Raw genomic sequence first — 128,718 nt, 5'->3', positions numbered from 1 at the left:
AAGCTTACAGAAAATGGGTATAAAGTTGGTGAAAATCAATGTTATTCTTGTGACTTCTACTTTGTGTACTAAGAGTTTATTTATCGTTCTTAAACTTGTTATTTTGTTATATTTTGAAGTGATAATAAAGTCAGTATTGCAGGTATAACTGTTTAAAAATATTTTTATAAAATACTAAAAAGAGAGTTGAATATCAAACAGTTAAATATCAATAAAACTGCGTAGATAGTTAAAAAACCAAACGGAAATATTTTGAATAGTTGTCCGGGTCCCGTTATTCTGCCACGACTCACGACCATCGCGTTACGCCAAAGCGGAGCTTTTAGAATTTATTTTGTGAAATGTTTGTCGTACATTTTCTGCATATTTGCGGCTTTATTACCGAAAACACGTTCCGAACTTTTAATACCTTCAACTTTAAAACGATATAAATTCACAGGTTTTGTGTACTCGTCCTTACGACCAGTAAACATTGTTACCAACTTTCTTGTTTATGGAGAGGCGAAAATAATAAAAGTTTTAACATATGATCTCTTTTAGAGTTTTCCCATGGGAATTTAGAGATAATAAAACCGGCCAAGTGCGAGTCGGGCTCGCGCACAAAGGGTTCCGTAGCAGCAAATCAAAATTACAGTTAAATCAACCTATCTCAAAAACTATAAGAGATACTTTGATGAAACCAAAAATCGTTGAAAGAGTTAATTAGCATGCATCACCTCTATTTTTTTTAGAATTTTATACCCCGTAGTTATAAAAATAGAGGGGGGGGGACATACTTTTTACGACTTTGAGAGCTGATATCTCAAAAACCGTTCACTTTAAGAAAAATGTTTTTTAGAAAACTTTATATCATTTTAAAAGACCTTTCCATTGATACCCCACACGGGTATGTACATCGAAAAAAAATATTTCATCCCTCAGTTACATGTATGGGGGGCCCCACCCCCAATTCTTTTTTTTACTATTTAGTGTCATATTTTTGTAGCGGTTCATACAACACATATTTCCATCAAATTTCATCACTGTAGTACTTATAGTTTCCGAGTAAATCGGCTGTGACAGACGGACAGACGGACAGACGGACAGACGGACATGACGAAACTATAAGGGTTCCGTTTTTGCCATTTTGGCTACGGAACCCTAAAAAGGATCCTAGGTATAATGCCAGAGCTTCCTAAATACCAAGTTTCATCAAAATTACTAAGAATAAATATCGCGGGCTTCATGGCAAAGGGGCGTAAGCGCAAAAAATCGATTTTGCGTTTTTCATGCCAATCGATTCCTATACTAGTAATACACGTTCTGTATTTTTTTTGAAATTTTCAGTAAACTAGATTTTGAGATATTCATAAATAACATAAAGGCGTATACGATGTATCAATAATTTTGTGTCGTGTCAAAAAGGCGTATAGACGGCGTATAAACATCAGTAGGACGCATTTCAATAATTTCGCCATGTCAGAGAGGCTTATAGACGGCGTATAAGAATCAGTGGGGCGCATTTAAATAATTATCGCCATGTCATATAGACGTATGTGCATTTTTTTAACAAAATAAAATGACAATATGCTTTCACTGTTGATATTGATGCCTAGTCCTTTCCAGTCCAGAGTTTTAATACATCTTCCAATGCATCACGGAACAGTATCGGAGAAATTACGTCCTCTTCCCTCACGCCCCTTTGCCTATGGATAGATCTTGTGGCTGGTTCTATACTTGGACAGTAATCGTTTCAGTGTCATTAGGCACTTCAGCGCCTCGATGTATCGTCAATCTATTGGACATATCTGCAAGGATGCCAGAACAGCCCAGATCTCGACAGAGTAAAAATTTTCGTAGTCTACGAAAGCTAGGCACAGAGGCCGATTATATTCTTCCTTTTTCTGTATAATATGCCGAACTGTGTGTATGTGGTCTACGGTGCTATAACACCCACGAAATTCGGCATGCTCCAGCGGCTAAAATTCATCAAATCAAGTCTCGTGATGACTGTTATAAATGTATCTATAACATCTTAAATGTATATATAACATCTTATTCACGTGGTCAAGAGTGTGATCAGTCTATAGGTTTTTAAGAGCAAATTTGTCTCCTTTCTTGAAAAACAATAGACCTACACATCTGGGGTTCTGGCTGTTGCGCATGTGAAGCGTACAATCGTGCATTCCGGCTCAGATTCGACGATTCTGCTATGGCTGGTTGTCAATTTTTTCGTTAGGGTCCCTTCAAGTCGCCTGGCAAAGACATTCGATCCCCGGTTTTGTTTAATAGCTTCTTCAATCCGGAGTGTGTTAAACCACTGGAGGTCACGATGAAAATAGCCTTGCGTATCATTTTGTTGAGAGCCTCTAGTTCTGACGGAATGGTCCAGCACATGCCGTTTGGTCTCCGTAAGTCCAAGAGTCCCCCCTGAAAGCTTAGACTTCCTTCCCGTGTGTTACATTGCACAGAACCTAGTGCCATCTTTGCAGTGGTCTGGCGCAGAGTTGGTCAGAGGGTGGACTTCATCAGTCGCCGTTCTTCAAGCTTTAGGTCGATATTCAGAGTTCCTCTGAGTATACGGCGATTAAACCGACCTGAGATATCTGAATATGTGCCTCTTAATCAGTCATGATGATGAAATCGATTTCATTTTTCGTGACAGAGTCCGACTTGCACCAGGTCCACCTTCTTTGGGGCTTCTTTTTGAAGAAAGAGTTCATCAAGGAAAGCCCCTGCATTCTGCGAAGTTCCAGCCTCAGCCCTCTGTCATTTCTTTAAGGAGTTTTTTGAGTTTATGTTCACTTAATTAAGAGTAAATTTTGTTTTAACAGTAATTCTTGTTTTATTTTTTACTCTTATTGTTTCTAATAAATTATTCTGTGTTTTTTACAGCTTTACTATGTATTAAATAGTTACTTAAATAGATTGTTATTTTTTTATAGGCGTATCATCTCTCTTAAATTGAGAACATCCGTTTAATTACGCCATGGCAAAGGGGCGTATGAAATTCGAAAAAAATAGAAGCAGTTACATTTTTGGTTATATTTTGCTATCAGTATATTAAATGATTTAAGTGTAAAACAAATAAAATATATATAATATAATTGGATAACAAATAAAAAAGTTTGTTTATACGCCCATTATTCCTATACATAATATGATAAAAAAAGGATAGCAATACAATAATTTCCGTCAAGGCAGATAGACGTATACGCCATAAAGTGTACTTAAAGCATAGATATTATAAAAATTTAGTTTTAATTAAACCAAAAAATAATTAACTAAGGTATATGCAAAATTATAGCAAGCTAGATTACTTATTTAAAAAGTTATGATGTTTTTTTGCTCTCCTGAAAAGTAGGGTCGATGCGCATACGCCCCTTTGCCATGAAGCCCGCGATATGTATACAACCATATTTATTCTAATGTTGGATGTTTGTACGTAAATAACAAAATAAACAACGTTTGCTTTAAATTTAAAGCTTTTTGGCATAATTATGTGATTTAATAACTATGTATGTACTCAAATCAAAGAATTATGATACGTACCAACATAATGAAATAATACGACCGAAGATACCCAGCAGTATAATATGCTGAGTACACTCTTAGGCCCAGTTTTTTGATCCGTGGTAATCTTTAACCATTAGTCAAGTCACGTGTCAAGCATGACATCTGCATACGAATTTCGTTGGTTTTTAACTAATGGTAGGCATTTTTGACCAATGGTTGAGTTAACTAGGGATCAAAAAACTGGCCCTTAGTATTTTTTCAATCAACAAACGTAGTACTGTCAATCAAGTCATTGTTCAAACAAAATCAGTATTCGTTTGATACTGCCAAAGTCAGGTGCGTAGCCGTATGTACACGACGCAAATATAAAAAGAAAAACATTTGCGCTTTTTAGTAGCCCAGTCTGTATAGGAAAAAAGTTAGCATCCCAATATAGAGGGGTGCAAAAGCATACTAAGTATACAAGTAAAACAGAATAACTTTTCGCAACACGTGAGAAACTAATTCTTTTATTTGTTCACAAAAGCCACGTGACTGACGTTACCATCAAAGTATGTATGAAGCAACAAAAATATATATTTTTGCGTAAATTTTCCACGGTTTCTTTCCACTACCCTATTCTAACTTAAGAATCAAGATATTGTCATTTAAACTCTACCAGAAAAAAAAACTATTTGATATTTTCTATGCAGCCACAAATTACTCGATCGGGGTTGTTTTTATTGCAAAATTCCAGCCACCGGCAGATATTGCAGTTTTGTTAACGATAATGTTCAAACTTGGAACGTTTTTCAGTGAACTTCACCCGCCGCCCGCAAGTTACTGGTTTTAATTAGTTCCAGAGTTTCTGCAGTTTGCCGAGTTACAAACTATTATTAATTGACAACCTGCAGTGAGGAATGGGAGCGTCCTACATACACACACTCACACACACCTTGAGAGCTGCTGTAAATTATCGAGCTTCACTGTACTCTGGCCCCTCTTGGCCGATTTTAGCTTATGGCTGCTACGCTGACGTGCAAGAAGGAACTTTAACTAAGATCGAGCTTAAATCTATTGTTGCCTTGCCTTAACAGTATACGGGCCGAAAGTGACAGGCACAGATTAAGGTCGACTTAGTTTAAATCCTTCGTGCAACTCGGCATAAGCCACATTGAGGTCAGGGTTACGGTAAGACGAAATTTGCGTCGATCTGTTAATGGTTAAACTAGTAGGCTAATCAAATACCTGGCATCAATTACATACTGATGCATGTCATGAGTAGGTACTTTACATACATGGGAGTGTGTGATTCAATTAGTGTTTGACTCAGAAGAGGCCTTTTAGACGGCATACCTGCAGGGATCGACGAAATTTCATGTATGTACAATCTAGGCGTGGTAGGCCGTTTTGCATCAATTAGCTTTTAATAAGTCTAAGTACAAGCTTTTATTAATTTATTATTACATATTATTTTATTTTGTTTTATTTTATTTTATTTGGTCTTTAGTCTTTTTTATTAGAGAAGCTTTCTTTATATTTATCTTTGTTTAAAGGCTAGTAATCGGAAGACATGAGCTTGCAGTACAAGACGTATCGCAATATCATTACTATGGTTGCCTGTAAGAAATCGCTCTTAGCGATAAGGCCGCCCGTTTTTTATACTATTATTTTTGCATTAAAGTCACATTTAAAGTCTGATGTTACTGTTAAGTACATCAAATAAGTAAAACATAGGCAATTCTTATAAATAATTAACACTAAACTAGAAAGAAAATGCTGGCCAGATCGCCGCCGCTGTCGGGTACCCAACTCGCTCGCAAGTTTCATATTTCATCTTATTTATATGGAAATAGATATTTGGGCATTGACTCTTAGGCCCGGGTCTCCTATTTACGCCGCAGGTCGCGACCAGCGTCACGCCGTAGGCCGCGTCACGATGCTCACTATAGAAATGTACTGATGCGGTCTCCCTCACACGCCGACGTTGGCGCGTAGACGTAGTGAGCATCGTGACGCAGCCTACGGCGGCGGCGTGACGCTGGACGCGACCTACGGCGCGTAATAGGAGACACGGGCCTTAGTGACTTTCGCCGACACGCCGAAGTAGCCGCCACATATACATGGTGTTGCAAAAGTCATAAAGTAAGCTGAAATGAGGTGACACCATCACCATTGACGACCGAATGGCGTAGTGGTTAGTGACCTGACTACTGAGCCGATGGTCCCGGGTTCGATTCCCGGCTGGGGCAGATATTTGTTTAAAGACAGATATTTGTACTCGGGTCTTGGGTGTTGATATTTATATTTAGTATCTATCTATCTATGTATTTGTGTAGATATATCAGCTGTCCGACACCCATAACACAGGTTCTGCCTAGCTTGGGGTCGGATGGCCGTGTGTGAGATGTCCCCACATATTATTTTATCTGACGACTTTTGAAAATTTCCCTTCGGTTCACTATACCACTTTTACAAACACCCTTGTAGCAACTTGTGAAACTGTTGAGTCCTTTCGTAAACGACGAAAAATACTACAGTTGATCCGAGTAAATGGGAGTGATAATAAATGAGGCTGATCTCGTTCCGGCAAGTAAGATTTATTGCGGCTCCCCATAATTGGACCAGTATTTTATGGCACACGTAATGCTTCAAAATAAACAAGTGATTGTGTTTTTTTCTTTTTCCTCCTGTGTTATTTACTTTAGTTATAATCATTAAGATGATAAGATACAAAAACTATGTACAATTCTAAGTTACCTACATTATTATTGCTTATTTATTTCTTTGATAAGTCTCACTTATACCTATACTTATTTAACTATTACAATGATATCGATCCTGAAGGCAGAAATTATAAATTTAGCGATGTCAAAACCTTAATTTCTTTGTTTAAAATTCGACTCTATGATTGTTACCGTAAATGTCATTTTATGCTAGCAATTTTTTTAGTTTGACAGCGTTAAAATTAGAATTTCTGCCTTCAGAATCAACATCAATGTATCAAGAACGAAAGAGACTGGCCCCCCCAACACAGGGTATCCTAGTGGGGGAGCTAGGGATCTTAGTTTTAATAACTTGTACTTTTTGAATCTAATAAAGAAATTTATTATTATTATTATTATATTATTATTTTGTGTGTATCCTGTGTGCGGTAGGCTGGGGTCCAGTCATGGTCTTCGGAAGGTGAAAGTTACTCAAAGAGTAGTTCCATAATCTGTCTGTCGTAACCATAGAACAATGAATGGTTATAGCATAAGCTCCAATTTCTCCATAGTCGGTTCGGTCGTAACCAGGGAAAGGTGGATCAATTTATACGTCATCTCCATATTAAATTATTGACAGATGTGTCAAAAGTCAAGCAATAATCACTGGTTATGCTCTAACCCACTGTGGTGAAATTGGCACGTAGTATCGCAAAAATCATTCCCTTTTGAATCACCCTATAGACTCCTAAGGTTGCCTAATTCAAGAAACAATTATTTAGCTAGTTCATTTGTCGGCGACAGGATTTGTCTGCAATTTTGTCTGCACCTCATAATTTATCATATTGATAACTTAATATAAGAGGGTAAATTTTACTAAGTCTTTCCGTCACAATGAAACTTGCGGGTAAATGGTAAAAATAAAACACAGGGTTTAATGCCATACAGAAAATTCTTTATTGATTAATAATATTTAGTATTAAACATCGACATTCTATGAAGATCAATTCGGAAAGTTAATTGGCTGTTTGTGATTACTTGTAATAAGTAATAACTGCTATTTGGATGGAAACCACGTGTCACCTTAAAACACATTTAAATATGATTACAGATTTCATTTAAGTACCCTATAAAGTTTAAATACGTTTCGACATAGACAATCAATGTTTTACGCACAGAAGTTATTATATCTATAACACATATTTCATTAAGTTAAACATAGGTATATAATAATTATAATTACTAGCTAGAACATTTTGTCACTGGGATGTTTATAACCCAGACTTATATCTAACAGAGACGCGCACGCACATGGAGTGGGTGCTTCGAAGGGATGTCATACTCATGTATAACATTGAAAATATATTATATATTCTGGTTACAGACTAAAAACTTAGTTATACGCTAGTTTCAATATAGGTTCAAAAATCGTTCAGTCGTAATTTATAAGAAATACTTAGTATTCTTTCATAATATATCGTTTAAAAATATTGTTAAATATAAATTTTCACAGCGCAATGTTAAGTAAGAGGCTGGTTTCACGGAGTGACCCTCTTGCCGCCAGTTTCTGCAATGTCTCACATATTTAACCATACATTACGTTGTAGTTTATAGCTACAGATTATCCATTCAGACAACAAATGTTTAGAATTGTAGAAGTACCTAATTTGAAGAAAAATGTAAGTAAGTTCTTTATTAACATATAATTACAATGTTCTATATTAATATAGAACAACTTAAATTTAAAAGATGCAATAGGCACAGTTATCCTAAAAATCAAAGCTACTGGCGCGCTGTATTATTGAAAGTAAATAATGATTGAACAATAAGGTCACGTTTAAATTCCCGGTTCCAGAAACTGTCGGCAAGGCGGAGATACAAAGAGACAATAAATTATGTAATTATCCAGAATATTGGGAGTATTCATACTGAAATTATAATAGTCGGTCTCCATACTAAGGGTCCAAACAATATATTACACACAACGTAAGTATTAATTTTAAAAAGACGAACTTATAATAGCACGAAATGTTGATCACATTATTTTAAAGATTCCTTAATTTACTTATAATTGAAATTAATTTTAAAGATTTTTTTATGTTTAATATTCTTGGTTGTTCCCCCATTAATCTTATAAACATGGTTCCTCGTCTAAAATATAGTATAGTACCAATAAACGTGGAATATACCTAGTTTGAATAGCTTTTCGAGCCTGTCAGGTGTTATGTATGGGTCTTGAGCTTCTGCTCCACTACGATAATGTGTAAATGCTGAATGGAGGCCAAACACAACCAGCTATTCCACGCTTATCTTAGTTTGTTTCTACCAGGGTTACTACTTCGACGAATACCGTTTTTAACCATGTATCATGTGCCCAGTGTAACGTGGCCAAAATTGAGTTTATTGAGGTAACGACTAAGAATATGGGAGAAGGAACTTATATACTAAATATAATCAATAATCTAATTATAATTATGTAAACATATAATATACATACATAAAGTACACTAACTTATGATTTAACCATTGTAGAAATATGAAGAAGAACCATAAGATTACATAAATAAATAAAATCCAAAGTTTAACCATTTCAGAAAATAAAGCTGTAATTTTATGTTCCTATAAAAATAATGATAGTGTCGATCATTGTCTGAACACCCTGTTTCATGGAAAAAATATCCCTACTTTATGGTTCCTAGTCTTTAGAGTAAAATAATCATACAAATTATCAAACTGATTGAAAAAAATCGCCCAGCTAACACTCTTCCTCACACATTATCAAACATTTTAAAATTTCATTTAGCTACCTAGTTCACATTCTTTACAAGGTTAACGTCAAAAGACCTCACCCACTACAATTATTCGCGCAGCGTAAGATTTAGCGTAACATTCCTAAGTAAAACATGAATAATTAAAATAAAAAATAAAAAAAAACAATTAACAGTTTAAAATAACCCAATACTTTAAAACAATTGGTAGTTCAACAAAAAATATAGCTAAAAGTAATGTACCATAATATCTTCAATATAAAAGTTATGAAAAAAATAACATAGGAATCGTTTCAGTGACACGGAAAGTCAATCTCAGTGATTGAAAATAAAAATATGAAATGTTAAAATAATGTTGCCGAGCGATAGCATGTTCGGAGCAGCTGAACCAGGGTTCTGGTCCTCATCTGGAGCAGCCACCGCGACCGTCAAATAATGTGTGCCAACGATACGTTATAAGTAGGGCTGTAACTAAGTTTTACATCATTGTTAGTGATTAATTTTGTACAAAGACAGAATTTTGTAGCAGTTTCAAGTTAAAAATTTACGTAACAGCTAAGAAGTAAATTAGATTTTCTTCAAAATAGCCATTACCAAGGGTGAAGTAAAGGTAAAAAAATACATGACATTAGTAAGCACGTTTATGAAAAAGGCAAAAGTTTAACGGTTCGCATTTTAAAATACAGAACAAACCCAATCCGTTACTTATCAAATACCTTTTATACTACAGAGATTTTCCAAGCGAACCTTATCTCTATCGTAAAGCATTAGAGCTGGTGTTGGCATGAATGATGTTGTAAAGCTGGAGTAGCCGCTACTGGGCCCGAGAAACAGTTTTTAACAGTTTCCGACATTCTAATTTCAAACTTGTCAGCGTCCCGACTCCTGTGATTGGATGCTCACTTTTGCATTTCTTAACTAAAATAATACATTTTCTGTTACTGAATATTTTATCTTTTGTTTGAATCAGTTATCCTTTCAAAAGATGTACTTGAAAGTATAGTTCCGATTCTATCTCATTTCATTTCAGCTTCGTTCTGTCTCTGCGAAGTTTCTGATGGAAAACTCAATCAACTGAAATGGAAAATGTCAGCGGCACAGCTTAGTTGGTTATTAGCTCGAAGCGACTGCTCGGCATTCTAGTTACAAAGCAAAGGTACAACATAAAAACTCAAATAAAAAATATACCTACATAAAAAAGAATAATAAGTAAATAAAAAAATAAAATATAATAATAAAAAAAACTGTGGTATAGATAGACATACATAATACATACGAGTATAAAAGTGTGTGTTACTTTCTGTGACATACATTTAGTGATCGCAGTTTAGGACATCAAGACATGAATCTGACTGAACGTGGAAAATCGTAAGAGTTGGATAGTGAACTTTACATGCAATATAATACGACATCAATTACTGTAACACTAGTACGGGTTTGCTCATAACTATCTAACCTACAACTTGTGGGTCGCACCTGCAACTTCGACTGAACAACTCAACTTGTGCGGTCAGCGAAGCCAACGTGGCCTCCGTAGCTTTATTACTATTTTAATAACTTATTTTACAAACCGTCCTGACTTTTTTTTCTATATTATTAGGAGAACATCTTAATGAAATTGAACATACTTTTATTCTAATTGCTTGTTCTGTTGAAGTTGTAATGCAACCAAATTAAAATGAAAACGTCTTGCGAAAGACCCTACGTCTAAAGTTATGAGCAATTAATTTACGCTATTGAATATTAAAATTAACACGTGTACAATTTAAAGCTGGAAACACTTTAGTTCACTATCGTAATTAAATAACCCATTCCATTTATCCTGCCGTGCTCGGTGATGTGAACCAAACCAGAGTCGTTCCTTTAAACATGTTTCAAACTTTAAACAACAAAATATAAAACCTTGAAGGATTCGTTGTGTAACCCTCATTTATTTACAAATTACTTTTTTGGAAGAACTGCTGATATTTGTTGCCATATAAGTTCACAGAAACCTGCAACTTATCTAATTAACACATATAACGCGATTACATGTTTTTGAGAATATAATAAAAGTGCCACTCGTCTTGCCTTACTATAAATATACCACAGAAGGGGCCGGCGCGGCGAGCTAGCCTCGGCGCGCGGCGACGCAACACATACATACAAGTAACGTTACTAACTACCCCCACCCACCATCACCACAGTCAGCGCCTAAAAATTTACACATTATAAGTAAATTAGAAACTACTGTCCGTATTGATGGACACAAATACACAAAATGTTAAAATTTCAATAATAAACTTTGCTCTACTGACGCATGAATTTGCGTGCAAAATATAAGTAGCGCCGCCAGATGGGTCAGGGGGTGGGGTGGTACACATACAGGGTGTTTATTCCATGCTGAGGTCGAAGGCGTTGCTGGTGCAGTTGCCGTTGTCGGCGGGCGAGTCCGGGTGCTCCTCGGGCTCCACGCCGTTGGTCCTCATCTCGTCGCGGACCTGCCGGGGAAAGGGCTCCGTTATACAGGCTGTGTCAAAACCCACGAGTGACGAGATGTATGTTCTTTAAAGGGACCATAGGCAAAATAATATTTTTTATTTGCAGACAAACGTATAGAGTCTAGAAATCTTTTTTTCGTTCGTTAGGTATTTTTGCTAGTTTTGAATGTAGGTACCTATAGACAACATTTTATAATTTAAAATTTACAGTACTGTCTATCTGCACTATATTTTAAAATATTACCTACCGAAATTACAAGTAAATGGTTTAAGTTGCAAAGTTTCAGTTACATAACACCAACAAGGCATACATTTCAGACTGGAGGTTAAACGCAGCTCACAGCGATCAGATAGCGGGAAGGCAACGCCAAATGAGGCCGGGACATTATGCTTTACTGTGTGGCTAATGTGCCATTGTCGCTGGCATGTGGCCAGTGATAGTCTAACATAGAGCTGTGTAGAGGATCCACACCGACGTTGATATAGCCAACACAGACTTATCTATTAGATAAAGCTGGTGATGGCCTACCACACACATAGGTCACTAGAGTTTCTAGTTTCTGATCTTCTTCTTATCGTGTCGGCGACAAACACTAAAGCTGAACTAGGATTTGTCACCGTACTAAATAAACCCAGTAAATGGACCCAAATAACAAATAAAAAAAGCTTTATCGTAATAACTAGGTATAGTCTCATAATTATGCACTGTATTCATCGTAATAGTTTCACTTTCAACCATTCACAAGTAATCGCTCATTTCCATCACAGTCGGGGGTTTATAACTTCAGTTTATTTTATAAAAAGCCCTTATTTTATTAAAAGAAACCTTTTGAGTGTAACATTCTCCATCTGCTTCGTTCCAGTACTGACCCTAATATCTGCCTCATAAAGTTGCTTTTTATTTGACATCTACGGGTTTGCCCCTGCTAGATGATGCTATCGATGTATGTATAAAATGCACTGAGCAAAATGTAAGAATGGAAATAAGAGACTTTGAACATATTCGATTTGTATTGCACAGTTGATATATTTCAAAGCGAACTCGACTCAATACTTCAAAGGAGGCAGTATTGGACGGGAAAGTATGTGTAACAATGGATTGAATGTTCAAATCGACCTCAGGATTCACTTTGATCTCTGCACGCATAAAGAGACCATTGAGTATCTGATACAGTAACAATATTTTAACTTTAAAAATTAATTTTAAGTTACGTGTACGTAACCTTTAAGGAACTTAATAACATTATTATACATAAGAACATAATTATGTCACTATAATGGATAACTAACCAAAAGTACTCGATAAACGCTAGTCCAGCGTATGCTTCCTACCGACACGATAAGAAGAATAACCGAAGCGTATGCCAGTTTGTCACACGCCTAGAAAGTATCTCAGTCAGTCAATATTATACACTCACGAGCAATGGTTTTCATTGCACTTGCACTGGTCCACTCACAAAAATTTCGACACTAGAATGACCTCTTTTTTTTCTTTGAATTTCCTCAAAATATTTACGTTTTCAATTGGTCATATTCTGATGCACTGTTAATTAATTGTACTTCAATATTGCAGACGGCATCGATAACCTCGTCTTTTCCGTATAGGAGTAATTAGTGGTACTATAGTAATTGGGCCTTCTCCATAGCTCGTGAGTGTAAGTTTAATAGACTGAGATACTTTCTTGGCGTTTGACAAACTTCTGGCATACGATTCGGTTGTTCTTCTTAGGCCCTGTCCACACCGCGAATATTTCGCGGCGATTTTGTAACTCATTGAATATCATAGAAGTATCCGCACTTGCAGAAATGAAATTCACGCGAGTATTTTTCCGCAAGTGCGGATTTGTCTCAGCCGGGATCTGCATAGAAGTGACAAAAATCGCGCGAAATTTTATTCGCGGTGTCAAATGGCGAACTTCAAGCGCGGAATACAATTCGCGCGAATTAATTTCGCGCGGCGAAATATTCGCTGTGCGGAAAAGGCCTTATGGTTTCGGTACTCAACACGCTGGCCTAGCGTTTGTCGCGCCGAGTGTGACGTTACCTTCTCGACGGCCTTCATGACGCGCAGCATGTTGAGGCCGGCCAGGTTCTTGAGCTCCAGCACGGTCCACTGGCCGCTGCGCAGGAGCTCGGCGAACAGCTCCGGGTACTTGGACACGTCCTCCAGCCCGCGCGGCACCCTGGGGGTAAAGGCACCGGGTCAAGGATAGTGTAAAGGCTTTGCCAAATGGGACGCGTTACGAGCGCTCATTTGACGCCGCGCTATGACGCTGATGTGTAGTACTACTATGGTGAAAAACCGTCAAACAGAGCGCAAACGCTAGCAGTACGCATCGTGTAGTAACGCGTCTTGTTCGACAAAGCCTTAAGACTGTGTGTTATGCTAGCGATGGAAACAATGCATTGTTTGTGCCTAGTTTTTCTGTATTACTACATAAAACTTTAAACATTGTTTAACAAGTGTTTAAGTCAGATTTATCGGGCGTTTGGCAGTGCCAAACATGTGTGTTAAACAAAATCTAAGTTATTGTGATGGCACATTATTTGTAACTGATCAACCCTTACCACCTACATGTTACTTGCAATACCTAAATACATTTGAATTATTTTTTTTAAATGCATTGCTCTATTGGTCCTTACAATGACCCAACTCACTCTGTCAATAACCTAAAGTTACGAGAGACATACTAAGACATACTCAGTACTTGTTTGTTAAGAGAAATAACTACTCTTTCATCATCGCTGGGGTTGACTATAATCATCTGCACGAGAAATAATAATTGGCACAACTAATTAAACACTGTGCTTTGCTCTACTGCGTCCTGTCTTTATTTATCAACAAGGAAATCAATATTTATTAGCCGGGAAGGACCGGGTTCTCAGTAAGCCACAACGTAAGTATGACATAATAAAGTTATGATCATGTGAAATTGCTGACTTTGTAAAATAATATAACAAACAAATTAATTTTAATTGGATGTTCCATCCGGTGCTCGCTGCACAGAGGTGCGATTACAGGATTCGATGCTATTTTCGAATCTACACGAAGGGTCACTTTTACCAAACGCTAAACGTATTTAAATCAAATTTTAAATACATTTTGTACTAACTGATAGACGTATGACAGGCTACTAAATACGTTTAGCGTTTGGTGAAATTCCACCTTACATATGGAAAAAGCAAATGTAACTTTTGGAACAAACTTTGCCTTACATTTTGACAGTGACAGTTGACGATACGCAACGTAAACGGAGGTTACAAATCCTCTGCTCGCGGCTCTGAGTTGCGAGCATAAGTTTCGATCCTCCGTTAACGTTGCGTATCGTCAACTGTCACTGTCAAAATGTAAGGCAAAGTTAGTTCCAAAAGTGACATTTGTTTTTGCCATATGTTAGGTGGAATTTCACCAAACGCTAAACGTATTTAGTAGCCTGTCATACGTCTGTCAGTTAGTACAACATTTATTTAAAAGTTGATTTAAATTCGTTTAGCGTTTGGTAAAAGTGACCCTTCGTGTAGATTCGAAAATAGTATCGAATCCGGTGCTCGCTACACTGGTCACAGTAGTGATACAGACCTGTTGACGCCGTCGTAGTCGCCCCCGATGCCGATGTAGTCGGCGCCGATGATGCGCTTCAGGTAGTGGAAGTGCTCTGCGGACAACACACGTTGTCAACAATGCGCTGGTAGTCACAACAACCAGTGGTTTATGACCACTTGTGGTATATAAACAAGCTTAATTAAAAATACACCCAAAAGGAGATCATCTCGAAATTTTATATGTATGTATACGATTAATAAAAACATTTGACTTTGACTTTTGAGGTCTAATCGTCAAAAGTGGGAGCCGAAGGACCTTCTGAATTTCTAGATAATGGATACCTGTGGGGTAATCGACACGCTGTCATTGTCTGTAACAACTTGCGGATTCAATCACGCACGCGGGACTGCACGCCATTATCCCGCGTCCCGCGTGCATATTCCACGCGTTACAATGAAATGAAAAAAACACTTCAGCTTGTCACGCGTGCGGTGCGCGTGCGTGACTAGATCCGCACGCTATTAAACAGACCATTAGACGGTGATCCGATGACAGCATATCTTTTATCCCACAGGTAGCCATAAATTTTGAAACAGGGCCTTATTATATCGAAACTAAGTAATTGTTTCTCAGATAACACCAACCCGTTATGAACATCACCTTAAAGTACGAATTCAACTGAAAGTTGGGTAATAAAATATTTATAGCGCAAATATAAAAGATAAAACTCACGAACAAAACCGGCAAGATACAGTGAAGTTTGACAAAGTACGGCACCATTACAAGTTGAACATCGCGCTTGAGGAACCCTAAAACTTTGATCTTAACTTTAGGGTCCAGAACTTAGTAAAACTACAGATTTACTCACAAGTAACGTGATTTTATCCATTTAATTTTTATAACTTTTTATAGTTTACAATGTAATATACCTAAATCTTTAGACTTTTATAATTTTTCCTAATGCTATACGTACCTATTTAAAATTGTATTTTAATATTTAAAAAAATAACTGACATACAAAAAACGTACTTTTTATTCAATTTTATATCTTATAATAAAAATATAAAAAGCCTTTTTAATTGAAAGATCGGTAATCTGTCGGATGTAAACACGCAATAAATGCCTGTTTCACGGTGCGTTTAAAGATTTAAGTGGTAAAATTATCTCCAAATTGATTAAAAGCAGTCGCAAAGGATTTCATTAAAATATAACTCGAAACAGTCGAAACAACCATGTCGAATTCAGCGCGCGTGCCCTTTTAATGTGAATGAAGTTTGATCTCTCATCAAGAATAAATCCAATAAAAATACCGTTAAAAGCTTATCGGTTAATTTTTTATCGATCACTGAAAAAGGGGGATTTTAAACATTTGATGTGGATAATTGGGTAAGTACCTATATATTATTATGTACAGTTTGCTGTACAAATGGGACACTTAAAAACATTTTCTTGAGCATTCGTAATTTGCGTCATAAATAGTCGTGGGGTTATTTTAAAGCAACATTAGCAACACAAAGACTCAATTTGTTCTTATCTTGAAATTATATTCTGTAGCATGTTGTTTATTGAGATTGTATAAGTAATAGTAATTTTAGATGTGTTTTTAGATATTATATCTAAAAAGTCCTTGATTATACCCACATTACCCACACAAAACAGGACAGAAAATACGGGGATGGGTATCGGTCTATGATTTCTCAAGCAACAAGGCAACAAAGATAATCTATGTACATGTAAAATTTACATCAGTAAGTACCTACCTAATTAAATAATTTGTATGGCAGCGATATGATTTATGATTTATACCTACTATTGTTACAGGATTAACTGTCATGGTCAGAATGAATATTACCTAGCTATTATGCTACTCTACTCAATTAAGGGGATTAATGATTTCATGGAATGATTCAATTACTTAATTCAATTAATTAAAACAATAGGCCAGTTACGTCGGCCATCAACATCAACTCGAAATGTACAGTGTTATAATTCTGGTTTCATAACAATAGAACGTTGTTTATTACAGGGCTTTCAAATTGTGATTTAAAATTGTTGTTGGTATTTTTGAAGAAAAAATACGACTTTTTTTTACACATATAGATGAGAGGTTTTGACAAATAGAAGACCTAAAAAATATTTGATTTTAATACGCACTAGATGGAGTGTCAACACCCCACTTCCACCACTATGCTCTTATTTTGAGTTAATTCGGTTAGACGATTTGTGTCTTTATTCATTAAAATAATGGTTTTCATTTAGCCAAACTTAAAACAGTTTGACACTTAACAAAATGCAGTCAGGTCTTTGCTTTGTGTTTGTGTGTGACAGTCCATCTGGTTCGTATATTGTTGATCTAAGACTCACCGGCCACGTCGGAGATGGTGGCGTTGGGCGCGCACTTCACGAAGTCCGGGAAAAAGTTCACCATGATGATGCCGCTGTTCTGCTTCTGTACACACCAATAATCACAATCATTAGTACATCGCTAAAGAAAGAAAGTCGTGGCTCCGCAATATAAGAGAATGGACGGGAGTGGCCAGCGTAGAACAGCTGATGCGCTTGGCGAAGAATAGAGAGACGTATGCAGAGCTGACTGCCAACCTCCAGTAGTGGAAAGGCACAAGAAGAAAAAGAAGTACATCTGGAAAAGAGTGCGGAATGTTGGTCATTGCAGTAGAGTTGGTATAGTGTTCGCACGATCACGACACGCAGACTGCGAAAGAGAACTTATGCATTTTTTTGGATCTCACAGTAGTTATTTATGTAGAATCTGCTGGTTTAGAATTAAGTAGGCTTTAAAGTCACCTTAATAACTGTGTGTGTAAATCAATAAATCGTATGTAAGGAACTAAAGGTCAGTCATGCTGTGGACGGTCGCTCAGATAACTTGGGTTGACTCTTTTTACCGGTTCTCAGATTGCAAGTCACTATGAGAGGGGTAAGGTTTCTTTACCCCAGACTGTACAATAGAATATGATATAACTTCATCGCCTATATTGTGTATACAATACTTTCAGCACTGAAGTGCATATGACGTCCTCTAAGTGCATGTTGTATTGTTCTAGTTTCCAACACAAAGAGTGCAGATTCTGGCGCAGGTATGAATAAATCACATATCCCCTAGCGAGCGGCAGCCTTCCATATGTGATATATTTATTTATTTATTCAAACAGAAACCGGCGGGTTATACTTACCTATTCCTCACTCGTGTGTAAGTTGTAGGTAGAAGATGACACATAGTAAACTATTCTATTCTATTCTCTGTGGGGGTGTCAGTACACCTGCACCTGGCTCTCTCGAATGGAACCTTTGTGCATATCCCCAAGGTCTAAACTGCCTTCCTAAGCTTGGACCATTTCCCATCACGCTGGTCCACTGCGTCACGCTGGTCTACTAGATGTGCAAAATCTAGATATGCCGGTTTCCTCACTATGTTTTTCCTTCACCGTAGTGTAGAGTCACCCTAGAGTATAGTAAACTATATTTGCCATGAATTTCAACGGAATTTATTAATCGTAAACTTTCAAATCCGCGTAGCAATAGCGGGCGCAGGAGCAGAATCCAGTCTTACACCTACCCGAAACCTGCTTAAGTATACAACATATAACAACAAAAAAACATCTTACCAGAGCCAGAATGATATCATCAGGCACATTCCGCTTGTGAGCGCACAGCGAGTAGACCGAGGAGTGGGAGAACACGACGGGAGCCTTCGAGACGCGGATGGCGGCGCGCGAGGTGTTGTCCGACACGTGCGACAGGTCCACGATCATGCCCAGCCGGTTCATCTCGCGGACCACTTTCTGTTGACGGATGGACGGGTTAGCTCTGCGGTGGAGGCAGGTGGAATCGCCAGCGGGGTGGTGTGTGTGTCTCGAGGAAACTGGCTAGTGCCACAGATAGGAAGAAGTTAGAGAGATACGAAATGCCGTCTTTACGCAGCTTTCTACTTTATTTTATGCTGTAACTGCCTGTGGTTTTGAAGTTACGAATAGAGGCATCGTACGCATGCATGCGGTGCCGTATCCGACATGGATGCGTGATGCGTGGTCATAAGTGGTAGTCAGTCTTATCTAACAATAGCATCAATTAAGTTAACGTTACTAGGTAATTATTGCAGATTTGGTAATAGGTGGTTAATAGGTGGTAGTACTTGCATGGGTTCGTGTTACCGGATGGGAAAGATGAATGGAGCAGTCAGGCTACTAATATTCTACCATAATTAACCATTATTATAGAATGGAATTATGTCAGTTTTGAATTTTGTTTATAAAGTCTGAAAGTTCATACATGGCCGAATGAGTTATCTCTATGTATGAGCTTTCTAGATCTTTTTCATGCTGATAAAATGATGTGCATTTGCATAACTCATTCGCACCTGCAATAAGCTAATTGGGACGAAGCGAAGTGGGACGCCCGCCAGCACCCAGCTTTTTAATTAATTAAGTCACACAACCTAACATGGTAAAGCTGAAGATTTTGAAATATTTCCGTGTTGAACAAGGGTGAGATCCATTTTTAGTGTTCCGTGCTAAGATAGGTTAAACCGGACCCTCTTAGGATTGCTTTGTCCGTCTGTCTGTCTGTCCGTTTATCAAGGGAATTAGTCCTTTGAAACTGTGGTGCAAAATATGAATATGTGGTAAAAAGGATAGAGAGATTATGCCCCAAAAAACCTGAAATTCTAATTTAGGGTTATACAAATTGTATCAACTAAAACTCACCTCTCCAAATTCACTGAGTCCGTTAACCCCTGGCGCTTCGTTGGACGAGTCAGCCCTACGGAGCAGACAAACAAGTAAATGCAAAAACAGGAACAAAAAAGTGAAATAAAACATACAAAATGACAAACACAAAGGGATCTTCTTCCTTCGCTTCGGCTTTTAGGTTGCATTGAGTAGTTACTTCGCTGCAGTGCAGGCGCGAGCGGCGGCGCATCGGCCGGCTTCAGTGCCCCACGGCTCATCTCACGTCTACATACAAGTGAGCTGTGGCGCACTGAAAGATACCTTTTCAGAGTTTTATAATGGTAATTTTCAATTGATATTGATATAGCAAACTACATAATGGCCACGGAACTTTCACTGCTCGCGAGTATAGTAGGTACCTAAGTGCCTTATAAAATCAAGGTGTATTTAGCTCAGTTTAACCTGAATCTACACTTGAATGGTAGCAAGCAAGTAGAATTGATCTGTTCCATCTGAGCAGCACAACGGGAACAAATGAACAAAAGAGCTGGGAACAAACAGCCGGCGCCGGCGTGTAGACTCGTGGGTAATTGTTGATTTTACGTGCAACTCCGCGAGTCATGGAGGTCTCGACTGTCTCGAGCCACTCGGCTCGGAGGCGCGGCGAGCGACACGCAAAGGGTTAAGCAGGCGCGCTCTGGTGTTACGAATAGCATATTACCTATACATATTATTATAAATCTGCTAAGTAAATGTATCTTGTCTAATGTGTCGCCTCGTAGCTCCGATTACTAAATAGCTTCGAGTATAGGTACCTATATACTGTTTTTGAAAGGATTTTTAAGTGAGACCCAGTTTAGCTTTACTTTCTGTTATTGGGTGATGTCACAGTCACCTTGTTGTTCCGCCTGGAGTAGTATATATCTAGTAAAAATATTTAAAAAAACATCAGGACTTGGTTTTTCTTCAATTTTCGTGTAATCCCGTAACAATCGGTAACCCGGAGAAGGGTCGCAGTGCCGACGCACGCACGAGTGAGTTTGTACCAAGAGGTTACTCCAACATTACTAAAAATTTACGAAAGAGAGCTGCCATGCAACCGGTACGTTTAATACAACGAGGTAGAGTCGTGCTAACCGCGGCAGCAATCCGAAACCAAATTTTGCGCATGTTAGTGGGACCCCGAGGAATCTCAGGTTTGCTGTTCCTTGGAGTTATACCCGCTTTTTGCGCTGAGTGCCCGTTCCGAGTCAACTGACATTTTAAACCTTCGTTTGTGTCACGATCACATCACATCATTCACGTTAAATATCAAATGGCTTTATAGCGCTATTCTGTTTAACTTTCAGTGTAATCGGCTCATGAATGCGTTCAACGATAAATCTGTTTGAAAAATAAATGAAATTTTATTTCCGAAAAGACCAATAATATTGGCGTTCTATAAAAAGGGGTGGTAAAGTTTTTCAACTTAACTGATATGGTATTTCAGGTAAATTTTAACTTGTCTCGCTTAAAATTCGGTTAGCTGATTGTACTGGTGCTACCACCTTATTGAAGTACAATATTAAATTTAAACTAGTTGTAGTGAAATTCCGTTCCGACTCTAACTGGTTTTACATCATATTGAACTAATTGAAATTAATATATATATGGTACTAAAAGGATATAATAATAATAATGCTACTAGTTCAGTTCTAATGTCAATATATATTCTGAGCTTTCATTCATATTTAACTCAGACCAAAAATAACGATAGCAAAAATCATTGGCAAAAAGCATTGCATTAAAGAGATTGCTAGTAACTTAGTAGATTCGTTTTTTATTTAATTTGTTTCCTGTAAAGAGCGAGCAGCCGGCGCTGATTGGGGAATCCCGCAAACGCAAGCAGTAACAGAAAAGTTTCTATTAATTGGTGCTTTCATGGCCGGCCAATTGATATTGGAGGGAAGCCACTGTTCGAAACTTAATAAAACACCAGCCAATGGAAGCTATGCAAACGTAAAAGACCAATTTCATTTATTATTTCCTTTTCAGAGTAGCAATTTGCTTTAGTTATTCCGCTCTCTATAAACAAAATATTTTTTACAAAAAAACAGTTAACTGGATAAAATGATATTGGTCGGCCGCAGAACTAGTCGAAAAAAATTCAATATTTATTTTCGTAATTCTAGCTCGTACAAATTTTCTGTTTGTCGAATTGGAGTTTATAAATGCGGGGATTCAAGAGCGCGTGCGGGTGACGGGTCGGATTACTTGAATTCAATTCAGCGAACAGCACACTCGTACCTCAAAGCTTCGACTCAGTGACAGAACAATTGGATCGCAAATACCCCTCCGTTTATGCCTGGTTAAGATGTCGATTTCTGGAAGGCACAATATGATAGTATTTGCGTATGATGTTACAGATATAAGGTGCTTTGTGGAATTGATAGCTTCGATTGAGCCTTTGAGAGTCACAACTGTATCGCTCTCTTGTATCTCTATACCCCTCCCCTCTCTCCCATCACATTCATTATGTATACCTTAAACGGTTATGTAAACCGTGTAAGCTATTGAGCTATTAATAATTTAACACGTTCCTCGTAATAGTTATCCTTGTAATATAACAATAATGTAATATAATAATTTACATTTGCTTATTGCGATAGAGTGACAGTAAAAGTAAATATATAGGTTCTGCTGAACACCTACATAAAATAAAACATAAAGGTAGTAATAGTTACACTAGGTACCTGTATTATGAATTTCAATTTAAAAATAAGCCTTAAAGCCACGATACCTATCAACATTAGCAAACAGTAATTTTCCGTGTCATAAACGTGGTGAATGGCCATGATACATCGCCCACAGTGGGCCGGACGCCGCAGGCAAAAAGTGGCATATTTTTTTCGCTTCTCATCCTGTATTGCGGCATTCTGCATTTCCCTTTCCGGTCGCTGCGTCGCTGAGTGGTGGCTTTTTAAGGGTCGCCCGCCGACTGGGGCCGTTTCATTCCGTAGTTACTAAAACTTACAGCCAACATCGGAACTCGCTAAAGTTATTATGCAATATCATGGAGCATACATAAATTGCTGGTAAAATGATGTGGGTATACTGGGTATACAGTCGACGGTGACGGTCGCAGACTCTCGGTTGCCACATGATACGACATACGGCGCAGCGTCGGGCGGTAGACCGCGTCCCCCACATAGAGTTCTATGAGTTACAACAACACAGGCATCATCGCGCCGCCACCGTCACGTCCCGCCGTCTGTTCCCAGACCTCAAACGCGTAACACTAAGCCATCGCAAAACTCGGCATTATCCTAAGCAACCCTACGCATAGCCTCTTAAAGCCCACAGGCGTCATCCATAGCATATTAACTGCGAGTTTTGAACAAAACTTAACCTAAATCACATCTAGTTCGCGAACTATGGAGTGCGCTAGGGGACGTAGTGTGAGTGTGTAGTTCTTACCAGGGCGTGTTGCATGTGTGCGTGAGCGTCATGTAGCGCACGCCGAGCTGGTAGTAGGCGCGCAGGATGGCCAGCGAGTTGCCGATGGAGTGGCCGCCCTCGATCCCGATGAGCGACGCGATCTTGCGCGGCCGCGCGCTGTGCGCCTCCAGGATGTCTGCGGACAACCGCCGAGGTTATTATGATGTCCTGGTACAGAGAAGGAAGGTGCAGAGAAACCTGACCCCCCTCAGAAACATTGTTACTATAAGAGGGGGGTCAGGTTTATCTTCACCTGACCGTACCTAGATTATAACAGAAAACATTTTATTTTGATAATAACATTTTATTCTTAACATGTCAGAATATTAACAGGAAAAGCTTTTAGGCTGAAGGGAAAACGACCAATATCATTACAGGAACATACAAGTCGGGCCTTAATTGGACATAAAATATCAGTATATTAGTAAAGACACCTAACATACAATACATACCTCCCTGTACATAAGTAACTGTTGTCCGTTTTCCACTTTAATAATTAACTCACCCTGGTATTAAACAACGTCTGTTAATTCATTTTAAGTAAAATAAAACACGTATCTATATATGAGTCTATCTGGACGTAAACTGGTGGAACAATTAGATCCCGCGCTCGGGTAAACATCGAAACATCGGCACAAACTAACGCTGAGCGAAAAGTGCTCTAAATGCACCTAGTTTCAAACTTGCTGGTTTTGTTCTGGAGGTTTACTCTAACTTTACAAAAACGGGAGATTTTGATATAGAGCCGTGGGTAGCGCGTAGTAGGGTTCCGAAACTATGTTTTTCCGAAGCTAGAGTCCGGCCGGATCGGATTGCATGTAGGGAAGTACGTAAACTCCGGTCGAACGTAATTCCGAGTCCTCTTTTTCTCCTGTCTCGATCGCGCCGGCGGCCGCGCCGAAATGTAGAGGAAGTTTACTGCAGGGGCGGACTCATGTGGCGGGGAACTATCGTCAATAGAGAGACGGCTACGAAAGTTTGTGGCTGGCGGGTTACTTTAATGTTACTTAATGCCTATTAATTTATAGGGTACTACAATATAGATACAAGCCTTATTAATAAGTTACTTTGAAACTATGTACTATAAATAGACTGTTTAATGGCTGAGCACATTGGTGTAAAAATATGGATAAACATTCGGTAATCTACTAGCTAGAGTGTGAACATGATTTTATCAATGAAAGCCTGGGTCTCCTATTTACGCCGCAGGTCGCGTCCAGCGTCACGCCGTAGGCCGCGTCACGATGCTCACTATAGAAATGTACTGATGCGGTCTCCCTCACACGCCGACGTTGGCGCGTAGACGTAGTGAGAATCGTGACGCGGCCTACGGCGTGACGCTGGACGCGACCTACAGCGCGTAATAGGAGACCCGGGCCGAAGTGACTATAGTGGCGTTCAGAAAGACACTACTTTGGTGCTTTGATGATTTTCTGTAAACGAGAAAATAGAATAATACGAAAGAATTTAAATTACTTTTATCACTAATTACCTACTCTTATTTCTCTTGCGACGATATTTTTTATATAACCTTGACCTAGTTCACAGCCTGGCTGTTAAATTTCAAGTTTTTGAGCTGTGTAAAAAAGTTTGCGTAGCAGACATAACTATTCATGAATTCATGGTCACCACAAAGAGTATTATGTAAATTAATGAGAGCGCGGTGATGTTATACGAATAATTCATTTGGTGGATTTTACTTGTTGTAGAAAGATTCATGAATTTAACAAAAGTTGAATGGTGAGTGATTCGTCAATCTATTGACACATCATTATAATTTACGAAGCTACATGTTTTGTTGATGAACTAGAAATTTATACAGATATGAAACTATGTATCACTTGAAATGGTTGTCCGTAAATAACGTCGGTTATCTATGAAAGTCGTATATAGATTTTAAAGGATTCCCAATGCAGAGTCGGCCACGCCACTCCACATATATTCCCGACCGACTCCACTGCGGTATGTCCGCACACATGGAGTGGTGTCTGTACGGCGGTCCATCTGTTTGTCGGAATGCAGCGGGACAATCACGACATTTACGACGAGGTCTGGAGTGCACCGACTGTCGAGCAGAGCATATGGCGGCGTGCGGGTGACGCGCCCGCGTGCGGTCGCTGGGAACACAGCTCGTGGGGTGACCACGCTGACCCCAATCATTTGCATTTCATTGTAAAGACACATTTTTAGTAGATGTTGCTTTCGATTGTTATCATTGTCATTAACCTTTTATTTTAAAGCAAATCTTTTAAATCGTGTTTAATAGTTAGCTGTCTATACGCTAAGAAGAAATATTCTAATTTACCTATTTTGTAACTTCATAAATGTGGATGGCTGACAGCTGTACAGTGTTTTTGTTTATTTTTATTGCCTATTTCCTGTATTCGAACTGCTGAATACTCCAATTTACCCTATTACTTTGAAGGTACCTACTTTCCATTTTATTTTGTAGATATGTATATGCAAACGATATTTGATTAGGTACCTATACACACAGTGGCATAAGTGGCTATTATTCCAACCTCCTCATTACAGTGTAATAACAAGCCGCGTGTATCTTCCATAGAACAACGACCCATGATAATAATTATGTAATGTATGTATGTAGGTATAATATATATAGCATATACTGTATGTATGTAGCTATATATAGACATATATCAGACCCCCCTTAGATAGGAAATTAAGCCAGACTAAGCAGGATAAGTTTTTATTAGATAGATAATAAAGAAGGCTAGTTGACTGATCTTGGTATATGCACCAGGCACTAGGGGCCCTTGGAGTTTTACTCCATTTGTCTTCATTCACATAAAAAGTTACATTTATTATATCACACCTCAAGCACCCATAGAAAAACCTTAGAAAAACGCGGACTCGAGCCAAATGTGACTTTGGAACGTAGGTACTGCTAAACGTGAATGTCAAACATTTTGAAATGGTTTATGACCTCTATATGTAAGAGACAAGTAAAAATAAGACCTCATTGTATGATATTTATGAAGATAACTGTTGTATAGCAGCTAATTCATAAGTTACAAAGGCGGAGAATAAATCTTATTTACAAAGCCTCAACCGAGAATTGTAAATAGAGGCTTCGTAATTGTATTTGTTATATCGTCTGACTTCTCCATTAGACTACATTGAAGGATCAAAGTGCTGGCTCATGTTTATAGCAACGTCATCATATTATTTAAAGAATAATTTTCAAAGAATTAGAGTTTTATTTTAATATACTTGCAAAATTAGCTTCAAAGCTAATTATGAAATATGTGTGGTAGTTTCGACGTAGGTAATATTTTGAAAATGTAAATCCACTACTGTAACTTTGGATCAACACATAATATGTACTTAAGTCATCTCTAATGTTGTTCTTCCGGTACCCTACTGAAGAGCTCTTTAAAAACTGTCAGGTGCTCACTGTTCGACAATTATTCATTAAACAAATAATTATGAATAAACACAAAACATCAACGTTCGATGGGGAATCTTATTTAAGTCAACGCCGTAAAGATAAAATTTTCCCTACCATCTCTTGTAATACCGAGTTCGCCTATAGATTCCCTTTCTACCTTGATAGCGTATTGTACAATAGAATTAGCAAATTCATTGAAATTTACCCATTAAGTCTACAAGAATGCAAGATCAAATTAACAAGATGGCTCCAAACGTTGAATTATAATAAGACTGAGGAATTACTCTTAATAGTCAAGTAAACTAAAATTATATTCAGCTCACACTACACATTCACTACACTCACACACACACACACTCACTATACTCAACAATTACACTTCACACTTTAGGTACACTTCACAATTCTTACACAACTGATCAATTTGGAATAATTAATTTTATGATATACATGTGTTAGTTATTGCATGAATATATAATAATTTTTTTTTAACTATTACTATAAATTTTAATCTGTATAAATTCATTTTTATATTGTAGATTTTAAATATTTTAATTAATTAATTTGAATATACTGTATTTTCATAATTATGCAAAAGGTACAGAAACACGACTCGAGATAACAATTTTTACAAGTTTGTCTGGTGGCGTTGATGCCTATATTACAGGCTTTGCCTAGTTTAGGTATCAAACGAATTTCTTTTATTAATTTATAACTGCTGATTGTAAACTACCTATAAGAATTTGATGTAATAAGATTTTAGTGAAATAAAAAAAAAAAAAAATAATAAAAAAAAAAAAATGTTTATATAATAATGTACATAATTATAAGCGTATTTATAATCGTACAATATTCTAGGGAAGAGCATCTACTCATCCTAAGCTACAGGTTTTCCACCTATTTAGGTAGTAGAGACTTGACCATTGTTCTACTACATATATAATATATATGTATAACAAGTTTGTAAGAATTTTTTGGTATAAAGATTATGATTATGATTATGATTATGATCTCTAGAAAATAAGTACATAACTATAGAATTTGGCACTGTAAATTAACATTTAGTTTTTCGTATTCATAATATAGGTACGAGTAGTATGAGAATGGAACTGCATAATATGCAAAACGTAGTTCCATTGACCATTTTGTAAAGTTCAAGTCGATTGATCACCAAAACGTTTCAGCAAATCGAATCCGAGGCGATTCTGTGCGGAATCGAGTCAGCGGGGCGATTCGGAGAACTCATTGCTGTTGCTCCTGAAAATTATATTTAAACCTTTCGGCAAGACGTGGGGTGTTAGGATTCGTTCGTGATTGTGTGTTAGTATGATTATGACCAACAACTTTGAAAAGCTTCGGAAACGACGAATGGTTGGTTTTTATACGGTGTTTGTTTGAGACATGATAACATTGTTTTATTCATATCGAATTGAAGTTTTTAAAGCATTTTATTTCATGAAAATAAAATAAATTACTATGGAAAAAGTATTCATTTACACCAGAGTATCAACATGGTGAATTTACATGGAAATAGTATCAGAGTTTACACTAGATACGAGTACCTACAACCTACAACCCGTATAACAATAGATTTTCATAGCAAAATAAACCGGACGGAAGGCCGGACAAAATGTCGATCGGAACTGTGGTCCGGCCGTGTCATACAGGGTGTTTGCTAAACGCTCGCCCGCCAGTTCATCTCCGCTTGTCGCATCGCGAGTAATCGGTTTTGAACTCGCTCCGTCGAAGCGCGCGACGTTTAAACTACGCTTCACACTTTTTGCACTCTTGACGCTGCGATTGCTGTTCAGGAATCCATGGAGTATCGTAAAACGTATCGGATTATAATTCAGATAATATACATCTTTACATATATATCTACTTACCTACCTATTACATATTAATATAATAATTATGAAAGAAAGAAAATACATATATTTCGGTCACACACAGAAACAACACAAAATAAGTTTAAAACAAATAATCAACCGTTTTTAACGAAGCTTTCGTTTATTTAATTTATTTTATAGCTTCATAATAACAGGTAAAACATAATAGGTGTTCATTTCTAAGTAAATATTTTCTTTAACAAACTATCTTGTGACTAACTTTTAAGAATATGATAGCAACATGCTATGCGTTATTTAATTACTTAAATCATAAATTAATACATAATCGTTTAACTTATTATTAAGTATACAGGATGTCCCAAAAGTCAACGTCATCCCTTAAAGGGCTGATAGGTCAGCTCATGAGAGGCCAGAATATCACAATATGACCTTAGTAAAAACTCGATAATTTTCGAGATATTGACACTTTTATAAATTTGCTGAAAATCGACACCTTGGATCAGCTTTTTGCGTGCCGCCGGTACAAAAATCCATATTGTTAGAATTTGTTTGATGTTGCATCACCCTGTATAGCCATGCTATAGATCGCAGTCAAAAAAAATATCGAGTAATGCTGTATGTTAAAAAAAAACACGGTTTTCAAAGTCATAAAAGGTAATCGTATTTTCTTATAAACAACTTTGACTCTACATACTGTAAAAAAAATATACCACGCAAACCTGGCACCTTATTTGAAAAGATTGCTCATTTAATGCAGTTTTCAAAATGGTATGAAACGTTGCTATTGTTTAAATTAACAAAAAAGTTATTGCTCTTTTAGTACAAAATAACCTCGATGTAAAATTGTTTGAAGGAAATTTATCTGACTGAATTTATTAAGGGTAAGTCATGTTGGAATGAGTAAAAGTAAAATAGGTGGTGGGGTCAGCCGTGGCAACATAGATGACGTAAAATTTGCTAAGAAAAAACTTACCAAACTCTTATAAAACATATTTTGCGTTTTTTACACCTTATTTAAAAAAAACAAACATTTATTGACTTTTATTTTTATTTTTCAAAATTATAACATTACATTATTATATAAATACATAATCAGCAAAAAATAATACTCATCAATGGTCATAATTATAATTTTGAGAGTTTGGTTTTGTTTAACAATAACTTTAAAATAAATAACAAGTAATTAGAGGTAATATTAATGACAAACTGATCTGTCCCTTTTTTGGATACTGTGGGTGTACAATGTACATGTGTAAGCGTTTTACTTGTACAATATCATACATTAGCACTACTCAGGAATGTACGTTACCATGCGCTACATTTATGGGGAATGTGGAGTTGCTATATAGTCCACTTTTTTCGAGAAAGATACTCAAAATGCATTTTTTTTACTAACTGTGACAACGTTGTCTCTTTTCCTACTCCCGGCCACACCACCTATTTTACTTTTACTCATTCCAACATGACTTACCCTTAATAAATTCAGTCAGATAAATTTCCTTCAAACAATTTTACATCGAGGTTATTTTGTACTAAAAGAGCAATAACTTTTTTGTTAATTTAAACAATAGCAACGTTTCATACCATTTTGAAAACTGCATTAAATGAGCAATCTTTTCAAATAAGGTGCCAGGTTTGCGTGGTATATTTTTTTTACAGTATGTAGAGTCAAAGTTGTTTATAAGAAAATACGATTACCTTTTATGACTTTGAAAACCGTGTTTTTTTTTAACATACAGCATTACTCGATATTTTTTTTGACTGCGATCTATAGCATGGCTATACAGGGTGATGCAACACCAAACAAATTCTAACAATATGGATTTTTGTACCGGCGGCACGCAAAAAGCTGATCCAAGGTGTCGATTTTCAGCAAATTTATAAAAGTGTCAATATCTCGAAAATTATCGAGTTTTTACTAAGGTCATATTGTGATATTCTGGCCTCTTATGAGCTGACCTATCAGCCCTTTAAGGGATGACGTTGACTTTTGGGACACCCTGTATATGTATTAGTTATGCACACAATAAATGTTTGATTTTAGTATAATTATCTATGTATGGATCTTTGTTTGAACCGTAATAAACCATTAAAAAATAATGATGTATATTAATAATTAAAGTCAGAAATTAGAGGACACGTATTGTCAACAATAGTTAGGAAATACGACATTGTGGCAAACAATGCGACCCGGAATGTACCCAAAATAGAAAATAATTGGCACCGTTTTCCGAATCCCAGGCCAAATATTGGAGGTACTACGAATAGGAAAAAGTGTGCAAAGGAGAAAATAATTATAAATCAATATCTCTGGACGAAAACACATTACCGGGGTGCGATCGGGGGCATTTTTTCACTCATTTTGGGGCGCGGCGGATTGAAACATAGGTATACTGTAGGTATCCGTTATGTCATTATGTCTAATTAGGACACTGTAAATACCTACTTATATAATTATAGCCACTGTAGTTGAGCGGCTTAGCTTAAAAACTGTGCGATTGGTGATAAAAGCACAATTTTTTACCATGATTTGAGGACACTACTGAGATCATTCTAAAATGTGAATGGATGGATAGGATCAGTGTAACCTACGAATGATTAAATATTTAATTCATGCTTTCATGATCAAGCGTACGCTTAGGTATCTCTACTACTGTTTAGTACTACTGTTTAGTATATACTACTAAGTCTATGGTTCTTTCACACTTTTTGAACTTCTTTGGATTTATTCTTTTTGTACCGTTTACAACATTATTTCCCCATTTTTTCGCAATGTTTCATTTTACTTCTTCAAGTAAAAGAAACTTGCATAATTTAGAGTATTACAGTAGGACCTTGCAGTTCAATTTCCTCTGTTAAGCCCTTGATATTACGGTCGGCTATCTCGGTCGGGCAATTGTAGGAGTTCGCCCTTAAAAGCGGGTTTTTTTATCGGTGTAATTAACCGCGGTTGGCTTATTGGGCTAAAATTATGATTAATTTCAGTTTGAAAGCGCCTTAGTATTATTTGTGTCAGCGTGCGTTGTCGATAGTTTTATGAACTTACAATTGGAGCTTTTTTTTCAAAATAGACATAAATATTTTAAAAATAAAATAATAAAATGTCAGTAAACACATACAATTGCATTGCAGTTAGCGAGATACAGAGATCTAAATTTTATAAGTATTTTAAAAAAATTATAAAGTCTTGCTTAATGGCTGCTTTTAAACCATAGAATAACAAGTAGTACTCTTTATTCTATGGTATAAACCCATCTGACCCAATTTCGTGAGGAATTGGTTGAAAACTTCGAAAAATCCGCCAATAGCGCACAGAACAGCCTAACTGCATTGCGCGAATACTTCCCAAATACAAAATACTCAGCCGATTACATTGCTGAATCTGAAAAACGCCTCAGGTCAAACATTGCTGAATGCAATATTCGCTTCACGCTTTTGTGTCCGTATCACGGTAGGATATAGGTACTTTTACCGATAACAAATTACCTACTACCTACCGTGTACAGTGAGTTTCATTAGTAGCTATTCACTTTTGCACCTTGTCCAACTCACAAATCGCTTAATCATTCATTCAAATATAGATTTTTTTACAAGATACTAAAGTGTACCTATAGTTAATAATGAAGCAGATTGTACTCGTACCTAGTTTACAGCAACAAATGGAGCAACATCTGGTATAGAGCGGTGAAGCACAAGTATTTTTTAAACTACCTATGTAGGTACTTATAGAAAATAAAAGTGGCCCGACTAAATCTAAGATTTGCAGCAAACGGTACCTCAATAGTAGATCTGATTACTGACTGCCCCGAGTAAATTAGGACACTACTTTACGTGGTTATTGGCCAAGTATGAATAACAATGTTTTTGCGGAATCGAGCAAGAACGCAGTTAATCCCCACGGGGTTCCTAAAGCGCGGGCCGCGGCCATGTTTCTCCGCAAAATGTACATGAATAGTTATAGGATGCTATGGATAAAATCTACATGATGTAAAATAAAACATATCGCCGGAAATTTAATTATTTTATTATTTATTTTTTAATCGATCTCCTATGCAAAATTGTTGTAAGTGTCTTTGAACACCCTGTAAAACCCAGCACCTCGTGAGCCGATTGATTTTATTTCACCGAAGCTCGCCGTTAACGACGTTGATAAAATGGAAGAAACTGCTGCTAGCATTAAGTTCGCCTTTGTGCAATTTACTTTGTGCAATAAATAATTTAATAATAATAATAATAAAAGTTACTATTTCGCAATTCGCTATAAACACGGTGATGTACTGGTGGAACTTGCATTAAAATATTATAATATATTAAGTCTCCAAAGATGCCAAACTGATAGTATAGTTACGATTATTTATCTATTTGAACCAGTTAGCTCAGCTCAGGCATCGAAATACAAAACACTAAACTTATAAGTGCCCCGCAAACTGACAACAATCGGAGCTCCTGCATTAACCGTTAACGAGTGTTTTTGTTCATCCGAGACTCGCAGTTAATCGGAACCGCCACGGGGTTACTCCACCTTGTGAACAGTTAATACCACTTTATGTCATTGTTTTAAAATACCGATTACATGACAGCAGTGAAGCGAGCACCGGATTCAAAAATATTTTCGAATCTACACGAAGGGTCACTTTTACCAAACGCTAAACGTATTTAAATCAAATTTTAAATTCATTTTGTACTAACTGACAGACGTATGACAGGCTACTAAATACGTTTAGCGTTTGGTGAAGTTCCACCTTACATATGGGAAAAACAAATGTCACTTTTGGAACTAACTTTGCCTTATATTTTGACAGTGACAGTTGACGATACGCAACGTAAACGGAGGTTTCGAATCCTGTGCTCGCGCCTCAGCTCTCATTGGTTCGTTGTTGTGAATCTAGAGTACGCCGCCTGGGCCGTGGCTGTAAATATCGGTTCTTGTTGCCTCGCGTTTTGTTCTTATCGCCGACCAAAACAGATGTTATGAGTTTCCTATGTGCATGTGTTGGAAATCATCAATCATGTCTCAGCGCCTATTCTTTTATGCCACCGTTTTTCAGTTCACAAGGAAAATTAATAAGGAACCTAAACTACCAATGTGCTATCTAACTACCTAACGACATTAAAAACCGCCGATATTCAACATTAAAAGTTGCATAACTTTTGAACGGCTACGGTGATTTCGATAAAATATGGCAAAGAACACTCGGAGTAACATTACCTATGTAAAAAAAAGATCTAGACGAATTGAAAACCTCCTCCTTTTTTGAAATCGTTTAAAAAATACAAAACAAAATCGGTTCAGCCGTTTGACGTTTGACCACATTCACGTGCACAGACACACTTACATTAAACTTAAAACACCTTTTTCCTCAAGTGTTAAAAATAAATCTAGTTATGAAAGTTTTGATCAGCTCTAGAAGGTACTCACCATTGACATTGGTGGCCAGTTTGAGGTGATGCGGGTACTTCTCGACCATGCGCTGGATGACGTCGATCTGCTCCAGGGTCAGCTGGACGGCGTCCTTGTTCTGAGCTCCGCACGGCACGAACGCAGACCAGAACTGAAACAAATGTTATAATAAATAAATAAATATGTGGGGACATATCACACACGGCCATCCGACCCCAAGCTAGGCAGAACCTGTGTTATGGATGTCGGACAGCTGATATATCTACATAAATACATAGATAGATACATATGAAATATAAATATCAACACCCAAGACCCGAGTACAAATATCTGTCTTTAAACAAATATCTGGCCCAGCCGGGAATCGAACCCGGGATCTACGGCATAGCAGTCAGGGTCACTAACCACTACACCACTCGGCCGTCAAATGTGGATTAGCTTAGTCAAAGGGTAAGACTAGGGATCTAGGGATGGATGGAATGTGAAGTCGAGGCATAGGGAGACAAACAACGAGCGTCTATTATAGTGACCATAAAGTCTCAATTTCCCCGATTATCAATTATTGTAGATCGCGATCTTTTTATGCATCACTTTATTGTAGATTGATAGATTACCTAACCAATGCTTGACATTATTTATATCGTAGGCGATCTCTACAAGGGACATAACATATTTGTTGCCTAGTAGGTACTCGGCTTAAATGGGCTTTCAGGTGTTCTAGATATCAACAAAGAAAAATAAAACAAAGAGCCAATATAAACTCAAAGCCACAAACACTTTAATCAAAGGTAAAAGCAGAGCAAGACGCGTACTATAATTTTTTTAATTAAAGTCAGTACAGCCAGCAAAGACAAAACTTGGACAAACGACGGCCGGATCTGAGAGCGCAGTTTATTAATGAAGTTGTTTAGCGCCGAGATCAACACAGTTTGCACGCGGCTGCTGACGCTACTGCAAAATGGCTTCACCAGATTTAAAAGTAGGTACTTAATAATAATAATAAATTATTATTATAATTCAATTCATTTTTTAAGACCTTCAGTGCTAAGTTCACTTAAGTATCCTAAGTAACCATTAGATGAAACCAAAAAGAACACTGGATTATGGAAGGAAAGTATATTTTTGCAGCGTAGGATTAGCTCTGACATCGACAGAGCGAGTTTTTAGAATCTAAACTAAGCTACTTAGAGAGCTGCGGGTTTTTTGTGCTTATTATGAAGCATTTTTTGCATCATATAAAATAAGTTAATGGCTGTGTTTCAGACTTAAGGGAGAGGTAGCAACTGTGAGATAAAATATTAATTTTGTTTTAACTTTTATCCGGTTCCGGAGAATCCCGACTTTGTGCAACAGTCATCTAAAACTTCAGAAGTAGGTACGTATTTATAGGTAATGCTGGTAATTTCATAATTAATAATGTGAGAACATTGTGCCGAGTACACGGAAATTTTAACATCAATATTTGTGTCGACTCGTGTTTTTAAACAGAATATCATAATGAGACATGAATAATATTAATAAATTTAATTTCCGTACAAATAATTGGTGATTTAAAACCTTTTTGCTAAGTGCAATGGAGTGTTGTTCACTCATGTGAGCATGTTAACATCATGTGTCTGAAATTTTCACGCTTCTAGAACTCTGAAAACACATTCACGGGAGAAAATTCTCCTGTTTAAATGACGAACAGTCAGCACGGATCAGCTTTATGACTGTTTAAAATCTATTAATTATTTATCAATAACTTTACTAATGCTTTGTAGAATGGTGGTTGACTCATTATCTTGACAATCAACAAAATACCTAATACACTCACGGGCAATGAATAGTTCCGTTCACAAAATGCCGACACCAAACGACCGCAATTTTTTAAAACATTTAATTTGAAATTTGATAAAATTATTACCGTTTTTAGTTGGTAATATCCTGATGCTCTGTTAAATGTACTTCAATGTTGCAGAAGTCATCATTAAGCTAGCTTTTTCCGTTTAGGAGTAATTTGGTGCTTTTCGCAGTGGAACCTTTTCATTGCTCGTGAGTATAGTAAAATTATAGGTTGAAGAAATATCTTTAGCTCTATTCTACATGCTAGATGCTTCTCCATCCGAGTTTTTATGTCTTTATCAAGAGACAAAAAAGCTTTTATGGAGATTAAAAATTATGTTAAATACTACCACATTGACATATATTTCTTTTGAAATCATTGACCTACCACAAAAACTAAAGTCTAATCTTTTGTCTCAGATACTAAATTGACAAGTGAAAACTTCACTTGTCAATTTAGATGCGAGGTAAAAGAATAGACTTTAGACAAAGATTTAACATCAAACAGATGACCAGCGCTCGGCTGCCACTGCATTGAAATATATCGTGTTATACATCGGGTTAAACTTATTTGCAGTAAGTATTTTGTACCGTAAATAGGAGTATGTTAAAAGGATTACATTCTTAGGCACCCGGACGAATTGCCCCTCATAATTTAAGTAACAACTGAAGTATGCCAAAATATTAAACAAAGAAAATATGTGTTCCGTATGAATTTTATTTTAATGAGTGGAATGTGTGCCGGTCTTGTCTCCGGCTGCATTTAATTATTTAATTATGATCTCGTCGCGTCGCCGCCGCGCGTCACGTTAATAATATGAGAGCACTGGAGGGTTACTCTACATATTCTGACAAAAAAATTACTAACGAGAGCTGTCGTGCAAACGGCACGTTTAATACAAAGAGATTGGGTCGTGGTTCGCGCAGCAGCGCTCCAAAACTTACTAAATTTTTCGTCACATAGAGTGAGCCCCCGAGCTTGGAACAGAATAGAGTACGACACTCATGAATAGAGACTACTTCTAAACCAGCGGGGGAAGAAATGGTTGATATACCTACGTTTAGGAATATGATTCAAAACTATACTCAACTCCTCGTATTTGCAGACTGGCATTTCTGGCTTCAGTATTCGTGATGCCTCCTCTTAAGTAATCTTTGGTCGCGTGAAGCCGCCAGCTCGAGGGGTCACTCCGAACAAACAAGAATTGTCATGCAATCGGCACGCTTAATACAATGAAATAGTGTCAAAAGCGCTGCACACATCTCGATAAACAAAACTGCAGCGCTAGGCTCTGCCTCGTTGTATTAAGCGTTAAGCGCACTGACTGCGTGAGAATTCTCGTTCATTCGTTCGTGGATTTAGAGAGTGGCCCCCAGAACATCGAACATTATTACCGGCGCTATTAGTTTTCCCTCCATTGTTGAACACATTGTGCGGCGGCTTCCTCATGGACTCGCCGTGAAAAGACATCGGTTCTTACAATACAGCTGAATAAAACTTTATTGCAGCGTGCTCTAGATAAAATACACGGATATTTTTACAGAAAAAATAAATAATAAATAAATTATTATTATTCCTTAAGAAAATCTATGACTACGAGTATTTACTCTGAGGAGGCAACTTATAGTAGTCCACTTCTAGACAACGTCTTTGCAAGACACGCTATTAGGTATAGTGAATGCGATCATTCTTGGCATCTTGTCTGTTCACCGCCCGGTCTCTAGATGGAGGTCGTCCATGTATTATGTGCTCTCACTCATGTATGTCAGTCAAAATAATTGCTTCTACTAGACTAATTACTTACCTACAAATTTTATAAAATACTCGAGGTGGAACGCTGTTGCTAATTGCTCGAAAGTATAATTATTTAGTACTGCCGTAGGTACTCAGAGACATTCGTTAAACTTAATGATTACTCAAAAATATTAAATAACGTCTATATATCAATACTTCAACATCTTTTAGTACGTCAGGTCTCTCATATTATTTGTGAAATATTCAATATATGAGTGGAAATTGCCGCCAGGTTTGATTATCCAGCCGACAAATTGCCGCGCGACAGAAATGAAAAGTGAGAGAAAAACGAGTAGATTGAAGCGGGCGCGGCGGCGTGTGCGGCCACCCTTACGTCATGTCGCGATCGTGTGCGGCCACCCTTACACCATGCCGCGATCGGCTGCATCCCCACTGGAGAATCTCTTTTATACAGGGTTGGCAAAAGTGGTATAGTCAGCCGAAAAGTAGATGACTCAGGGGGTCATTATGTACAACTCTTGTTGTATGACTTTTGGAAATTAATGAAAAAAAAAATACGAAGTACCTACCCATAGTTAAATATAAATATATTTTTGTTGTGGATTTCCGAAAGACATAGCCTAAAAATCATCTGTTTTTGGCTAACTGTATACGCTTTTTTCCCATACTCTACAGGTATCACAAGGGATATTGTGATATTTTAATGAAAGGCTAAAAAGTGTCTGTACTCGTATATTCTATCCCAGGGAAGTCGCGGATAAAAAGCACTTCGCCCGCGCCACCGCGTCCATTATCCACATACGCAAAAAACTCACACCGTCCCTCCGTAAAAGATACGTGTAACGCAATTACCTATCTCTATCACACTTTATATTATAAATAAAGGCGAGAGTTTGTGACACTGTAATATTGGTTGCTCTTTTATGCAAAAACTACTGAACGGATTTGTGTAGATTAAACTTTGCAGTGATAGTGCTTAACCTCAGAATAAAACTCAGGGATTTTTGACCTGGAATGCTGACGGTAAAACTTTAAAGACGAAGTGGAGGTAGGTATCGATACATAAAAATAAATCGTGGTCACAGATATTACTAAGAAACAAACTGCCTCCCTAAGCTTCGACCACCACGCTGGTAAACTGCGGGTTAGTGGGATTACACATATAGATGATAATAAATGAACTAACTCATTTGCACGATAGGTACATAAAGTCTGATTTGGACCCGCACATCTATCGAAAGACATGGACGGGACGCTTCCCCGACTGAGTTACCATCGCTCTAATAAGTTAGTAATGGGTTAGTAATATATTTTATTTTTATACGAGATCGTTTTAATAACCGTTTTAATGTTCACTTGAAGCGAATATAATTCTAATGAAAAGCCGCACTTGCGCGGACAATCCAAACTGTTCTCGAAAGTAAATATTTTACGACTCCCACCGCTTTTTGAGTTGCCCGCATAGATAGCATCTACTTTAGCGGTGCAGTCGGCAAGCGGACTCCGACTGATTAAATCCTCAATCTCCTTGGTATGAAGAGGTACTTAATATTCCAGCTCGGTTCTCCGTTTATTACCTTCTAGTTTGCGACCGAGGGAGCACGCTGGTCGGACTGCACTGTGCATTGGACATTGATGCTTGGTTAGAGCGGAGGTATTGTGTTCCGAGGGCCCGGTGCGGTTGTTGCACTGCCCGGGAAGTGTAAACTAAAGGGGAATTTGTGTTTCGCGGCGCAGCTACTGCTCCAATGGTGACCAAAAGCACCACTAGGCCCTCTGATCACTAATTATATTCGGGTTATATTATTTCTTACTAATAAATGGTATCTGCTGGATATCGAATGCTTTCAGTATATTGCAATTTTCGTAATTCTCATTTTCTGTAGTGACTGCCTGTTAGATTGCAATGGGTTCCATTGCATTTCGCCTTAACTTATATATTTACCAACTTACGTATAAGTCAAATAAAAAAGTATCCTATCCCAGTGAAAATAAGTTTTATCTTAAAAGTCACCAGATATTTAAGAAGAAGAATATTTATTCGATTCGTATACGTACAAGCTCGACATTCAAATAACTTGCATACACTTCGTATTTATTATAAAATCGTAAGCCCTAAGGGGGACATATATTTATTTTGCTTTCTGAACATTTAGCTTTCCTTGTCACACACACACACACACACACACACATACTCTCGTAATATGCTGGAGCTCGTCGGCACGATCCATTAGCGACCCAATTGTTACCCGCCAAAAAGGGCAAGCGCGCAATTGACTGACAATTCCACATTTATATCTGAGCGACCGTTGAAATGTTAAATTACTTTATATTTTTACAACATATTGAAGTATGTATGGACAAATTCTGTGTTAAAGTGTGTGTGCATTTATTGTCCTATTTTTATTTAAAATCTTAGAATGGGTCTAAAACAAGCGGTTTTTTTTATTTTATTAAACAGCACCTTCCTTACGCTTTCAGAGTTTGTCATACAAAGAAAGTTCATATTTCAGTTCCACGGCTGTACACGAAGGTAATCTGACTGACTAATAGAGTATAAATAGTTTTTTAACAGATAGTACTTAACTAATGTGCCTAAATAGTATGAAAATATCTACCACTCATGCTAGATACGGTTATTGAAACACGCAGCACGTAGAATAAACTATGAACATCACATTAAAGTCTAGTTTCGGCCAAACTCCCGTGGTACAGCAAAGCCTGTCGAGGCCGATATATTGTCATTAAATCTAATCCCTTTGCTGCACAGATGGCTCTTCGGCTGGCGGTTGGTAATCTGTTTCGTTTGATGATCGGTAATTCTGCTGTGGGCGGCCATATCGGTTTCATCTATCAGCGAGATTCGTCAAAGAGCTTCAAGCTCTCGGCGGCCGGCTCGTCCACCATTTTGAATAATCTAAACGTGACATCCGCAGAAGCCTATTGGACGTTATATGGAAAGATGATAGATCGGTGAAGAGTATGCCTACCTGAATAAATCATAAACGTAAAATAGTAGTATTATAAAACGCAGTCTAAAGATTGTCATTGAGAAAGATTGTATAACTAACACTCATAATAGATTAGAGTTCAGACTGTTTTTTATGATGGAGTAATAACGTGCCTCAAGAAAGTGGAACGGTGGTTAAAATGGTTTGTTTGCGTATTACACTCATAAAGAAAGACTGAAAGTTCACAGTTTTATATTGATCTGCGAGAAGGTGTGTTTGGTGGAAGGACACAAGAAACACCGTTTTTCCATAATGTTTCGTAGATATTATTTTGAATGGTATTTAACTTTCATGTTTCTTGTAAGTTACTGGAAGTTTATTGTACTTTAAGTTTAAGTTTATTGTAAGTTTGAATGGAATTTAACTTTTATATTTATTGTTAGTAATACTTAAAAAACCGTATGTCCTTCGTTCAGAAATTTATGACCGTTTATATTACGTGGTATTTTATTAGGTACATATAATAAAAGAGTCACCAACATCCAAAAAATAGTTTAAGTTTAAATAGTTGCACCGAAATTATAATCCTTTTGCTCTGTCTTCGTTGGCTTTCTCTTTACTGAAATACTGAAATACTCATTTATTCATAAATCAATAATTTATAAGTCAAAGGAAAAATATATGGTACTTATATGAGTACGTATTACAAAAAATGTCACAGTAAAAAAAGCATCATTCACATTATATTTCAATGTCAAATTAATAAATTCATACTATCAATGTCAAATAAATTAAATTAATACAGTATTATTGATAGATGTCAAGTTAATTACAATTAATACAATTTATCGCCATAATAATAATAAATATAATAAATCAATATAGGTACAATATTTGTACGAAAATATATCAAATCAAGGAATGGCTTTCACAGTCTGAAAGTATTCGTTAGTTGTATAGCATGCCATACCAACCAGTAGCTTTTTTAACTTAGAAATGAATATGGACTCACTAGGCACACTTTTTATTTCGTCAGGGAAAGAGTTGTACACCTTGGGAACAAGAGTAAGGAGACACTTTCACGCTTGTTTGCAAATATTAAGTATTTTTAGTTAAGCTACTTAAAAGGCTAAAAGAACTTAACATTCTAGCTAGACTAAACGCTGCAGCCGCGCAACAAAAGTAAAAAAAGCCTTTTAAAATTCACGCTTCAGCTAAGTGTCGGCGTATAAAAGCAAAGTGTCACACTGTGATGTAAACAATAATTGCATTAGAGGGTGTCACGTCGAGCGCCGCTGTGTCAGTGTGTGAGTGTGACGGGCTCAAAGTTAACACCACTTATTTAGTTCAGCGATAAAAAGCGCTCGCTCCAAATGTGACGAAAATGTATTGAGCCGTGAAATGCCACAGCCGATGCATGACATCGCGCCCAATGGCTTGCGCCTAATGGTTTCTGTTACTTCCTTATTTTATTTAAATAAACACATGACATTATTGACATTACCTAGATTCAGCCTTTTATTTGTGACTTTGTTAGGACCGTAACAGTAGCTCTATATTAAAGTTTAGTGAATGATACTTATAGTTAGTAACGAAATATGAATGTATGCCTGAGTTTTACCTGACCTATGTTTTACTAGAGATATAGTTAGCTTCATTAGTACTTTGTCAAACTCGTTAAACATCGTCGGTCAGTTTGGACCCAGGTTACAAAAGAATAAAGCTTTATGACTATGAAATTAAGCTGACAATACTGCTACGAGCTTACGAGCTACAATATACTACGGCGTAGCTATATTTGCTACGAAACCTCGTAGCAAAGTTGCTACGAAATCTTGTAGCGCATTTGCTACGATAACAATTCATTATAGATTTCTATTGTTTATCAAAGCAGATTTGGGTCGATTTGTAGTACTTATTAAAATTGTCGATACAAATATTAGCTTTTAAGCAGTTATTTATTTCTGTATCACTAACGCAAAAGATAAATAAAATTGCTTCGGAAACTTTTTATCTTAAAATCGGGTTTTAGTTTCGTATTTTCTAACTAGGTACTTATTCTAAAAGTTTTATATTTTCGTGTAACAATATTGCTGAATAAAACCATTGTAGCTAATCTAATAATAAAGAATTATTAAATTATACTGTTGAAAGGAAAATTACAAAGACGGATAGAAGGCACGAGTCTAATACAATTTATAACAATTTTAAGTTGTACAGATTGTTACAAAAGTGGCATAGTAATCCGAAATGGGGTAATTACGGATTTAAGCACTTTTTCGAAGTCATTTCGACGAAAAAGTATTGCTACCAAGCAAATTTCGACTAACACACTCTGCTTAATTCATACGAAAGGTAAGAAAGAAAATAAATATACGGATTCTATTACGTATGTAGTTTGCAATATACAGGACTGCATTAATATAATATACCTATAGGTTTGTAGAAAAATAAGAGTTTAAATTCGCTGAAAAGTCGACCTGTGCGCTTATTCATATTGTACAATTCAGTTCCACGACACTAACAGTTACGGGAATGTTTGCTTTTATTTTCCTATAAAAATTTACAAAATGGATAGTAATCTATTTTTAAATTCACACTATTATTATTTTTTTCATTCGGAAGTATTTAAAATTTTAGCCGAGTAAAAGTTCCATTTGGCTGCTAGGTATATATTCGCTCTTAATATCTCTTAGTTTATTAAAAGTTACCCAACTGACCCTTATAAATGAACCACCCTGTGTAAGGCCCATTTACTAACACTCCTGTTTGTCGTATATCTCTGTTACCGGGTGCTAACTGCTAATACAGCCTTCTTTTTTGTTTACGAGCCAAAGATAACCCTCGATAGATTGTCTAAGTTGGAGTAAGAAATATCTTCTGCTAGATGTTGTATTTAGGTTGTCTTATTTATTTATTTATTTATTTATTTATTTACACTGGAACACCAGCAGCTTATACAACTAACATATTTAAGACAGATATTAAAATTATAATTTCGTTGTACAAGCCAAATTCATTATCTTAACTAAAAAGTTTGAAAATTCCTACACATCGAGATAGTTATGTATATCTCTTATTTTAATATTATTTTTCACTGTAACAAATTAAAATGAAAAGGTGATTAATTTCCAGTGCGATGTTATGATTCCATAAGAATTTTCCAATTCTCTTATCTTTCTACTTTTTTATCCTGAACCAGAAAACAGAAAACTTCATAGGTGGTTATTAATTAAGCTATAATAATATTAAACGTATAAAAATAATAATATTTCACGGTAACAATCACACGTTACGAAATTGTGTTCACTTTAACTGATTAAAATTCTATATCAAAATTCAATCGCACTAAGTTGTTGTTTAGTTTGCAGCAGAAATATTTGTACCTCTAACTGCACAGCGAAGCAGAACCCGACGAAACCTCATACAAGTTTTTAGACAATACAAAAGACATAACCACTACAAACACAACATCCGCAGAAACTGACCGAGCGACGACCGCAGTCGATCCAACTGCGAAACGATTCCGAGCGAAATCAAAACACAGAAGTGGATTCCGAATCAGAACTTTGTCTCACCTATGTATGTTTCTGGTCAATGGAGCACCGGTCGTGGGGGGAAGGACACGCCGGGGGGGAGGGGGGTGGTCCCTGCCCCGGCACGGATCGCCCAAGGCCGCCCCATGCCTGGGCGGTTTGCGCCCAAATCCGGCCCAACTTCGGTCCGCATTTGATTGAACCCGATGTTTCTTACGCAACCTTAAATTGAATTCCGATGGGAAAATTATAACACGTCCTGTTTCGGACGGTACAGGTGCGTTAATATTTTATTTAGCTCTTGTGGAAATTGGCTGCGGTGAAGATAGTAAAGAAGCTGGTAGCGGGTGTAGGTGCGGATAAGGAATGAATATTTGATGCGGCGGCGGCGGCGGCGGCGGCGGCGGCTGTCAGTGCCTCGGACCGGGCGAGGACGCTACAAGTTTACTTGCTTTCGGCACGTGTTGCTACTTGCAAAAGGAAAATTGTTTTTAAACCCCAAATTAAAGTAGATTAATAATAAGTTTGGATCATTTATTGTCCATTGTCTGACTGTTTCAATGAGATTACGTGATTTGATTACCTTACTTTGAAGCGCAGTTGGCTGTGTACATAGATCTGATACCAAAAATAATTATACACTACACTACTATCAATTAGTCTGTTTGGAATATCTATTTAGAAAACAATACAGACGATACCTTAAGAGCTGTAAAGCGGTTATCAATTAAACGGAAAATTACTAATAGCTTGAAACATCACAAGCGGGCAGCACTCGCACTTGCATTCACACTCGTACAATAATCACTTAGTTGGTAATAAACCCGTGAACGGCTCTGCTCCGCGGTACTGCGGGCGTTAATTCGCTCCCCCGGGCTCCGTGCAAGCCTCGAGCCTCGTACGTTATTGCCCGATCTCTGGAGGGTTGTTCTGCGCGAGCTATTGCGAAGAAGCCAGCAAAGGAAAATGAGTACTACAATAATTTTATAGGACGAGAATGCGCAAGAATTTATTGATTTATAATAAATTTTGTGTAACATAACACGAGCTTGTTTTCGTACAGGGTACGCTGTGTTATATTATAAACTAAAGGGCTATGTTCCTCACAAACTCAGAACCAGCTGACTAACCAAATATAAATAAAACTCACAACTGACAGGAGGGCCCCACTGTGCCTCGATTGGACACAAACCAAGACTTCTATCAAAGGTTTTCTCTGTCAGAAAAATATTTTATTCACAAGCCGGCCCCGGCTACGCCTCATAATGCGGTTGGTGAAGTTATTGCAAGTGAAATCAAATATACTGAAAAATCAAAGAAATCACTGACAAAATAATGTCGAGGCCAAATTACCCCAACTATTAAACATTTAATTTAGAATTTGATCAAAATATTTACTTTCTTAGTTGGTAATATTATTCTGATGCGCTGTTAAATGTAGACGGCGGCGGCATTCTCTCTCTCTCAGCCTTCCGTAGTCCACTGTTGGACATAGGCCTCTCCTAACGATCGCCACCCCAAACGGTCACCCGCCATCTGCATCCAGCGGCTTCCCGCTACCTTCCGCAGATCATCAGACCAACGGGTTGGGGGGCGACCGACACGCCGTTTGCCGACACGGGGTCTCATTAAGCGGCGGCGGCGGCATTAAGCTCTTCTTATTCTTTTGGGAGTAATTTGGTGCTATTGTCACTGGAGCTTTTTCATTGCTCGTGAGAGTAACAATGTTGATATTAGCAACTTGAAGATCGCGTTGTTCCGGAGTATTTGAGCTCGAAGTACGTTATCAACTCCCCTTTGTCTCATTACGCGCGTTCCAGTATTAACAAATCATTTTCCCGGAATTTTTGACAACAGCTCGCATAGGGGTTATCTGTTTACTTTCGTAATTACAATCCACGAATATGGTTCGTTTAGTAACAAAAGGAACCGGAAATGAGAGGAAATATTTTAGGCTTTCAATTAAACCATGAGAGTAACAAGTTTAATTTGATTTAATAATAATCACGATTCAATTAACGCTTAATTGAGCAACATGAAAACTGTTCTCTCGTTAATATTGTGAACTGTAATCCATTTACGGTACAGAAAGATTTCCATGGTTATATTATTAGATTTGCTTAAATTACCCTTTTAGCTTTAATTATTTATATTTTAGTTTGAAAAAAGAACTTTGTAATCCAACGCCCACTACTGAGTACGTCTTATCCCGACGCCTACAAGTCTCCGATTGTCTGCCCTTCAGTATAATTCCAGCATTTATCTTGATTAAGGTTCTTTCAATTCAAAAATTTTACTTCAGACCTTCAGACTGCTGTGTAAAAATATACCTACATAATTGAATAATAAGACACTATCATTAGTAAAAAAAAGGTTCATTACCCTCCTGAAGTCTAGTGTAAAGTCTAGGCCAAACGTTAGTCAACCAAAAAGCACCGGCCAGGAACATTAATAATAATATGTGGGGACATCTCACACACGGGCATCCGACCCCAAGCTAGACAGAGCCTGTAAATATTGGCAACGTACCTCGTATATTTTGCCAACCGGTGAAACGAGAGAAATACTGGCATTGCCCATTTTCCGACGACTTAATAATACTTTTAGGCAATTCTCATATTTACACAGAATTCTAAAGCAGTTCCTGACAACAAATATTTAGGGATCACAACTACCTACATTGCAGTGTTAATTTTTTTGTTGTTGGCTGTACAGCGATTAATAATTATCTCAACATCTATAAGAAGCAAATTGGTGTTCTAAAATAGGTAAGTAAAACCGATAATTAAGTGCCTAGTACAATTAGTAGATACATTAAAATCTAGGATGACTGGTACCTACCAGTGTTACTGGTAAAATTTCGTAGACTTTTGTTTCTTTTATAAATAAATATCATTATTTCTTCTTAATTTTCTACAGATAAACAATGTCAACTGAATCAAATTCTCATTTCACAGTAAAGCCATCTCCAAACAAAAAAGAAGAACGACTTTCACAGAATAAATTTTTGTTTGATCCCGCTCTTTGCGTTTGCTTTCAAATCAAGGAATACAATTCTCCCGGGAAAATACCAACGGTATGGTAATCCCTTTCGTGTCATAGCAAAACAAGAGGCATTTCAATTTAATTTCCTCAGTTTCAATAAAAGAAATCATTTGAAATTCATAACGTCGAGAAATATCTCATAGAAAATTGCAGAGCGGCGCAATAGTGCAACGTGATTGGAAAGAATTTCCAATAATACTTATTAGGGCTAAGTGTAGGTATATACTTAGATATATCATTAAAAATTAACTTTTGTTTAAAATATTAATCTTCACAATTAAATACTCTATTGACATTTGTAATAGGCCTCATTTCCGAGACAAACGCAACAATAAGGAGGGTCCTGATTGGTCGGAGCGCCGAGGCTGATTAAATTGGCTATCGTCAGCTACGGCGCCTTATTCCGAGCATGTTCGTACTGTCGGCGAGTGAGTCACAAAATGTATAAGTTATTATCGAGTAAGATGCGTGTCCTGCATCGGGGACCGGCGGGATATTACGTGCCCTCGGGGAATACTAACAGCACGGGACTACTCTACAAACTAAATGCCATCTCGGCCACAGCAGTCTGCAAATGCTAACAATAACCGCAATCCGACCGAAACCTAAACCGAAGTCGCCCAGTTACATAATCATGCTGTCTGGAACTTTGTCTTCGTGTATTAAAATATTTGTATAAGGTAAGTAAGTAGTTTTTTTAGCACCATCCTGTTGCATTTTACATTATGTAGCCACACTAGCCACATCCAGACATAAATGTGGAAACAGAAACTGAAGTCTCAAGTATTGACAGATGCAGCGACGTCTACTCGGTACACCTTAGCTTCTTATACTAATGTGATTGGCTGGGACGGGTGCCAGAACAAATGACGGTTGATGTAGCCCCGCGCCGCCGGCCTGGGCCCCCGGGACGCCGTCGCCGCCGCTCTCAGGAACCTCTCAAGTTACTCCGTCGGACAAGTTCCTGGCCGCCCGTATCGCTACTACAACGAATAAATAAACAAACAGCTTCATGAGTACTCCACTTTATTCGAGGAGGTCGTCTGCGTCTCTGGTACGTAAATGATGCTTGTAGTTTATTATTCCGTAGCTAGTTGATGTCATAGTCTGAGTAGCTAGACAATATAGTTGCTTTTTCAAGTGCTTTAGGCACTTGACTATAAATAACCAGAGATATAAATAAAGTCAGAACGAAACTGTTGGGCATATCTCAATGAGGCTTTTTAGCTCTTATGTGGTCGGCATGTGCATAATTTCATGAAATTTATTAAATATTTAAATGCATATACGTATACTTTGGGGAGAATACGATGTAAAATGGGAAGCCAATTACTTATCATCGTGTGAATGTAAGTATTACTGAACGAGAAATTCACCATTTACCGCGAAACCAGAGAACAAAACATTTCATTTTCAGTAATTATTATAATTAATGTTTGTACACGAAAACAACGTACCTACATTGTTAAAATTACAAACGAGAAAATTGAACATGAGTTTTTTTTACGTTTTACCGTTGAACTGGATGAATGAAAATGTAGCATCCGGGAAATTCACAAACAATAACTCACACAACGAGAAATAACAATGCGATCGAACGTTGTTGATAAATATTTGTACATCTGTGAGAATATATCGATCAACCAGTACGCGTTGTTCAAAATATTGGCCGGGTCTGCAGGTACGCCGCGCAATATTGAAGTGCACTAAAAGAAGATTTCTTGGTCAGTGGAGTGTCTACTCGTATTCCATTATCTGTAGAAAAATAAATAAAAATTGAACGGACGAGTACGATATACGTATACTTGTTTTCTTGAAATACATCACTCCATTTCTGATATTGCAGTTTATTGGAAAGCTAACATTATCTTAGTTGGGAGATCGGGAGATGAGGGTGAACGGTTTTAGCAATTTATCTGTAATTCTTTCGATCACGAAATATAACTAAAAAACATTACCCTCCACCTTCGGCAGTCGGGAAATGACTATGCCTCTAAATATGCCAACCCCAGGAGCGCCTTAACTTTGTCCTCAGCATTCCTTATCCAGCCACTACCTCTAGGGCCGGAGGGCGAACTGGACTATAATATTCAAGAACCCATACAGGGTAAAAATCTATAAATTAACTTCCCGTTGGCAAATCTTACTTACCCGGCATACTGAACCACCTACCCTGTACATGTATAGTACACAAACATTGCATACCTACAAACGTTCCGCAGCTCAACCCCTCCACAACATCTTACCTCCACATACCTATGTAAGTATGTACATACTATAGCTACTTGTATTGTGAAGTCGTTTCGCAAGTGACTTCAAAAGGCGGATTACAAGGCACGAACCCAACCTGTTGCTATCAGGTATGCGAGAATATTGATTCTCATGCCTCCAGCCTCTTACTCATTGACCCAATAAATATATGTTGATTCGTACGCATTTCGCAAGCTTTTAGAAACATATTTTTAGATCATGCCAGTATTTTTCGTTTTGGAAGCCTTTCTCAACCGCTCACCTTTTGAGTTGAGTGTTAGAATTAATTGCAAGATGGTCATTATAATTATTATTATTCAGTTAGATATGACTCGTACTTTAAACTTAATTTATAAACTCAACAAAATCAAGCTACAAATGCTGGTTAGCGAAGAATCATTATATACCTACCATGCACTTCAAAACGACGATGGTTTTAAATTCACAAAATTTTATATAGTTTATTTGGGTAGTTTATGAAACCAAAATGGCTTTTAATTATATTAAACGTTTCCTGAAAGATTTGCTTGTGACTAAGGAAAAGTTACAACATGTTATTTTTATACTTGTGTTGAAACGCTCTTTTTGATTTTAATTTTACAGCACAACTGAAATACTAAAGTGTTAAAGAGCTCGCGACAGTTTCACATTGGCAAAGGCAGATGTGATTAGTTATTTTCAATCAAAAGTAAGATGCAAATGATACCAATAAGTCCTACTAGTCAATACGAATCATTCAAGCCTAAACACGAGGTAGTTGCTATATACCGTTGAGGAGTTCCCTTGACTGCCTTCCGTTTCCATCATCAGATCAGCTCAAGGTCACCATCATATTTTTTGTTATAAGAAGTATATTTATGTTCTAAATTTCATTAGAATCGGTTAATAGATGCCGAAAATGGAAATTCATACCCTGTTTTTACCCCTTTACCCACCCTTGGGGGTGGAATAAAATTCTGAAAAAAATGGGACCATCCACTGAGCTCAACCCAATGCAACAAAAAAAGATTTTTTAAAATCGGTCTATAAATGGCGGAGTAATCGGTGAACATACATAAAAAAAAAACAAACATACAGACGAATTGAGAACCTCCTCCTTTTTTCGAAGTTGGTTAAAAATATTGATTTTCATCAGTTTGAAATTAAATATATTGTATCATAAATGTGGTAAAATCATTATAGAAGCAATGTAAAGTTCAAGTGAGAATAGTACTAAATTACTCCTAAACGGAAAAGGCTAGCTTAATGAAGCCATCTGCAATCTTGAAATTATTGAAGTACATTTAACAGCGTATCCGAATATTGCCAACCAAAAAGTGAAAATTGTAGGTAGGTTAGGTAGGTATTACATTTATAAAAAAAATGTAAGTACCTATAAATTTACTGTCGGAATTTTTCCATTGGTAGTAAAAGTATAGACAAAAACACTCTTAAAGATCTTAGAAAAGATACTAAAGTAGGTGCTCGGAGAATTCCGTTCTTATCTGTATTTGTTATCGTTGTGTCGTTGCCAAATACCAAATGTATTTCTGTATATGGATTGGTGGAACTCATAATTTTATCTTAGGATATTTTTTATATCCATATTTTATGTCAGGTCAAGGATATCGACAGGGATCGTCAAACGTATGTTAAAATACCATCTAAGGTTTATGATAGAATGGTACGAGTAATAGTATTATTATAGTCGTATTATCTATGTAAATATTATTTCCGGAGTAGCAACGAGCTATTTATCCTTTGTCCGGCAGAGTAGTATCGGCCGATGATACTCGGGCTCTCAGGTACGAGTTGGAGGCGTGCGACAAACGACAATGGTAACGACGCGACGTGTCGTCGCTACGCGTCGATGAAGTCCTGATTTCCAACCAGTCGGGTTGAAAAGTCGCAGATGAAAACAGTATAAGTATAGTTAAGAAACTTTCTTGCTTTGTCGTCTGTTGCTAGTTTCATGTTGCTGGGGTCAGAATGTACCCATACGGAGACTTGGAAGCCTATAGTCTCGTTGCACCATTGTAGGTTGTTGACACAGACGTCTTTTATATACTAGACACCACAAATGCACGCGTGAAATTCTATGAAAACCATTCGTGCCAATTTTTCAACTGATTGCTGGACGGAACTAAATGTATGAACAAAAGTTGAGATATGCTCAACCTTTTGACTCGTTTTTGGCACACACGGGGATATCGTGTGTGACATGATGATGACGTACCTGTGCGCCCACCATGCCCTCGCGCATGCGCGGCAGGTCAGTGTGCGAGTACTTGGAGATGGACCAGGGCTCCACGCGCGTCAGGTCCTGGTCCAGCTCGAACTCGTTGATCTGGTTGCGGAGGAACTTGCGGATGTTCCACGGCAGGTCGTTGTGTCTGTGGACAGAGAGGTGGTATTACAATGTGTAAGGCTGGAGCTGCATTCACTGACAAATACTGTAAAACTCCACGAATAGGATACCGTACTATACGGTATCAGAACTAGTTCTCTTTGGATGAGGAAGCCTAAGAATTATTTGTGATGATCCTTGATAAATGGTAAACGGTAATTCAAAGTCAGGCGATAAGCTGTTGGAATGTTGGTCATAAAGGGTGTTTTTGACGTCACTGAGCCACAAATCATCACAAATGGCAAACAAAGGATCATAAACATTGGCTCTAACCACCAATTATTATTTATAAGGGTTTCCCCTTTGATAACTTTGACAATACAGCGAAATAACTTTAATAAAATGGCGCACGGAGAGAAAAATAAAAGTAAGAGCAGCAACAAAGCCGCAGTCTTGCAATAAAATATATAGAGAGCCGTAAGTCAGGGGTATTGCACGTTACATTACATAGTTGTGACATCCTTTGTGCTGCTCAGAGCGGCGCCGGGGGCCCGGGGGCCCGGGGGCCGGGGACGCGACATGCCGCACTACGGGGGAACTGAGACCCACTCTGTTTGTCACTCAATACGAAGACATTATTTTTACGGATGGCATTTGGTACTACATATTTATACTATTATAGTGTCCTCACTTTGCCACACTGATTGGTTTTCAAGGGTCAACGTGTACTCGTCTATGTAAGACATTATCATATTATGGCCCGGTAATGTGACAGAAAAAGTTGATACCTAGCACACCAAGATAGGTTATGCATAGCGTTTATGATTCAACGATCCTCTATGTTAAGTACTGAAACCAACAGAATTCGAACATATATTATGTGGGTAAGTAAGTACTCAAATGCATTTAGCTCAAAAACTGTACTTATACACAATTCAATTCGGTAAAATTGTGCTTATACACAATTCAATTCGGTATTGGCTGTAGTGACTTAAATGATAAATAAAATACATAATAATAAATACATGCGATTAATCCATGACGAACGGCATCCAATATTCATTACCTCACTGCAACTAGATTTACATGAAAATTCGATGTGATTTCGCACTTGACCGTTTGTTTTATAAAATACAATCAGGGAACGATGGAATATTTTTGTTTCATAGATTGTTCCTTTATTTTCTGCCGGCACAATGGGAGTATTTCGTTTTTATCGCCGGTTAGTCGGTCTGGTGGAATATCCGCAACTTTATTTCTCGCGATAAAAAGTGGCCGAGAAGCGCTTGGCATTGAGTCAAGGTTCCTGCGAGCCTCTGAGCCGACAAGAAGGGAACTAGACGGGTTTATTACATGGAAAATATATCCAAATCTTTACCTAAATAAAGCGATAAAATTTTGTTCATTAAATTTAAATGAACCTGCAATTAAAAATAAATCTAATTTTTTCCATTGGGCTGTGCTTCGTCTAATGTTTTTTCCGACTGAATTCAGAAGTATCCGGTAGGTTCCGCTGGGGTGGGTCAACTCCAGAATATTTTGAACAACGATGTCTATAAAGTTTATAGCCATTTTATGTTTATAGTATAAACATAAAAAGTACTATAAATATATTTATTACTACATATACCTGTATCGAAACAAAAAGACGTGCAAAACAATTTTACACTGAACACCGGTGCAGCGGAAGAAGACAAAAAAGGATAACTGTAGACAATACGTGTCAATACAACGCGCGTCCTGGCGCCCACACGTGGAACAGCAGTGGCCATTTCTCTCAGCGCCGCGGACAGCAAGACAGATTCGTCCCGGCGGCTGTCGAGCGCACATTTCAAACATGCACCATTCGCCAAACTTACTTGATTTATTTTGCCCATAACTTTGCGAATTAAAGGCTTACTCTGGCGCTGCGAAGCATACTGTCTGATGCTGACATCTATCTTGATTACTTTTCAACCTAACAGCTATCAAACAAACTGAAGATTAAACAATGACAGAGCTGCGAGAAATTATAACCATCATCAGACGCAAAGTTCACACTTTTAAGCTGCAGACTTATATATTCAAGGAACTCAGACTTATAATATGTTCAACTATGTAGAAACTCTCGATTAGGAAAACCCTGTCCATTTGTTATAGTTCTTGGATGTAACGGTCAAAAACGCTATAAAATAAAATAGATAGAGCCTACATCGTAGTTTTGAATGATATGTAAGCTCGGTTAAGTGTAATTGTATATATCGGGGTACTACATCGCTCTTTCCGTCCAGAGTTGCGAGATGACACAGTGAGGTCCAACACGAGTTATATCGATCTTGTCAGGAGCCCATCGCTTATCGTCCTGTCACAGGGCAGTGTCATCTATCTTTCACACCTTTAATTCAAATTTGCCATAATTAGGCAATTAATTTCATTAATTATGTGCGCGCGAAGTGTGTTGTTTCACGTCCGCGGATTTACATTTCACAAGCTGGAACACTGCCGGCGGTTTTAATGAGGATAATTCAATTTAACGACCCTGTGAAAGTTTTATTAGATTAAAATAGAGTCATCGCCATCCCAACCAACCAACTTAGAAGACTGGAAAAAATGATTATAAGATCCGAGTAAGTAGGTCCAAGAGCCTAATAAGCATAGTGTTACCGATAGGTAATCTCAGACAAATTACGTCACTACATAGTTCCTGCCATCACTGGTTCTGATAAGTTTGTGACCGTGATAGTTATTCTCCGTTGCCCGTGGGTGAACACACCGCCTTGCAGTGTATTCCCTATAATATTGAGAATATTATGGCAAGGTGAGTCCGAGCTTGGTAGCATGGTGATCCGTTCTCCGGTTTCGTCGTGCAACGGGAGTTTCACCAGAGTCACCTTTGCACTAAATAAAAGAGCTGTCGTAATAAAAGTAATACATGAATATTTATACTGCTCATATTTTAAATTTAGAATAAGGTAATATTTAGATTTTGTTTTATAATCTCGCCCGTTATCTAATTAATATTAATTTAAACTATACGTTACTGCCCTCTGACCCTTGGGACCTACGACCTCAGATAGGCTAGTAGTGACTAGATGATGTATTGTTAGGCAGAAACGGACCGCCGCCGCCGTCGGCTACTATTTATCACATTGTTTTTGTGATGATTTATGGTAATTCTTGACTGTGTCTGAGTTTGGATCATAATTATGCTAAATAGGTAATAATACCTGCTTACCCGCCCTATTACCCTTGGATTAGCATAGTGCTCAGATCATAAAGCACGATTAGTTTAGACTACTTCCCACGGGTAGGGTCCATTAGGGAGCATCTTATTCCGAAGAGTCAATAATAGATCGCCGACGCCGAGTGGGTGCCATAAAATACTGCTTTAAACACACTTTTCAACATTTCACTTCGCCCACTCTATAAAATGGAAAATTTACTTTCAACCTCGATATCCAAGAATTGTCCCGAACGTTTATGTTACAGTCATTTTAACCATTGGCCAAAATGTAGGTATCATTGTTATAAGTTTAACAAGTGTACACACAATGATTTATTTAAATTATTCAATATAAAATATAACCATCATAGTTAAATTAACATGTAATTGTAAGTATTTATTTTATGTTGTGTCCTATAATGTTAAACGACTGCGATATTTTTTTAACATTCTTCTTCTTATAGTGCCTCTCCATCATTGGAGGTTGGCAGTCAGCTCTTTGCAGCGCTCTCTATTCCTGGCTGTTTTAAAGATTTCTTCCACGGTTTTTTTACATTATACATCGGAAATTCTTAATAAACTTCCAGCCAATTCATACGATAAATAATTAAAATAAAGTTAACTGAAATGTAGCTTCTAGTTTTCATTAATTAAATATCAATATTGAAACTGTATAAATCATATTACGCCGAATTAATTACGGTTCTTTTCAAGCAGATGAATTTAATGGAAACCAATTGGAATGAGCTATCAGTATTAAATTAAAAGGTCGTTATTTCTAAGTATTCCAAAAAATATATTAACTACAGTCATTATTACTTTTGTTTCAAACCATTCAATTATTGAAATACCTATATTAATAATAAAAATAATAATTTTGTTTGTACAACTTTACTTTACAAAAGTGCATGCTACAAAAGTCATCATCAGCCTATAGCAATCCACTGCTGCCATGCTGGACGTAGGCCGTTCCCAAAGCACGCTACTGTATGCGATCTATAGCTTTCCGCATCCGATCATTACCAGCCACCTTTCGCAGAGCGTCACTCCATCTAGCCGCAGGGCTACCTACACGGTAACTTTAGTTGTCTGTAGGATCACTTTATCAGCATTGCGATTCTGTAAAATCAGACATCTCACTTCGATCTTCATTCTCCCTTCACCTTTCACTGTGTATATGTCATCTCATACATTATTTGTCAAAATCTCGAAATTCGATGTGTCAATTTGAAAACTCACTCCGGATTCAGAATCGAGTTTTTGCAATTAGCTTTATAGAATCGCACTGCTGTCCATTGCATGTGATTTTGATTGTCATCCTATATGTGACGACTCACCCGTCGATCAGCGGCACCTCCTCGAGGATCTGCTTGGCGATCTCGAGGCGCTCGCGGTCGTAGGATGCGGCGGCCACGACGGCCGTCAGCGCCAGGAGGCTCCACGTGAGCACTCGGCGCATGGTGCCGGCGCGCATCGTGACGCGGTACACTGCTCCTGGGGACAACAGCCCGGTTAGGTCACTTGGGGTGCAGAACAGGGCTCCAAGTCTGCTAAGGAATGGCGGCACAGTTGTGTGTCGGCAGCATGGGTTTCGCACTGTAGGTATTCATTATCTGCGTTTTAGGAAAAATTTATTGCTACTTTTTTAAAGAACTAACCTTAATAAACAGTAATAAGACAGTGTTAAGTGTTTCATATTGCACTACTGGGACTCACTAACAAAGAGAAAACAGAAACCCAAAGTCGGAAGACCATTCAGACGACACAGCATTGAGCCGCCATTCATTAGCAGACTAGAGGCCCAGGACCCTCTGTGATGACGTGGAGAAAACTTGGAGTGCAAGGTGCATCCTTGAATGACGTAGCAATAGGTTGAAGTTGACTGCTTGATTGCCGTGTTAACTGTGTCGTATTACATTCAACTGCCTCTGTGGTCTAGTGGTAGAAGCTTCGCTTCATGACCCAGAGGTCCCAGGTTCGATTCCCGGGTGGGACCATCAATTTGTGTTTCTAAATTGTGGTTCTAAGTTTGGTTAGGACATAGAAGGCTGATCACCTGATGTCCGAAACAGTGAAACGATCCATGCTGTCGGATGGGCATGTAAAGCAGTCGGTCCTGCGCCTAGCTCTCTCCAGTCGTGTCGGTCAATCCGTCCCATTGGGCTATGAGAGTGATGGAACAGAGAGTGCTCCTGTGTACTGCGCACACACTTGGGCACTATAATCTACTCCTGCGTAGATGGCTGATCTCTCAATTGAGATTGGCCGCCGTGGTCGAAATTCGGCTAGGAGGACATTATTATTATTATTTATTACATTCAGCGCAAGGTTGGGCAGTTAGTGACTGAGGCTATCTGACTGTAAAATCGTTTCATGGTTACAATATTTGAATTGGTCACTGATACGCTAAGAAGGAGCAAATCCGTCTTAATGAAGTGAATTACTTAATGTAGGTGTGCAAAAAGATCACTAGTTTTAATAATTTTTTAACTTCTGAATAGAATGGAATGCCTACTTTGTTTCTATGAAATACTGTATTATTTATTCAACAAATTAAGCCCCTAACAATAGGGTAGTCACGAAACATCCCGATTGTAAAATATTTCCCTACATCCGACCTGCAATAATGACATTCGCATGTTAGACATAAGTAGAGATGTACGAAATGCGTGACTCTGGTTCAGCCCCGCTTGTCTCTCGCTCGCACGATATTTCCAGAAGAGGAAAACATATTATTATCACAAATGTGCAATACTTAGTACCCGGTAAACGAGGTTTTTAGTCGAATCATGAACGGATATACCAATGATTATACTACAACATTTATTATGTTAGTAGATACATGTAATTAACTCACTGTACTAGAAAGCCTTCCTGCCATTTTTAGATTGCGATACAAATGTTAATAAACCTTATAAAAACTAACTTAGAATGGCAAAGAGGTTGGTGGGAGTTCTTATTTATAAAGTCGTTACTTGTCGTCGTCTAGTTAATTACTGCAGTTCTTTTATTTACGTCTTTTCCCGCAGGCTTCAATTCCGTCGCTGAGGACGGAAAAAGAAATTCTAATAGACAATATCCGCCTTCAAACGCTACGTTCAAAAGATAATTTAAAATTTTAAATGTAATACAATGTAATTATAATATTGTATTTTTAAAATAGGAGGAAGCTGAATGTATAAAGAATTTTTGAATATTAATAGGTAGAGATACCTGCATATAAATAGTAGCTATGAGAAACATGCCGAAGAAAAACGTAATAATGAGATTACACGCAAAATGTTCGCTCTCTTTTATTTGTGTGCATTGTTATGAAATATAATAACTGGGCAGCGCCGCGCGCGGAATGCGTGTGACGTCCGGTCGGCGTGCCGTGGCCGCTCCGCCGCACATATTGCATGTGGAAAATCTCAGAATAACAACTTCCGAGCTCGCAAATACGGCTAGGAAAGAGCTAGGAGCATTCAGAGCTTCCCAGATTCCCGCGGTTTGACAGATCATTTGTAGCCCTGCATGAGCCCTGCCAGCTTCCTATTTTTACACACATCTTTTACTTTTATCCAACATATACAGGATGGAAACAAAATGTACAAAGTAAATCTGAGGGGTACACGCACCGAGCAACTGAAAGATCAGTATTACCATAACTAGCATAACTATTGTATAGGAATGTACATAAAAGATTTTCACAGATTATCACATCCTTGTATCATATTCAGAGGTTGCTTTTGTTTTGCGCCGTTATTTGTTGTAAATATGGTTGTTTTTCCCGTGCTCGTTGTCAGCCGCAGCTAGAGCGTACAAGAATAATTAGCAGCGCAGCGCTGCAGCGCAAATTAGTCCTTCAGGCAGTTTACACGAGCTACTAATTCCAGCCCAGATATTAACGCCACTCTATTAGGAAAGGCTGTTGAACAGATTTTAGTTCATATTTTTTTACTAGGTACTTAGTTTTTCCTTGTTATGCTTCACTTGAGTTTAAACTTACGAAAAAAGATTATATCATTTAAATTGAGTGGTTCTAGAGCAGCCTCTAGGTTCTAGAGTTGGCAAGAGCTTTCAATAAACATTATATCAACTTCTTAGGGTGTTTATGACGAATAGAAATGTGATTAGAGGATTATGGCTATTCAAATTGGTCGTTAGTCGCTGACTGGCGATGCGCAGTGTGTACAGGACGGCCGGACGTATAATAATGTCCTTTACACTCCAGGATTCGAACAGCAACAATAGCTCGAAGGTGAATAGAGCCAGCGGAGTCGCCGGGCCGAGCCGCCGGCCGCAGCACACGCCAGGCCCCATTGACTTGCGAGCAGCGCGGGACGCACTAACGAGTACCTACCATTAATTGTACCCATTTGTTGGTTGTTGAGGGAAATATGCCATTTAGTATGTAATTACTGCTCAGCGGCGGCGGACGTGGCATTAGCGGCACATTAGGACTCCGTCCCGCCGGCCTACCGGCGTATTCTCATTAAAATGTTGCTACCAATTTATTGAGGTTTAGTTATTTCCAAGTAAAACCATTCGCTTTGGATAATTTATTCATTAGGACTTACTGAAAATTATGTTTTAAGTTAAATTAACATTTTACATTGTTATAGATGCTCGATGTCTCTGTAAAAGTAAATAATCCTAACTAATATTATAAATGCGAAAGTAACTGTGTCTGTCTGTCTGTCTGTTACTCTTTCATGCCAAAACTACTGAACGGATTTGAATGAAATTAGGTATACACATGGGAGACCCTGATGGGACCCTGAGAAAGAACATAGGCTACGTTTTATTCCGGAATTTCCACGGGGAAACTTTTTAAGGCGAAGCGAATCTCGCGGGTACGGCTAGTGACGAATAAAAGACAAACAAACTATCAAAAGGAAGTGCGTCCGTCCACCGCCGCCGTCATCGTCACATCACCGAGAATGAGAGTACTTCGGGGCCGAGTTGAATATGACTTGACGGCGACGTGAAGGATGTGCGATTGTGCGGTGGACACACGCAGCTAACTATGTAGGTGCCGTTACTTCGGCGCCTTCATTTCGTTCTCAGTGACGAGACGATGACGGAGGCGGTGGAAAAACGCTCAAAAGGGATTATTTGTAGGAGTCTAAAGAAGGTTGAACAGAAGGTTGAAAAAAATCAGCCAAAATTATGGGCAACAAGTCCATAAGTACATAGAACAGCAGTACATAGTACAACAGTCTAGAAGTACTAGACTTACAGAATAATCTTAAGAAAACGAGATGGAAAAGTTATCATAAATACTTTAATGTGAAGCTCACGGGCAGACTCTATGCACCTATAGGTAATTTTCACACTAGGAAGCGTCGTGTTAAATTAGCTGTTATGATTTTTTTATAACTGCCGATATTCTCTTTGACTTGTCAACCGTGAGCGGACGACATGCGAGCCATGCAGCGTGCTCGACCCACTCCACTACAAGCAACTTAGTCACTTGTGAAACTGGACGTTATTCGCATTACATCTTAGGTCCATTTCACGATAATAATGCCTTGAGTTTTCGCTGGCCCTATTGTTGCGATAGCGATCATCCCTAATCTGACGTGCTATCAAATAAATCGTCAAATGAGACAAACCGGCTCAAGACGGCTAAGTACATGATTCGCCTAAGCCGCTGCGAATAACCAGCCTAGTCAGAATAATATATTTTCGTGATGTAGGTCGTTTAGCTAATATCACGTCCCGGGTTTGATAACGGTCGGTGGTTTAGCTACATTATTAATATCCTGCTTTTAGCGTTTGCGCAGGATCGATGGACCACGGCGCGTGGAGCCGCTTGGCTGCCCGGCCCGAGGCACGCTCACATACGGACTTTTCAATTGATGACTATCAGATACTGTTATGAAAAATTACAAACTTTCAGAATACATACATTTTTTTATAAACTTTCACATCATAAGTCAAAATTCAGAAAGCCAGACTTTGATCAATCCATTTATTTTATATAGGTACGAGTACCTACAGCGACAGTGGAAACATAAAATAATAATTAAAAAAATTAAAAAACCGACTTCAAAAAACCACTAAAATGTAAGAAATAATTTAAGGTTTACACAAATTCTACTCGTATATGACAGTACAAATATACCTAAGCAGGAACTGTTCTTTTTTGATGTTGGTGCGGTGACAAAGTAATCTGAAGAAATATGGCACCAACTTCAAAAAAGAACAGTTCCTGCTTAGGTATATTTGTACTGTCACATACGAGTAGAATTTGTGTAAACCTTAAATTATTTCTTACATTTTAGTGGTTTTTTGAAGTCGGTTTTTTTATTATTATTTTATTTTATAGTTTTTAATTTATTTGCAATAATTTTCAATCAAAAGTAAGGTGCAAATGATACCAAAAACTTCTACTTATCAATACGAATCATGAATGATACTACTTCGTGTTTAGGCTTGAAAGCCTAAACACGAAGTAGTTGCTATATACCGTAAATGGAAATTCATACCCTGTTTTTACCCCTTTACCCACCCTTGGGGGTGAGATAAAATTCTGAAATAAAATGTGACCACCTGGGAGCTCAATCCAATACAACAAAAAAAGAATTTTCAAAATCGGTTCATAAACGGCGGAGTAATCGGTGAACATACATTAAAAAAAAATTGAGAACCTCCTCCTTTTTTTGAAGTCGGTTAAAAATCACACAGATACAAGACGCACAAACTGATACATTCATAAATTCAATACCTACATACATAGGTAATACTCCTGGTTTTCTGTCCCAGTATGAAAATTACTACTTAAGAGTTAAAACTTTGAATGGATCTCTGAAGCTGATTATGGGTTCCGCTCATCTGGCATAATCTTTATTGACCAAAACTCATTTCGCATAACTCGTATGGTCTAAACTTTTTTGGCCGAACCATCACTTTGCCAAGACTTATGTGGCATAAGGCTCGTTTCGTCTAAAACTCTTTAGGCACAATCTTTAAACACCTAAGTTTCGTTTGCTCAAATTTATGTTCGTCTATACCTATGTATAATCTTGTTTCTCCTAATGTTATCTTAATAAATCATATATTAAGTATGTAGTAAATGTACAAATTGTGTTATTTTTCTCCTACATCCCGAAAATCACGATATTGTATGATCAAAAAATCGAAAGTTAACGACCAATATAATTATTACAAACCCCATGTGATCGAAACCTAAAAATAGGTGCGACGACGAGCAAAGCGAGGAGGAGCGTGTTAGGTGCACATGTTCATCAAAACCAAAGCGGAGCGGAGCGAAGCGTTTTCCAAACAGCGGAAACAATACAAGGCACTAGTTTGCGCTATGTAGGGAGACGCTCCGTCAAAGTTAAAGCCAACGAATATTATTACTTTGTATAAACCTATGCCATAGCATTATTAGGCTATTCAAGATTTGGCCATACCATTATTAGGCTAAACAATGTTATGCGAAATAACTTTTTACTAAACGAGATTTATGCCATACGATTTTCGGCGTAACGAGACTTTGACCAAACGTTACTATGCAATACGAGATTAGGCAAAAAAATCTTAAATGCCAAAAAAGGTAGAACCGCTGATTATACAACGTCGTTTTAATACACAGTCATAATAATGGCGTTCCAACGTAATATTGTATAAGACCCGCTTTTGAGCCGCAATGATCGTTTGGCACTTCGCAGAGATACGCCGCCGACAACGTCAGAAGTTGCATCTGCTTCGCGGGACTTCACACAACGCGTAAGTTCTGCATTTGGCTCCGTGCCAGAAGATCCTTATTGTATGGCATTATGAATTATATTTTGTCAAATAAATAAAGGAATTACCTCTATAGGATAATATAAGTAATTGTCATATTTACTCAATCTATTTCAAGAAATAAAGTAAAAAACCATATAATTTACATAGGTTCAGTTGAATCTCTAAAACTGAAATAAGTTTTTCTTAATTCAGATGGTATAATACTTATAATTATTATACACGCAAGCAATGATAAAGTTCCACTTTCAAAATACCAATACCAAAAAAGCCCAAATTTTTCAAATATTTACGTTATTACTTATTCTGATCTAATATAATGATTCTAATATTCTGGTACGCTGTAAAATATACCAACTTCAATGGTACAAAAGGTGATCTTTTCAGTTTCAGTTCAGTTTTAACGTATTTATTAATCATAAAGAACACAATACAATTAAATAATGACCCACCAAACCACTTTACTGGTTTGTCTGTGGATTTTTAACCTAGCCTTTTCCGTTTAGGAGTAATTCGGTGCTATTCTCACTGAAACTTTTTCATTGTTCAGGAGTGTAGACCTGCGGGTGAATTGCAATGATGAAATCCATCCCGTGAAGACACATCGCATGCGACACTGCCACCGGGTAGTTGAAGCGAGTCCCGGGGCGAGTCCCCGCACACAGTACAACACAGCTCCGACAGCATCAGCTCTGCACAGCCTTTCACTTCGGAATCAGAATATCGGATCGAAAATAATCGGATGCCGCGCTCCCGTAATGGAATACTACTGCCGGATACTGTCACAGCTGCTTCTAAAAATGTTACTTTGTTTTATAAACTCCATGTTCAAATATTAGCATACACAACAGAAGGATTCACTAACCGGTAATATATATATATATGTTACTGTAAAAGCCCGAACAACGGTAAATCCTAGGATTTACCAGTAAATCTTAGGATTTACCAACATGAGTTGGTAAATGTAAGGATTTGTGAAAATGGGTCATTTTTTTCGGGCTTTTACCATCAGAATTTGGTAAATGCTAGGTTTTACCACTGACACCTAGTAAAAGTTGGTTTTGGGAATAAAACAAAGATTAATTATTACCTATTCATTTATTTCAACCCAATAACCACTTGTCGAAAAGAAATTGGAGGTCAAGGTCATTCATCAACTTTTGGGCGATGTAATGCACCGCATTATGGTATTTATGTGTATAGTAATAGATGCGAATTATCATTGAATGCTGGATAATTGGAAAATAACTTTATTTTCACTCATTTACTGAACGATAATTTAAACACGGAAACCGGAAGTAAAATAATTTTCACGTATTATTATTGTTGACGTCGAGTAAATTAGATTGCAATAATAAATATTTCGTAAGTTCGGTTAGTTATAAGTTATCATCATCATCATCACGACTCATTACGTCCCCACTTCTGGGGCACGGGTCTCCTTCCAATGAAGGATGGGTTTCGATCTAGTCCACCACGCTGGCCTAGTGCGGGTTGGTGGACCCCAACACAAGCAAGCTTGTGCTGAGCGAGTTGTCGGGTAAGTGGGCAACCTGACTGTCAGACGTTTTCAAGCCGCCCGAAGGCCTCTGACTAGGCTTAACGACTGCTGCCGAAGCAGCAACCGGGACCCACGGCTTAACGTGCCGTCCGAAGCACGAAAGCATCCAGAAAATAACCACTTGAAATCGGTCACCCATCCAAAGGCTGACCATGCTGGTTGTTGCTAAACCTCAGTGATCAGTTACGATCACTGAAGCCCGCTCGACTACGGACGCTTTGTTCGACTACGGAGGTTATAAGTTATAACCTGGCTTTTTCAACATTTACCGTGCCTTAATGTAAATCCTAAGATTTACCAAGTGAATAGTGGTAAAAGTGCGAATCGCAAAATCTTTAGGGCTTATACCATTAAGAGTTGGTAAATCTTAGGTTTTACGCGTAAATCTTAGGATTTACCGTGGTTCGGGCTTTTACAGTAACATATATAATTATACAAGTGAGACTAGGTTTAAGAATCTATGTGCGCAATTATGTAGTACGCAGGTAATAGAAACTCTAAAAATGAAAAAAATATCTTTATTGTAATAAAGTAGGTTCACATTGTGTCCTGGCTCCCGAACTAGGACACCCTGTACTATGGATACTTTGAAAGCCTCCCACCGCGCTGCAGACAACTTTACCACAAAAATAACACTTTTATTTCCTCACGTGGCATCTTCAGCGACTAGCTTACAATTTTACATTAGGTACCTACATCGTCTCTGTTACAGTGTCTCTTTGTTTAACATTAATCTGACTTTACAACTCAAAAGTACGCAATAGGCAATATTCCCTGTGAGAGGACCGCTCGGGAGGAACTCCGCATATAAACTTGGACCTTAAATAACACGACCGGGGCCTAAAATAAAAAGTTTTCAACAGAAAGTATACTCGGGAACGTCAACAAAGCCGAGGCTCAACTTTTGTATTGCCTTCCGAGTCGCACGTTTGAATTTACCATCGACAAATATTCGTCTTTGCATTTCTGGCAAGCTCCGCCGAGACTCTTCGATGCCTATAATAAAAATATGGCCTTATTGCCGTCATCTTCGACGGCAGCCAATCTCCTTGAGTGTGTCCAAGTGGACACATCAGACACATTCGGGATCGCTCTCTGTTGTTCGGGCTTAAGATCCAAAGCTGTTGTCATGTTATTATGAAAGCTAGACCTTCGCATTAGGAATTCCGGCGTTAAAATAATGATGTACTTAGATACATCATAATGAAGGAATTTAAAATGATTTCAGAAATTTCGCAGCTTATACCATATAAACCAAAGAAACATTAAAAAAAAACTTTACAATAATGAGTAAAAGTAATGATTATCACGTGTGGTAACGCTCGTGCTCATCATAACATTTTTATATATTATTTATATTACGTTTATTTATATATTCATAACTTATTTATGTAGTTAGGTACTCGTATTTTTAACCGACTTCAAAAAAAGGAGGAGGTTCTCAATTCGTCGGGATCTTTTTTTTTTATGTATGTTCACCGATTACCCTGCCGTTTATGAACCGAATTTAAAAATTCTTTTTTTGTTTTATTGGGTTGAGCTCCCAGGTGGTCCCATTTTTTTCAGAATTTTATCTCAAGGTTATATCAAGGGTTGGTAAAGGGGTAAAAACAGGGTATGAATTTCCATTTTGGGCACATATTAACCGATTCTAATGAAATTAAGAACGTAAATATAGTTCTTATAACAAAAAAAATATGATGGTGACCTTGAGCTGATCTGATGATGGAAACGGAAGGCAGTCGGGGGAACTCCTCAACGGTATATAGCAACTACTTCGTGTTTAGGCTTGAATGATTCGTATTGATTAGTAGGACTTTTTGGTATCATTTACACCTTACTTTTGATTAAAAATTATTGCAAATAAACTAAAAATTATAAAATAAAATAATAATTAAAAGATATTAAAAACCGACTTCAAAAAACCACTAAAATGTAAGAAATAAAAGGTTTACACAAATTCTACTCGTATGAGACAGTACAAATATACCTAAGCAGGAACTGTTATTTTTTGAAGTTGGTGCCATATTTCTTCAGATTACTTTGTCACCGCACCAACATCAAAGAAGAATATTAAGTCCACCCTTTGTACACTTATTTTTATATTTGTGCAATAAGTATTTGTTAAATAAATAAATATCACACTCTGTCCTCCGTCGTCCTCATCCATACGTCACACACTCTACTTTCAGAGTGCCAAGTTACATGGTAGGTACTCACTATCCGTCTTATAACTGAGTGAGTTAAGAAACATCTTTTAATAACAAAAATTAAAGAGGAAATTTTATGAAATAATAATGAAATTCATGGACACTAAGTCAAGCTCCCCAGCCCAGTTCTTCTATGAAAGGTTTGTACAGTGCGATTAATCCTATATATAAAACTAGCAGGGAAATATAAGTCTTACGACGAACCAAATAAAGTGAGTAAGAACTGGAGCGTGTCACACGGGGCTGGACCCCACAGTACGCGGCGAATGCTCTCTCCAGTAGAAAGTTAAATGGTGCGACTTCATGTTGAATTAAACGAATTTATGTTATGAACACTTTTGTAATTTTTGGTCTCACGTAGAAATTTTAAAATAAATATTAAATACTTTTGCTATTTTGTTTCATCCGTTAGTCCCATGTTGATATTTACATTATCATGTAATTTTGAGATAAGTATTACTTTATCCATTGTCATTATGATAGTCATACTTATATTAAAGACGGCGTTGCGGTTCAAAAGTCTTGTTTATCGTCATCAGCTTGTAACACGCTTGTAATCATCTACTGCTAATAATAATTTTTAATACTAATAAATAATATTTTTTGTTGCTCTAACTTTATAGTTGAAACCGGGGTCCTATGTTCATTATTTTGTCATATGGAATGTCTAATTTAATGCTCTGGATTTGATCCTACGTCCCAGAGAAAACTACGCTACAATGTATTACTATAGTCAAGCTTACAAACGATACGGCTGACCGAGAGCTTTCCGAGATCATGATTTAAATTTGACCGTCAATTAACCAAAACTCATTCCACCGTAAGCAAAATTTAGTTAAATATATAGTTAAAGATAAATTTATAATTAATGGAACCTATCATTTCTTTCTCTTATGTAGATAACCTTTACAGTGCTTATCGGGAACCAGCAGTGAGTAATACAATCTCGTCTAATGAAATATGCCACAAATTCAAACATAACGCAAATGATTGAGTACAATCACAGTCATGAATGTCCACGGTATTCACGTTTCATAACAATGATTCTAATTGAAACCCACTGTCGGTGGAATCGCAATTATTAATTCTATTTTGTTTGGGATTTCCAACGTACATTTTACTATTGTAAATGACATTCAATTAGTTAAATTTTCTGGCTATTGAAAATAATTCTACTAAACTTATAATAGTACTAGTACATAATATTATGATAAAAATATTTCTGCTCATAATAAATTTTAATACACACATTGTGAGATTATATCTTTTATCACGATATTTCAACGGGAAATCTGCTGACAACGTCACACAATAGCTCAAAGAAAATATTATGTATTAGACGACGTTAGAGCGAAATTAAAGTTCTCTGCAGAATATTGCAGCCGCATTGTGGCTCCTATATCAAACTTCAACGCAGCTAATCTAATACTCTTATAAATTGTGAGCCGAGCCTTAGACGAAGGCTTAGCTCGTAACTACTTGAATATTCATTTTCTTTGTTGTACCTTAATATCATTTGATTTAAAATTTAAAAGCTTATAATTAGCCTTAATGTCTGTTTTTCAATTCATGATAACGTTAGTACCTAACTATTGTTATTTTTAACTAACACTTTAATTATTACCAAAAAATACGTACTTTATATGAGAATATTATCGCTTTAACACATGTAGTAAGTAAGTATGGTTTGTCTACTAAGATCATTCATCATTATAAATCATTCATTATAATTTATGTTTAATTAATAATGATCATCAAAATTTTAATTGATGATGTGATGATGAAATGATTATCCTTCGATTATAAACCTAATTATTATTAATAAACCTAATCATCTATCTTCCTTTAGTTTTAAATTTCTACTTACCTACTACATCCTTTTAACAATTTATTATTATTTTAATTTGACACGACCCATGTAGAAATTTATGTTTAATTCAAACAGTAAACCACTCACAACTCCGCTGGAGTATTCTCTGAAGAAATTTGCTTGTTAAGTGTACAAGTGTGACCTCTTCACGAGGAAATGTCCCACTCATGTGTCGGCCTTGTGGCCCGCCGGGCACCCTGGCTGATACGACACGTAGCACTCCCAACTATCTACCGACCTTATGCCGTCTCAAGTAAGGCATACATTTAAACAGCCAAGTGGTTCTTGTACCGTGGCTTGCGTCGGAAGAGTCAAGCTACAAAGTGCAAAATACGGGTCGGGGAAGATATGTGTTTTGCAAACCATTTTCAATTTACTTGTTTACTTATTCGGACTCAAGGATTTCTTTAACCGAGACTCGATTTGTACTAAATTCACTTAAATGTATATAAAGCATTCCTTCCAGTTAGTTACATAAAGGTGTAAATCAATTTCCGTTTTCAATTCGTGCATTTGTAGCAGGAATGTTCATAAAGCAAGAGAAATTGAACGTTTCGCAACGAAAAGTTCTTGAGAATGCTACTACTTTAATATAACTCGTTGGCTCTCGTTTACAATCAAATTTCTTTAGTATCGCTGTGAAATATGAAGTATATTATAAATATACAAAAATATTTTCTAATTTCAGCATCCTTTGTCTCGTGGTGAGTCCCGAACAAGTCACAAAGGGCAGGTGGATGGAACGCTACAAAGCTTGTCGGACCGAGTATCTTTATTGCCTTTACACTGGCTCTTGTGAAATTGAACAATACTGAAATATTAGAAAATTCTTTGAAATATTGGTTTCCTGCACTATTATATAATCTGATTATACGCAACTGAATTTTGCAATATAAGGAAAGAAGACAGAAAAAAATGGTTGCTTTTTTAAAAAATATTACCTTATAAATGTAGGTATAATACTCGTATTATAATCATAATTGCGTGATCCTTCGCACATTCCTTTCAGCAATCGATATTAACTTGGCACCCGAGCGCCCGAGCGCCAAGCGGGAGACTTTGACAGGTCCGCAATTATCATTATTAATGAGTGGTGAAGGCTTTTAAGGCTCAAGGCACCTCCGTGCAAGCCTGTCCTGTACGAACTTTTATTACAATTTTTTTATACAACTACGGCGAACCAAGATGAAAATTTGGAAAAAAACTTGTGGAAAAAATAATGTTTTTAGGGGTGAAAGGTTTGGAAAATTACTGGATCCACTAATCAAACTGAACAAATGCTCGGAAACAGACACTTTTTTTTAAGTCTCAATAAAATTTAAAAGTTTCATACTGTAAATTATGTAGGTCTATGAGTAGTTGTTGTTATTTGATATAGTTTGATTTAGTGAGCATGACATCTATCTAAACCCTAGTACTATCAGTATAATATATATTATAGACCAGTAGATTAGTCGACTTCGACTAGGAGGCTAGGCGAAGCTCATTTGACTTGGTCGAGCTGTATTCGGGAATAATTACATTCTCATCATCCTGATTCTCAAGGTTCAGACGACATCATCAACTATTACAGTCAGCCGATTGAGGCGTGTGGTGCAGACAATTATACACGACTTTTCGCGTAGGTACGAGCTGTTAATGTCACGATTGGCTCCAGCATTTACATCCAGAAATCACAAATACAGGGTGAAGTTGTATCAGTGAACATTCTGATATTCAGGGGCCAAGTCTGAAATCTGAATAAAAAACTGCTTTTCACTAAGTTACTGCCCACCTTGCTTTCCTTTCTGAAGTTCGCCGCAGAAGATACTTTTAGCAATTATTTCCTCGGACATCCGTCCAAATGGAATAAATCTGCATTTTTTTTACGTTTAGTTACTATATTTAGACTAGTACGTCAGGTAAATTGCCACCAATCGGGAGGTTCACTGATAAAATTGTACTCTGTATGAGCAAGTGCTAACTAGAGCTGAAATTCCATCAGCCAATTATCGATTCATTGCGCGTCTAACACTGTTAGCAGAGCCGATTGACATGAGCGAGCGAGTGTTGGATATGAATCGCAATGGTTCATCGTGCCTCCACCGCCGCCGACCACTGGGACTGGTGAAGTGTAAAACACGTTGGTAAGAATTTAATTTCAACTGCAAGTGTTGTGTTAAGGGTGAAGCTCGTTTTAAAGACAGACAAAGGCGGAGCTTAACTCAACCAAATGCCTCGGATAATTATAAAGCCGCAGAATTGTGCTCAGTCCAGATAATATTAATCCGTTAAATTTTATGAAAGAACTAGGTAGGTACTGAGAATAGAAGTTGAGGGAAGTGAGCAGTTGCTTTGAGGCTTAGCTTCAAAGGAGCCGACACGACGAGCTGTCGGGGACTAACAGGTGCTCCTCGGCGCTGTAAGCTTTAAATAAACCGAATCTCACTTCTATTGTGCTTTTGTAAGCAACTCTGGACTGCGAGAGCTTAGAGCTTATTCTTCAGTTATTTGTTCTGGAGCAAACATCATAGAACAACTAGAGAAAATACTCTAGCGTACAGCAGTCATAGGGCAAAACATACTTAGCTTTATTTGCGTAATAAATATTGCTAATCATGTCACCATAATTTAGCCAAAACCAAAGTGGCCATATCAAAATTGTATTTTATGTAAAGAATAGGTACATACTCTTCTATTCTTTTCTCTGTGGTTGGTATCAGTACCTGTACCTGGCTTTCCCGAATGGAACCTTTGTACATATTCCCAAGGTCTAAACTGCTTTCCTAAGCTTGGACCATTTCCCACCACGCTGGTCCACTGCGGGTTGGTAGGTTTACATATCTAGATGTGTGTGTTTCCTCACGAAGTTTTGATTCACCGTAAGAGCGATGGTATACATTGTACTTAAATTCAAAGAACTCATTGGTACCTACATGTCAGCGCCGGGATTCGAACTTGCATCTCTGGCGTGAGAAGCGGGCGCTTACGCATACGGTGCATACTCTTGAATCAGGTCTATTTTACTTTCTTATAAACAACAACAGATAAACTTAATAAGCTCAGAGTGTTTTGTTTGAATATTGGACTTTGACGGAATGGTAATAAACGAGTCGTAAATTATAATTATCTCTGTCATCTGGACTGCTGTGACTTTGAAAGTCGGCTAAAGAGGCTGAGATGATGAGGAAACTTTAACATGTCACCATTATGATAAAACGATTCAGACGAATGAATTGAAACGTAATTTTTTGAGGGTAATAATTGTACAGTGCCACAAACTTATCTGTTCCGGTGAGAGCGAACTAAATTGATCCATATCTCATTACTTACTAATGAATTGTATATTATAAAAGATTAGATGGGTTTATTAACACCGCAAGAGCGAATTAACAATACGAGCAAACATAAAATCTTATAGAATTATGAAATATTAGACATTTATGTGAGCTGTCACCGGAACAGATAAGTTTGTGGCACTATAGTAGGGGATGTCTCAACGGAGATGTGTCAATTCCCGAATTCTTGAATTGAATATTATTCCAAAGCATAATAATTTTGAGATGATTGATAAACCAATAAGAAATATTCCGTTTACTTTGTCGGACGAAAAACTATGAAGTGAAGTACTTACTTACTACTTAACTGCGTATATTAACGTTGAAAGGGCTCGTGAAAATTACGTCAAAGGGGATATATTTTTGTAAAGACGATATTGAATTTTTGACGGACTGGTAGTAAATAACTTTAGTAATAAAGTCAACCTCTCGTAATACGCAGATATGAACAAATAAACATACACAATTACGCACCGATTAATCACATAACCGTCCTTTTTGCTTCAGCGTAGTCGAGTTAAAGCAGATAAGTAACAGTATTGCTCTACAAATCCATTTAACCAATACGATTACTGAAATGCAGAATGTATCTCTGAGGAATTTTCGTGATGAAAATTGAGCCTTTTTTATAGTAATTTTCCGACCGGATCCGTGGCGGTTCATAGGAAGGAAGGAAATCAAAATTCTACTTTTCCGAGCAGAATTTCATAAATTTTATGAAAATCTATTACCTACAATTTTTTTATTAATTACCAAATTATTGTATTTATAATTACAGAACAGTGAAATTAATAACAAAAGCTTCATCTTCTTAAATTTAAGAGTCTTGCACTTTTCGATGTAGTTCATGCCACCGCCAAATAAAAGATAATTTAGAAAAATATATTAAACTGACTTCCAAAATCACTAAAACGTAAGAAATTATTTAACCTTCTTTCTAATTCTATGTGAAATTACACAAATACAATAATACACAAGTTGAGCTGGCAGTTGGCACCGACACGATCCGACACCTTGTTCAAGATGGGAGCCATGCGGGGACCGCGGACTCGGTGTACGGTGTCATGGTTCGGATACGATTATTTCAAATCCGTTAAAAAATAAAATCATGTCACCAACTTAAAAAAGGAACTATACAGTGCTCCAAAATTGATAATGCGCATAGAAATATTTGACAGATCGGTTGTTTTCGATTATGTGACACATGATATTGACTCCTATTTCTTTCGAACAAGATGCAAAATGCAAGTGTTTTTTTAAGGCTCTTACGATCTAATGATTTGGGTGTGAAGATCTGCATGTGCATTATTAATTTTGGACAAGTGTACCTTGGTACTTATCAATATTTATACAATTATTTTTTTAATAAATTAAGCCTATAAGTATGAACTACCTTATTTGCCCTTAAAGCTTAAACTATGTATAAGTAGGTACATAGTTTAGCTTGTTTTTGAGTTTTATAGACTTTGACATGACAACTATAATAATAAATCATTATGATTTCCTAGGTTCCTAGACATGTGTTAATAGTAGGTATGTACTTTAACTGATTATCTTGGTGAGTACTTTTGTATACATATAACAGTCATGTTTGCTCTAGAATGATTACTAATTGACATCGTAAACGACACATTATAAATTAACATAATAAGTATAGTGATTATACTATTTGTAGTACACAGATCGGGGAGGCTGTGAACAATACGAAGACGAGCAGCATGATTAATAAGCTATTTGTGGGTTTGAATAATCCATGAACGTATCTACATACATCGTGAATGATGAAAATTTGTAGTTAGATTGATGAAATCTCAGTAAATATTTTGAGGTGACGCCTCCATTCTACATTTTTTTATTATTATGAAGGCAAAATTAAAGATTCTCGATTGTGTTCGTAATTTATGTATGTATTCTTTAGAAAACTGCTGTAATTTTTTATGTTCGTATGATATTATTGAACGTTTTATCTTTCACGCTTCAATCATCATCATCATCATCAGCCAATAATCATCCACTGCTGGACATAGGCCTCTCCCAAGGAGCGCCACAATACTCGGCGACTTTAAATCGGTGGACCAGTCCTACCGTCAGTGTCCACTACTGTCCACGTCTCTGCACCATACGTCATCAACTCATCACTGGCAGAACGCAGTGGTGAAGTCTTTTGTCTTCAGGCTCTGAGGAATGGCCGAGGAGAATATGTGACGCTTCAATCGAATAGCATAAATATGTATAAAACAGAACAAACCCATTTCGCCTTATAATTTTCAGTCGCATTTAAAAAAACATAAAACTCAATATAATCAAATCGCGGAGACAGACGCATACACGGAAACTTATACTTAGCACAGCTGGGATTCAGTGGTTAAAAATCAGAGACACCCGTGTCAATTTGATGAGGTCCGGAAGTTCAACCGCTGATCGGCGCCCGATCAATTATATCATTTACATGCAATTCAAAACAATTGCCGACTAGCCCGTTTCATGTTGATTTTTTCAGCTGCCTCGACTCTCATTTGCTTATGTAAATGGGAAGTGAATGGTGATTGGCTGATGTTTTGTTTTGATTAATTACTGTACTCGACCCCGACACAAAAGAGTGTTTTGTGTTTGAAGCCCATTGTCTTGCGCCCACACAGTAGCGTCTAGTAGTTACTTGCTGTGGCGATTCTAAGTATTTGTAATCGGGTATTGGATGCATATCCACCATTCTCCATGCTTCAGTCAAGCGGAACCAAGGCGGCCAGTTCTTGCGGCACAAAGAAGTGTTAAAGCGTCACCAAGGTATAACATCTATAGATGACTATGAATACTTATGACTTGACTCCACTCGTCACAGACTCGTTAAGAAATAAGGAGATTGGTGAAGATGATATCTCCTGAAAGTGTTCGGTCCACGTCACTGTGATTTTCTCACTTCTCTTCGCTCTCTGGTGCCTATTATCATCACGACCCATTACGTCCCCACTGCTGGGGCACGGGTCTCCTTCCAGTGAAGGTAGGGTTTAGGCCTAGTCCACCACGCTGGCCAAGTGCGGGTTGGTGGACCCCAACACAAGCAAGCTTGTGCTGAGAGAGTTGTCGGGTAAGTGGGCAACCCGACTGTCAGATGTTTTCAAGCCGCCCGAAGGCCTCTGACTAGGCTTAACGACTGCTGCCGAAGCAGCAACCGGGACCCACGGCTTAACGTGCCGTCCGAAGCACGGAAGCGTCCACCACTTGAAATTGGTCACCCATCCAATGGCTGACCGTGTCAGTTGTTGCTTAACCTCAGCGATCAGTTACGATCACTGAGGCCCGCTCGACTACGGACGCTTCTGGTGCCTATTATAGCCTAACTTATTTCCAAATGTGCGGCAAATCATAACAACTCTAATAACTTTGTATTGTATGGACTCGGCGGTCTAGCCTTCATCGAGTTGTTCTCTGTCCTTGCCTCAAACTCGATAACCTTTTTCTGTATGATGTTCCTCTACTATGATCGGTGCTCAGGCTAACTTTCCCGGTGCAACGGACCGGGAGGGTCAGCGCTGCGAGCTGGCGGCTAGACCACCGAGACCATACAATACAAAGTTATTGGAGGTGGGCTGATTTGCCGCATATTTGGAAATAAGTTAGGCTATAATAGCCACCGGACCAGAGAGCACACGAGAGAAGCTCGCTATGACGTTGACCGAACATGGTTGGGAGATATCATCTTCACCATTCTCCTTGTATCTCGAGTCTGTGACAAGTGGAGTCAAGTCATGAGATGTCATAGTCAGACGCTGACTGGACACACTGCACAAGGCGCCAGCGGATCCCCTATTACTAGTACATTGGCAATAGCCGCCACCACCTTCAGGTACCTACACCACGAGGCAAGAGAATTAAATGCTTTATAAAAATATGACAGAATATTCGAGTAGCTATAGGTACGTATACGTAGTAGTACGTATCAGACCATTTGTAGCGCCGTAGCCACAAAAACAATGACTTTTCTAAGTATTCCCGCGAGCTTCACTTCGCTCTAAAAGGTTTTCCCGTGGGGATTGCGGAATAAAACAGTACGTATAAGTAATAAAACTTCCTCTTAAATCGCTCTCGTAAATCATAACTAAAACGAAAAATACAGTAAAATTTTCGGGAAATGCTATCAGGTTCCAAAAATCTCAGTTTCATGAATCATCAAAACGCATAGAGGTATAACCTAGCTACAAAAATAATTATTAAACAAAATAAACGTTTTTCCGAAAAAAATATGTTTATATCTTTAATACCATACCTACTGTTAAATAAAAAAAAATATAGAACAAAAAATATCTAGGTATAATATTATACTTGTAATATTTTGAGCTGCTCAAATAATATAATGTAATTCAGTTGAGGACATTACAAATTGAAATCCGGGATTGTTCTTTGCCCCTGTTTCTGTTTTGCCGCACACGATTTGGCTTGAGCTCCTATTTACATTGCAAATTCCGCCGACTCGTGGAAAAGAAAACTTAATACACAACGTAGCCATAAAATTTAATTAAACTTTACGAAATAAATTTCCAGCAAAACAGATCTTTTCATCAGGCAATAAATCGCACAAACAAAAGGGAAAAATATTAGACACGTCGTCGAATAAAGTTGCGGGAAGCGTGCGGGCCGACGCCGACCTTGACTGCGCCGCGGAATATTCTCAATGGAAATGGGTGAAAATATTTTAGGGGGTGGAAAGTTTGGTGTTATTGTGTGCATAGTGCAACTCACCGACGGCGGGCGGCGCGCGGGGGCGGCTGCGGGGCGGCATGCGGGCGTCTCGGGCCGCGGTCGCGCGCGTACTGACGGCGGCTCCCGGCTCCCAGTCTGTCGCCTGCCAAGAGAGAACACATCTTGTTTTTATCGATAACTCTTGAACCGATACGTGCCTTGAACTGTCGATAAAATACCCGATTTCGGACGCGGAATATTATTTATTATTTTTATTCATCCCGGGCCGTGTGTTTTGTAACAATGCGATAATGGGCGGGTTTATTGGGCATGGCGACGGCTTAGAGCCGCGTTTCGGTTGATTTGTTTTGAAGGATCAGCGGCGCCCGGAGGTACTCACTCTTTAATCGAGGCATTCGAGGCCTGGTTTCGATTTCGAGAGGTTTATGCCAATATTGCCAATGGATTTCTCGGAATTCGTGGTAAATTATTTTCGCGTTTCCCGAATGTGCTGCGTGAAGAGCAGCGTCTCTATGGAGATGAAATCACAGAATGCAAACAAGATTTATATTAGGTTGGTTTTATAATTAAACTAAGGTAATATTAATATTTTAAATAGTTTTGTCTATAACAACTAAGTATATTTAAACATTATTATAGGCGTTTTTTTAGTGCGGAGGCCTACTGTCTACTCTAAATCCGGTATCTAATCAGTATCCGATATCCAGAAACTAATAAAAAAAATATTCATTGAACATTCAGTCATAAAAAAATATCTGAACTCAGTCGCCAACCATCGCTCAGCACAGTTGAAATGCGAGAGAAGAGAAGCGCGCAGCTAATTAACGGAACAAGCAATCAAACCCATTTGAGCGTCATCAAAAAACGTCAAAGCAAGTTCAGATGTACAAAGTTGGCGGCCAAATTTTTCCTGGAATATCGACTGTGGGCGCCGCGGCGCATGCGCGCGCGTCCTGGCCCTCGGGACGAGCCACTTGATTGATTCACCACCTCCGACCACGTGAAACAACAGCCAACTTGGAATTAGCCACCCGAGGAGCAGCCCGCTCACTCCGCACCGCTCCCGGCGCCGGACCCATCCAGCGACCCGAGTCTTTAAGCAGGCCCAATGCCCAACGCTGGACTAATAAGTATGGAAAGTATGTTGTGTTTAGCTGGAACTCGCGCCAATATCCACGCTGAATTTCAAACTGCTCCCTGTAGACTTATTTAAATGATAAATGTTCACCCGTATTTCTAAAAACCTACTTACGACTGCAAACATTGCGGATTTGGGAAAATTTCGACACAAAATAATAATATGGGTGCAGAAATGCTCCTCTAAATCTATTGCTTGGTAGTAACACCTCTTGGTTTAAAAAGGAGCGAAAGGCTGTAATGGTCGGTAAATATACAAACAGGATTAAATAAAAATACACGAAAAATTTTAAACACTTGTATTGATAATGCTCTGTAAAATAGATACAATTAGGCCCTGTTCCACAATGTCTGGTTAGTGGCTACCTGCAGGATAAAATACATGCTGTCACTGTCAAAAAAATAATAACAGAGAGTGACAGCATGTTTTTTATCTGACAGGTAGCCACTAACCAGACATTGTGGAACAGGGCCTTAAAATAATAATGTTTAGCTGGATGTCCGTTTTACGACTAAAAGTTAAAGATTATAACTGATAGTGGGCAAAGTGTATTTTTGAGATCACTCAGGAAACTGGAAAGTTAGGAATGAAAACCTCCGTTTGGCTATCGCTAACGGCACACACCGCTACTCAACATTTCAGTTGCCATGGCAGCCCTCCAAGATGCTGGCTTTGCAATCCTCGTTCATACCACATATTTACCGCACTAGGCCCCTGATGATTTCTGCATATTTCTGTTTTTGGAAGAACACTTGAAATGCACACAATCTTCAGAAGTTGAAGAACTGGAGTAGCCATGAAAATATTTAAGTTACAAAGTTTTTGAAAAGGGAATTATGGTCTCCGCCTAAAATGGTTTGACTATTATAAACTTACGAGCAACGGAAAAATGTTTCAATGAGAATAGCACCAAATCTCACCTTAATTGGAAAATACTTGCTTAATGACGCCACCTGTAATATTACTAAATTTAATAGTGCATCCAAATATTACCGACTTAAAATGTTGTAAATAGTAGACACGTTCTAATTGAAACGTTTTCATTGCTAGTGAGTGTATTTGAAAGACTAATTCGGTATGTTAAGTAAAAATGTTTGATGCTAATTCCAAAACCGTTTCGAGATATTATCTTCCTAATAAGTGTCTCATTCTTAAAAATATAAAATATTCAAGGATTCCGATTATTTTATCAAAAATGAAAATATTATTTGTCCTTCAAGACGCTGCGCAAGGTTAAAGTTTCAACCAAAGAGAATAAAAATGTTCAATTGTTAAATGTCACTTCTGTCAATCTAAAGTGTAAATATTCACAGAGTTACGATCTTGATGACGTCAGCGGCTGCATGGTAGCGAATGACGTCATAAAATCGTCGAAGAGCCGATCTTTAATTATTTTTTATTAAATTAACGAGAGCAGTAAAATAAAAAATATTCAAATTAGTGTCTCAAATCCCAACATACTTCAATTTAAAATTATAAAAACAATTACCATAAAATTACTTAACATACCGAATTGCTATAAAAAAAATTCATTACTTTTTGAAAGACGTGAATACAAAGGTTGAGGGTTCATCATCAATGTTACTATCATGGATTAATCTTTCGTCTCAACTGCTACCGCTGCTAACTATCAAACCGTACCTTTATCGATACCAAAAACAATCGCTTACGATTAGTTCCAATCGGCTTACGTTGGGGTACGGAAACTTCCACGCACACAACACCCGAACCTGGAAATTACAGCTCTCCCGCTGGCCTCACGCGGGGAGTCCGGCTGCTCGGGGGATCTCTGGTGTGTATGTCGTGTACTCTGTGTAGACGTAGCACTGGCACGTTGCATCGTGCCCTCTATACTCTTTGGTAAGACCTTTATAGTCTATGGTCAAACTCTATGGTTTTCAGTAATAAAGCGCCAAGTCGAATTATACGGTCGGTTGTTTCATTGCAATTAATAATTATTCTATATAATAAATATCTATCAATCTCTCCACGGGGCCGGCGATTTCCGAACGTTCCACGTCATCCTGCTCTCCACTCGTACAGTCAGCTTTATAAATAAGCTGTAGGTACACTTTTGTCACAACTTTTCTACCTGGTCAAAGTCATAAATAACAACAACAGTTCTAAAACAAATCATAAACCACCCGCTTATTCATTCATTCAATACCTAATACATTCATGGCTTTATATTTGTACGTAGGCATACAGTATTTTTGTGACTAACACATACAGTGCCACAAACTTATCTGTTCCGGTTTGAGCTCACGTAAATGTCTAATATTTCTTAATTCTTTAAGATGTTAAGTTTTCCCGTAATGGTAATTTACCCTTGCGGTTTTAATAAACCCATCTAATTAGATATCAATATATAATTTATTAGTAAATAATGACATATGGACCAATTTAGTGAACTGTCACCGGAACAGATAAGTTTGTCGCACTCTAAATACATGCATGACATAATAAAATACCACTAAGCATGTATTTAGAAAAATACAGTATAACTAGTAGGTACAACATAATATTACCTATATACTCATAATATTGAACGTGGTTCATAATTACGTACCTTAAGATGTACCCTTTATGCATAGTAAAGTTACAAAACGTTGATCTGTTTTGTCTCTCTCTGTGAAAGATCAAATTTTATCTTTCATGTTTATGATAATGTTTTTGTTTTGATGCTATTTTTTTTGTTCAAACTTTTATTTCGGTTAGGGAATCAGCTTTTTGATTTACTAATATGTAAATGAAATTGTTAATACCTAAACGTAAAAGTCCTATGCTCCGCAAATAACTATTGCACAGGAACTTGTCAAATTAATGTTGACATTCTGACTGTTCCTTTGTTTAATTTCTATGGCTCGTCACGTCAGCTATCGTAAAAAAGAATGGCAAGGCGCAATAATTTAGCATTTCTACCTTATAAACTTCTCTATCTTACGTATATAGCTGACCGTACAATGAACATGGCGTTCCCCACAATCTCTGTTCGACTGCGAGCCCAGGAGGCAGCCACGAGATTACTCGATGGAAACTGTAGCAAAACCTCAATACTCGTCATAAACTTTATCAATTATTAGCGTGTAGTATTGATCTTAGGCTACGCTACCAGTATAAATCTGGTCACACACACACATACATCGTCACACCGCAAATAACAAAGCGCAAAACTAGCAAATTGTGAACACTAGGCATACTTAACAGATACACCGTAACTAACAACAGAATAGCAGTATTATTATACAATTAAAAAAACGGTATAATGTATTGCCTTTTCATCACCTACTGAATCCCTGATGGTCGTCACTTCAGTCAAAGTTAACCTCAAATTCCATCAAGCCACAACATGGTGCGCTAAATGGCGGGACCCCTGAAAAATCCGGAAGAAAACTCAATGGTCATTTATTTTCATCAAAGTTACTGCCTCCATAACTCTGTATTTGTTAATTCCTTGTTATTACGGATTGAAATTTTTCATTTATCACAATGGAATTAAAGTAGCTACAAGACAAGTCATTGTATTGATTGATTTTGATTTTCAAAATTCTTTATTATCAATAAGTATAATGGTAACAAAACAGTACAACTAAAATATTATACTATTTTATGACATTGTGGTTTACACACTTAATTAGGCTGCAGACACCTTTGTAAGTTTACAAATTATTTGACTTAATGCTATTTACATCGATAAGTATTTTAGTAACAGAGTAGGAATGTACTAACTCGACAACAGTATTTTAAATGCGTACGATCTCATTAGTTTTGAAGACCATTTTTTGCCGGAGATGAAGTCATTGTATTATTCTGTCCGACTCTGGCCGACTCGCCGGCTGAGTACACTGTGTACAAACTGTACAAGCCTACAACGCGGCGAGCGGGAAAACGCTGTGCTACGCGCTACGAACTAAGGGCTACGTGCTACGAACTCGTGCTACGCGCTACGAAATAGTGCTGTAGTATTTCAACAACGCAACGTAATGCCCGTTTTCACCAAGACATCCTAAACAGTCATATTACTAAAAGTTTCTTAAGCTAAGAGACTTCTTAAATCCACTCCCTACGTAAATTCATTTTCACCAAGCTAAGAACTCCCTAGCAATCCGTCACCTAAATACTAGTGATGTTTTACCGATTCAATTTCATTCATTCATTTTGCTGTCAACATTGGCTGTTTGTCAATTGTCTATGCTTTTAAAAGTATAATATTTGTTGACATCGCCTTATTTATTACGTTTTATTTGTAAATAAGAAACCGAAAATTGTATTTTATCCTTCCAAAAGAGAAGAAGTATAATTTAATAAAGTGCAGGAAGCAATGGCGGAAAATAGAAAACGCGGACAATTATTTTCTTGACACTTGACTATTTTGAAGAAATCCACCTTCGCTTTGCTCTCTTCCGCTAGGAGACGGAACTTGAAGAAGAAGAAGAAGTGGCAGAGCGCAATATCATTAGTTTTGATGAGTGTAATAAAATAATATGTTTTAATTTAGAATAAATAAATATTTTCACCCAAATCACAATGGTATTATTAATCCTGGAACTCAATATTTAAGTACCTAGTAAGCAGGAAAAGGACACTTTCTTTAGTTAATCTGAACCTTTGAAAAAAGTTCAAGTATCCAAGATGTTACTCACGATCTGTGATTAATTCTATAGCCTCAATAGCATAAATATATCCAATTTTAAGTAGCTAGAAGTATATTTGCAAACAAAAAAACTGTCACTTAACTTTAAGAGGCCGAAATCCCACCTCTTAAATTTAGGAAGTCCCTAACGGATTTAAGTGACAGTTTGTCATTGGTGAAAACCATTTTACGCTTAGGAGATCTTTAAAATGAGTTAAAAGTTTCCTAAAATTTAGGATGTCTTGGTGAAAACGGGCATAAGAGTAACATTATAGAGCTGGCCATGTAGTATTTGAAACTTGGAGGCAAAAAAGCAAGAATCCAATAATCACAACTTATCACGTCGGGACTGTCAGATGTTTGCAAGCCGACCGTAGGCCTCTGACTAGGTTTAACGATTGCTGCCGAAACAGCAACTGGGACTGGCTTAGCGTGCCATCCGAAGCACGGAAGAGTTCAGAAATCAACCGTTTGATATCATGCCATGTGTTGCTTAACCTCAGTGATCAGTTACGATTACTGAAGCTAGCTCGAATACGGACGCTTCAATGCAATAATTGAATATAATATTATATTCCCGCAGAAAAACGATAATTTCTGTGATGTTGAGACATTGCGTGATTATCTCTACAGGCGCAATATGGCAGGTTAACATAATTATATCGCAATGTGATAGATGTGTAAATAAAGTAATAAGGGCCTCCTTGTAAGTACAGGTGCAGTGAGACAGGCCATGTCCTTAATTTACTGAATGAATGCCAAGCTCGGGGTTACTTCACAAGCCTGGCTGTCAGTTATATCATTGGGTTCACGGGGAGCATTACTGAAACAGAAATAATATACCTAATATGTTTGCAGTACATTTTGGATGGAATTAGTATTTGTCTTTATGTTGTACTTCTAGGTATATTTATATAACGCAGTTTACTCTTAATACTCCTATTATTCGCCACTTTTCACGTCAATTAAAGAAAATAGAGCTTGTCACGTTCATATAATGTTAAATGACGATACCTCTAGGTATGACTAACTCCACAAACTCTTTGGAAAACATATTCATCTAAACACCTTAAAACTAACTCATAAAAAACCGGCGAACTGCGATTTGGACTCGCGCACTGAGGGTTCCGTACAAAGATAAGCTCTCTCAAAACACAAACTTTTTAGTTGAAATTATAATTTTCCATACATTGATATACGTCATGGCCAATTCTGCAACTTTAAATGTAAGTTTGTATTCACTATATTGACTATTACTCGTAAACTTCTAAAGTTTACTTAACTTTGATACTTTTCCTTTTAATTTCATCATATGTGCTACATCCGTGATTTTTTTCATATGGATTTTTGGAATCATCCCCCGTTGACTAGTATGGGAGGTACCCCTAAAAAAATTTTTTTTTTTCATTTTTTTTATTTTACTACTTTGTCGGGCCGTTAATTTGTATATTTATGCAAAATATCAGCTTGCTATCTTTATCCGTTTCTGAGAAAAAGGGTGGTGAAATACGGACAGACAGACGGACGGACAACAAAGTGACCCTATAAGGGTTCCTTTTTTCCTTTTAAGGTACGGAACCCTAAAAAGAATACTGCATTTAAGTAACTTACTGGTTTGCTAGCTTATTTACACTAGCTTTTATAAATCCTAGTCTGAAAAACTAGTCTAGAGTACTTGAGTAACCCGAGCATAATGGCTGAACCCTTTCTGAAGAAATACCTATGTATATAAAATGTAGGTAGGTACCTTTATTTCTCAAACATATTCTAATCTTCAGCTTCATTTCAGAACTACCTACAGTCCAACTTCAAAGTCCTGAAAACGGAAGTGAATCCTAATTTTAATTGATCTATTATACACTCACGGGCAATGAATAAATTCCAGTGAGAAATAATAATAATAATAATAATAATCATTTATTTCAGGTCATCATTTGTTACATTAAAATTAAAATCACAAAATAAACCCATATGTAAATACAATAAAAGTACAATATTTAAAACTGAATAAACATAAACATAAAAATATAATAAAGTGCTGTATAGGGGCAATAAAACTATGGACAAATTACAATTAAAATTATAAAAATGTTAAATGCATTCGCCTACTTCTTATTCCCCAGACTGGTGCATGAAAAGCCAGTGCTTAATGAACCCATTTCCATAAATATCGTCGCCGACAGCTGCTATCAGCTCATTGCTGGAGCTCCGGACTCGGTCCCAGAACGACGCCGCCCGTAGCCGCCGCAGCGCGGCGAAGTAGTCGGGGACCCCGGCGTCGGCGAACATGGCCTTCGCACTGCAGTAGCGCGGTTGTCTCAGCAATATGCGTAGGGCGTCATTGTATTGTACTCTAAGGGTGCTGTATGCTCTCCTTGTGTAATTAATCCATAGTTGGCAGGTATAAAACGTTTGACAAAAGGCCTTGAAGAGCACAATTTTTACATCCTTAGAGCACTTGGCAAACCTGCGTGCGAGCATGTTGCACCGCACCGCCAGGGCCCGCCGCTCGCGCTCCATGTCGGCGTCGTCACTCAGGGTCTCCGTCAGCACATGACCCAAGTACCTGAACTTATCTACAACCCGAATCGATGAGCCATACATGTATCCTCTCCGGACCTCTCCCCACTCTAAATACCATTACTTCACATTTCTTGGCGTTATATTTTAAACCATTACTATTAGCGAATCTCTCACACACAGCAATGAGCTTTCTTAATCCGCCGACCGAGGGGCTGAGGAGCACCATATCATCTGCGTAGCTCAAGTTGTTGAAGCATACATCCCCTACGTGACACCCGATGCCGGTGCTCCTCAACTCCTCGATCAGGTCATTTACATAAAGGTTGAAGAGGTCCGGAGAGGTCAGCCCTCCCTGACGAACGCCACACTCTAGTCTATATTCACTAGAGTGTGCGTCGCCCCATCGTACAGAGTTAGTTTGGTTCTCATACCAGTGTCTCAACAGACCCACTAGGTCAGAAGGAACCTTAGACTTTAACATCTTCGACCAGAGCAGGTTATAGTTTACCAAGTCAAAAGCACGACTTAGGTCTAAAAAGCATGCATAGACCGAAGTTTCTCTATGTTTGTAGTAATTGACTGCGTGCTTAAGACTCAGTATCGCAGAGTCTGTTGAGAGACCAGGACGAAAACCAAACTGCGCGTCACTGATCTTAACATTCCTCATCAACTCGGGCTGCAGAAGCCGTTCAAGCACCTTGCCAGCGACGGTACCCAAGGAAATAGGTCTATAGTTTGACACACTCGAGAGATCTCCTGTTTTATTTTTGATGACTGGAACCACCACCGTCCTCATCATAAGATCCGGTAGGTACTGAAGCTCTAAGCAATAATTAAATATTAAAGCCAATATTTTATATACCTCATCACTAGCGTACAGAATATGCTCGATGCTGAGAGAGTCATGCCCGGGGGACTTTCCCCGGGTCATGCAGCGCACCGCGCGAGCCACGCTCGCCGCCGTCACACGCAGCTCGGCCGCTGGGGGCTGCGGGGCGGGGGCGGGGGCGGGCGCGGGCGACGGGGCTGCCTCCGCATCGGGCACACACTGTACCTTGAGAGGAGCGACTTTGAAATGGTTTGCGAAAATGTCCGCAATGGCCGCTTCATTACTTTCATTCTCTACAGATACTGGCAACCCTCGTTTGTAGCTTAGAGCTTTAGTACCCTTCCAAAACTTATTAAAGTCTTTGTTTCGTTTCTGTAGTGCTAGTATGTTCATTTTAATTATCTCTTCGTTATTTTGGCACCAGCGTAATTTACTCTTAAATATTTTCCGGCTAGCGTGCATTTCATCATAAATTTTACCCGTATTGGGTTTACCAAAATTTATCCACATCTTAAAACAAATTCTAGCCCGCTGATGATGATGTTGAACGTAGTAGTTCCAGCCGGTTACCTGGCATTTTCGTTTTCGTGCACCAGCCTTGGTTATATTAGAACTAAGGATAGAAGCAGACTGTAAAATATCAATAAAATTAATATACAAATTATCAATACACTTAGCAGTAATATCACATGTTTGACGTTTTAAGTCAATTGTATAATGCAACTAGCATTATACAATTGACTTAATTTATCTTTACAATATTTCCCATATTTATCAATTTGATCCTGATCTCGGGTACCCCATCTGATGCCATGAGATATTTTAGACTTATTTTTATACACTTTATTACAACCTGTACCTATATTACACTGTACAAACATTGGGAAATGGTCCGAGGTGGTGACGTCGTGGTGGACGCGCACGCGGCGCACCGTGGCCCGCGCGGCGCAGCTGGTCACGCAGTGGTCCAGCCAGCGCCGGGCGCCATTGGCCTCGCTGATGAAGGTGAACGTGCCCGAGTCTGCCCCGAGCATATCGATGTCAGTGCAATTCCACAATTGCTCACGACAGAATGCCAGGAGCTCCTCACTGAAGCGGGTGCCAGGGTGGGCGTTGTAGTCTCCCATCATGTAGACCGCCTCGGCGTCACACTCCTCCACCACGGCACTCATGTTCGACAGTGTATCGGTGAACTCTGGCACATTTTCATCTTTGTCACACGGCATGTAGACATTTAACACTAGATATTGCCGGCCATCAAACTCAATTTGAATGGCCGCCAATCGATCACTCACACAATCTATCACACGCACATTAGCACACTTAGAATTACGCCACATGATCGCTAAGCCACCGTACGGCCGACCACGGAGTATTCCTGCTGAGGTGTCCACTGAAGACTTCGCGAAGGTACTGAAGTCAGGATCAATCAGGTCAGTGAACCCGAGGTCATGCTGCAGCAGCCATGTCTCCTGCAGCAGCACGATGTCCGCGGCGCGGCACAGCTCTCGAACATGATGGACTGATCAAAATGCACCAAGTTACTCCGAAACGGAAAAAAACTAACTTAACGACGCCTTCTAAAATATTTTTGTAGATTTATCGATGCATCAGACCTGTTACAAACTAAAAATGTAAACATTTTGTTCAAAGTTCGTTTTAAATGTAAAAAGTGGGGTTGTTGTGTGTCAGCATTTTCAAAGTGGAACTGTTTGTTTGCCCGTGAGTGTATATTTGTAAGTACAATTCCATTAAATAAGTATTTTATTTTTAAAATGTAAGTAATTAACTGACAATGATAAAAACTCGCACTCTTTATTTCCATGACTTAATACACTCACGGGCAATAAAAAGGTTCCACTGCGACAAGCACCAAATGACTCCTAAACGGAAAAGGCTAACTTATTGACGCATTCTGCAACATTGAAGTAGAAACAGAACATCAGGATATTACCAACTAAAAACGATAATATTTTTTTATATTTCAATTTTTTTTTAAATATGGGCGTTTTGTGTCGTTGGTTTGTGAGTGGAACATTTTCATTGCCCGTGAGTGTAGATGGACTGTACCGACTTCTGTAGCCCTACCTAGACAAACACACAGACATTTCCAACTAATTCAATTGAGTTTCGAGGGGTGTCTCATAGTTTTGAGTCGGACTTTGATTTAAGTTTTTAATTCCATTGACCGATGAAGCGTTCAAACAAAGCGCCGAGTAAATCTAGATAAGCTGCTTTCAGCAAAAGGCCCCATTTAAAACATTAATTAAGTGAGAAAACAGCGGCAAGCAGTACTTGTTGCGACGAATCTTGTTCATTTTAATTCTTAAAAGCATTTGTTTTGCTGCTGCTGGGTTCGTATAAATCTTTTTCTGACTACCGCTTAGAGTAAGAGATCTTTATGTCCTTTACACGATATCTGTTTCAAAGTAGCTCCAGAACCGCTAAGTAACCTATGATTGTGTAAAAAAATTATTGACGAGATCACAGTGTACGTCAATCAGTCATTACCTAATAGCTGATGAGCACTTAGGTAAATGTAGAAATATGAATGAGGAGTATTTTTTGTAGCATATCCTGACGGAGGTCGGCAATCATTATGTCTTATTTTTGTCTCTCGGTTCTGCTGCACAGAATATGGAGCTCATTTTTAATTACGCTGCTGTTCGCGGTAATTCATTTAGATCCATGTAGGTGGCGCTACCTCCACCTGTCAAGCATTGCACCTACCTCCACTACACAAACTGAAATATATGAACCTCTGTGTAGTCACTGTATTGCCGCATAAACTTGCCGTGGTAATACAAGCATAATTTACTTTACCCGTGGGCGTAATAATAGTGCGTTCCGTATATTCTGCATAAAAAATACTAATTGTGTTTGTTTTGTATGAGTTTATCTAGTTATGACTTTAATTACTTAAAGATAAATATTATATAGCTTCAAGTGTTGATGTCTTCGTAATCGACTAATGCCTTCAGGATTGGGGTCTGAGTGCGGACGTATTTACTTGTATCGTCTTGCGGAGACGAAATCGCAAATAAAATTACCCATCAAAATAATGTGCCAATCGTACTGAGTACCTACTTGAGGATCACGCACATCGCGGTGGCGGAGCGCGCGCCCCACCAGCAGACGCGGCCCGCTGCTCCTACACATGGTGTGTGATTTCATATGTACACTGACGGGCAATGAAAAGGTTCCACTGAGAAAAGCACGAAATTACTTCTAAAAAGGCTAGCTTATTTACACTTTCTGCAACGTTGAAGTACATTTAGACAACAACAGAGGATTAGGATATTACTGACTAAAACGTTATTATTTTGTTCAAATATTAAATTAAATCTTTGAAAAATTTGGCGTTCGTTGGTTTTGGCATTTTGTGAGTGGATTTTTTCCTAATTCCTAATATTCAATTTTTCCTAGTTATGTGCCTAATTCTTTACATAATATTATTATAAGAAATGAAAACCCATACAGTTTTAAGTTCAATAACTATAAGTACATACAAACAGCATGTTTAATGTTTATCCTCGTCTCTGGAAGGCTCTTGAATTAAGAATTTTGTGGATAACAAATACTCACATATATTGCATTTTGTTAAATGCCGTATACCCACCGTATACGTAAATATCCATTCATTACATAAGAAATATACATACACCATAAACCCATAGTGATTCCCATCAAAACATGCGACAATGATCGCATAATTAGAATCCTTGCGTATACTAATCATACTCGTAATTAACTGTAACATGTTAGAGGCTTTTGCTGACGCAACGTCCCTGTTTGCAATTACGGAGCCGGGTCGTCGATGAATCAATCACACGCGAGTAGGCGCTTCAAATGTATCAGCTGTAGGCATCGGATGCACGGAAATTATTGAATGCTATTGAAATGATTGAACTATTGAAAACACTAACTATTCAATCCAGCTAGGCAGCTTAGGTAGGCAGGTAATATGTGTACATAGACACACATAGGTACATAGGTACAGGTGCTCACAGAGTATTCGCAGGGAATTTAATCAAGTCAAGCCGAGTCACTGAACACGACAATGGGATGTATAAAATGGATTGAAATTTAATTTGAAGACGTACTTGTTGAATTTCTATTGAAGCGTGAACATAGTTCAGTCTAGTGTAAAAAATATTGATAATAGAGGTAGTATATCTGCTTACTGTGTTCGAAATAGTGGCTGTGGTGGTCATTGCAACGATCTTGTTGTTCGATGACTTTCGAAAACATTAACTATAATAATATACAAACGTTCTTGGTTTATGTACCTAACAATATTAATAATGTATGTCTGGGGAGTACAGTTTTTATAACACAATAATCTAGTAACCGTAGTACAAAAATTATTCAGAATGTAGAGCTGTTTTACCCACTTTCACCTTACATTTTGCATCTCCCTGTACAATTATACGCTTCGTCACAAAGTAGGCAGAATAAAATTTACTGGCTCATTCCCACGGCTCATAAAATGGAGGTAGTAAGAAAAGATAATTTTATGTGTTAATAAGGAGGCCGAGCTCACGTGCCTCCATGGCGCTCCATTGGCTACAAACGAGATGGGAAAATAATGACACCTACTTGATAACTCTACCTATACATTATTGTATTAAGTGACCAGATTATCAAAAAGTCTTCTTTTATTGTAACTACTTATATGTTTTATGTCTAAGTGGAACAAATAAACGATTTTAATTTCACAATTATAGTTTTATTCATTAACTAGCTGTTCCCGCGAGCTTCGCTTCGCCTTAAGGGTCGGCAATAGGGAATCGAGGGTTGGCATTGTCATAGAATTATATAGTAAATGATGCTCTACAGCCTTGAAAAAAATCACACAGGTAGCCGAAGAGTCTAGCTAGGTGCTGAATTATTCGAATTTGAGTAAATGCTTATGGATAACTGTAAATTAATTTCGAAAAACCAGTAAATCACACTCCCGTATTGTAACAACTGTGTCGTAATTATCAAGAATTTTCATATGATTCTTATCAAATTATAAAGATTAATGCTTGGACTAGGCGCTAAATACCTTGTTTTTAAATAAACACACACCTATTTTGTGTAAATTAATAACAAACTTGGGCAATTTTTTTCCCTCAAATCTTCATACAAATATCTATGGCGGCTTTCTGTGTTATAAAATCATAAACACAAGCGACGTTTGACTCAGTCGGCCGCTGGCCTCCAAAGAAGGGTCACGTCGGTTTAGGCAGCACTGACAGCTCGCGATCTTTTCGTGTACAGATACAAAATCACTGCACATTGGTTGTCATTGCACTTTTTCAACTTTTATGACACCAACATAATTTGATTTGAAATTGAGGAAGCATAATTCTTACACTATATTCAATACATTAAATTAAATTAGATAGTGGGCAATGTTCTCGCGTGACATTACAGTCTCGTAAAGGTCCGATGAGGAGCAGGAATATAGCGAATTGATCTAAGTGATGACAATACGTAGGAACATTAGGTTAGGATTCATCAAAAACACAGTCTCATGGTACTGGTTGAGGAATGGTCTCGTGAGGATCTGATTAGGGCAGTAACAAGGTGGTGACTGAATTTTATTTCAAAGATGTTAATAGCTAAAAGCATCAAGTTTGGGCTAATAAGTATGTTTTTCAGAGAGACAGAAAGATATTTTAGGTTTCCTCTGTTAGGTTTACTGGGTTTACTAAATTCATTCGTAACGTAAAATTGACAATGACGGAATTTCTTCTATAGACAGTAGTTACTAAAAAAACCAACGATAGATGCAGAAGTACCTATCTAGTCACCCTGTCACGAGGTGACTTCGGTTGGTAACTCAGAAAAAATACTATATATTATTGCATCAATAATAAAAAAATCAAGAAAATATTCAAAGTTTCCATCCTCGCACACAAATCACTAACTCATGCCCTGTTCTAGGAGCAGGGTCTACCCTAGTGCATTTTCATGACCACTTTTCGGTTCTACCTTTTTTGGCCCAAGATTTATTTGCCTAATCTCGTATTGCATAGTAACGTTTGGTCAAAGTCTCGTTTCGCCGAAAATCGTATGGCATAAATCTCGATTAGTAAAAAGTTATTTCGCATTATCTTGTTTAGCCTAATAATGGTATGGCCAAATCTTGAATAGCCTAATAATAGGTTTATACAAAGTAATAATATTTGTTTGGCTTTAACTTTGACGGAGCGTCTCTCTATAGCGCAAACTGGAAAACTTGGAAAACGCTCCGCTCCGCTTCGCTGCGCTCCGCTTTGGTTTTGATGAACATGTGCACCTAACACGCTCCTCCTCGCTTTGTTCGTCGTCGCACCTATCTTTAGGTTTCGATCTCATGGGGTTTGTAATAATTATTGTATGTGTATTATAAATGTATGTTGTATTGCTCGTTAAATTTCGATTTTATAATCATTCAATATCGTGATTTTCGGGATGTATGAGAAAAAATACCACAATTTGTACATTTACTACATACTTAATATATTATTTATTAAGATAACATTAGGAGAAACAAGATTATACATAGGTATAGACGAACATACATTTGAGCAAATGAAACTTAGGTGTTTAAAGATTGTGCCTAAAGAGTTTTAGACGAAACGAGCCTTATGCCACATAATTCTTGGCAAAGTGATGGTTCGGCCAAAAAAGTTTAGACCATACGAGTTATGCGAAATGAGTTTTGGTCAATAAAGATTATGCGAGATGAGGGGAACCGCCACTTTTCACTTGTGTCCCACCGGTTTCGGTGCTCAGCGGAATAGCACCATTAACCATTATTATTCTGAGATATCATCATTTCTTATTCTGAGTTACCCAACATAAAACACGCCATCTATTGAAATCATTTTTTAATTAGGATTTGTCTATGGTGTGGTCCCCAAATTTAAGGGTAAAAGCAAAATAATTATATTTTAACCTTTTTTTATACCTATTATATTAAAAGACCAATTCAACGATACCCTACCTACACCATCAAAATAACCGGAAAAAATATCAGCCCCAATTTACTTGTATGGGAGAGGGAGTACCCCAATATTTTTTTGGGGTACTCCCCATATCTATGCGAAATATCAGCTTGATATCTTTACCCGTTTCTGAGAAAAAGGGCGGTGACAGACAGTCAGTCAGACAGACGGACAACAAAGAGATCTTATAACGGTTGCTTTTTTTCCTTTTGAGGTACGAAACCCTAAAAATAAGAAAAAATATTATTCTGCTACCAAAAAATATACTTACAAACATACAATCGAAAAATATTACCCTCCTCCATCGGCAGTCGGGTAAAAACAAGTGAGACAGGGGGTCATTCTGGACTTTTGTTCTACGAGTTTTAAAAATTAACAAAAAAAAAAACCTTTTTCATAGAAACTTTGATGACACGTGACTTTTTACCATGGAAAACGAATTTTTTTTTTCGCGAATTTGCAAAACTCGTAGAACAAAAGTTGTTCAGAATGACCCCTTGAGTTGAGTCATCCCCTTTCGGCTTAGTATACCCTTAGTATCTACACTTTAATACCTGTAGTTACCTTTCTACAAGTAAGTAAATACTACATTTGTTTAGAAAGCTAATCGGGTTCCGAGTATGGAGAAAAGTGGCACCCCTATTAATTTCTACTCTTTCCTGGTGCTTACCAGTGTAATTAAAAATTATACTTACCCTCAAATCACTACTTGAAAATAATTGTCAATAAAGTTGGCGAGTAAAAGTTTATGACCCACTGTGCTAACTTACATGTGTGCGTGTCACTGCGTGTGCTGTGTGAAGAGCATTGAAAACCCAAATTTGGCGGGGCACGTCACCCTGTACGGGCCCTTAAAAGGTTCTCCCGTTGGAATACCGCTATAAAAAGTAGCCTATGTGTTAATCCGGAGTGTCAGCCAAATCCATATACCAAACCTTAAAATCGGTTAATCTGTTTTCCAGCAATCAAAATCGAATCACACATTTTTGTAACTAGATCATAATTTACCGAATTGTTAATTATGTTATCACCTCACACATGAGTATTACCGAGACGGATTTCAGTGTGAGTATTATCTCGTCTTGTTGTATTGGCCGTCAAGTCGGTCGGTCTGACGGCCGGTATTTGCATTGATGGTCAGGAGGTCAGCAGCCGCGGCCTCCTGATTGCATCGCCTTTGTACCGACACTGCGCTGACGTCTCTCTATGCATCTACGAGTAATCAACTATTCAGTAGCCTGCACGACTACGTATTAGGTATGGCTGCTTTATCGTAATCAAATTGTAATTGAGGGGAGTAATTCTACTATCCTATTTCCTACTAATATTATAAATGTGAAATATGAGAATGTGTGTGTGTACTTCTTCAAGTAAAAACACTCACTCACTCACTCTTGATGACTCGTTGACCCAAAGTGGATCTTGGCCTCCGCTACCAAAAGACGCCACTTCTCTCTGTTCTGCGCAAGTTGTCACGGCAAAACGGCCGAACCGAATTTATTTAAATTTGGTATGAAGTTAGCTGTCACTCTGGATTAACACACAGGCTTGTTATCGCGGTATCCCCACAGGAAAACTGTTTAAGGGGAAGCGAAGCTCGCGGCAACAGCTAGTAGTAGTATAAAGTACGTGGGTAGTAGGTTTTAGAGTTTCTTACATTAAATAAATAAATAAATAAATATGTGGGTACATATCACACACGGCCATCCGACCCCAAGCTAGGCAGAACCTGTGTTATGGGTGTCGGACAGCTGATATATCTACACAAATACATAGATAGATACATATTGAATATAAATATCAACACCCAAGACCCAAGACATTAACAAAAAGTTACCCGCACTAGGCCGGCGTGGTGGACTAGGACTTTACCCTTTTCTTCATTGGAAGGAGACCCGTGCCCCAGTAGTGGGGACGTGATGGGTCGTGATGGTAATTATGATGATGAACAAAAAGTACCTAATCTAGAGCAGATAAAAAGGGTGTTTATTTATTTATTTATATTCTCTCTCTCAATTAACAAAAATGCATACCTACTAGAAAATGTACGTTGGTACCAACAACTAAATCTATTTCAGAAATGTAACAAACCCGAACATTTACACGTGAGCTGTCGGAAGTTGGCAATGTGAAGTTGCAGGTGAACAATGTATTAACCTTTTCGGATGCTAATCAATTAGGCCGCGCCGCGCCGTGCGCTAATGAAACTTCTAGCCGTGGAACTTGTTGCTGCGAGATTTCCTAACTTTGCCTCTCGGAGCTTCTTACAGTAAAAGTTTCACATAATTACGAGCATTTCTCGCGAGCTCTACATTTGCTTTTCGACTTGGAAAATGTTTCATTTTAATATCTTTTGCCATTCCCAGGTACGAACGAAGTGGCGCGCGGGGGTGCACACGACTTGTTTGAAATCTAAAATGTTGTTATGTTAGATTGGTTTTTAATATGTAGGTACATAAATAAATATTAGTGTGCGTCCAGTCTCCCGACAGAGATGAGACGGCCCCTGCCCAAGTCCAACCGGTTACTCTCAATAGCTATAGCTCGTCACTCGTCGATCCAGCTGTCTCGGATCATCTTATTGAACCTATTCAACAGCTAAACTGGAATCGTTTAAAACGAGTTATGCAAAAACTTGAGTGCTTTTATCAGTCACGCACAAGGAAAAAACTAGATCGAGAAAAAAGAACAGCGATATCTTAATGAACGGAGGACTAAGCTAGAGCAGTTCGTAAACAACAATTTAATTCTAAGCTGTAGTACTTCACGAAGTTCCTCCTTTGTAAATAACAGATTGCTATTGCTGAGACGAGGCGGGTGAGGCTGCGACATCGGTTTAATTAAAGTGCAACCGCCGCGGAGGGAAGCGATCACGAGGCTGCGGCGGCTAAATAAGTAAACGTCAGAACGCATTACGCCCACGGCCCAGCACAGAGCGATGGCACGCGGGCGCGGTGCGCGGTCGCTGGCTCTACGTTGACTGCGCTGCGGTGACGATCCTTGGTTCTACATAAAAATCCAAATTATATATTATTAGCTTGTAGTAACGGACGGCATCGTGCATTGAGTTGAGCGATGATGCTCTGTCGTTCTACATTATCTTAAATATTAACTGCGTACCATACGACACTTGGAAACGACGAAGCAGCAGATATTTAAGTAAGTAACCAACCAAGTTAGTAACCAGGTAACGCAGCACTAATGAAGTGCTCATGTGGCATTCGCTGCGTTGGAATCATTGAGTTGCGACGACGTAGCGCAGCCACAACGCCCGTGTGGCATGGCTCTTACGCGTTTCTTATGAATGCATAATGCCTCCTTGAGGTCAAGAGATCGTGCGCTGTACTCACAATGACACACCTAGTAGGTATGTAATACCTACAATCAGGAAAACCTGCGAAGAATATTAGGCGTCATAAGTTGGATAGATACAATAGTTAGTGATTGTGTCTGTCTAGATGTCCACATCGCTACGAAAGGACGACGCATTTTTTGCGCTCTTGTTAAAGATATTTAACAACATATTTATCAGCTCATCAGAATCTTGTAGTTTAATATTTAAAAAAAATGGGTTCATTTGGTATCGGCATCTTGTGGGTACGAGTTTATATTATTTATGTATAGTTAAATAAATTAGTTGTGAAATCTCCTGCTCATGAAATAAAATAAAAATGAATATTATGCATTAAGGCGTATCGCAAACCGCAGAACTTAAATAACTGTGAAAAGTCACGTTGAATTTTATATTTTTAGGAAGGACTGGAATTGGACTTCAATAATTTAGATGTCCTAGCCTTCAACATTTCAGTAAGTTTAGTTAGAACATACGATGTGTTTTACTGCGTTAGCAGTAAGCCACATTCCAAAAAATCAGGATTATTACAGGAGTAATATTGATATTTTACGTAATTTTACATAAGTATAATAGTGTGAACGTGTGTGTTAATAACTTGAGAAATATGAGGCTTACTACTTAACCTCCTGGCTGAAACCAAACCATACCGCGATGTAGACTGTAGTTGCCCAGCGCCATCTGACCGACGACTCTACACCTAAACCCGCACATGCGCAATAGCGCAGTCATTTTTGTAACTAAAATCTAAAATGTTACATTACAACTTGGTGAATAATTTAAGAATAGGATTGACTTTATGGGTAATTGAATGACTCGGAAAAAATGTATTAGGTATTTTCCTGTTTTCTCGATTATGTATGTCGATTATTGACAAGCGTCGTGTGATAAACGCTCGGCTGGTCATGCAAGAATCATCCGGTGATCGTGTCACGAACTTTCACGTTAATAAAATACAGATTGTTATTATTGTAATTTATTATAAAACATACAAGGCCTTACCCAAAAACTTATACAGTATCCAACAGACGTTTAGCGCTGTCAAACGCCTACAAAATCTGTCACATTAAGGTTTAAACACTGGTTAAACAGTTTTTAATGTTTTTTGTGGTAGTACAGACAGACTTTAGAAATCTGCACTATTGATATACCGTAAAACAAAAAAGACTAATGTTATAAAATAAAACTTTACGTCATGTATCTGACTATACTTGAGCTGCCATTTGATAAACAATCCCGTGAATATTGAAGGGGAAAAACCGAGGGTCGCGGGCGACGACTAGTGGGCCATAAACGAGCCTCGATACCATCAATATTTGCACAGCAACAGGTGCCGAGGGGCATAACCCCGCTGTACGAACGCCAAATTTCAAGTAATACTACACAAACCTCACCGTTATGACGGTGTGTTAGAGCTAGCATTGGCCCGGCAGCGTTACGATCGGATCGTAGTCGTCAAGTCGAGGTGAGTCCCTGAAACGTAATCCTCGCTCTGAGCTCGGTCCCTTTTCACGTCACCTCACACGGAGCCTACAATGTCGGCATTTGTTTCCATTTATAAAAGAACCTACATTTATGGTCCGGAGGAATGGCCTAGCGTCCTTTTATTCGTCAACACCTACACAATATATTTCTTTATTTGATATCAACGTGCGGATCTAATGTAACATGAGATTACGGTGTGCCTGCTGAGTGTTTGGGGAAACAAGTTTTAGATCATTTTGTCGCAAAATCTGTGATACCACGAGGGTACTTGTTTCTGAATGTCTGTTAAATGATTATTTGTTGAGTAATATATGTGTGATAAAGCCACGGTGTCACTCTCTGAAATAAAATTTTGTTATGAGCATGAATTTTATGATACATCCATAATTACATATACCTACTTATACTTTATAGTTTATAGTATAACAGATTTTCTCTCAGTTTGTAACAGGCTGAATAGTAAAAAAATTGTAAGGATTTTTGACAAATTACATTCAACACTCTTCATATTGACAACAACGATTAAGAAAAAAAGTAGGTATATTATTAATGTATCGGACCAACAAGTCCGCGTTGGCCCAATAAAAAACTTTTTTCTAAACAAAATCGTAACTGTAACCAAGAAATATTTTTAAAATAAATGTTCAATGGATAGAATTGATACGGATGATTAAAGAAACCGTTTTATATTTGATTAGAGGCGCAATGTGCCCGGGGGAGTCTCTCGGCAATCTACTTTTTAATATTGTCGGCTTTGTGGGGGACTCAGGTTTTATTAATTAACCTCGTCATAATTATTTTTTCCTTCCTTTCTTATTGTCTTCAAATAATCCCAACTAAAGCAAAGTTTAGACATGAAGTTTTATATTTAGCAGCTGGGACATAAAATAGGTCTTATGCGTTTCACCAAAAACAGATCAAAAAACAGTCGCAGAATTAAAATTTGTCTTTCATACAATACTTAATTATTCTGTCAGTTGACGACCGAATGGCGTAGTGGTTAGTGACCCTGACTACTGAGCTGAAGGTCCCGGGTTCGATTCCCGGCTGGGGCAGATATTTGTTTAAAGACAGATATTTGTACTCGGGTCTTGGGTTTTGATATTTATTTTTATATTTAGTATCTATCTATCTATGTATTTGTGTAGATATATCAGCTGTCCGACACCCATAACACAGGTTCTGCCTAGCTTGGGGTCGGATGGCCGTGTGTGAGCTGTCCCCACATATTTATATTATATTTAGTTATTTGAGCTGACTCTTTAAATTCACAAATGAAATGTTATTGCACAGCGTGAAGTTAAAGCGTGAACAAGACAGATATAAAATGTTTGATTTAGTAAATTTTGATGGTGGTTGTGAAGCGTGGTAATTTGACGCGGCTCGTATGTTCAATATAATTTAATTGTTTAACGTAAACAAGATTACAGTCCATCGGTCTTACTACAAAAAGTATTCTTAATTCAATATATTTTAAAACTGGTTTAAACGTACACAAGCAAATTGCAAGCCATTGTTTTTACCCGACTGCCGAAGGAGGAGGATAAGTAATGTTCTTTATTTTATCTGAGGTCGATTTTCAAATTCATACCGTTTGTCTTCGATGAGCATTGTTCCGCGCCAACGCCTATTGTTGGACAAAAAATTAAACCAAACACAGCTTGAATGAAAATATATTAAGGGCCCGTACAGGGTGACGTGCCGCGCCAATTTTGGGTTTTCAATGCTCTTCACACAGCACACGCAGTGACACGCACACATGTAAGTTTGCACAGTGGGTCGATAAACTTTTACTCGCCAACTTTATTGACAATTATGTTCAAGTACATTTTGGGTGATTTTAGGGTAAGTAAGTATAATTATTACTTACACTGGTAGGCACCAGGAAAGATTAGAAATTAATAGGGGTGCCACTTTACTCTATACTCGGAACCCGATTTCTCAAACAAATGTGGTAGGTATTTACTTGTAGAAACTACAAGTATTAAAGTGTAGATAATAAGTTTCGGGCATCCTCCAGCCAACTGAACCCTGACGACAAAGCAAAGTAAATACATAGTGTCGCAAAAGGGCTATACTAAGCCAAAAGGGGATGACTCAAGGGCTCATTCTGAACAACTTTTGTTCTACGAGATTTGCAAATTCGCGAAAAAAAATATTCGTTTTCCATGGTAAAAAGTCACATGTCCAACAAAGTTTCTATGAAAAAGGTTTTTTTTTTGTTAATTTCCAAAACTCGTAGAGCAAAAGTTCAGAATGACCCCCTGTCTTACTCCTTTTTACCCGACTGCCGAAGGAGGAGGGTAATGTTTTTTGATTGTATGTATGTATGTTTGTCTGTTTCTTTGTTCCCTCCTGTAGCCTAAACGGCTTGATAGATTTTGATGTATGAGGTATTGTTAGAAGCGTATTGATGGCGTAATGGTTATAGGCTATGTGACGTTCCATTAAAATGTACATAGCGCCCTCTAGAGGACATAACGTGATGATCGAAAAAATAATAATTCAACTTTGCCGTGTAAGGTATCAAATGAAAAGGCTTGATTTTCACATTACAAAAATATGCATATTGATGGTTTTTAAATAACAACACCAAAATTATTGAAATAAAAAATGATCATGAACTACTGACGTAAAATTTCATAAGATAAAAACAACTAAAAAGTTACAAATAAAAAAACTTGACCGCCACTCAAGGCCGTTTTCTAAGTAACATTCAGCTAAATGGTGAACCCTCTGCTGGTCCCCGCCTACGATACTTTCCATTAACATTGGGACTTGTTTTCATCTTTTTAGCGTGCAGTCGGGTTTTTTGTTTGTTTATAATTTGTTTAGTACTATATACCGCTTTTTCAATACCTGTAAGTACATTTTTTGGTAGCAGCATAATATTTTTACTTAATTTTAGGGTTTCGAACGTCAAAAGAAAAAAAGCAACCGTTATAGGATCTCTTTGTTGTCCGTCTGTCTGACTGACTGTCTGTCACCGCCCTTTTTCTCAGAAACGGGTAAAGATATCAAGCTGATATTTCGCATAGATGGGGAGTACCCAAAAAAAAATAATTATGGTACTCCCTGTCCCACACAAGTAAATTGGGGCTTATATTTTTTCCAGTTATTTTGATGTGTACCTATCCTTTTTTTTCTTTGTTGTTTTGTATAAGTATGTGTTTCTTTTCTTTAAATCTGTATTTTTTTGTTGTTGCTGTCTATGTGTCGAATAAATGTATCTTTATCTTCAAATCACGCCATCTATCGTTTGTTTTTTTTGTATAGAAGAAATTCCGTCACTGACAATTTTACGTTACGAATTTATTTTTATTTATTTTATTTTTATTTTTACATTTTCGTGGAGAACCAACAGAATTTTGTTAATAAATAATTATTACTTATGAACACATAACAACTTGATGCCATTAACAGAATGAACTTAGTAAACCCAGTAAACCTAACACATCCAGAGGAAAAATAAAATCTCTTTCTCTCTCTCTGAAAAACATACTTAATATGCCAAACTCGATGCTTTTAGCTATTAACATCTTTGAAATAAAATTGAGCCACCACCGTGTTACTGCCCTCATCAGATCCTCACGAGACCATACCTCAACCAGCACCAAGAGACTGTATTTTTGATCCCTAACCTAATGTTCGTGCGTATTGTCATCACTTAGATCCATTCGCTATATTCCTGCTCCTCATCAGACCTTTACGAGACTGTAATGTCACGAGAATATTGCACACTATCTAATTTAATTTAATGTATTGAATATACTGGAAGAATTATGCTTCCTCAATTTCAAATCAAATTATGTTGGTGTCATAAAAGTTGAAAAAGTGCAATGACAACCAATGTGCAGTGATTTTGTATCTGTACACGATAAGATCGCGAGCTGTCAGTGCTGTTAATAATTACGAAACAGTTGTTACAATACGGGAGTGTGATTTTCTGGTTTTTCGTCATATTCTGAATTTTATTTACAGTTATCCATAACAATTTACTTAAATTCGAATCATTCAGCACCTAGCTAGACTCTTCGACTACCTGTGTGATTTTTTTCAAGGTTGTAGAGCATCGTTTACTACAAAATTCTATGACAATGCCAACCCTCGATTACACCTTGCTGACCCTTAAGGATTGTATTTTGATATTTTGTATTTCTTTTGTCGATGTGGGTAAATATATGAAATCGTTGTCGTATCTCATAGAGTGACAAAATTTACCTCACCACAAACATACAGGCAATATACAAATGTGGAATATATCTTTTGACTATTACTAATAATATTGTAATAAAACAGTGAAAACTAGTCTCTATTCAAAGCTCACTACCGAATTGCCTCTAACATTGAATTAAATACCAATTTCATGAACCGGCATTAGCGAATACCTGGAACTGATATGTGAACTAATGGGATTCACAGAACATTTCCAATTATTGTCACAAACTCGTTGGTACGGCTTTTCGGAGATACGGTGGTAGTTACTCGTAGTGTAATATCAAAGGATTTACACGACTACAATATTTGACTCATATTCCTACAAATAGCGTGAGAAATTCATGTGATCACATAGACTATGAAGTGGGTCTCACTAGCGCCGCGGCGGCCGAGGAGCTAAACTGAGGACAGGTCGTAGCGGCGTTGCTACGAGTCTACGCCGCTACGGCGTGGCGTAGCAAACTACGAGCTACGTCGTAGCCCGTAGCACAGTAGTTTCTTTTCATTGTTATCTAGTAAAATTTGAAGAAATAAGGTTTTTTTAAAATAAATTTATCCTTGTTTGTAAACAAAGCAGCAGTATGTAGTATCAAGCAAAAAATATAAAAAGAAATCTGTTTAACTCATATAATTATATTGTGTTATGTATCATAGTGCATCTTTTCACGATAACGTTGTCGCTGTGGAGAAATTTAGAGATGATTTTTTAAACACTTTGATTATTATTATTTTGTTGTTATTGTTTGTTTTATTAAGTTCCACAGGATTCTCAAACGAAAAACATTACTCGAAATAGGAGTAGCAATTTGAACAAGGATAATTTTAGTTGGCAAAAATTTTCACCCATTGAGTGCCCTAGCCACACCTGGCCCGAGGAATGAGGTCAGCTTCCTACAAAAAGATGGTGATTTATTTCCACGTCCAGCCCAGCCGCCGCCGCCGCCGCCGCCGCCGCCACACTCGTACTAAGCACTCCCTCACACTGAATCGCTTCTTCTTATACAGTTACATACAGTAAAGAGTAACGTGGAAGTCTAAGTAGAAAATTACAATTTATTAACTGACGCCGAAAAAAAACATTCTTAGTTCGTCTGTATGTATGTCGCACGATGTTTTAGCCACTTATGGACCGATTTAGAAAATTGATCTTTATGTGTTCTGTTTATAAAATGTACATAAGCATAAAACTTATCGTCTTACTACTAAAACATAGACACACGATAAACGTGAAGTACCTTTTCTATTTATCAAATACCGTGATTTATAATTTTATATTACACTTACGGGCAATGAAAATAATCCATTCAGAAAATCACCAAATGTATTAAACTATAATAGATATTAGATATTATATTCAACATGTTATGCCTGTAAACTTGCCCAGTAAATTATTATTGTTATTATTATTATTATTGTAAAAATTATTATTATTAGTATTGCCCAGCCTTAGCTGAGCCGCCGTCCGTTTCGGTGCCAGACAACGCACACATATCCTCTCATTTATTTCTTTTGTTTAGTCATAAGGTCTTTGTGTTCATTTATTACTGTTTTTCATTATGTTTTCTTTTTTTTTCTGTGTGTGTGCGATGGCACGGAATAAACGTTTTTATTATTATTATTATTATTAAATTCAATATCAAAACGAAATAACAGTTGGTTTCAATCATTCGTAAATGAAAGTAATTAATAACTATGCATCAATCACGTGTTTATACTGCGAGTATTATCGTATCATGGATATACGCTCTCCGAAGTTTTATATCAGGGTATGAGTGTTAGATGACTAGAGTGCTCAAAAATTTTGACATTATAATAAACTAGTAGCAGAGATAAAATGATAATTAAAAATATATAAATAACCCAATTAAAAAAAACACTAAAAAGTAAGAAATAATTTAAGGTTTACACCAATTCTATGTGACAGTACAAATATACCTAAGCAGAAACCGTTCGTTTTTGATGTTGGTGCGGTGACAAAGTAATCTGAACAAATATTATGGCACCAGCTTCAAAAAATAACAGTTCCTGTTTAGGTCCCTAGATATAAGGTCCAAAACTAATCTTTCTGATTGCAATAAATTACCTAAACTTGGTCAAAACCGAGAAAATTCGTTGCTTTCATGAATAAAATCAATAGAAATACGCTGACAATCGACTAAGTACTTAAAACTTTTCAAGAATTTCGTCATTAAAATGAAGCAACGGGTGGATTTTATTCGCTGCGTACTTTGCAAAAGCAAATTAAACAAATGTTTTATGTTCGCAAATGACATTGCCCAAATCTAAACCAAGATTTGTCTCGCATACGAAATCAATTGTATCTCTTTGTGTGTTATTTAAGTATTTCCATGTGTCTTGCATCATTTTAAAAATTATTGAGTAAAATTATGAAGATAATATAATACTTTTTCAGTTGGTAATCAAATTAAAAATATTCAGTAGGAGCTCAATAACTATATTCAATTGCAAAATTTTGTGTTGGAGCCATTACACATTTATACTTAGGGTGTCTTGCACAACAAAGTTAATCAAAATTTAATAGTTTGTCTCTATCTCTGATAGTATAAAGTCAGAGCAAGAGGTCATAGATTTAATTTTTATTAACTTTGTAGTACAAGACACCCTTTTTTTTAAATCTCATTTATTTATAGAGGCTTTATTCTCATTTGAGAATATGTCAGCCTCATCGTAACCTAAATTTAAGACACCCTTAGAAACATACATTCACAAATGAGTCGATTAGTTCATTCACGACGGATGTTATTCATCTCATGTCAGAGTAAAATATAACTTCTGCTAATTATCATGTCACCTTTTAATTTTATTATTGACACCCATCGTGATTTATTCTATGCCTTTCCTACAGAATTACCCAGCTATTTCCAAGGTAAAATTATGTGTTTTCCTCAGCTATGCTTAAAATAAATAAAGTCCTTATATAGGAGCAGTGCGCATGTGCGTGTTTTAAGTGAAGAGCCGTCGGTCAGATGGCGCCGTTAGATGTGCTCTACATCGCGGTATGGTTTGGTTTCAGGTAACCATACATATGCCCGAGATTTATTAGGATCTTCACTACCTGCCTACCACCTACCACAGACAGTAGTATAATCGGCGCGGTCGCGCGGATTACCAGTATTTTTTGGAATGTGGTTTACTGCTAACGCAGTAAAACGCATCGTAAAACCTAAACGATGAACATAATTTTACTAGCTATATTGCCTATATTAAAGGCTGATTTTTCAATAGTCAGATAAGTGTTATCTGAAGAATAAAATTGTTGCTGTCTGAATGTTTGTTTTTTATTTTGTAGACAATGACAGCAACAATTTTATTCTTCAGATAACACTTATCTGACCATTGAAAAATCACTGAATTATTATTTTCTATTTACATGTAAATAGTGTTTATTAGATACAGTAATGTAGCACAATATTATGAGTACCTAACCTAGGTAAATGGGTGACCTTTTTGTAATCCACTGACACCAATTTGGTCTGAATATCTGATGTGAATTCAAAACTATATAACACTATTATTTCCGAATTTTCTTAAAGAAGAATGGCGAAACCTGACCCACTTTGCGTAAGTTTGCAGCCACTAACCAAACCTATTTTAAGTTATTGATAAAAATGTCTACTATCAGGGAAAAATATTTAAAAAAATCTAAACCATGGGGTTCTTGAGATATTAGGGTTCAAAAGTAAATTAATTAATATATTTTTTTTCGTTAAATAAGTTTTTGATGAATAGTACACGCACAAACAAGTTTTATAATCTAAATCATGAGATTCCCAATACATAGTGCATCACAAAATGTATTACATTTTATTTCTGCAAATAATATCAAGATTATTTTTGCACATTTCACACTCGGAAACCTATTTTTATAAAGAGATCAATTTCAAAAATTATTTCATTCTATTCAAGTTCCCGTTATCCCGGAGTAACATAGAATACTTTTTATCCAGGAATTCCCACGGGAACACTTTTAAAAACTATTTTTAGCTCAAGGGTAACATCTAGTACAGTAGAAAGACTTGATCTTTCGGCACTTATATCTTCGTTCTCCCATGCCTCATAATAATAAAATTAATACCAGTATATACTGTAGTCACGGACTACACATCAGTGTATGTTTCATCAATGGCTGCTCTGGGTCATGGCGCTATAGAGAAATTGCCATTCTCCTTTAGAACTCAGTTCAGAATAATTGTTTTTATCTTCTTATATTCCTTTATTATTCAAGTCACTAAATAGTGTATTCCCTGAATTGGGCAACCAAAACTGCACCACTGGTAGCGGTCGTGAGCTCTCAGTTTTCAGTTTCAGTAAAAAAGATTTTATTATTCTTGTTTCGTGTACAAATAAAGAATATTATATTATTGCAACCGCTTAAAATTTACGACCCTATTTTTTTATAAATAGTTATTTAGTATACTAATAATCTCAATCAGCTTGTTTCACGGTCAGTTTAAATCACAAAATATCCGTTATTATGATGTTCCTAACGCCGGGCGCTGTGTCTGGTTACCATAAAGTAATTGCTTCCAGGCTCCCGCGACACCGACTCCGATACTCTGAAAAATGCGGTCCTGTCACCTGCACCTACCCCCCGCACCCCCCCAGCCGCCGCCGCCGCCCCCCGGTCTTCCTTTGTTCCGCGGATGATGACATTGATAACATTAGGTTAAGTTGTTCTCTGCCGGGCAACAAGGCACTGATTGACGCAGTAGCAGCAGCAGTAAGTGGTAGGTACCTACGAAGTAATGTTATGGTTATATTACTTACTTCTATTTTTTTAAATATATATTATGAAAATCATTTTCATCACCACCCTTTCAACCTGTATACTAAATCACAATTGTTTTTTATTAACACTTAGCGGGTTAGACTCTTGAATTATTGTCGCGATTATGTTAAACTAGCATTTCCCACGAGCTTTGCTTCGCCTTGAAAGATTTTCCCGTGGGAATTCTGCGAAAAAAATAAGCCGTATAACAAACCTACTTACAAACTTTCACGGAATATTTATCGTTATTTCATACAAATGTTTTTTCCTGCTAGCTCCCGTTCCCGTGGGAATTTTACAATATGCAGTTGTAACTAAGCTGTAATTTTACTAAGTTGAAGTTGGTGCCATATTTCTTCAGATTACTTTGTCATCGCACCAACATCAAAAAAGAACAGTACCTGCTTAGGTATATTTGTACTGTCATCTAGGATTGGTCTAAACCTTAAATTATTTCTTACTTTTTAGTGGTTTTTTGAAGTCGGTTTTTATATGGATTATTAGTATATTACGTTTGATACAGTAAAATAATATTGATATTATTATGTGGAATTGTGGACACGCTGGGTACCTAAATCTTCTATAACAATCCATGTTTTGGAACAGAAGGCACGTTTGTATCCACAAATAAATAACGAACCCTTAATTATGACGATGACGTGACTGTGTAGACGTGACTGCCCACTATTAGATTATGACATTATGAGCCTCATAAATAATATTATATTGTGGATATTAATGATGATATAGATAACCAATATCATTGAAATAACAAAACAACAGAGTGCAGCGATTGAAAAATTTTCAAACTTCCGTTTACGTTGCGTATCGTCAACTGTCACTGACAAAATGTAAGGCAAAGGAGAATGGCCATATCTCTATGGCACCATAACCTGCCAGAGCAGCCATTGATGAAACATAATAATATACTGATGTGTAGCCCATGACTACAGTAGGTATATCCTGGTGTAAACTTTATTATGATGAGGCATCATGGAAGAACGAAGATATAGGTGCTGAAAGATCAATCTTTGTCCTGTACTATGTAGATGAATTCCTGGATAAAAAGTATTTTATGTAACTTCGGGATAACGGGAACTTTGAACAGAATGAAAGCGTTTAATTCATAAAAAAAATATTTTTTGTAAATACTTAATATTTTTATTAATTCACTTTTGAACCCTAACATCTCAGGAACCTCATGGTTTAGATTTTTTTAAATATTTTTCCCGCATAAAGAACACTTTTATCACTAAATTAAAATAGGTTTGGTTAGTGGCTGCAAGAGAATGGCCAAATGGTCAGATTTGGCCATTTTCTTTTGTTAAAGTTCCAAAAGTGACTTCATTGGCGCTGTTCTTTTACCATTATGTTTGTACAGTATCGAATTGTCACGTTAGCCCGTGATAGGCCCTATGTACCTAAGTACATATGCAAACTGAGCTTAGGCACTTCCTTTGTACCTTAGGAAGTTACTTTATACTTACCTATGCGTAAATCCTATTTCACATTTTATTTGAAGTACAAACACAATATCCATAAATCCAGTTGGATGCATATTTGTTTTGTTTGAATAAATAAAGTTGAAAAGATTGTGTTTGATCTGCATCTAGACGGCGCTGTTTGTGCACTCGCCCGCCGTCGCTTCACCCGACGGCGATCCGCCTCGGACATATTCACAATAATCTTATGGATGGATGGAATGGATGCTGAGAATAATATTATTAGAATATAATAATACGTTTAAAGACGATACAAGTTAGAAGGCTTCGTACAAGGTGGGAGCGGCAAGGCAGCAGTAATTTGTATGATGACGTGGACATGACGACATGGCGGTGGCTGATCAACAGACAGACAGACAGATGGACGGATAACAAAGTGATCCTATAAGGGTTCCTTTTTTCGTTTAGAGGTACGGAACCTAAAAAAAATCCACTGCATGCCAGTTCGCTTAGTGATTCACACGAAATGTGTAATTTAAATAGTGACAGGTAAGAAAATATTTCCTGTTTAAAATAAAATTTTAAACGACATATTTTTAATGTGAACTGGCCACTTGAACCAAATAAATATTATGAATTTATATCGGCACTTTCTGATAAATCGGATATTCGAACACGGGTCTCGTATTTATAATGCTACAGCTGATAAAAATATGGCATGTTTTATCTTATTATGTATTTTCACATACTTACATTGCATATTATTATTACGTTAACATTTGATAAATCTTAATTTTAATTAAACAAAATATTATGTATCTTCATAAAGGTATATATTTTCTTCTTACATTAATAAATTTAATGAATATCCTATAATAGTATATTAAGGCCCTGTTTCACAATGTCTGGTTAGTGGCTTGTGAGTTAAAAAGCCAAAAACGTCACTCTCTGTTATTATTTTAGCCAAAATACAAATTCAAGATTCAGACAAAGTAATATTTTATACAACAACGTATATTGGTTGTCAAGATTATGAATATCTACCACCACATCTAATGTAGTGGAACTTTGACTGTCTCCGACAGCAGTTAAAGAGTGTTGGAAAGCGGAGATGATAATAGAAGAGGCTCGGAGCTCGGACCCGTCGCCCCGTCTGGAGGCTGCGACGCCGCCACCTGACTCCGCGGCCGCTTCTACTCACTCAGCGACTCAAACAATACAGAATATGCTATGCATGTACTTTTTTACATTCTTATTCGATAGATTAACATTGCTTTATTTTTTATTTTAAAGTAATTTAAGGTATTTTAAAGAAAGTTAAAAATTTATAACCGACATGACCACATAAAACACACAAAACTTTCTGTGATCGTTATTCAGCTCAGAGTTTCGCCAGTCGCGCCGACGCTCCATTCTATGGGCATAAATTATTCTGCGATTGACATATCAACATAGTTTACGTCACATTCGCTCTATGAAAATGCGTCATGTTTCATAGATTTGAATTTACGAAAGTTTATTTGTACTTTTCAACAATTATTTACTCGGTCAAAAATAAATTATAAGTAACCAAAAATATTGATGGAGGCATAATATTGAAATAACCAAGTTTATTAAAAATAATATTTGACCTTTATTTGAATCGCATGCATATTCCCTATTCACCTCAAAAAAACCTGGAATAAACTCAGGAGTTTCCGTAAACTCAAAATCTTATTTTTCGAGAAAAAAAGATAATTATGTACCTACCTTTCCGAAGAGGAAAAGACTTTTTAGAACACATTGTTGTCGTTAATCCTTAATGCATAAATATAGATAGGTACTTACTATGGATTTAAAAACGAAATCTAAAACATAGATTTTTTATTAAGATCATTAAGGGTAACATTTTGGTGTTATATTAATCAAAGATTCAGATTTTAGAACAAATTTTCAAGGACTGGAATCCATGCACCCCATAGCAGAATCGGGCGGCGGAGAATTATTGCTCCCTCTTAATAGATAGCGCTCCGGACTACCTTATATTCTCCCAAGTTTTTCAGTTTTCCCAGATAAAATCATTTCCTCTCTTTATATACTTTAGAAGTTTGCTGAGAACATTGAACGGCTCGAGATCTTCACAGATGGGCAGAGATCCTCCGGCCAAGAGTCTAGAATCGAGACCTCGAGAGGCTGCAGTACTTTCAACTGTAAAATAAATTAAAGGAGCAAAATATCTACTAGGTACGTACAGAGTTATAGTTAGATAAATGTAATATTCTTTTCACCAGAAGAGAATTTACAAAGCTTTACAATATTAAGTAATTAAATATGTAGTACCTACCTACCTAAGTAAATGTAAATTATTGCTGTTTTATTTGTAAAAAAACTAGATTAGGTGCTTGTAACTAATTTTATGTAACTATTTAGCAGTTGTGCATATTTTTATTGGATAAAGATCACTTTTTGCGGATAAAAGTATTTTAGTTCATGTCCGTAAGGCGTTTAAATCTCGAGATATGATTTTTTATGAAAACTAAGTATCTAAAACTTTAAAATGGCCGCCATTTCTAGAATATTGAGATTTGACCCCACATATGGGGGTTTTTTCTCGATGAAATTACTCGTAGAATCTCCCCTTAAAGTTTGTCGGGTTCGAAAAACAAGATGTTGTATACTGAGACTGACTGCCAGTTTCGGTAACTCTATCTGCCGATAATTGGTGGTTGCTTTCATACTATTTTGACAAGTTGTAATTTTTAATGTGTCAAGGTAGAGTCGTCAGCTGCGGGTCGTCGGTGGGTGTAGTTGTTGAAACTGGATGTTAATAGTTAATAGTCATAACTAGGTATGTCAAAATTTGGTTAAATTTATTTTGTTAAGAAAGAGTGACTTCTTCTGGTACAGGTGCTTATGTGTTATTTGTCATAAATGAACTTCCATACTTAGGAACTCATATCTCGTGGTTATGTAACTTATTGTACTTAATGTAAAATATAAATATAATGTACTTGAATAAAATGTTTGATGTCACTAACTTTTAAAGGTGTAATTACCTGGTATTGTATGCTTAATTTTAAGATAAAAGTGTAATTGCATAAGTTACTTTACTTTATTATTTGTTATATTTATCATTTATCCAATAAAGAATTTTTGAAAACAACAAAAAACAAGGTGCTTATGTACTTAAAAGAAGGGGTCAAGCTAAGTTTACTAATAAACTTTTTGGCAAATTAATAAACGTTATTGTATTTGTATTTGTATATTTGTATATGTAGTGCAGAGAAACTAACACATTTATTTGTATAATTTACAAATAATGATGGTGAGAAGTGTACTACGTAAATTGGTGAAATTTGGGTATGTCGCCACTTCATTACATTACTAAATTTTGTTTATGACGGTAATTTACGTGGTCGCTTTGTATTTAGACTTCCCACTAACCGACCAACGGTAGAACGGGCATATAAGTAAAGATTTCCTCCTCATAAATGTAGGTATTCAACAGACTTGTCTAGAGACCTGAAAGTTGGTTTAAACTTCATGTAGGTACATTTCGAACTAACACTACACAGCATAACTTTTGACAGCGTTGCAACACTCTCGCTCTTGCTAAATGTACTATCCTAAGTCCTAACAAACAATTTTATACGTAGGAATTTAGGAGCAATTTAATAAAATTTAAGGCAGAGAATCTGATAATTATTTAAAGACTTAATTGTAACCAATTCACAATTACTTCCAAACGACACGGTGGCATGTTAAACGTGGGCGGGTTCGTTTCAACGCAAACAGTCTGCGAATTATACATCTCACCTACTTTGAATACAAAAGGTAAATGTCACTGTGAATGAATAAATTGAGAACAAAAGCGTGTCACTTGAAGCCCCCGTCTCGCCCGCCCGCGCCCCCGCCCCCGCCCCCGCGGGCCCCGGCGGACCTTGACACCACGGCGCCGACCCACATGCCCCCTTCCCCACCACCTTGTTAAGGGAGCGTCGTGATTAACCTCTCAGTCATCGGTACGCACCCTCAAGCAACGGACAGTCGAACCACCATGTATTTGACAACCGAGGGCACACATCTAAAATGAAACCTGACGGTACGAGTATGGGTCAAGTTGAAGTAGAAGCCAACCACTAGACCCGAGTGACAACATGACATGACATTTATTTAGCACCAAATTACTCCTAAAAGGAACTGGCTGGCTATTCTCTCCTTAATATTTTTCAAATATATTTTTTGTATGTAAGGTCAAATAAGCGGTGGTAGCTCGTTCGGGTAAGAGATGCGGGTTCGAATACCGGCCCTGACATGTAGGTACCAATGAGTTCTTTTTAACTTAAGTACAATGCATAACATCGCTCTTACGGTGAAGGAAAACATCGTGAGGAAACCTGCATATCTAGATTTAGCACATCTAGATATGTGAACCCACCAACCCGCAGTGACCAGCATGATGGGAAAAGGTCCAAGCATAGGAAGGCAGTTTAGACCTTGGGGATATGCACAAAGGTTCCACTCGAGAGAGCCAGGTGCAGGTACTTACACCCCCACAGAGAATAGAATAGAAGGTCAAATAAAATATATTATACGTTATTGAAATAAAATTTTATACGTTATACTTGTCAGTAAACCAATTTTTACTTGTATGGTAACTTATATTTTTATCATATACCTACCTAGTTTTAATTTTTCTGCAATATTGAAGTACGGTCATCAGTGAATCAGAATATTACCAACTAAAAATGAAAATAAATAATTATAGTATTTTTTTTTGTTTCTTTTAAATTCAGACAATTACATTTAAAAAAAAACTCTAGGTACTTAGTGATTTTTATTTAAAAAGATGTATTTTTTATCGATAGTATAATAGGTAATAGTACCTACTCTACCATAATTTTACAAAGGCGTGATCAGGAGAAGAAAGCATTGCTCACGAGTGTATTACAGCAAATAAATAGTTCTTTATTTTATACCACAACGTGACCAGTTAAATGGACTATTACTATTTATAGGTTGAGACAGATTTCTAGTCTAGACAAATGCCCACTCACTTAAATTTTCTGCGGTTAATCGCTCAAAGTCACTTTGGCTAGGTACCTTCGTAAATTTTAGATACCTAGCCTAAATGTGTTTTATATAAAAAATATAGATAATTATTTTTAACGATGCTGCTGTTCAACTTATGTGAGGACGATTTTAGGAATTATTACACTTGGGCTTGTTGGTGGCTTTATTTACAAATTTTATTTTGTTGTGCGTTTCTCGTAGAAGTTCGTAATTAGTGGTAATAAGTGTCAAGTCAGTCCGTGACTTCACCCAGGGTTCTAGCTGAAAACCAGCGCTATGGTTTATCATAGCACCAAGCTGAGCTAGAACCCGTTTCTGCACCGGGAAGCAACACCCTTGCTCATTTTCCTTTGCCTTTTTTTTTAAATTATTTATTTTTTGTGTTGTTTCCGTGTGTGTGTGAAATAAATGTATTTTCTTTCTTTCTTTCTTTCTTTCTTCTTAATATAAGTTTTTTATTTGTAATTTTCCTAGTTGAGATGGAATGGGACACTGTTTGTTGGAGATCCAAGTTGAAGAGGTTCTCTCTAAGCAGGGCATAGTGTACATTACTATGCACTGGTAAAACTTTACAATATTGAAATAGACCTTCAGTATCATAATAATATTTAAATTGTTTTATTTTTATTTTTGAGGGTACCAGCATTTTAAGTATGCGTAGTTGTAATGTTATCTACAATAACTATTTATTCATTACATATTTTCTATATTTTTGTTACATCCGGCGCAGATCGTCTAACAATAAATACATTCATGCAATATTAATACTATGGTGGGTGCTCTGTCATCCACTGAGTACGACCCTGTGTCTCTTGCTGGTTAGCTGCACACCTTTACAACATTATCAAACTAAAATAGGTAATTTTTCTTCAAAACGATATATTTTAGGTAGTTTTTTTTTTTTTTTTGCTCACAATTTATGTAATTCGGCACCCTTGGAACAATTAAATGGGAGGTAACTGAAAATCAGCGGTTTGCTCCTGGAGTAAACATCCACGCTGAGTTACTTCACCCTTTTGGTCCGCTTCAACACACAACCTGCTAAGTACAAACCTGTCTTTATCATAGCTACTATTTACCTAGTTATAAGTACAAATGTGTATATCTGTAATTGTGATTTGTTGTGTATGTAAGAAAGTGGATCAAATAAACGCTTTATCTATCTATCTATCTATCTAATGCATAAATTCTGTCAAGATAAGTGTTAGAGGTTCTTCCGTAGCTAGTTAAGCCATAGAAGATTAGTGATTCGAGCGTTTTGTAAATGTTCAACCTTATTGTGTACGGTATCTTACTCTTAATTACACCTAGTCTTCCCATCGGAGTTTTTAGCAGACGTGATCAATGTGAGCACTCCAGTTTAATCTCATCAATAACCAAAACCAGGTAAGTCACGAATCTGAGTGCGTATCTGAGTAACATCCACCACTTCATTTGCGGTACGGTCGTCGGCACCACATTCCGCGTTGTTTTATGTCGGTAGCAAATTTTTCTACCAAAACCATTGAGATCTATATTTCTCATAGAACAAGGTGGACTCGGGTATATTACTAGATCATTGTTTATATACAAAGAAGTGATCGTCTGAAGTTTTCTTCTAAATCAGGTTCGTTTCAATGATCTCTGTCGAACTCCGCGTGAGCCGAGAGCTATTCCGGCTGATTAGACTCGGGAACTACAGGAGCGAGTTGCCCAAGTCTTCAACTTGTAGTTGGTAAAGTTTCAGCCATTCATCCTTCCTTGATCCCACTGTGATGCTCAGATACTTGTGTTAACTTAAGAAAATGTACCCAGTTAAGAAAAAAATTATAAGCTCATGATTTCAGAACTCGATGATAACGCATCCTTTGAAAATTCACGGAAAATTCTTATAAATATATCACCAACATTAATTAACACCCAATACCTGAAAATATGTTATTCTATTCTATTCTATTCTCATAGGGGGTGAAGTTCCTGTACGTGGCTCTCTCGAGTGGAACCTTTGTACATATCCCCTTGATTTCAGCTCAGCCAGCCTAGCTCCCGAGTAAACTGGAGTAGCAGGCCTGGGTGTTGTAATAGCTGAGGTAGGCGCTCTGTTGGTCCAAGAATAGATAATCTTGTTTCTGTAGTAGGTGGACAAGCTAACAAAATATGTTCAACCGTCTCATCTACTTCTTTACATGTCCTACATAAGGGACTAGTTGAGTTACCTATGGTATATAAGTGTTTATTCACGCAACAATGTCCTGTTATTAATCCTACCATTAATGATATATTACTACGGGACAGGTTGAGTAAGTAGCGTGTAAGTTTATGGTTGTATGATACAATAAACGCTTTACTTTGTCTGCAATCTACACGATTTATCCACTCCTGATTGTGTTCAGATAGTGTTTTATCGGTGAGACATTGCCTTATTGCCTTTGATGACAAACTAATAAATGGTTCTGGCCCTATTGGTAGGGTATTTGATCCCATTCTTGCTAGTCGGTCAGCCTCGCAATTTCCTATGTTGTCGTTATGACTTTTAATCCATTGTACTGTTACATTATTTGAAATGCTTAGGTTTTCAAGTGTTCTGTGACATTCTAAAATTAATTTAGATTTTGTTACAGTTCTGCCTAAGGCACCTAAAATTGCCATACTGTCTGTGTAGAAGCAGATATTGCAATTTTTTGTGTCTTTTATTTGTGTAGCTCCGTCAAGTAGGCTGGCAGCTTCTGCCTGAAAAACAGTAGCTTTGTTCCCGAAGCTGACAGAGTATTGTAAATTAAGTTCCGGGCAGAAGACACCTCCACCGCTGCCCTTCTTGTTCTTGGCTCCGTCAATGTAGATATTGATGTCGTAATTGTTTTCGTCTGATGTGCCACACTGATCTCGCTGGATAGTGTAGCTTCGGTTGAAGATAATCGTCTTTATAGTAGTGTCGCTGCATTCAGTGGACCCGGGAGCCGACATCTTGGCAATGTCAAGTATGCGACTGTGTCCCTGTGCAGTAGTATTCGTTGACCATAGTCCCATGTTACTTAGCCTTATCGCCGCTGCTTTAGCTTCCTGCTTGATGATAATATCGAGTGGTGGAAGTCCTAGAATTATTTCTAGGGCGGCTGTTGGGGTTGACTTCATACATCCGGTGATTGAAACGCATGCAAGCCTTTGAAACTGTCGTAGTTTGTTTTTCACAGTAATGAGGTTCGATCTTTGCCACCAAACCACTGCTCCATATGTTATTATAGGTCTGATCACCGCTGTGTACAACCATTTACACAGCTTTGGCTTGAGTCCCCATTTGGATCCAACAAGTTTCCTAGTTTGGTATAGGGATATTGTTGCTTTACTTAGGGTTTTCTCCACATGTTTAGACCAGCTTAGGCGGTGGTCTAGCCATATGCCGAGATACTTTACCTCATTTGTTAACTTTAAGGTTGTATTAAAAAGTTTAGGTAGCTTTAAATTACCTATCTTAGTCTTTTTGGTAAATAGAACCATTTCCGTTTTGGTTGGGTTCACTGACAATTCATGTTTGTGACACCATTCCTCTATGATGTTCAGTGCAAGTTGCATCCTTTCACATAAGGTATTTACAAACAGACCGCCAATGAGAATCGTAACGTCATCGGCGTAGGCTATTGTTGTAAAACCTTTATTATTTAGATCGCAAAGTAGATCATTCACAACTAAAACCCACAGCAATGGAGATAACACTCCACCCTGCGGACATCCCTTTGCTACTTTGCATCTTATTGTATTTGTTGAAGTAAAAGATACTGTTCTTGATTTAAGCATATTTGTTATCCAGGCACTGATGACCGGGTCTACATCATGATTTTTAAGGTTATTACTTATGCTATTGAACATAGTTTTATCAAAAGCTCCTTCAATATCGATAAAAACTGCAAGGCAGGATTGTTGTAACAATATTGAATTTTCAATTTTGCTTACCACTGCGTGTAAGGCCGACTCTGTTGACTTACCCGGTTGGTATGCATGTTGGTTAGGATGGACAGGTTTCACGGAAAGTGCACCGTCACGTATATATCTGTCACACAGTCGTTCTAAAGTTTTAAGAAGAAATGATGACAGACTAATGGGTCTATAGGCTTTCGGAGAGGTGTAGTCATCTTTACCCGCTTTAGGCAAAAATACTACTTTCACCTCCCTCCATCCCTTAGGTATATACCCGAGGGCTATACAGGCTCTGAAGATACCTACTATCCGTGGTGAGATAATATCTACCTCCCACTGTAGGAGAGCCGGCACTATACCGTCTGCTCCCGGCGATTTGAAGGGAAGGAAAGAGGTGATAGCCCATCTTACTTTTTCTTCATTTATTACGGCGGCCGCAATAGATTCAGCGTAACTAGAAGAATTAATTATTGGTGACAGCTGATCTTGATCACACGACTCTTCTGCTAGCATTTCACAGCCAGGGAAGTGCGTGAGCAACAAGAGGCTGTTCCTTTCGGTTTCGTTTTTTGTGTAGGTACCATCTGGTTTTTTTTAATGAATCTAGCTGATTTTGAGAGTCATTTGACATGCATTTTTTTACCCTCGCAACTTTAGTTTCACTTTGAATTGACCCGCAAAAATTCCTCCAGGAGTCCCTAGTTTTTGCTCTAGTCTCTTTTTTGAATTTATTTCTTGCTAATTGAAATGCTTTCCAATCTTCCTCTTTTTTCGTATTTTTGGCGCGATTGAAAAGTTTTCTTACATTTGTTCTCATTTTCTCCAGTGAATTGCACCACCACTTGCGAGGTGACGCACTCACGGTCACTAAAGGACATGATTCTTCGTAGCTTTTAACGATAATGTTAGTAAATTCGTCAACAGCTTCGTCTATCAACTTATAGGTGTTTAAGTTATCATACGGCTGAGTGTCGCTCAGTCCCTTCAGTAAACGATCGTGAAACTCGACTCTGTTTGTTTTCCTCGGATTTCTATATTGCCTAGGTTTGGGTGTTATTGAGGTTAGCTTAAAAGATATCCATCTGTGATCCGCACAGGACACGTCTGGAAGCACCCTCCAGCCTACCACCATGTCCCTCGCCTGACTGTTAGTAATAGTGACATCTGGAATTGTTTGAGCACGAGCCGTGACAAACGTAGGCTCGGACCCTCTATTCAGAACACTTAGATTATTAGATAATAGGAACTCGAGTAAATCCCTACCCCTTTTATTAGTTTCCCTACAGCCCCATAGACTGCTATGCGCATTTGCATCGCAACCTATAATGAGTGGGATATTGTTTATCTTACATTCCGTGACCAGAGAGATAAGCTCGGGCGGGGGCATTGACCCGTCCCCAGGTAGGTATGCCGAGGCGATATACAACACCCGCCTCGCGTGCGACTCGTCCAATGTGAGTCCCACCACGGTTAAGTCCGGAGTGCAAAGATTTGTAATTTTATTAGCAGTGTAACATTTAGGTATAAGTATTAGACTTCTTATTTTACTACAATCTACAGTGGAGAAAGAGTTACAATAAAAAGTATTACCTTGATGAAGTTCGAGCGGCTTACCCCTCCTAAGTAAAGGCTCCGTGACCAGCGCAATGGTGGTCGGGTTTTCTTCTAGTTTACGTCGCAGAGCCGCGGCCCCAGTGTACGAATGTTGAATATTCGCTTGTATCACTTTAATCGACGTCATTTTTGTTTTATTGTTTTTTTATATAGATGTAATATTATATATTATAAATATATTTAATATTATATGTGTAAGTGTATACATATTTAATAAAGTTTATGTTGGTGTGGTCGCCCGGTCGTCGTCCCGCCCCAACATATATTCCTCGGTGGCCGAGGACAAGCTCAGAGCCGAGGGCGACCGAATGCCAAGGGCCCCGAGGCCCAACCATTCGCCCGCACTCGACCCCGAAGACCTGCGCTCGCGACCGGACTCCGGCTTGTCCGCCACCGCCGTCACCGCGTCACACGTGTCCCCGGGGGGGCACTTGGGGCTGCGGTCGCAAGCACGTCAGCTTTTTCAGCTGCCTGACCGCCGCCCTGTGACACTCTGACGTGTATTGTGCCCACCTTGTAGCTCAGCTTCCTCTCCCTCAGCTCAAGGCGCTCTACTTCGGGCTGCGGAATGCCAAAAATAAGCAGGGCACACCGCACCCCCTCGACCTCCCTAATATCGGAGGAGAACAGCCGCCAACTGTTGAGGTCGACCCAGCGTCGGTTAACCCTCGAAAGGTGGAACCGCAGGGCTTCTACTGACTCCTCAGTGTAGTCAGGCACCCACACGGCCCCCTTAATAAAGGAGGGCATCTCCGACGCCGCGACGACCTTCAACTGGCAGCCTCCATCCCATAAGGGGGGGAGGCTGCTGACGGTCTCCTTCAGCCAGTCCAGGGTGTAGTCGTCGCAGCACCTCAATTTAAGTCCCCCGCGAGCAAGTTGCTGGGGGAAATGGTCAAAAGCGGGGACTACATCCCTGGTGAGGTCATTCACAGCCTCACTGTGTTTCAGCTCAACTGCCCGCCGGATGATCGTCATCTGGTCCGGGGACAGTTCTCGCCAATCAGCTGCCACGATTACTGCGTTCAAGTGCGCTTTTAGAGCGCCCGCGTAATTGAGGCTGGCTGATTGGGGGTCCTTGGGCCGAGCGAGACAGGCCCTCTTTGGGGGACCTCTCGTTCCCCCCTCCGCTGGAGACACCTTCTCGTCGGACCGCATGCGTTTGACCCGTGCGCTGGTGTTCGCCGGGGTCTTCGGTTGCCCACCACCCGGCACTAACCTGGGGCATCCCTTTTGGGACGCACCCGGGTGTGCAACAGAGGTGGGGGCTTTGAAAATATGTTATATTTGTCACAAAATTCATCAAACCTTAATAATATATCAAACCTGGTATTCCCGGCACAGCTGCCAGCAGTCACTTACTAACCACTTCACCGTCCGAATCATGCACAATCATATTGTTATAATCATCACAACCATTATGTTATCATAATAAAGGAAATGTGGAACTTTTTCGTTTACGCGAACTGTCAAAACCTAAGAAAGGGCAGTATCAACAAGTTGGAGACCCTCGTAAATTAAACTTTTCTGAAGCGATAGGGCTACTCTTGATTAAAAAATAACTAATAGAGCTCCCATGCGATGGGTACGTTTAATACAACGAGATAGAGTCGTGGATGGCGCAGTAGCGGTAGCTAGAGTGGCCCAGAGTCCCGCGTCACGTCAACTTTAGAAATGGGATTCGATTCAAATCGCACAGTTACAGTTAATTGCCCGATTCAATTCAGTACTGCATGCGGCGGCCGGACCAGCTCATTCGAGAAACTGGCCAAGTGCACCTCGCACGTGGACACGACGGGGCCGTACCGTCAAGCAATGAACATAATTATCACAGTATGTACCAGATTGGAAGGATTGTAGTGATATTCCGGGATATAAAAGTAACTATTGATGAAGCATTGAATTGATGTAATACTGAGTTTAGTAGTTTATATTGCTATAAACCTACCCAAATGTGCATTATCTCAATTCTCACTATGCATCATAGTTTCAATTTCCAAGCGCATAGTTCGGGGAGCAGGGGTTGCGTCGGCAACAAACAATTTCTAAATTAGTCGATTGTTCCCGAGTTGTTCCGCGACTGCTGCGGCTCTGATCAGATTCAGAACTATCGACAATGTAATACAAAAGCAAACAGCTCGACCACGTAACTTTGATACTGCGTTATTAAATCCCGAATAGTTTGTTGGCAGTTTTGAGCTCGCATGCCAATGCCGACCGGAGGGTTTGTACTCGTAGAGACACTATTTCTGCATTTACTTCTACTAGGATCGCGTTGTGAATTCCATAGAAACTTTGTGGGTCAAGAGACTTTTTACTGTGAGGAACTGTTTTTTTTTGCGAATCTTCAAAATTTGCAGAACAGAAGCCTATCTTATCCGATAGGGAGTCGGTATATAGCAGGTTGATGAGGAACGCGGTCAGAGTAGAACTATGTATAGCAGTGAACAATCTATGATAATTCCACTGTATTCGTTCCATATAATATTGTAGGAAAACATCTACATCCAATACCAGTAACATTACACTAATTTCAGTGAAAGCCGGCGGCGGCGGCGGCGGCGGCGGTCGGAGCTTGCTTATCAGACAAAATAGTTCATACTCTGCTCAAACCACGGGGAGTTATCAAACTGTATGTAAACCGCACCTACCGAACATCTTAAAACCTAAACCAAACCTGATTGTTAGTATACAGGGTGAAAAGTGAACCACTAAACAACCGAATTTTAATTTTCAAAAGTGCCTATTCGTATGTGACGCATAACTTTTAAAAAATCTTATTCAAATAACCTTATATTTATAGTATTACGTATAATGTTAATGTCAGGGTATAGATTTGTCAAGGACTACGTTTTACCAGTACAAAGAGTTCCAAAAGTGGTACAATAAGCTGAATAGGGGACGAAAGGAAAGTTGATCAGAATGCCATTCAGAATCACTCCCTCTCGACTAGCGACACCCTTTTAAAACACCCTGTATATGGTGTAATACAAATTAATTAATAAAACACATCCTGCACTGCCGCAGCGCTATACAATAAAGAAGTTCAGTAGGTATTTGTACATTGAAAGAACTGTCATGTTCTCACGTACCGTTAACATTTTCCAACCACATGTATCATTAATTCCAAATACTAATACCTAATTTACGCTAAACTATTGCTTGGATTCGATTTCAGGAGCTCGGTCCTACGCGGCGTGACCCGCTCCGCTCCGCAACACATCATCAGATTGAAAGACACCGACGTCGCCCGTCGTCGTGCACTCGCGGAGAAGCTTTTACACGCTTTGAAGGTTTTTGAACGTATCAATACAAGTGATGCTGAGAAGTGATGGAAGTCATGGTCAGTCATTCGATGATACAAAATTAAATAATATAACTGAAAGGCCACACAAAACTATATCTTGGAGATTAAACTACGATTCTATCTAATACATCATTGAATTCGTATTTCGTGAAGCTAGCGTAGCCCCTCCTGGTCCCGGCTATGATTTTTTGGAATTGGTTCTTCAATACCTATACATTCATTTTATTGCAGCAAAGTTTGTATGTCACTTTGTGTAGACTCTTGTGTGGGAATGTGGCGAGAGAAAGTCGTATTTTGTGGAAACAACAAAAACTAGGAAATACACACATTTTGCACCATTAACATTAATCTCGTCTTGCAAAAGTGATGATTCCTCTATAAACGCAGCGTTTCTTTGTAAATTCAGTTAGGTATTGGCACGTCTCATACAGTAATGTGACGATGACCTCGTTGTAACATGTGTAAAGGCACTGGGCGCTGGGTGCACGCGCCGTACGCCTGCCACTCAACTGACATTTTTAACCAGCCTCTCGCGGGAAATGTATGAAAATACTAACCAAGAATGAAAAGCTCCTGCAATTAGGTAGATACTTACTTACTTTACTTACACACAAAACACCCGTTCCATAGAGCAACAGTATGACAAGTTTTAAAACTACTATAGTACCTACCTTTGTGCGTACGAAGTAGTGCCCCTGGCTGGTAGTGGCTCTAGACTAGGACCGCATACCTACCCGTCAACCATAGGTCTCCTAAAGGTTCTACGTACCCGTTGGTCATTAAATATTACACAATCCGGTCTGCATAGAAGAGATACAGGCACCCGGTTCTTAAGGAAATAGAAACTGCGACGGCTGAGCACTCGACTCGTTGTAGAATGACTGAGAGACGGCGAAGTGTCTCGTACCCATTGAAGCGATTTAAGCTGCGTATTCACCTACTGCTGTGAACAAACTTTTATACATAAGAATATAATATTTGGAAAATGCTTAAAAAGATTCACAAGGGTGAATTTCCCGCGGCCAAAATTTGCGTGGCATCAATGAAATCGGTACTAAAAAACAAAGTTCTAATTTTCTAGTATTTTTTTCCGGTTATGTGGAATAGTAATCTATATGAAGCACTAAATATTTTATCAATAGGATTAATGGATACTTTACAAAAAAATATTAAACCTCCAAATCTTTCATTGCCGTGTTTGTCCCCAGGTCATCTCGTTTTGTATTATTCTTCATTGATGAAAAAATATTGAGTGTTTAGATTTAAACTTAGTTTCATTTGATACATTAATAGTTAAAGTATTGTTACGAAATACATTTATTCAAATAAATAAAGAATATAACGAACGGTAAGTGAAAATTCATGTGTCCCAGAACTACATTTCATCGCCGTGACCTAAACATGATCAAGGATATTGTTTTATCTATGAACTTGGGTCCCCCCTTCGGTGCGCTAATCGTTTTTTACAAGTGTTGCCTAACTACTCGACGTGGAAAGAGGTACACAGGTGTCCACGTTTTCGCGCTATAGTGAAAATTATATTTGTTTTTGGTCACTGGACATTTTTTCTTTCATCGCCGTGGATAGATATAACTTCTATAAAATTAAGTTTGTCTTCTTGAGTAAGCATTCAAAAGAAAGCATTTTGAAAATATTCATCTTATAAAGTGTTTGTTTCTTCGAATAGTAAATACATTTTTTGTTATTTATATTTAATGGCTTGATTTTCATCGCCATGCTTTCATTTCCGTGGTTTCCGTGGCCAAAATTTGCTATGGCAATGAAAAAAAAGTCACGGCAATGAAAAAAATTTCATCGCCATGTCTTGTAAAATAATATGTATTCATTGCCGTGGCCTGGATATTCATTTCCGTGGCCAGGTTATTCATTTCCGTGGCCAGGTTATTCATTTCCGTGGCCAGGTTATTCATTTCCGTGACATATGTTTTCATCGCCATGGTATGTACGATTAGGCAAATAAAAATATATTTACCATCTTTTGTAATACAGTTAATAATACCGATCACTGAAATTACCTACAGGACTTGTCAAATTACCTTTTTTTGCAGTTCGATAAAACGGGCGCGTATCGCGATGTATAAAAACTAAATGTATAATTTATCATTAATAACAATCACAAAATAAGTATTATTATCGTCACAGGACTAAGGTTACCGACATAGCTGTCAAAATGTGCAAGCTTAGGCAGGTAGCCGGTAGTAGCTGGATTAGGAAGGCTGAGGACCGAGTGTTGTGGCGCTCCTTGGGAGAGACATATGTCCAGCAGTGGATGATTATAGGCTGATGATGATAAAATACATTTCATATTATTATATCAATTAAAATATACTTTCATTTAGCATAGAGCTCATAAAATATTCTATCATATCACGTAATCTGTGTAAAATCCATCAACATCCACAACACCATCAAAACCCCTAGCACCAAAACCTTAAGATAGGTGCCATAACAAGGAAAGCGAGGAGGAGCGGTTAAGTGCACATGCTGCGCCCCACTTCGCTGTTGACGAACATGTGCACCTAACTGCACCTATCTTTACGTTTTCGTGCTTTTGGTGGTTTGTTCGGTGATTTGTAATTCAGCACAGATCATGTCACATCATAATATATTTTAAAATTAACAGTTTCGTATACTGTATAATATTATCATCATCATCATCATCGTCATCATCTCAGCCATAGGACGTCCACTGCTGAACATAGGCCTCCCCCAATGATTTCCACCTTGTCCGATCGGAGGCGGCCCGCATCCAGTGCTTTCCCGCGGCCGGTACGTGGTCTCCACTTGAGGACTCTTCTGCTCCACTGACCATCAGTCCTTCGAGCAATGTGTCCGGCCCACTGCCATTTCTGCCATTTGACTCGATAGGCCATGTCGGTTACTTTGGTTCTTCTACGGATCTCTTCATTTCTGATTCGATCACGTAGAGATACTCCGAGCATAGCCCTGTCCATAGCTCGCTGGGTGACTCCGAGCCTATTTAAGAGGCCTAAAGACCACGTCTCGGCACCGTAGGTCATCACTGGCAACATGTATAATATTATACTTTATGAAAATATAGATGTTATACTAGGTAAGTAGAAAGGTTAATTATATGTTGTGAACGATATTAATGTGAAATTAAACATTTCGTTTTTATAAGTTGCAATACGAACCTCATAATACTACTTAAAGAATTCCATACTACATTCTTTATTATTTTATACATACTGTCGTTCTTTCTTTCGTTTCAATATCTATCCAAATATTTCTACCATACATAATCTGTCTAAGTTTGCGTTTCCCTCACAGTTTTTTTTTATTGCAGTGGATTGATACTTTCATATCCATAGCACAGTTCTTTCATTGCCGTGGACGTTAGTTTCATTGCCGTGGATGTTTTTTTCATTGCCGTGGACGCTTATTTCATTTCCGTGAACGCATGTGTCATCGCCGTGGCACGAAATTTTTGATCATCTGTATCTCGTTAAGTTTTTAACTTATCTGATAGCCATTAAGTAAGAACACTAACATTAACAAAAACTTTAATAAAAGCGCTTTTTCAATATAAAAACCTAAAGATAAAAAAGTCCACGGAAATGAAGATTTTTTAGGACTTGTTGAAATCCACCCACAAACGAGTTAGGTATTTAGCATGTAAAAAGGTGTAGCACTTAGGTATATTAGTACTTTGCTAAAACGTGGATAAGCCCAGGCTCTATCATAACTATTTCAATTTCCCTTGTAATCAACGATAGTAAATACTCAGCGCAATGTTAAAAGTAAAAGTTTACTAGTGCCATATTGTTTGTACATAATAATAATATTATAATGGCAAGCGCACGTAACGACCTCTGCTCTGTGCCATTATTTTAAAAACCTCGGGGCTCTGCATGAAAATACATGATCCTTGCCTTTAGACTTGTTCGAACATATCCAACATTCTCTGTTGAATATTGTTGATAAATTTCGTATGTATATGTTATAGGTAGTATCTATAGGCAGGTTACTTTGATTAATTGAGAGTTTATCATAATCTCACGACTGCTTACCCTTAACATATTCCATGACCCTAATTTACCAATATAGGTATGTCATGTAATGTAGACCTGGCAAACATCTTCACACCCAGATAAAACAATCTCGCTGCAAATACAATAAGAGATTTGATAAAAAGTAAAATCAATTTCAACCCCGAATACCATCACGAATTCTGTTAACATTCACACTGGGTGGATGGATAATAGACTCTAGCAGGTGTGGATTAGGGTGCGAATTGGCAAATCCGGTTCATCTCTCGCGGGGCTGCCGGTGATTTGTATCGCGGATGGGACGTGGATCGAATGTTTTCATGAGAAGATGGCCCCGTCTCTTTCTTACTCACTGATTATTGACTCACTCCATGCTCTCACACGCAGCTCCTGATTATTTAATTAAAAACGTCTCAACGTTGATGGTAAGTACAGTGGGCTAAGCGTAATCTTTGAACCTACACTTAGTTCTTAATTCGTTGGTCGTAGGAGTTTAATTTGTACTGCGAGCAGCATTAGGGTTTTGTTTGCGCTGTGCGGCCGGGAGGACACATCTGTGTAGCCTTTTCATTAGTTTTGTTGTACCTGCGACGGCTTACTCCCTGCGGGGTCGTCCGAGGTGACTCGCTATGTAGGTAGCTATGTTTTATTACCTATTTGAATTTTTCTTTATAGCTGCTTTACAGATGCTACTGTTTTAAATTCCCGAATGTAGAAATACGGTCCACGTTAAACTTAAAACACCCCTCTTTTTCCGTTGTGGGTTAGAAACAGTTGATTAATTCAAGAAAGATTCAAGAAGTATAAACACAGAATAAAAGGCTGATTGGCTATAATGCCAAAAAATACATAAAAGGATGACATGACAATGACAAGGATGACAAGATCATTGCTCGTATTCTGGTTTGAAATCCTCTTCAATAATAATTTTTTTTGCAATCAGTGATGAAAATTCGTATATTTCTTATTGTTTTATCTAATTTTACTTATTCAGTTTTATGTAATTTTACAGTATTTGATGAGATTTTAGATCCATCTATTGTTGGTCAGTATAATTATTATTACAGGCAGGCGGTGAGCTCGTGGCCATACCACCAGCATGGCTACCGAGTTCCGCAGACCAGTATAATAAGATACTCAGCCAGACCCGTACGTTGTTCTTTCAGTTTCAAGACAAAAGAGGCAAATAAATGAGTACACCCGATGGAAGGCATCTGCAGATGAAACTACTACAGAGTTCATAGTGAAGGTTCTGGACGAGGACGCCGCCTCTAAAAACGCACCGCCCGCCCCCCGGGGGAGCCCCGAGGTTGATGAGATACAACCAGCAGACACCCGGGAGCCTGGCGCTACTGAAGCAGCCGAAGTTGTCAACGAGTACACGAGATTTGCGCCCCTGACTCGTGGTTCTACCGTCATGCCAGACGCTTCAGGTAAGTCAGGCTATCACTAATAATAATGTGTAGCTCTAAGTACTTAAATGTGATAATATAAATCAATCAATAATTATAAGGTACTCCAGCGATGAACCTGCCGCAGTACCCTGCAGGTGAGGCGGAAGCTCCACACATACCTCCGCGTGGGGGGCCTCCCGCCGGCCCCGCACCTCTCCCCGACCCCGCGCCCCCCGCGCACGGGGGCATCGTCTTCAACAAGCCTGCCAACATCCAGCAACAACCCATAGACACTATACAGAGTATATTGGTAAGTTCTTATCATATTAACTAAAGGCTGTTCCCGCGCGCTTCACTTCGCCTTAAAAAGTTTTCCCGTGGGAATTCCCGGATAAAAAGTAGCCTATGTTCTTTCCCAGGGTCTAGACCGTATGTATACCAAATTTCATTCAAATCCGTTCAGTAGGGTTGGCGTGAAAGAGTAACAGATAGACAGACAGACAGACAGAGGCGAATACAACCAACAGATGGCACTTCTTCTTCTTATCGTGTCGACGACAAACCAACAAAGTCGCTAAATAATACATGCCCAGAACTGGGCCACTGATACCGCACCGCTGGTAGCGGTCATGAGCTCTTCCCGCAGATGGCACTAAAAGCGCAATACACAGAGCATGTATGGAACCGAGGCAAAATACTATGAAATCCTACATCGCGGTATTAAAGTTTTCAGTTGTCTGCAATAAATACAAAACCTATTATGTCGAATCTATTCTATAGTAAGAGAGACAGACAGTTAGGATTACATGCATTATATAACAAGTAGGTATATTAGTAATTAGCTAATAGTTATCACTTATGGTAGGTATTTATTCAACTTTATAACATGATGAATGGTTTCAGATGTAGTACTTTATACGGTATTTCATTGTTACAGGATCATTATAGACCTAAAACATTTAGTAGACAACCAATAACATCACATACGCCAGATACGTTTGGCGCACAACGAAGTACAACGCAAGGTCTACCAACAAGAGTAGAACAGGCTGCTTCGTTGGAAATTGATGGAGAAGAATTGAAAAATTTGCTTAATTATAAACTTGCAGACAAAATTAACAGCGCCGACGAAATTAAACCATACGATGCACCAGAACATTATCACACAGACTATCATTATGATGCAAATGTGAACAAACTTGGGTTTGATATGAGTCCAGTAACAGTTGGTGATTCAGATGTCAATAAAAAGGAAAAAATATCTTCTGACTCAAAGTACAATGAAGGAGGAACTGAAATTCCTAAATTACAACAAAACGTGCACTATGAATCGGTTAACGAGAATGAACCAAATAAAATTAAGTTCGATATTTCCATGGATTACGATGATGAATTGATCGACCCTAAAGAAAAACTTGAATCTATACCTATACCCGAAGCAGATGATAAAACCACGAAACCAACAGTTATCCCCGTAATTTCAGTAAAAAGACGAAAACGATTAGAGGCTTGCAGTATAATAGAGTTAAATCCACTTAGTTTTAATAGATCTTTAACTTTACCAGAGGTATTTGTTATTCAAAACAAATATTTTTATATCAAAATTAGGTATCTGTTTAACTTTATTTTCAGATATTGGAACTTTTCAGATTCACCAAACACTTAAAGGTTGGGTAGACACAAGTCCCTTGGTGAAAATGACTGATATTACAGATGGTAATTTGACGACGATGGAGAACCCGATCCACCTCATGATCGTGGACGACCCCAGCAGCGGCCAATCCCCAACCGCTAAAGAAACTGTCTTGATAGTTGCAGGTGGTTATATCGATAGTTGAAGATGTAGATACGTCGTCACGAATAATTAATATTTATTTTAACGCTTAGCACATCTCGCAAATTAAAAAAATAAATACTGGTTATTATTCCTTGGTACCGTGTGGATTTTATTTGAAGAT

The 128,718-nt window shown here is 37.9% G+C and overlaps 2 protein-coding genes across 2 annotated transcripts in view; one reads left to right on the top strand and one right to left on the bottom strand.

The window, feature by feature from the left end:
* Window positions 1-7,112: 7,112 nt before the first annotated feature.
* Window positions 7,113-76,190, bottom strand: LOC105384567 (dipeptidase 1). Its single transcript, XM_048632585.1, has 11 exons — window positions 76,122-76,190; window positions 56,027-56,183; window positions 51,377-51,533; window positions 33,818-33,950; window positions 23,116-23,272; window positions 19,696-19,750; window positions 18,598-18,774; window positions 17,336-17,420; window positions 15,008-15,083; window positions 13,472-13,610; window positions 7,113-11,427 (listed from the first exon to the last, which is right to left on the bottom strand). The coding sequence occupies exons 1-11, from the start codon at window positions 76,159-76,161 to the stop codon at window positions 11,320-11,322; spliced, it is 1,284 nt and encodes a 427-aa protein (XP_048488542.1). The 5' UTR covers window positions 76,162-76,190; the 3' UTR covers window positions 7,113-11,319.
* Window positions 76,191-126,264: 50,074 nt separating this feature from the next.
* LOC105384588 overlaps window positions 126,265-128,718 on the top strand; it is a 6,245-nt gene continuing 3,791 nt past the window's right edge. Inside the window, exons 1-5 of the mRNA XM_038121517.2 lie at window positions 126,265-126,411; window positions 126,533-126,799; window positions 126,880-127,070; window positions 127,698-128,327; window positions 128,410-128,578. Coding sequence (XP_037977445.2) covers window positions 126,312-126,411; window positions 126,533-126,799; window positions 126,880-127,070; window positions 127,698-128,327; window positions 128,410-128,578 — 1,357 coding nt within the window. The 5' untranslated portion in view covers window positions 126,265-126,311. The remainder of the gene's footprint in view (window positions 126,412-126,532; window positions 126,800-126,879; window positions 127,071-127,697; window positions 128,328-128,409; window positions 128,579-128,718) is intronic.

Source organism: Plutella xylostella, chromosome Z (genome assembly GCF_932276165.1).
Source record: "Plutella xylostella chromosome Z, ilPluXylo3.1, whole genome shotgun sequence".
Taxonomy (NCBI): domain Eukaryota; kingdom Metazoa; phylum Arthropoda; class Insecta; order Lepidoptera; family Plutellidae; genus Plutella; species Plutella xylostella.
The sequence above is the reverse complement of the archived record's forward strand: the minus strand, read 5'-3'. Positions and strand labels throughout refer to the sequence as shown.

What these genes read in the sequence shown, in the direction of transcription:
- LOC105384567 (XM_048632585.1), bottom strand. Translation starts at nt 76,161, where the DNA reads ATGCCGCCCCGCAGCCGCCCCCGCGCGCCGCCCGCCGTCG. An exon ending in CACACATGCAACACGCCCTG is followed by an intron (nt 19,751 to 23,115) that starts GTAAGAACTACA and finishes TCTGCTCCGTAG; the next exon opens with GGCTGACTCGTCCAACGAAG. An exon ending in GACTCAGTGAATTTGGAGAG is followed by an intron (nt 18,775 to 19,695) that starts GTGAGTTTTAGT and finishes ATCCGTCAACAG; the next exon opens with AAAGTGGTCCGCGAGATGAA.